The following is a 124,187-nucleotide window of genomic DNA, read 5'->3' on the forward strand; positions in this document are numbered from 1 at the left end:
TGTGGACGTGTCCCTGTGTAGATCACATGTAAGTGCACGTGCCATTTGTACTGCGTACGTATAATATATGTACGCTCATTGGAGAGGCCTTCGTCCAGCAGTGGATTTGCGGTTTTAAATAGCTATAATTCTAATACAATACAGGAACAATGAAAAAAAATGCTAAGCATGTATTTTCTAAATCATATACTAAAGATTATACTGACCATATTTTTATACTGTACATAAATTACAAAGTGTATCATCGCATCCAATTTTTTAGGTCTGAATAGTAAGCAAACATTGGCAACATAATTAGTTAAAAAACAATTTTAAGGTAAGCATGCATTTTGTAACGCTTTCTCATATGCATTTGTCATTGGAAGTATTTACACTTTAAAATTATTGAGTGGAAATGTTAATTGTTCAAGCATTACTCCATCCTGATGGTGATACTTCTTGCATGTACTCTATACAACAGGAAACAGATACAAAATAGTATCTGGAAAGCTAAACTTCATGAAAAGTAACTTGCCTATGTACATTAGATTACTAATTTTAAACATAACCCAAGTTGAGGACTATTAGATCGCGTAAATATAAATGTCGTTAATCCGCCACTACGCGATACAGCCAATTAGTAAGGTTTGTCACATAAACCAAAGTTTTTAATGCTTTCAGCGAAGGTTAAAATGTCATTGCATTTGCTGTCCATCCATCGCTGGCGGGGGCGTCACGGCAACGCTTGTAAAGATGATCCAACATTAAATTGTATCGTCAAGTGTTGCTTTTAGGGACTTGCCCTACACACACAAACGGGACTATTTATCAAGGGGTTAGACATAAAAAAAAACCAGATTTAAACACATTTGGGGCGTTGTTTTTTTCTCCCCTCGCAGTGACGGCATGCGCCGTGGCTGTGCCCAGCGATGTGAAGAGAGGCGGGGAGTAAAACCGAGCAAGGCAGGCCTCTGTCTCGGAAGGCACGGCTCCTAGGCACCCCCAGCCAGTAACGGAACAAGCGCGGGGTGCCTTGGCCACCTCTGGTGGGGTACGCCGCGTGTGGGCGTACGTGAGTGTGTATGCGGGAGTGGGTGTATATTTGTTCATGTGTTTGTGTAGGTATGTATAGACATTGGAGTGTTTGTGTGTGGCTACGTGTGTACTTATCTGTGTGTTTTGTGGAGGGAACAGTGGCACACTCCGAATCAGTCAAGCGGTTATTTTTTTTTACGAAATCGGCTAAGAAACGCGGCGTGGAAGTTGTCTGGCGTGTTATTCCACACGGAGCTCCACCGGGTGTTGTATGGCCACAATCGCACCGTCTCTTAATGTCTATCGTGATCTGTGGACCCCATTCGCGTGAACGCTTGCTCCGGCTTGAAACATTCAGGCTGGCCTGCCTATCGTCCATCCAAGGTTTAACCAGACATGATTGTTTTTAGATCACACCTCTTTGAAAGATGTGGAAACAGCCCCATCGGTGAGCTCCCCCTGGAAGGCGTGGATCCGTTTGCCCTGCATATCCAGCCACCGCATGCCCCAGCAGATTTTGTTTGGCAGGATAGAGGGGTATGGACGGGTGCGGTTCGGACTGGGGGAAATGGATTGCTGTGGTACGCGAGGAGGATTATACTGGTAGGAACCTCCTGGTTACACCAGACCACAGGGGATTATTGTGTCCGTCCGTCCGTCGTGAATCCAAAAATGGGATGGGTGGGGCTGAGTGGAGAGGGTGGGGAGGGGCTGGGTGGGGAGGGTGGGTAGTGGGAGGGGTGGGGCTGGGTGTTGAGGGGCTGGTCACCCCGTGGTGCCCTTATAAAACTCAACTTTTAACCTACTCACGCCGGCTTCTGCCCGCCCTCACAGTCGGCCATATTTGCGGAATACACCACGCCGCCGTTGACCCTGGCCATTGACCGAGCAACCCAACGTTCCTACCAGCTCCCTCCGCAGGAATGTGTTGAAGGATGCTGCTGGACAGTTGGTGGCAATCGCACCCCAGCAACAACGGAGGACAGAGCAGGGACACTACAACGAGCAGACCGGGCGGATACAACACAGCAAGGGGCACTGCCAATCATATCAGTTAACCTATAACACATGGATCTGTCCCACGACCTGCCAGCGAGCCTTCGACACTTCATTTGGCCTCAATGAGCACCTAGCCTGGCACGAGCACCGCAATGACGCCACTGTTACTAAGTGGCAAATAACGCTTAGGGGCTGTCCATAAATGACGTCACGCACCTAGGGGGGGGGGGGGTCAGACATTTGTGACGATGTGTGACGAGGGGGGAGGGGGTTTATGCGCAACTTTAAATAAATATAGACAACACGTTCTACTTAATTAATTAGACTTTTAAATAAATGTTTCTCCTACAACATCATAGTGCAGTGCCACATTAAATACGCACTACAATGACAATAGTTTAAAGCGATTTGAAGCATTTTGGAGGGGGGGGCAGAGCTTTGTGACGTCATATTTGAAGGGGGTCTGACTTTTTGTGACGCCGTGTGACGAAGGGGGGGGGTCAAAAACCGTCCAAAATCGCGTGACGTCATTTATGGACGGCCCCTTTGTCTCCCCAGTGACGATGTTTACACATCGCACCAGGTCCTAATTTGAGGCTGAATGGGCGTGTCTGTACATTACAGGATGTTTTTTGTGTGTCTGAACATGTGAGTGATTGTGTATGCACATGTGGATGTGTCAATGTGTGTACTTTTTGCATGCAGATATGCCTGTATGTACATGTGTGTACATATATATTTGCATGGGTTTGCATGGGATAAGAATCAATGTTTTTATTCACATTTGTACGGAATGGCTTCACATGATCCCTCCAGCCACTAGTAGCTGCTACAATAACCTCAAGAGTAAAAATTAGTTTTTTTTTACATAATTGCAACCACTAGAGAAATGCCTTGGAGGTTGGGTATCGACTTTCCCAATGCTGCAGACTTTGGCAGAAGGAAAGAAGTGATGACAAGGTGTAATGTCATTAAACGGCATTGTCAGCGATTTCGTCGTTTTTTTCCTTTTTCCTAATTTTATTCCGTTTGTGCTTTCAGCATCATGATATGAGACAAAGTGACCATCCGGGGGGTGAGAGGGGGGGGGGCGCAGACTGTTGTCTAATCACTACTGCCCACACATAAGCGAATATATTCTTTCGGGAGGCTGGACTGTATTTTAAGACTCAAATTATGTCGAACGAATAGAATGTTGTAATTTAAAAAATAAATCAATGTTCAAAAATGAGAGCGCACAACATTGATAAGAGCAGACTACGTGGTGGGTAGTATGACACGTCTCAGGGCAGCGGTTCTAACACCGTGTCCCTTTTGCTCGTGGTGATCTTGCGCTGTCTCATGGTTTGTATATTAAATATCTGAATGAATAAAATTGCACGGGTTAATCGATTGTGCCAGTCTTCCACGGGTTGTACTGGTGATGATGCCAGCACTTTCTCGCCGAGTCCAGCTTGGAGAGGTTATAACTGCGTGGGCTGCTTTTAGATTACTGTACGAGCTCTGTTTCAAAGGGAGTTGGTAAAAGGCCTGATGTTATCCCGAGGGCTTCCACCTCAAGGAACTGTCCCTGAATGGGGAGTAAAGGGGGGGAAGGGGGTGGAGATAATACATTATTGTTCATTTGGGGGGCAATGATCCTTCCAGTATAATCGCCACTGCCTACACTCCACGTGGTAATCACGTTAGGGTTACTCGACCACACAATGTATGAACATAAAAGTGTCTCCATGCTCATGTCAGTTGTCAGCCCCAGTGCCAGCGATGGGAATTCCACATTCCCACACCGGGAGGTCAGTAATCCCATTGGACAAGTATTTTCAATTTCCCACAAAGTAGTACTCAATATTTTTCTGCTTATGACACATTGATGGGAAACATGGACACTGGCAAAGAAAATGGAATAGTAGCTAAAATGTGCACAAATGAGCATGTAGGAGTGGATGCTGGGAAATGACGAGACAAACACAGGAACACGTGGATTTTAGATCACATATAACTTCGAGTCAGCCAATAATGTTGACTGTTAAGAAAAGTCAGTGGGCTTGGGCAGGACACGTGGCCGGCGATTGAGTCTAACGACGAAGTGGCAACCCAAGGAGAAAAAACAAGGCCGCTAGGATGTCAACTCGGGAGATCGTGCAAAATTAAGTCGGCTCGTGTGCAGTTGCGAGATGGTTGCATTGCGTGGCCGCGATGGATGTTTGCTTCCTTGGGAAGGCCTTCACCCACCTGTAAATGGAGCATGGTTGATGAAGATGATGAGATCAATGTGTGATTATTCCAATGAGCACGCAACAGCGCTTTCACGTGGACAAGCTCTGGAAAGAGCCCAGCGGGGGTTGGGCTGTGGGTGCAGGGAGGGGCGGAGCCGCAAGGGAATGTGGTCTAATTTGTAACTTTCACCCCCCCCCCGCCCGCCTGCTCCACGGCCAAACCTTTGACCTAAACAAGAATCAACATTGACACATGGCTAATCTCTGTGACCCCCACAATCTACAGCGCCGTCCTCCATCTCCCTTTCTTTTAACTCGCATTCATATATTTTGCCATCTATCTCTCTCGTCTCTCGTCTCATTTTCCCCTTTTCCATTTCATCTCCCTGCCATCTCCTCTCCTTGCCAATACCCCAAAATGTTCTCTTATCTGTATGTTGAACTCCCTTCGCACCGTAAGTAGCCAACCGTGTTAATCGGAGGTGCGGGGGAAGGACAACAAACTAAACACAAATAAGTTCTAAAGAAAGGAGTTTTCACTCTAGATTTAAAAGTGCGTATAGCTCCAGTGGCTTCCGAATATCGAAAGGAAGAGCGTTCCAGACGGCCGCAGAAGCGATACTGAAAGCGCGCGATGCAGTCAGCAACCGTCTTTGTTCAAATGCTCGCCAAAAGCCGCTGCTATGAGGATGACCGGAGTTCCCATATCTCTACTCTCTCTCGGATGTCTCCGTGGGTGTACACTATAATACGTTAGATCTCTGCGATTTGGGCGGAATAAATGGTAATTAGTTGCCGTCAGTGGCCTCTCGATTCGTGGTTCGGGAGGGGGAGGGTTCGGGTTCACTGGCTCCACGTGGAGCGGTCATTCACAACGCTCGGTTGTCCATCCCACCTCCTGAGCGAGTTCTCATGAGTTGCGATCTCCGCCTACAGTGGGCGGAATCTGGCTGACGGTGGTGATGCAGAGGAACAACTTTGACTTCACATTGAGGTGGTTGAGCCAGACAATTGCGAGATAATAATCTGGCGGTACAGCCAGAAACATGCGTTTAGATTATTTAGATTAATCTTGATTTGAAGCTTTCGTGACCGCAGGAATCCATACTCTTTGGTTCTTTCGGTAAAGTCACGTAGGTAGAAAATTTAAATTAAATTAAATATATCACGACGTTTCGATCGCAACACAAGCGGTCGTCCTCAGACGGAAAAAAAAGTATTATTTAGATTACTTTGCTGATGTGAATATCCACAGGATAGGCCACTTCGTTGAGCTGTCATTTGTGGCCAGGTCGCTTCTGAAAAAGAAGCTAATAGCTCCGTGGGTTTTACCGCGTAAGATAAAACTAATAATTTAGTTTTACTTTAATATTTACGTGATTTGGTTACCTTTCCGATACTTTGCACCCCTGTCGTGTTTCTGTATTCTGTGTTGCTGTAACGTTCTCACCTGCCCCTATTGGATACCTGTGAAAATGAGCTTTATAGCTCATCGGATTCCTCCAGCACAGTATAAATATTGATTCTGAAAAAGCCGCCATGCACGTGAATCGCGGCCCCCGTTGCCAACCTCTGTCCCTTCGTTATCTCTGTCTGCGTCTCTCTCCTACCCTAACCCCGTGCCACAACCACCCACCCTGTCCCTCGTCATCCACACCCACCCTCAAACTCCCCTATCCACCACCCCTCTGCCCGCAAACTCACCAACCACCACGATTCCTCACCCCAGCCGCCGCGTGAACAAACAAGACCAAGGACTCCACCCTTCCACCGCGGAGAAGCTGGGAAGCAACCACAGTAACCACCACAATTACTACCACAAACATTGATAGACCGAGAGATAAGGAAGGTAAATGGAGGGGGGGGTTGAAAGGTTACGGAGTCTGCCTTGAGTGAAAGACTGCAGGGGAGAGAGTGAGTGAGTCGGTTAGTGAATTTGTGAGGTTTAGATTTAGTAGGGGGGGAGGAGGTGTAGCAGGTCGTGGGATAGAGTGAGTGAGTTGGTTAGTGAATTTGTGAGGTTTAGGTTTAGTAGGGGGAGGTGTCACAGGTCGTGGGAGAGAGTGAGTGAGTTGGTTAGTGAATTTGTGAGGTTTAGGTTTAGTAGGGGGAGGAGGAGGTGTAACAGGTCGTGGGAGAGACTGCCGGAGTGCGTAACGAAGCCCTCGTCTCCGCCGCCGCTGCTGCTGCCGCCGTCGTCGTGATGAGGTGGTCAATCATCGTGGTGCGGTGGTCAGTCGTCGCCATTGTTTTCTTGTGTGCCTTGGGGAATAGCGCCGAGGCAAAAAAGAAGGTAACCGTGCACACGTCAGCACAATCAACACACTGCACATGGATGTATGGACTTTGTTGAACATCTTTCGCACCGGACGTGGCCATCCGTGCTAATCGGAGGTGCGGGGGGAGGACAACAAACTAAACACACAAAAAGCAATTCTAAAGAAATGCGTTTTCAATCTAAATGATTTAAAAGTGCATAGCTCCAGTGGCATCCGAATATCGGAAGGAAGAGCGTTCTAGAGGCCCGCAGAAGGGCATCACCATCATCAGCAGCGACATAAGCAATACTACGATCAACAGCATCGTCAGAACTATAATCATTATCTCGACTATCCATAACAATAATCATCTCGAATATCCATTATCAATCAGAAGAAATCGCATCATGAGTGACAGAAACGTAATTTTTTTCGTGAGTTTCAGAAGCAACAGCAGCACTGGCATCATCGTCAGTGGCATGACCCATTATTGGCCGTAGCAGCACCCCGTCAATAACATCAGGAACATCGCAATGGTCATCGCAATATTTATCCAGGAAAGCTTCACCGAGACTTGTTTTTTTCCGGATGGCGCTGCTGCATCGGCGGATATTTTGGCCTGTTCCGTTCATAAAGTGGTGCGTAGCTTCATGTGAGAGGAAAAGGGGGGAAACGTGGAGAAAACCCCGCCACGTTGCGTACTCGGGACTGCCAACCACCTGGCCACATCCTGGCCACATCCCAGCCCCATGCCGACATCACCTGGCAAACCCTGGTGGTAGTAACCCATCAAATTACTCACCAGGCACAATACTGTTTGGATTTCACAATCAGACAATGTCGCGCTCATTAGAGATCGAGTCATGTAGCCGTAGCCAATCCGTTTAAAATGTGATCGTATTTAATACTATACTTGAGTTGATTAGAGTACTGTTATGAGATGTCAGCATTTAAATAATATCTTGGTGGAGTGGTGGGGAGTGGAGCGGTGGCGCTGCGGTTAGCGCATTGTACTATGAACATAGCGACCTGAGTTCGCTTCCTGGCCATGGCTGGCATCGATCGCGAGCAATATCTAAACCGGTTCTTTGTCCATTCACTTCAGCAACTCGCACTGAGCGGCGTGGTGAAGTATGGTCAAACGCCCACCATGACTGACAGGGCGTGATGGTTTGACAAAAGAGCCCAGATGAACAAAATCATTATAAAAAAAACAAATAAGTAGGCTGGGAGATAATAGAGTCTCATCATGGAGTTGGTTTGATGTGCTATCATCAATTCAGCCAAAACGAACGGGAACATGTTCGCGCATTTGTAATGCACCTCTGGTACCAGTGGCCAGCCGAGCTATATACTGTTTTGGCATTGGCCATCATGTGTAGTCCCCGTTGCTGATCATGCGGATTGGTGGTAATAATGATGATACTTTTTCTACTTGTGATTTTTAAACTTCACTCAAACTGCAAATTGTAAATAATCATTGCAGAAGCATCATGAACACAATAGGTGCTCGCCAACTGCGGCAACATCGCAATGGTCATCGCAATATTTATCCAGGAAAGCTTCACCGAGACTTGTTTTTTTCCGGATGGCGCTGCTGCATCGGCGGATATTTTGGCCTGTTCCGTTCATAAAGTGGTGCGTAGCTTCATGTGAGAGGAAAAGGGGGGAAACGTGGAGAAAACCCCGCCACGTTGCGTACTCGGGACTGCCAACCACCTGGCCACATCCTGGCCACATCCCAGCCCCATGCCGACATCACCTGGCAAACCCTGGTGGTAGTAACCCATCAAATTACTCACCAGGCACAATACTGTTTGGATTTCACAATCAGACAATGTCGCGCTCATTAGAGATCGAGTCATGTAGCCGTAGCCAATCCGTTTAAAATGTGATCGTATTTAATACTATACTTGAGTTGATTAGAGTACTGTTATGAGATGTCAGCATTTAAATAATATCTTGGTGGAGTGGTGGGGAGTGGAGCGGTGGCGCTGCGGTTAGCGCATTGTACTATGAACATAGCGACCTGAGTTCGCTTCCTGGCCATGGCTGGCATCGATCGCGAGCAATATCTAAACCGGTTCTTTGTCCATTCACTTCAGCAACTCGCACTGAGCGGCGTGGTGAAGTATGGTCAAACGCCCACCATGACTGACAGGGCGTGATGGTTTGACAAAAGAGCCCAGATGAACAAAATCATTATAAAAAAAACAAATAAGTAGGCTGGGAGATAATAGAGTCTCATCATGGAGTTGGTTTGATGTGCTATCATCAATTCAGCCAAAACGAACGGGAACATGTTCGCGCATTTGTAATGCACCTCTGGTACCAGTGGCCAGCCGAGCTATATACTGTTTTGGCATTGGCCATCATGTGTAGTCCCCGTTGCTGATCATGCGGATTGGTGGTAATAATGATGATACTTTTTCTACTTGTGATTTTTAAACTTCACTCAAACTGCAAATTGTAAATAATCATTGCAGAAGCATCATGAACACAATAGGTGCTCGCCAACTGCGGCAGCGAGCCAGTGCCCGGAGTCTAACTGGGATGGGTGTGTGTGTGAACAGGACAAGGAGAACAAGAATGAAGGAAGGAGACGGCAAAGACAAAGGGGTGAGACCCGTGCCATGGGGTCATGAAGTCATTGGGGCAGGGGTCATCTGTGAGACTCTGGGGTCACTGGATTCATTTGAGCACCTGCAGACACCTAGGGTCAGAGTTACTGTTGCTTCTGCATCTTCATCAGCCATACAACAGAAGAAGTAGTGTGCATGTGTCAGTGTGTGTATGTGTACATGTGTGTGTAATTGTGCAAGTGTGTGTGCGTGTAAGTGCGTGCATGTGTGTCAGGGTGTGTCTTTGTCTTCGTGTGCCAGTCTGTGTGGGGAACAGTAGTGCAGCAGTGAGTGCGCTGCACTCTTGAACCCGGTGGTCCGAGTTCGATTCACAGCCACCAACAACAGTGACTTATCTAAATTTGTCCTGGGCCTTCCCTAGGTCGACTCAGCCTCAAATGAGAACCTGATGCGGTGTGTAGACATCACCACTTGGGAGACAAAAGCGGGTGGGTGTGGTGCTGGCTTCCCACCCCCTCATGTGACCGTGCCAGGCTTCATGGGTGCTCGCTAACCTCTCTTTCCCCACAAGTCTGTGAAGGCTATACGGGGGATCTCTGTCTTGTTGTGTCAGTCTGTGAGCGAGTGTGCCGGCGTGTGCGTCTGCAGTGTTCGTGTCGGGTGGAACGGCTCGCCATGGCGCTCGTTGCCACTTTCCATTCTCGCACAAAGGAGTCGATTACCAGGAGTGCGTGCCAGACGGGCAGGGAAAAACCTGGTGTGAACTCGCACAGACGCACTCACAAACACTCCACACGCACCCCCGGACACACGCACACCCCGACACACTCACACCCCGACACGCTCACACACTCTGTGATACACTCACACCCTTCCACGCTCACAGCGGCTTTAATAGATGCTCGCTAACACTTTAATAGATGCTCGCTAACAACAACAACCGCCATTCGCCACTAAGTGACTAACGCACACAGACGCACTCACAAACACTCCACACGCATACCTCGAAGCACGCACACCCCAACACGCTCACTCACACACTCCGTGACACACTCACACCCTCCCATGCTCACAGCGGCTTTAATAGATGCTCGCTAACAACGTTCGCCTTAAACATTATGTGTGATCTACATGCGGGATTTTTGTCATTTTCCGTGTGCGTGTATAGGTGTGCAACGACACATGAACTGGACAAAGATGGGAAATGGGGTTACTGCCCGACAGAAGAATGTAACGCACACGCGCACAATCACGCACACAATGAAACATCATCATGGTCACACACAAACACAGTTGTATGGAAGTACAACAAAATCCATGTGCTGCTATGTGGCGATGACGCTACTGGAACCCTCGTGCCAGACTAGGTTTTGTGGTCGGTCACAGGAGAGACATCTGTGGTATAGGTCAACTGACTGAGAGAACTGGCAGATGCACCACCGATGTTACCCACTGTGCCACCTTGCTGTGTTTTAGCCTCCCAGCGCCCTGCTCATTGTTGTGAGCGTCGCTCCTCTGCCCTCTCTCCACTGTTATTAAAGGGCGACTACCTTCAACTGCCCAGTAGCGTCCATCACAAGCCTCCTCCGTAGATGCTGATCTTGACACTGCTGGTACCGATCATTATAGATCTACTCAGCTGCAAATCCTCACCGAATAGATCAGTGCATCAGCCAATCTCTTATCTAGCCTGTCATAAACCTGTTTAGCCTCCTCTATTTGGCCAAACAGAAGCTGATTGGGCATTCGGTGGCTGGCCATGCAGGCCACATGAACCAATCGACACAATTTCACCTGTTGCTGGAATTCATTGATGGTACTGTTTTGAGGTGTCGTGGTGTGATTTTTGGTGTAATGCTAGCGCAGTGGTCCGCAACCGGGGGTACGCGGATCCCTGTGGGTATGTGGCAATGTCCCAGGGGGTACGTGAGGTTATTTATAAAATTGTGAAATTATATCATGCAGAGGAGTCATTGGTGAATAATCGAGTATGAATCTACCAATAAAATGTAAATCCGGATGGTAAATTAAAACGATGTAAAATACCTAAACTCATTGATCTTAAACAATGTGGTTTCCAAGATTATCCAGCCAGTGCGAACAAATGACGTCATGCATGCAGAGCGTCCGTTTATTTTGTTTTAATTCGCTTGCAGTTATGGACAATTGGTTCAAATATTGATGTTCATTATTCCTACATTCATTTCTCAGAACCACGTTGGGCCAGGCAAGGGGGTGCTCGGTGGAAACAAAATTCAACGAGGGGTACAGTCGCCAAAAAAAGGGTTGAGAAACCGCTGTGCTGGAGGACTGTATTTGTTGTGGCAGCGGTGGTCACAGTGTAATGATTGTTGTTGATGTGGTCATAGAGGACCAACTCGTGGGCTTCGAGCAACGTGCCCAACAAACGCACGCCCACTGCCAAACTGCCGGTCTTCCGCAGAAGCAATGGCCAGCGCTTAACCGGATCTGCACAAACTACGAAAGAAAATGCGGATACCTAATGGATAAGTGGAAATCAAAGGCTCTGTCTACAGTGTGCAACTGTGACTAAAAATGCAAACCTGGACTGTAGAACTTCGCACTGCCCCAAATATAAGTTGAAGGCGGTGGAACTGCGGTTCACTGACTTTCAGACAAAGCAATTGATTGGCTACATCACTTACAACCTCGAATGGTTGTTATTCATAGGCCATACGAGAGAATAATAAAGACCTGTGATCGTTCTGGTGGTGGAGTTGTTATGGATGAGTCACTGTGGTTGTGTAGAGGTCTGTCATTTTTTTGTCGTGTAGTTGTAGAGGATTGTTGTTATTGTGTTTTTGTTGCAAGCAGTGATCGAGTACAATTTGGATGAAGAGGAGCCTGTGTCCAATGAATCCGATGCCAACTCCGAGCAAAACTACGACTACTGGAACATCAATGACCGAATCGGTGAGGTCATAGGGCCAGGGGATCACGAGGAAAAGGGTCACAGGACGATGGGTCATGGGAAAACAAGATCACATAGGGTTACACTCCTATTAAAACGTAATAATTTCAACTTGTAATGCACACACAGATAAAGACTAAGAGGTGCGAGTAACCACAGATAAGCACCAACAGTGTTATCGGTCAATTAATTAGTGTTTACATGTGGAAAAAATCCAGAGCGCCTAAGGAATATCCATGTGTGCGATGGGGAAACACTATATCCCATACAGAGGATAACAGGTGGAGTCCACATTTTTGCTGTACTATATGCTCGTGGCAAGCCAGGGTATGGCACTTCGACGCAACATATGTATGATTGACCAACCCTCGCCTCCACAGCATTGCATTATGGGCGTACGCCACCATCGCCCAACTACCAATGTAAAGGAAATGTGTGCCCTCGAAATAATGTGAGTGGACATTCCATGTTCCGTGTATGTGTGTGTGCAGACCCATGCAACATGAAACCATGCCAAAACGGTGCCAAGTGCAATGCCGTGGGCTCTCGGTTCACGTGCAAATGTCACCCACCGTTCCATGGGACTTTTTGCGAGAAAGGTGACACGCACACCCACAGAGCGCACTGCACACCACGACACTACCACATAGCGCAGCACAACAACCCTAACACACCACCCCAACACACCACCCCACACACCGCGACACATCCACAAAAACGCCGCAACAGCGTAGCACGCACACACCGCCCCACACAGCACCCTAACATGCCCAGGCCACGCACCACAACACACCCACATAGCATAACACAAAACACACCACACAACTTACACTCACACGACCATAACACACACGCGTACACATCTGTAACACACAAAGCGCACTCCACACCAATCCACAAAAAAGCCAAGAGGAGACTTTTTGGCCGAGGCGTAAAGGGCAGAAAACCCCTTTCCCGTTCTGATTTCCGAACGGAATCAGAACATAAAAGGCCACGTGGGAGGGCGTGTAGCATAGTTTAGCGCCAGATATCAGTGCGGTTATGTCCCTACAGTTATCTGCGGCGAGTACAGAACAACGTCTTTAAAAACAGCAGCGCCACGCCTCTCTAAATCAAATTAATGCGATTCGTTCTCGGAACGGGAAAGGGTAAAAGAGACCGGATCCTCTAGGGCCTAGGCTGAGGCCAGTCAAGACTGGTGCTTCTAACACGTGTACAATCGCTGAAAGGCATATCATATTTTATTAATTACGCCACAGCCAAACAAGCGGCTTTGACGGCTGTATTGTTTGAAATGCATACCGGTCAAACCATACGGTTTACCTGCATTCTTGTACAGGGAAATTGAGTTTTCAGGTCCATACGGCAGTACAACCGTTTTAATACGGGTAAAAAAAAAAGTGTCTGTGTTTCTCCCTTGTGATGGGACTTTGTAGGATGAACGTTGAGATTTACAACGGCACAGGATGACCGATAAGGCCTGAACTGGTCTGTAATAAGGTAGAGGACACTGACAAGGGGTTGACAGTTGTATGAAAATGCAATACGGATAGAAAAAAGCGCGCGCCAATCGACACACGCTGCAAATGCTGCCAGAGCTCGGGCTCCCACCGTTCACTCACCGACTGGCTGGCCGCGCACGTGCGCCTGATTGGGGAAACACAGGGGGGGGGGGGGGACAAAGGGTGGTGGTCTTCAGGGCAATTGGCGGAGAGGATTTTGAGTGAAAGGACCGCCAAAACTCAAAAGAGGGAAAAGTGGTGTCGTTCCGAGGGCGGTTCGGGTCACCGGGATAGAATTGGTGGTTAACGTGGGAACGGTTAGGAAGGGTCGAGGAGGACCCTGAAGGGGATACGAGGGATGGGTGCCTCAGTGCAAGCTCCCTACGACTGCATGTGTCTTCTGCGTTGGCGAATAAATCAGGCCACGGTGAACGTACGCATCGTACTTGACTCCTCTGCGCATGTAAGCCGAGTTCAATCACAACACGGTGATACAAGAGACAAGGCCGCGGGTCCCACGTGTTTGTCGGTGCATGTCCTACGCCTGGAACACGCTCTGGCAGTAAAGGAGCCTCCCATGCCCCTGCCCTCCCTGCGTTTCTCCCGCGTGCCTCTCAGTTTGGGACCCTTGCCGTAACGTACGGTGCCGGAATGGTGGAGTGTGTCTCGTGTCTCCCTCGTCCCTGAACACCTTCACCTGCGACTGCATCCACCCCTTCTCCGGGCGTCGCTGTGAGACAGGTGAGGGTGACACGTGGCATCGACGAGGCGTGCGCGCACGTGTGCGTCAGAGATGTGGTTGGGGCGGGGGGGTGTAGCGGTTAGCGCGCTGCGCTACGAAACCCGATGACCCGAGTTCAATTCCTGCTCACGACCAAAACACCGGTGACGGTTATCTGAACTGGTCAAATGAGTACCTGGCGTGGTCGGATGTGGGTGATGGCCACCCACCCAATCGTGTACCGTGCCGGCCTTTGTAGGTGCTCTCTAACAGTACTTATCCGAAGTCTGATAAAGCTAAATGGAAGGGGGGGTCTTTGTCTTTCTAGGGATGGCACCCATTTTTAGGTGAATCTTACAAAATGTGAAAACTGGCATAGCTACGAAAATTTCAGACAGATTTCTTGGATTAATCCAAAACTGCGATGCCACGGGAAGTGAAACTTGCTTCTGTGACGACTTTCCCCCATCGTGGGGCGGCAGGGTCGCGCAGTGGTAACACTCGTGCCTCGCAGCAAAGAGGGCCTCGAGTTCGACGCACAACTCGGATGCCTTTCTGTGTGGACTGTGTTCTCACCCTGTTCTGCATGGGTTTCCTCCGGTTTCTCGCATAGCTATCAATACAACTGGTATTTTGGCAAACATCCCAATGCCGACTTAATTACCTGAGAAATTGCTCAATTGGGATTACACGTAGCAACATCGCCCCCGACTGCAAACACATAGCAGGACCCTCCTGAAAAGGGCATTGAGACTCGATGAGGAATTTCCTGGCTAAACGATAAACGAGCGGAAACAGGACCCTGCGGGGTGGGCTAGTAGGAACGAATAACCAAAGAATATAAACATAATGTATTATTACACTTGTTTAGCCAGGAAAGCCCCATTGTAGGTTTTTGTAGGGTCCTGCCAAGTGTTTGCAGTAGGGGCCGATGTTGCTACACCTAATCGGACGATACGAAGGGAGACTTTGAGGCCTATTTCTAGGCTTTAGGCCTAGCTGTAGGCTTTAGGTCGCTGTGAGTTAATATTGAATTTAAATGTTTTAATTATTAATGTAAAAGCTTGAAATTTAAATATTTCTATTTAAAAAAATCAGGGAATGTAACATTGTGAAACATTAACTCCCTTTCACACACGCGGGGGTACGATACGAAGGGAGAGTTTGTGGCCTAGTTCTATGCTTTAGGCCTAGCTGTAGGCTTTAGGTCGCTGTGAGTTAATTTTTAATTTAAATGTTTTAATTATTAATGTATAATTTAAATGTTATAATTATTAATGTAAAAGCTTTAAATTTAAATGTTTCTATTTTAAAAAATCAGGGAATGTAACATTGTGAAACATTAACTCCCTTTCACACACGCGGGGGTACGATACGAAGGGAGAGTTTCAGGCCTAGACCTAGCTGTAGGCTTTCGGGCGCTGTGAGTTTTTTTTTATTTAATTTCAAAGTTTTAATTAAAAGCTATCTCAGGGAATTATAAGGGAATGTTACACGTGTTTAGCCAGGAAAGCCTCATTAATTTAAATGTTTTAATTAAAAGCTATCTGAGGGAATTATAAGGGAATGTTACACTTGTTTAGCCAGGATAGCGTCACTGAGTCTAAAGGTTTTTGTAGGGTCATGCCAAGTGTTTGCAGTAGGGGGCGATGTTGCTACACGGACGGACAGACGGACAACGGACAAACGGACGGACGATAACAGGACCCTGCGGGGTGGGCTGGTAGGAATAATACTTAGTACCGGTACAGGGATATCGACCGGGTATAGAGGAGTTAAAGAAAAAATTACTGTATTCTAGTGTAACGTTAATTAAAAGTGTTTGTTTTGACAAGAAACGCTGTGAGATTTAAAGACTCGTAGTCTTTCATTTCCAAACGATCACATCTGAGATTAATTGACCTTAGATGGGGAAACTCGAATGCATTTACTAGTATAAAGGTGAAATAAAATAGAGGGAATAAACGGCACCTTGGTGCATTTTATGTCGTCTACATAGAGTTGAATAAACGGGCGTTTGGCATATTCATATAACAGTACTACATTGAGCAGTGTTTGTTTGGCACTTCGAGTTTTTATTCGCGTGCACGACATGGATACCGAAAACAACCATGACTTTGAAGACCCCAATGGTTGTCTGGACGCCCACGTTGAAAAGATGCTTGCTGAAACAGAGACCGCATTTGCTGCTGGAACCCTTTACAAACTCGCAGTGAAAAGCGTCGTTTCCATGGACCCAGAACCAACCGCAGTTGGTGCTGCTATAACGGTAGCATCGCCACCAAACATGCAGCCAGCAGCTAAATAATCAAAGATTGCAGCACAAGTAGAAATACTTGCGTGTGAATACGATGTAGTGAACACGACAGAGATGTAGTGAACACGGCAGAGATGTGGTGAACACGGCAGAGATGTGGTGAACACGGCAGAGATGTGGTGAACACGGCAGAGATGTAGTGAACACGACAGAGATGTAGAGATGATAGTGAACACGACAGAGATATAGTGAACACGACAGAGATGTAGAGATGATAGTGAACACGGCAGAGATGTAGTGAACACAGCAGATGTAGTGAACACGGCAGAGATGTAGTGAACACGGCAGAGATGTGGTGAACACGACAGAGATGTGGTGAACACGGCAGAGATGTAGTGAACACGACAGAGATGTAGAGATGATAGTGAACACGACAGAGATATAGTGAACACGACAGAGATGTAGAGATGATAGTGAACACGACAGAGATGTAGTGAACACGACAGAGATGTAGAGATGATAGTGAACACGACAGAGATGTAGAGATGATAGTGAACACGGCAGAGATGTAGTGAACACAGCAGATGTAGTGAACACGACAGAGATGTAGTGAACACGGTAGAACTATAAGCGAGTGAATAGCAGCAGCGACGAGCCTCTCGCTGCCTCTGCTCTGCTGCTGCCGGGCTGCAGATTCAGCTGAGTCAGGCACCACTGCCAATATGCACAACAACAACAATAAACGTGCTGCGTTTCATCTCTGTGTTAATAAGCCTCCCGCACTAGGCCTCGCGAAGCCTGCCGCACTAGGCCTCGCGCCGTGCTTTTCGTGCACAAATAAGGCGATTAAATGTATCTCGTCTCTGTGTTAATAAATGTTTCTTGTCTCTGTGTTAAAAAAAGTGCTGCGTTTCAGTAAAGTATTTTTTTTTTAAATAAACGTGCTGCGTTTCATCTCTTGTGTTAATAAGCATGCCGCACTAGGCTTCGCGAAGCCTGCCGCACTAGGCCTCGCGCCGTGCTTTTCGTGCACAAATAAGGCGATTAAATGTATCTCGTCTCTGTGTTAATAAATGTTTCTTGTCTCTGTGTTATAAAAACGTGCTGCGTTTCAGTAAAGTAAATTTTTTTTAAATAAACGTGCTGCGTTTCATCTCTGTGTTAATAAGCCTGCCGCACTAGGCCTCGCAAAGCCTGCCGCACTAGGCCTTGCGCCGTGCTTTTCGTGCACAAATAAGGCGATTAAATGTATCTCGTCTCTGTGTTAATAAATGTTTCTTGTCTGTGTTAAAAAAACGTGCTGCGTTTCAGTAAAGTAATTTTTTAAATAAACGTGCTGCGTTTCAGTAAAGTAATTTTGAAGCGAAGTTTAAAGTTTTGCCGTGATGCGCCGGAAGCGACGGCCATCTTGTTTAATTCACAGATCGCAGGGGGAGCGGGCGGCCATCTTGTCGGACAGGGTTATGCCAAGTGTTTGCAGTAGGGGGCGATGTTGATACACGGACGGACGGACGGACAAACGCGGACGGACGGACAAACGCGGACGGACGGACACATTCATCTATTGGTGTCTGGTCCACTTCGTTCCTACCAGTATAACTTTTAAGGTAAATGGTCGCCCTGTTTTCCTCACCCAGGAGTCGTCAAATCTAGATTTGAAGCAGCCAATGCTTTTTATGTATATTGAACTTTCGCACCGTACGTAGCCAATCGTGCTCATCGGAGGTGCGAGGGAAGGACAACAAACTAAACACAAAGCAGGAAAGAAATTCGTTTTCAATCTAGATTCAGTGCATAGCCCCAGTGCCTTCCTAATATCGGAAGGGTGTTCCAGACGGCCGCAGAAGCGCATCTGAAAGCACGCAGCGATGCAGTGACCGTCTTTGTTCGATCGCTAGCCAAAAGCCGCTGCTGTGAGGATGACCGGAGTTTGCGTAATGGTTTATGCTCCTTGACGAGATCAGCAAGGTATTGTGGTTCATTTGTGGCAAGCACTTTGTGATGTAATGAATGTGACTTTATAATGTATTCGTTCAGCAACCGAAATACTGAATGTATATTATATACTAATTAATATGCCACGTTCGACAGTGGGGCCAGTGTGCGCCGTGAACCCGTGCGAGAACGGGGGGCAGTGCTCGGCAGAGGTGGACAGCGACCAGAAGTTCACCTGCAGCTGCCCCCCAGGGTTCACCGGACCCTGGTGCCAGATCAGTACGCTCACCCCAAACGCCGACTCGCCACGACCACTCACCACAACTCACCTGTCCAGTCACCCCAACATAAAAAATTCGTTCGCACCCAAAACACAACACTCGCTTAGCCCAACACTCGCCCACGTATACGCTCAGAACCACAACACAACCCTCGCCTGCAACAATTCACCTCGAAACTCTTCTGTCCCGCCACAGACGAGCGCGCGAGTGTGTGTGTGTGGAAGGAGCGGTAACTCCCCACGTGTTGTGGGGGCAGATGACAGGGACTGCGTGGAGGGAGCCGGCGCGTCTTACCGGGGCCCCGCGTCGCTCACCTTGTCCGGCCGCCGCTGCCTGCGCTGGGACACGGCGGAGCTGCTCAAGGAGCCGTATAGTGCCCACCGCCCAGAGGCCGAGCAGTGGGGGGTCGGCGAGCACAACTACTGCAGGTGTCGCAAAACCGCGGCGACGAACCCGCGCGCGCACTTCCCAACTTAACACGCGATGCGGACAAGTCCCACGCGGAGAGACCGAGCGGACTTTTGGGGCCGAGCGGGTGGTCAATACCACGCTCGGCCGCCTTTGTCTCCCAAGTGACGATGTTTACACATCGCACCAGGTACTAATTTGAGACTGAGTTGACCTAGGGGAGGCCCTGGACTGGTTCAGACAATAGTGAGCAGGAATCGAACTCGGGTCACTGGGTTCCGAGCACAGCGCACTAACCACTACCACCTACACAACCACTGCCGGTGCATGAACGCGACCACTATCACACCACCTTCTACGATTACAACCGCTCTACAACCGCACCATCACATGCACATCCGCTGTCGGTGAGGCAAATACACTACTCGTAACGAATTGGCATGTTCTGTTTGAATGACAAACCTTACTAATTGGCTGTCGGGTGGCGGCGGGTTTAACAATATTTTAATATTTACGCGATCTAATCCAAAAAAAACCTAGACTTGATTATACGAATCGTTGGTAGTGACAAAACTATGTCCCTGTGGCACACCACAGCCACCACCATCACAAAAATGGGTGTAGAGTCAAGTAAATAAATGTATGGGGAAAGAAAAAGGAATGGGAAAAGAAAGTGATGCCGGGACGGAAGTCGCCAAGGTGGACAAAGACGAGCAGCCGGGAGGAGCACCGGTGGACAGGAATTGGAAGGAGAGGAAGAATGACCAGTTCAAGATGTCAGGGAGGGGAGGTAAAGTAAGGAGAGGGACAGAGAGGAGCAGAAAATAAAATGCAGTTGCACAATGCAGTGTGGGCTTCCACAGGGGTTGGGGAGAGGGCAGGGATTTCAGAGATGGGGTGGCCACACAAATCACATGATTTTTTGGGGCTTGAGCTGATATATAGATGTTGGTAGTGATGATGATAATAACGCCTGCTGACAATTGCGACATTTAAAGTGACGTTGGCAGTGATGAGTCAGGATGACAGTGACGTCGGGAGTGATGTTGGCATTGTTTTAAAATGGTGGTGATTGTGCAGGAACCCAGATGGAGACACGAAGCCTTGGTGCTACACCTTCAATGACCGTGGAGTCAAGGCCTGGGAATACTGTCAGCTGCCTGTGTGTGCTGATAAAGGTGTGAACACGACCCCAACCATAGCATTCTCAATGTCCTAAACGGCCACATCTCAAATGCTTCGATCGTTCGGATCGTTTCTTCTTTTCCAGTCTCACATGACGACGGTCCCACCCACCACATGGGGGATTGTCGGTGCAGTTTTTAAAAATGTTTTTACTCCAACTCAATGCGGGCCTGGGACACAGCACTGATCACAAAAAAAATGGGGGGGGGGGGGGGGCTACGGCAGAGCTTGATGAAGAGGGGTGGATTGGGCTCGTGCGAGCCGTGAGCCACTCACGTTTGTAGCGGCTCTCCCTGTATATTGCCGCTCTCTCCTTCCAGTCCAGGAAAAGCCACAGCAACAGAGACCCAGGCCTAAACCACAGCCTCAACCACCACAACCACAACCACCTCAACCACAGCCTCAGCCTGGAACAGAGTTCAGCACATGTGGACTGCCTGAAGTTCAGGTGTGGACATTGATCGTGCACCCAGAAACACGAGGGTACGTTTAAAAAAAAAAATTGTGTTTTTATCCTCAAATCCATCCCGATGGTGCTATCGGCGTTTGTCACAAGATGTAATGTCCATTCGGATCTCTATGGCGGAGCAGTGCAACTGTTTGTTTTCGATAATCGCAAGCAGAAGCACATATCACAGAGCTACCTCCGAAATAACTGTGCTTAACCCCATCCACACGTAACAAAACTCGACACATTTGTAAATAACACTGCCCTAAAATATATATATACAATTGGCGACGTTTTGGGCAATGCCCCTTCTTCATAGCACATAGGCCAGAGAGAGGTTATTAAAGAGCGGCACTTTCTCACCTTCTCGACCACAGTAATGTTCACCGCATGAGTGTCAAAACCAAGCATCTAAGCCATGGCAGCTCAGCATCCTTACTCCTGGGGCGTCCAACCACCTCAACAAGTACACATGTACCAAGTGTACCCAGAGGCACGAGTCCAGTACACGATCACGTATCAGACTCGTTGGGGACCGAGGTATGGGCAGATGTGTGATGATGTCGGTTAATCTGCCGAGTCTGGTGTCCTCATTATTCCAAAGACCAGATTTTGTTCTATGGGAGACAAGAGATTTTTGCAGACAGGCTCCGCGATTGTGGAATTCCCTTATTCGGTCCATTATGGAATCTGAGTCTATTACACCTTTTAAATAACTTCTTAAAACTCAACTGTTTTCACAGGCTTTCTCCACAACTCAAGCTTTAACGTAAAGCGCTGAAGCCTTGCGCGAATTCCTCTCTAGAAAACTGCTTATTTTCAATATACAATCCCAGTTACACCAATGATTGTGCACCAAAACTGCTGGACGTGATGGTTAATGGGTCAGGGCAGCTACGCGACAGGTCGGACGAGCGGCGTTCCACTGCACACGTTTCACCACGCTGCCCCCCCCCCCCATCAACTCAAACCCCCAACAGTCGTTCATGGGCCGGATCGTGGGGGGGCAAAACGCGCGGCTCGGCTCGCACCCCTGGCAGGCGTCGCTGCAGATACGGCAGCGATTCTTCCTGAGCAACGCCGTCTCCACCGTGCACATGTGCGGGGGCACGCTCGTCGCACCGTGCTGGGTGGCCACCGCCGCCCACTGCATCGGCACCACGTGCGTAACTCGCGAAGCACAGATCCACGAGCACACACGCACGGGATCCACAAATGTATCGTGTTGACGATGGTGGTGGTGGTGTTGTTGTTGTGCTCGTATTTATGCTGTGGTGGTGGTGGAGCAGCAAGACAGAGAATTTCCGGGTGAAGCTGGGTGTGGGGCGCTTGGATCGCGAAGCGGCTGGCTCCGAGCAGGGCTTCGATGTGGAGCAAATCATTGTGCACGAAGGGTGGGGGAAGGGACAGTACGAGCATGACAACGACTTGGGTAATGTCTATGACCATCACATCATCTTTTCGTCATTATTATCACATCACCATGACCATCATCCCATCACCACATTACCATTATTATATCACCATAACCACCACCATAAAATCACCATCATACACCCATCCCGAAACCTGCTGTCACCATCATCACCACAAGAATACTGCAACACGATTGCCACGTTTAGCAACATAGTGAATTATATCAAGATAGCTATGGATGCATTCAACCTCCATCAACTTCTGTATTAACAGCACCTCTGATAAGCACGGTTTGCTACGTACAGTGCGAAAGAAGTTCAACATACATACATAAATACCACCTCCATGACCATCACATTCATCAACATCGCTACCTCCATCAGCCACTCCATAAGTATTTCCACCATCACCAAGTCCATCAGCATCATGCATCTTCTCACGTCCCACTGCATTGTAATTTGTAATACATCTTTCTTTGCCCCCCCCCCCTCTCCCCATATCCCCTCTCGAATCTTCCTGTGCACCCCCCCCCCCCGTCTCCTCATATCCACCTGAGTTTCTCCACACCCCTGTACCGTACCTCCCCCACCATCCCCAACGTCTCCCCCCCACTCCCCGTGTCGCCAGCGCTGATGAAGCTACGAAAGGTCGGGAGTCACTGCGCGCAGGAGTCGCGCTACGTGCGCACCGCGTGCCTCCCTCAACAGGGGGAGGCGCTGCCCGCCGACTACAACTGCGACATCTCGGGCTGGGGGGCCACGAGCTTCAAGGGAGGTGCGTGCGCACGACGGGAACAAACGCAAACGTGGCCAGCTCTGGGCCCAGCGGGCCTTCGACGCTTCGCGTGGCCCCAACGTGCACCTGGCTAGCCTTGGCGCATTTTTTGTTGGTTTTCGTATGTAGCGGGCTCGCAGGAGCTGCTGGAGGCGCAGGTGAAGGTGATCGCCACCCCGCGCTGTAACACGCGCCAGGCCTACAACGGCGGCATCACCGCCAACATGCTGTGCGCCGGCAACTTCGAGCGGGGCGGGGTTGACACGTGCCAGGTGAGATGTGAGCCGACGGGTGGCGTGCGGTGCGTGATGCGTGCGACGTGCGAACCCGTGGGGTGCATTGCGTTGGTGTGAGATGCGTAACACGCGATGAGTTCGATGGATGAACCCGCAGTGGTGTGTGGCGGGAGGTAAGCAATGCAACGCATTGATGTGCATGCGATGTAGCAACCCGTAGTGCATGTGGAACATATGAAACATGCTGTGCATGCAATGTGCGGTATATGTATGTTGAGCTTTTTCGCACCGTACGTTGCCAAACGTTCTAATTGGGGGGTGGGGGGAAGGACAACAACCTAAACACTAAATGCAGTGGTGTGAGACGTACGAGTGATTAACCTATGGTGCGATGTGTGGACTCGTGGCGTGCGTGCAGGGCGATTCGGGGGGCCCACTGGTATGTGCGCGCCCTGGGGGTGCCGAGGGGGCGCCCCCCATTCACGTGCTGCACGGCGTGGTGAGCTTCGGCGAGGGGTGTGCCCAACAGTACAAGCCCGGGGTGTACACACGTGTGTCGCGCTACGTGACTTGGATTCAAAGCAAAATCCGCTAGGCGCACGCACGCACCGTTATACACAAAGCACACACACACACATGCTCACGCATACAACACAGCGGTCACAACGGCCACTATTCACCACTATATAATGGTGATGTTGCAACAGCGCTTGTGCCAGGCTACGTGCACTTTGAAGTATGTAGCCTGGCAGCTGTACACACCAACGCTCACACACATCCATCCATGCACATTGCACTCTGGCATATACAGGCGCACGCACATACACACAAACGTCAGTGCACAAACCGGTACAAACCAGTCCAGAACACATGCTGACACACACACCAACAATGCTCACACAGCAATCTAGAAAATGACGCGAAAACATAAATTAATCTGTTACAAGACTCGTCTCTATTGGTGCAGCGGTGACGTCTTGCTGACAGGTCACATGCTGTATCCAACTTGCAAATTATACGGATTTTAATTCGAGTGATGTTCCATAGGGGCTAGAAAGCTACAATTTGGCACACATAATCAAGTCTATGCTTATAGATATATAAATATGAAGCCAAAATACGTGGAAGTTCACTGCACGAACTCATCGGCCAGGGTCAGCCTAAAATTCTACGTTGTTTTAATGAATCTCAACTAAATATTTACAAATATATTACTGCGAGGAGTATATACGTTAAAGCGTAGTGCAGAACAATGGATTTTGCTGCACTTCCGGCTGCTGACATAACCCTGCAGCACCCGACAGCACCTGTCTCTGATGCTTGGCGATCGCTCATCCAACCACTATCCAGGTTCAATCCTACTAAGCGTCCGAGATCTGACAAGACAGAGCGCATTGCACGTGCGTTTGATCATAGGTCACACACAGCTATATCTGAACGCAAACACACCTTAATGCGTCAACAGACATACACCTGAGAATACACACACGCGCACCAAACGCTTATATATGTGGTTCGTTACAAAAATCCTGAACTAATAATTACATGATCAATGTCTGATTTTACATTTACCATTTGTGACACACAGTATAAACGTCCAATTATCGCAGACTGATTTTTTACTTTTAATTAAAAAACATTAACATTTCTTCCGCCGACCCTCCCCTTTTGTTTTACCAAATGTGTGCTTTGTCATTGTGTATAGACTGAAGCCACTGAACAAACCCACCCCATAACACGACCCTGTTGAGTCCACACACACACATGCGCGCGCATAACAGCTGCACACGATAAGGCAGCCAGTTTTCTACGCCACCAACTGCACGGCTAGTCCCCTCATTAGAGCTCATTGAGTAAGGTAGCTCAGCTATTCTCCATGGCAATTATTTAGAGCTTTGATCATTAATAGGGACCATCAGTGGTGGTTATAGTTCTCATACTCAATATGGCAGCCGTTTATATTATTTTTAGAGATCAGCGATTAATGTAACTCATATTTTGCACCTGTTCAGCGTTGTCACCATTATTGGATATGAATGACAGTATAATGTTTATACTCATGGCAACTATTCAAAAGTGTAACGTTATTAAGAGATCATCAGTGATTAATACAACTCTGATACTCTGCGATGTAGTACTATGAATATTTGAAGACAACTGCTCAGTAAGTTTCACAATTATTCTGAATCATTTCTAAAAGTAGAGCCCTTACGCTAAACACATCGCAAATGTTTTGCTATATTTCTCTCACTATGGCTCATCAGTGCAGTGCAGCTCTGCTATCCTATATCCATGAGGCTTATTTTGGCTGTTAGGCAGACACCCTTTGTTCCCGAGTGGCCTATACACAGAGAATGGCACAGACTCTTTTAAGACTTGAAATAAATCCAACTGACAACCTTCAGGTGAATAACAATGCCCATCAGCAGCAAACAAAATAAATAACAAGTGCAGGCTAAGCCAATCATGTCGCAAGTTACATCTTAGCCCTGTGGCATTATTGGGGGGGGGGGCAGGGAATCCCACAATGCCATTCCTTGCAAACGAAGTAACGTGAGCACATGTGCAAGTCTACCCTGGCATAGCAAAGCTCAGCGGGGTGGGGTAACAATGGTGCGATGGGGTAAGACACGCCAGCGCGGTGACATCATTGCACCGGTACGATTACCGATGGGGACATCGTGATTTTACCCAGAGCCCCCCCCCCCACAGCAGTCAACAGCGACACGGTCCATGGAGAGAGAGAGAGACATCTCGCAAGTCCCGTCTAGTTGCGGCGTGAGCTCCGACGGCGAGGAGAAGCCGTATACGGTAGTTGTGTGCCGACGGTGGAAGATGGTTAATGCTCTGACTCAACACCATAGTGGGTCACTGTAAACGTGGGTTTTTTTTTTTTACAAGCTTAATGTGACCATAATTTGTAAGAAAACCCAATTCCTTTGATTATCCATTAGGTTAGTAAAACACTTCTCCACGTTTCCCTGCTCAAATAAGCAAATAGGAACGGTGCTCATCTGATTCGACACACTGGTGGAAATTCCACATTCCCATGATGGTGGACAAGTCTTCCACCGTTGACTTCCAAAAAAAGTAGTGCTCATTGTATAGTCCACCAGAAGAGAGGATTGTAAAGTTTGGTTTAGCAGCAATTACCCCGACTCCCATGATCGTTTGCAACAATTTGGCTCACGCTTCGCGCAGCCTCAATACAAAAATAAAAATGCAGCATTAAAATCCTGGCCATAGGGACCGGATAATTATAAAATAAAAATATAAGACTATAAATTACTTTCGCCTTCATCGGTGTAAAAATAAACGTCTTCACAAGTCGGTTTTTTTCTTTACACAAATTAGGCTTCCTGGTGAGACGAGATCAGGTGTGTGCCCAAGGCGTCGAGACGGAGGGAGCACGGGTTCCGTCTCCACGCGGACACCTTCGGGGATCGTCGTTGCGTCACTCACACACACTCGGGATTCCCGTGTGAACTTTTGCCCCTTGCACCACTTTAAAAGTGGCAAACCGTTAAGAGATAATTCTGCTTGAGGGGTCCTTACCCTTTGCCTATGACCCAATCATCCGGTCCCACAAGGTCACAGAAGCTAAGCAGGCTTCAGTGAAGATGGCGCTTGGATGAGTCACTGTGATGTGCACACGGTGTTGTCACGGGGCTTGTCAGGCTACGAGGGGGAATGCAGCAACATCCATTGTTGCACTGCACTGACAAACTCGTGTATCTATGCTCCTCATCTTTACCAATTTGTACTGACCAGTGTTGTTAAGTATGGTCAAATAATCTCCACAACCTGCCCGGTATGGAGAGGCCCTTATCCAGCACATAAGGGTTATGAATGTACAAAGTGTTCAATGCAACCAGCTCCTGCGATATAGCCCTGATCCCTGACCCACATCCTCCCTTCAATTAGAACACACCCTAGATCGTTTACCCAGACCCTCTCTTTCTCAAAAGATGCCTTTTGTTCAGATCCCTTTTTGCAGGTTTCCTGACGCTCATACTCTGGTTACTCAAACTTCCAAGAACTCAGTACTTCCCAAGTTTAAAGCCAAACACTCCTGGGACCCCACAGTCCCGATCCCTCACCCAAGTCACCCCACAGGGACTCAGTCCTGATCCCCGTACCAGTCCCAGCTTGGTACAGACCTTGAGGCATTAACTTCCAGCTCACACTATAGGTATTTACCACCGCCTGACCTGGCCACAGGCTCTCAAACACTGTCTACAGGTGCTGCCTGTATTGAGGCTGTGTCCCGATTAATATATTGCTCAGATGTGTGTACTGCACAGTGTAAATGGACAAGTACGAAGTGCTGTGGGAGAGGCAGACATACACGTAAGAGAAATGTTCAGATAGCTAAGAGACATGTGCGTATACATGCACACATATGCAGACATGTGCTCCCTCACATCATAAACAAATATATCCCGTACAATCTTATTATAGACTGTACGGGCAAGTGCTGTTATAGCAAGCACCTAGCAAGGCCAACATGAGAGTTGTGTGGCCAAGACCACACCTGGCCGGACAGTAAGACGCACACACGGGGGTGGGGACAGGCAGACAGACGCATGTCCTGGTAGACGGACAGACAGAGTAACACAAAGCCAGTCACACACACACACAAAGGAGATGGTCACAAACGCATCCTTAACAGCGCCGCCGGTCACGGCGCTTTCTTCGTAAACTTGGGATTTCTGTCGAGCGTCATGCGGCCCGGGCTGACCGGGTCCCGCGTGCTCCGTGCTTCTACGTCGTCATCCTCGTCATCCTCCTCGTTGTTCAGAAGTGCGTGGCGAGATGTGCTGTGCTGCGACAGGTCCAGGTTCGTCGCACCACCACCGCCGCCACTGGCATCGCTGTTCACATTCAGCAGGAAGATCCCGATGACGACCGTGCCGAAACCGCTCAGCATGGCCAGCACGTCCACGGCCCCAACGCCGCGCCACTCTGCATACGACATGCGTGTCACACATGCGCGTCACAAATGTGCGAGACGCACGCGGTACAGGCAGTGTCGCACGTGTGGTACCATGCAAGGTACAGAAGTTGCACGCTCACATTGCACGAGACTCGTGCGGGAGATGTGATGCGGGCGTCATTCACGCGGTACGTGTGGGGCACGCGTGAATTAGGTGCCGCACAAGTGGCAGGCAGTCATTCATACGGCACACACGTGGCACACTCACGGTGCACCGCAATATATACACACGGTACACGTGCCGCACGGCATACACGATATATGCGTGGTACACACACCACCCCGTGGCACACACACCACACACACGGCACATGTGCCCGGGTGTCGCACCCTGGAAGAGGATGGCGGAGCAGATGACGACACAGGAGGTGAAGGCGACATAGTAGACGGGGGTCACGACATGCGTGCTGAATGTGTCCAGCGCCTGCACACCAACATAAACAACATGAACAGCATTATCTATCAACTTAATATCATCTACAATAGTGCTTCCAAACTCTGGTTGGTGGACCAGTGGGGATCACTGCAAGACTGTGGGAAGTCATTCGCCAAACTGTTGCAAGTGAGATTTCTTTCGCAAAATACCTTTTTACTACATGTAGTTGTGGGCCCAGAAAGATCGGGAACCATTGATTCACACCAACATTACAATTATCTGCATTAGCATTACCATAATCAACACCATCATAACATGCATGCAGTACCTGCACAAACATCTGCATCTTCATCACCATCATTACCAACATTAAATTAATTTAAATTAAAAGATCACTCCAACATATGTGCTGATTAAATATGTCCAGCACCTACACCGTCACCAATACCATCGCCGCCACCATAAACATCATCTCTTTACCAAAAGCAAAACCATTGTCGATCTGGGTGCAGTGATGGTTGGGATTGTGGTGATGGTGGTAATGGCAGCGATGATCGTGGTGGTGCTGTCACCTTGTTGAGGTAGTTGATCTGGGTGGTGATGCAGGCGATCAGAGAGATGAGGAGGCACCACGTGAGGGGCTGTGTGAACACGGACTTCCCCATGAAGAGCTCTATAGACAGCAGCACATGCCCATACACAATCATACATACACACATTACACACAGACACACACACATATATATATAATAACGGGGTGGAGCAGTGGGACAATGGTTAGTGCCTTGCGGTATTAACCCAAAGACTCAAGGTTTTATTCACGGGTGATATATGCACCAGTCCCGGATGCCCCTCCCCCCCCACCCACCCCCACCCACCCCACCCCACCCCACCCACCCCACCCCACCCACCCCACCCCACCCACCCCACCCCACCCACCCCACCCCACCCCACCCACCCCACCCCACCCCACCCACCCCACCCCACCCCACCCACCCCACCCCACCCCACCCCACCCACCCCACCCCACCCCACCCACCCCACCCCACCCACCCCACCCCACCCCACCCCACCCCACCCACCCCACCCCACCCCACCCACCCCACCCCACCCCACCCACCCCACCCACCCCCCGTCTCACCAAACCGACAAGGTGTGGGTAGGCCTTAACCTAGCAGCGGATTGACAAAAGGGCCGTTTATAATACCGCTGTACATAACCCAATGTTACTTCACTACTACGCAGTGTCTGTGTGTTCTACCAACGTGTCATACCACTATGTGATTACACAACTCTGCAGCTGTATGTTTTTTCTAATGTGGGCGCCACAGTGGCAAGATGTGAACTACCTCGCCAAGTAATATAGGAAGTTGTGGGTTCGATTCCGACCAGAACATCTGTTTGCATGTTCTTCCCATGGTCGCATTGATATTTTTCCGGATCTTCCGGTTTTTCCCTCCACATTCAGAAACATGCGTTTAGAGTAATTGCCTGCTATAAATTTCCACATAAGCCAGTTCGTTAAACTATCATTTGTGGCCAGGTCGCTTTTGAAAAAGAGCTAGTGGGCCCTTAGCTGGTTTAGTAAAAATAGTTTAATAGTTCAAACAAATATATAGTTTTATGCCCCTATTATATATACGACTGTGTTATTGCACTACGCTGTGTCTGTGTATTACAACGCTACGTTGGTGCGCTACACTTGTGGTGCCGCCCTCACCCTTGAGCACAAGCGAGAGCCCCTTGACGGAGGCGACGGACAGCGAGCCCACGGTGGAACAGATGAGGACGTAGACCAGGACGCTGCTGTTGCCGAAGCGGGGCACGGCGATGACGGCGAGGGCCACGGCGACGCACACCACCAGCACCGCGTACGTGATGAACGCTAATCACCGCAGCATCAACCACAGCATCATCATAAATATCAACAGCATCGAAATCGGTGTTCCTCGTTACATGTACCGCAGGCTTAAAGTGTCCCTCGGAGACCCAAGGAGTGGCTGCCTCGCACATACACCATGCCTTTCGTATTTATTTAACACTTATACAGTATCCCTTTTTATATTCCTCTTTTCACGAGCTCAACTGTCAACTTCAAGTGGTTATTGTCGGCAATTTTTTTGTACTTAATGCAACCGATCAAATGAAACTAAACTACAACCCTACTCTTCTTATTGGTAAGCAGAAGTGCTTACAAATAAGAAGTACGTCACAACCCAGATGACGCTGTCGAGCGTTTATGCAGTACAGCAAGTCCTTAAGGCGTGATGTTCACACAACACATTCTTTCATTCGGAACACTTTTAGCACAATACAGAATGCGCTTGTTATAACGCGGGACGCACCCTGTTATAACGTGGAATGCACACTGTTATAACGCGGGACGCACACTGTCATAACGTGGAACACGCTTGTTATAACGCGGGACGCACCCTGTTATAACGCGGGACGCGCGGTTTCTGAGCAGTTAACGACAAACCACTTGCTTGAGCTGCACGGCTGAGCAATATGGTACAGTACGCGGAATGATACAGTATGCGGTGACATAAACTCAGTGATTTGTTCCGCCATTATGCTGTGTGCGTACATCATATCTCACCAAACTTTATCGTTTCATCATTTATGGGGAAACTGTTTTCGCTTAATGCAGTACTTTTCAGGAACGCATCTACCACATTAAATGAGGAATTACTATTTCTTAATTGGAACGACTGCAGTTCTGATTAAGCAGGAGACTGCTTAAACATTTTTACATGGAACGTTTCTTAATTCGTAAAAAAACCCAACAATAGTTCAAACTGAGGAGGATGCACACCCTTCAACTGAAGTTATCGAGATTGATCCCTGCCAACATATAAGTGAGTCTCCAATGCTTTCATAAGGCAGTTTGAGGCAGACCGCAGGCCTTCAACCTACACAAGACCGAAAAGACGTGTGATCACAAAAAAAGATCAGTCCCTTGCAACTATCGGACTCAACAGCTACAAGGCGATGTAAGGCTCTTGGTACGGATGTTTCCGAAGCTCTAATTACTAAGGGTACGTTTAAAAAAAAAATGGATGGGGTAGCTATATGTGGTCCGATAAAATCCAGTTTCTGATGTGGTGGCCCCTCCACAATATTTGTGGGGAACACCGACCTAAATCATCACTGGCAACAGCAACAACGCACACCATCGCCCCCTATCGTGAAAACTTGGCAGGACCCTCGGTGAAGCTTCCCTGGGTAAATGAAAGCATCATAACGATGGTGTTAATGTGGGAGCCGGGTACCTGGGTCCTGCAAGTGAATCAACATCTCATTGAGCGAGGCCACCTCGACGTCCTGTGGCGCGTGGACGACCATCACCACCGCCCCGAGCACACTCAGCAGGCAGCCCAGCCGACCCAGGTGCTCCAGCCTCTCCCCCAGCACACACCAAGCCAGCACCGCCCTGCATGCCACACCATTTCAGCCACACCACTATACAACCAACAGCTGCGAAAGAAGTTCAACATAATACAACCTAACGCCAGCACACACGACACTAGCACCGCCCTGCATGCCACACTATTTCAGCCACACCACTATACAACCAACCGCTTAACAGTAGCACACAACACACCAGCAACGCCCTGTATATTACACCATTTCAGCCACACTGCTATACAACCAACTACTTAACAGTAGCACACAACACACCAGCACCACCCTGCATGCCACACCATTTCAGCCACAACGCTATACAACCAACTACTTAATAGTAGCACACAACACACCAGCAACGCCCTGTATATTACCCCATTTCAGCCACACCGCTATACAACCAACTACTTAACAGTAGCACACAACACACCAGCAACGCCCTGTATATTACACCATTACAGCCACACCGCTATACAACCAACAGCTGCAAAAGAAGTTCAACATACATACAACCTAACGCCAGCACACACGACACTAGCACCGCCCTGCATGCCACACCATTTCTGCCAGACCGCCATACAAACAACAACCTAACACCAGCACACATCAAACAATCATCTCCCTGCACGCCACTCCATGCAACCACCACAATCGCCACCATTATATGTAAGAGCACAACACACCAGCACTAGACTCCATACTGCAGCACACCTGCCACGACACCACCACACCACCTCATGGAGGAGGAATGCAAGGGGGGGGGTGGTGGAGAGAGTTGCTAGATCAAGTAGTGTAGGGAGGAGTGGGTGAAGATATGGGAGGATGTGTTGGAGGTTGAGGAGAAGCGGACAAAGTGGAAGAAATGGAGGGATGTGTGTGTGTGTTGCCTCGCACCTCCGATTAACACTGTTGGATACGTACGGTGCGAAAGAAGTTCTACATACATACAAGTGGATGAGGTAGTGGAAGGTTGAGACGAATAGAAATGAGGAATTGGATGAGGTGGCAGGCAGGTGTGCCGGGAGGTGACGAGGTGTGCTTCTCACGTGACGAGGATGCTCAGGGCGCCCAGCGGAGTGACGAGCGAGGCCGGTGCAAACGCGTAGGCGGCGAAGTTGGCCGCCTCACCCACCGCCACTGCAGCCAGACACAGGACGTGCGGCCGTTACACTCCGCTGGGGAAAGTGCGGCTAGCGAGTGGCTTCTAAGGCCAGCATGACGCACAATGGGGTGGGTGGTCTGCCCGGTAAAAACATGCCCCACCGCCTTCGTGTCCCCAACGCTAATATTTAACCCACACCATGTACTAATTTAAGGCCGAGTCGACTTAGGGGAGGGCCCAGGAGTGGTTCAGATATTTCGTCACCGATGTCGGCCTTGGTTGGGAATCGAATTCGGGGGACGGGGATCGTGGCGCAGCTCATCAACCACTGCGCCATCGCTCCCCCAACATGCAGGGGCACCCGGGGACACCCATAGAGATAAATACAAGGATACGCGAGGGCACGGAGATACGGAAACACATGTAGGGTCAAAGAGACATGCGGGGAGATGCGCTTAGGAACACACACAAAACTACACATGGGACGTTCACGGAGACACAGGCACACATGCGACATACAAGAGAGAACCGCTAGACGCTCACACAGCTAAACACACGTACACCTGAACACACCACGCATATATAAACCAGAAAACACAAACACATATACCATACTCAAGAGACAAGCACGGACTACACACATCAGAACTCTCACATACACACAAACGATGCACACAGAATACGCGAGAACACACACGATGCTAAAGATAGAAACACAAAGACATCCACAGGAGATGAACGTGGACAGAGGCCCAAGATCGGACACGCGTGATATTGCAATGATACACACGAGACACACAAAACACATGCATCAAAACATGGGTACATGGAGGCAGACACACACACACATGGATGTATCCAGAGATACATACAGGCACACAGACATTATAAAGTACAGAGGCACAGAGACACACACACGCACGCATGTACACGCTTGTTCGTGTAAACACCAACACTAGCCGGCGACTTCATATTTGTGTTATTATTATTTGCAGATTTTATTCCTATTAGTGGGTGGAAAATGCACATTCTTATGGAGATGTGGCCTCACTTGTTATAAGCCCTGCCCACCAGAGCCACTCCTTTAGGTAGGCATGACCTCCGTCACCTAGGAGACAGAATGCGTCAATTGCAACACACACAAAAACTCAAGATCTCTATCTTAAATCAATTCTGTGCGTTGTATATCCCATGGAACACGTCTACCGACCATGACACGTGTGCAGCGTGTTTAACGACTTAATTTTCATGCCAACAGAGAGATTGGTAAACACGGAAAGAATGGCCCATCGCGAGGACTGGAGTTTAGGAAGCCCTGCGATGAGGAAGATGCCGTAAGTTACACATAAGATGAATAGGAATGAAAAGAAGAGCAATATGCCCAAGTGGCCAGGTGGCTCAAGGGTCAGAGTGTTGAGCCGGCACCTGTGTTTGAACATGGGCAGCTGCCACTGATTAAACAGAGCTGTGAACGTCTATCAAACACATGAGGGCCAACAATCTTGGTGTACTTGTACATCAAACTTTACCCTTAAGTCCCATGTCAAACGAACTGTGAGAACCTCTATTTTCCACCTGAGAATCATATCCTGGCTCCGTCACATCCTAAACACCGCGGACACTGAAAGACAGATCCACGCATTTGTTTTTCCCGCTTTGACTGTAATGCCCTGCTTTTTGGAACCACAAGAAAGCTCCTAAACAGGCTGCAGTATGTTCAAAATGCGGCCACCAGGGTGCCAACTGATACACCCTTGAAGGAGCACATCACATCTGTGCTCCTGTCCCTTCACTGGCTGCCTGTCCGTACCAGTATTGATTTTAAGATTCTCTTACTGGTATTCAAGGCGTTAAATGGACTTTCTCCTCCCTACATTCATGACCTCCTTCAGCCATATATTCCATCAAGATTATTAAGATCACCGGATTGTCCATTGCTCACTGTCCCACGTCTCGGCTTCACACTTGGGGGTGGCGGTGCCTTTTGTAATTGCAGCACCAAAACTCTGGAACTCGTTGCCCTTCGAGGTCAGGACTTCCAAGACACTGCAAATCTCGACTAAAAACAGATCTGTTTAAAATGGCTTTTTCTCTTTAGTTGTTTTCAAAGTCTTTCTTGCATCTTCTTTCCTGGGTTGATGTTAACTATTTCTGCCTTTTCATGCATAGCACCCTGAGAACGATTGTTTAAGTGCACTTTATATATTTAAATTATTATTATTACAGTGAAGTGTCATGAGTCGATTAGTCTCAGCCCAGCCACCAATGACTACAAACAATAATGATCACATTAAATTTGGCTAAATTCATCTCTGAGAATCGTAAAATATCAGTTTGGCTGTGATGTATTGAATATTAGTCGATGTGCCAAGTCAGGTGGTGGAGTGCTGCCCACTCATGTGAGTGGACTGGTGTCAATTGGAAGGATCTCTGAGATAGCTCTGCTACATCTGCTTCTGGGGGCCAATAAATAACACAAAGAGTCTCACAGCTCTGACAGTTCCAGATGGATTTGTCAATTTATGACACAACGCCAATACAGCAATCGGGAAAAAAAAGTTGTAAAGAGACAAAACATTCGGAAAAGAATAAAATACAAAACTATATAAAAAAAAATTTGAATACAAGTTAAAACAAATAGGCAAGAGAACAAGGAACGTAAGAGAGGAAGGGAAAAAGGAGAGGACAGTAACCTTGATAAAAATGGAGAGCACTGTCCGACATTCACAACCACGTCACAGTCTGACAATATCTCACGTGGCAGCCAATGGCAAAGTGCCTTACTGACCGGCGCGTGTAGAGCCAGCACGAGCCAATCGCATGAGGCCTTTCTTCTTGAGGATGAAGCTGACACCGATGAAGATGGTGGAGGCGAGTGCCAGGCCCAAGCCCAAGAACGCGGAGTTGTGGGGCCTCATGTGGCCGGGGGTCATGGCCATGGTAGGGATAGCGGTTGAGCTCCAGTTGCCGGTTCCATTGTTGGCGGAGCAGATGAACTGGAGACCTGATGACGAGCATAGTACAGCCAAAGGAGGCCCTAGAGACACATGGTGAGGATGGGGGGTGGGGGGGAAATTAAGATACAAATGAAATACACATGGGAATACATTAGCCGAGCATAGGCAAGCACATACACTTTTCTACCTTTTCCTCATCATCTCACTCTACACACCCCGACAAGCAATCTCCCACCGCTCCAATCTTCTTCTCACCAACACCTCTTCGCATGCTCTCTTACCTCTCCGTCTCATTTCACACTACTCCCAGCAACCAAGGCCTTCTTTTTAAGGTCTCAGCCAACCTTCGCTTAGTGAGAGGTCACTCATTCTCCTCTGCTGCCCGAAAGATCTAGAACTCCCTTCCCCCAGCCACCCGGTACCATCAACCCCCCTGCCCCTGTTCAAGTCCAGGCTCAAGACCCTCCTTTATTGTCTTCTGCCTGTGACTCAACGAGCCGCTTCGATAAAATAAATACGCCCACCAATTTCTGTGCGGCATTTTTGAGATGTCGTTGGATTAGAAAGCAGATTGTATTATGTTGTATTGAGGTGGATGCCTTGTGACTCGTCGGTCCTGCCCTGGCTGCTCCAACACAGCGAGGCACATCGCAGTCGAGCACAGGGTCACTGGGAGAAGCGATAGCATTCAAAAAGCGCACAGAGAATTGCAACGACACACCTTATCTAAAATGACATTTATATAGCACCCTATTACAAAATGCTTAACAACAATGATAAAATTGTACGTAAGATGACAGTGGTTGAATTAAAGAGTGGGGTTATACTGGTAGGAACGAAGTGGACCAGACCACCAATAGATTATATCGTCCGTCCGTCCGTCCGTCCGTCCGTGTATCAACATCGACCCCTACTGCAAACACTTGGCAGGACCCTACAAAAACCTTTTGACTCAGTGGGGCTTTCCTGGCTTAACAAGTGTAATAATACATTATGTTTATATTCTTTGGTTATTCGTTCCTACCAGCCCACCCCGCAGGGTCCTGTTTAAAAGTGGTGGTGTAGTTATGATGACAGTTAGTAGGACAGGTGGGAGTGGTTAAGGAGGGGTTCGGGGTAGGCCTGGTCATAGCTGGGGGGGGGGGGGTGTGGAACATTCTCAATCAAGCAATTTGTACGATGCGCGAGGGAGAAGAGATGGATTTCATGGGAGGAACGGAAGCCGGTCAGTTAAAACGACATTTACCCAGGAAAGCATCTGAAGACCTTGTGGGATGTTTGACCAATTAAGCGGCAGTGGAAAGCTGGATTCAACGGTAATGGATAGCCAGGCTCCATCAACCCACCCCCGCCAGCTTCCTCCACTCCTGCACACCCCTACCAAAGGGCACATGCCCATCCATTGTATAGCATTTAAATGTGTTCAGCCACCGAGGCAGAGCCTTCCTGAGTGTACGGCAAATCTGGGCGACCGCCCCGGACTCCGCGCTTTGGAGGGGGGCCCCCACAGCAGTGCGATTTGCCCCGGGTCCCCGCACCCCCACGATGGACAGCCCTGCATCGAGGGGTTTTCTAGACACATATATACACAAGACGTGTAGAGCAGCCGCTTATTACGTTGATTCTGCGTGTGGGAGGAAACTGGAATGAGCATAAAAGCCAATGTAAGGAAGAAGATTCGAAAAAGATTACCCTCCGACATTTTCCTCCAAATTATGTCGGCAGCCTTTTTGTTTACGGTTCAGATATCGTGTGTATACAGGCAACCCAGGTTGTAAGCCTCATAAAACAGAGCACATCGTTTGAACACTGACAAATAAACACATTCAATGAGACATGAAGAAAGCCAACGTGACAATACATTGATACACAGGCAATGACGCAAAGACGGGCCCCACATGTACACAAAATGAAACTCATACACAGAATGACATACACCGACACACACGCAACACATTAATATACACACACAATTACATACTTGATATACACTTGACACCCACTAACACGTACCCTACCATAACAAACACACACAAAGAATAACAAAGAAAAACAAAGACAAAGATAAATATCCCCCATATAGCCTTAACAGACTGTAGGGGAAAGTGCTGTTAGCAAGCACCTATGAAGGCCGGAATGGTACACAAGGGGGTGGGTGGCCAGCACCACGCCCGACCGCCTTTGTCTCCCCAGTGGCGATGTTTACACACCGCACCAAGTACTCATTTTAGGCTGAGTCAACCTAGGGGAGGCCCGGAACCGGTACAAATAATCGTCACCGGTGTTGGCCGTGAGCGGGAATCGAACCCGTTCCGCCGGGTTTATAGCGCGCTACACTATCGCTCCCCAGAAAGAACAACACGCACAATAACATACACAAGCGCACAAAGACAAAGACACACACACACATTTACACGTGACATTATGACGTGACAAAGGACCTTGGACTCCGTGCCTCCCAGAGATATCACATGGGCTAAATGCAAATACCAAAGTACGCCCCCCCCCCCCGCTCTTCCCAACACCTGCCCGACGTCACTTTGTCACACCACGCTCACCTGAGTCACCAAACTCATCCGCAATGTGTACTGTGCAGCTCTGTGTCAATCGAATGCTAGGTAAGGGCCCCCACACGCAGCGTGGGGTCATGGGATGTTTCCAACTATACTTCACCGTTCTGGTCAGTGCAGGTTGGTGAGAGCGGGGAACGTAGATGTGACCGCTTAAATGTACGATACAACAATGGATCTTCCTTCGCTACCTTCTGCTGCCCAGTACATACCCCACCACAACATGCCCCATCAGCCTATAAAACACCTATCATGCATGTTAACATAAAACTGCACATTTTCTTTTGGGACCGTGTTATTTCTGACTGTGATGAGTTTCTTTGTTCATTGTGCTTGTACACAACTGCCAACGCAGCACCACCAAATAATTTGTCATGCACTGTCCAGGCTCAATTCTGTTCTGCTTAGCGATTGAGATCTGACAAGATCGGGTGCATTCTGGGCGATATGCTCATGGGGAATCGCTGTAGTCATCACTACAAGGCCATGCACCACATCGAGCCAAACTTATCGCAACTCCGAATCCCACACACCACATTACCACTCTCACAAGAACACGGCGCACGCACACGGCAATCGCAATGGACACCACCCGATTGGACACCTGAGAAAAAGAGCGCCATAGTTCATTGGATTCCATCAGTCTGAATAAAAATAAAGATTCTGACCATTCAACACAATCACTATAGAACCACACACACACACGTTACCGATCCCACCACACTCGCCGCCATATCCCACCACAAAATCTTAAGAGGGACTCAATTTAGGCTGTGTTAACCTTTGTTATGGCCCAGGCCAGGTTAAGTGGCTGGGATGATAGAAGTGCAGTAAATACGCACTACACACCAGCACAGATCACTCGCAACGTCTCAATGAGTCAAGACCGCAGAGACATTTTTAGGAGGTGCTGCCTTGGATGTTTGGCAAATTCTATGATTATGAGTGTCCTGTGTAGAAAGAAACCTGAGTACCCAGGAACAAAACAATGACACGTGTGAGTAGATAACACCAAAAATGCATCCTACGCATGTCAATATACTGTACTGTGTATACGTTCAGGCAAGTGTTGTGATATACACAGATGTTTAAAGGGATTTAGTGCGCGTGTTAACAAACACATAAATTGCACAAATAGAGAAAGGGCACAAAGGCACACTACCGACATCAACTCAAACGCACCGCACATTCACACCAACATCCCCCATATAGCCTTAGCAGACGTTAGAGACAAGTGACGTTAGCGAGCACCTATGAAGGCCGGCACCGCACACGAACGGGTGGTGTGGCCAGCACCACGCCCGGCCACCTTGGTCTCCCCAGTGCTGATGTTTACACACCACACCAGGTACTCATTTAAGGTTGAGTCGACCTTGGGGAAGCCCAGGACTGGTTCAGAAAATCGTCACTGGTGTCTGCCGTGAGCGGGTATCGAATTCGGCTCGCTGGGTTATGATGGCAGTCTATCCCTAGGACAGCCACTGCCGACTTCTCCACAAAGTGGCACTCGTGTGTTTAGTCCCCAGAAGGATCATCGGCTGAGTCAACCAGCAACCAGGATTTGAACTTGCAACTTTCCGATTGTAAGCGACTTGGTCGACCATTTACGGTACAAAGAGGTGGTGGCTATGGACGCCTGTAACCTAGAATTGTGGAGGCGAGGGTTGGTGGGTCACACAATTGTTGTGAAACTCCCTTATTCTGGCTCGCCAGGAGAAGGCAGTACAGCAAGTGGACAAGTCGCCATCTGTTTACATCTGTACGGGGATTGGGTGTTGCCCCCTCGCACAGCGTGGGTTTTCTTCGACACGTATAAACACACATTAATTGGCTGAAAACATCTTAAAATAATAACCCAGTGTGCCTCTCCTGGCTAAACAGGTACATTATTACTTAACTGAGCATTATTATCAAGAACACGTTAATTAATTATTACTTTCCAATTATGTTATTGTATGTATGTTGAACATATTTCGCACAGTGCTAGCCAATGGTGCTAATCGGAGGTGCGGGGGAAGGAAAACAAACGAAACACAAAAAGCAGTTCTAATTATTACGGCTGAGCCACCGGACCGGTTTGACACGCACACACTTGCACGCAATCTTATCTACGCATGCACAGGCTCGCACTTGCACACACGCTACTGCCACGCATGCGGCCACAAAAGCACGCACATGTATGTACAGAACACACATGTGGGTTGATACACAATCCTAATACACTCCTATAATCTCCACCAGGGGTGGGGAACCTTTTTTCTGCCAAGGGCCATTTGGATATTCATAACATCATTCGCGGGCCATACAAAATTATCAACTTAAAAATTCGCCTGTTATATTTGGTCAAACATTTAATTAACTCGCCACTAATGCGATGGCTGGAACTGCTTCTCATTGGTGAGGCGTGGTGATGTTAGCTGGTATTGATGATGTTGCTACTCGCAACTGCTTTTCCAGGTTTGCTCCTCGAATTTCGAGTCCCGCCTGCGGTTGCCTTGGCAGGTCCAGACCCAAATGATTTCACGGGCCTCATACGGCCCACAGGCCGGACGTTCCCCACCCCTGATCTACACTTACACAGTCAATCAGACGATCACTTATGTGCACACATTCACACTTACACTCACACGTATAGGCACACACAGGATTGTACTCGTATAACATTCATACAGACTCAGATTGATCACCGACTTTCACACATTTAGGCACACATACACACAGTATGACGAGATGAGATAGATGGTTGGAGCAAGCGCTGCTAATGAACACCCATTACGGTCGGCATGGTACGCGAGAGCGTGGTGTCGTCAGCACCCCGCCTGACCACAATTCTCTCCCCATTGTCTGATGTTTCCACATCGCACTCATTACTCATTAAGGTTGAGTCGACTGAGGGGAGTGCCAGGACTGGTTTATATCACATGTCACTGACGTTAGCTGTGTCTGCGGGTCAAACTCAGGTCGTTTGTAGTGCAGTGGACTAATCACTGCACCACCACTTCCACAAAGACAAAAATCCTACATATAGCCTTTAACAGACTGTTGGGGCAAGTGCTGTTAGCGAGCACCTATTAAGGCTGGCCACGGCACATAAGGGAGCGGATGGGTGGCCAGCACCACGTCCGGTCGTCTTTGTCTCCCGAGTGGCGATGTCTGTACACCGCACCAGGTAGTAATTTGAGGCTGAGTCGACCTGGGGGATGCCCAGAACTGGTTGAGTTAACAGTCACTGGTGTTGGTCGTGTGCGGGAATCGAACTCGGGTTGCCGGGTGCAGGACAGCACGCTAACCAGTGAACCATCGCCCCCCACACATAGCCAAACCTTGAATCTGACAACCAAATTAGCCCTTTACCAATCCACTGCTGAATGGAAATCTTTCCACGCCTTTTGATCGTGGGGTATTGTGGCCACACTTCACCGTGCTGGTCAGGAAGGGTTGATGAAGGTGGCGGTTGGGGGATGCAGATACTATTCAGATTTCGCTCACCAATGTTCGCCATGGCCAGGAATACAGCTCAGGGTTACCAGCTTCATAGACAAACGCCAATTATGAAATTGATATGAATACAAAAAAATATGGCTTCCAATCAGCATGTTCTCGACGCCAACTGCTCTCATCAGTGGCGAGTGATATCTTAACAAGTTCAGGCCCCCTGCCATGACAAACTCGCACTGACCAGAGTGGTGAAGTATGGTCAACAGCCCTCAAAAACAACGTTGTATGAGGATTAAACTTGTCAACCGAGCCAATGTCCTACGTAAGAATGTGAAATTTCCACCAACATTTCAGGGCCAACAAAAATGAGCTGCACTCAAGGCCCATAAACTTAGGTCACCGTCCTCTGTCCGTTTTTAGGGCATTTAAGCTCCAATAACACTACACTTATCAATACTGGCTCATTTCTGCAGCAATATATAGTCTTACAAAGACAAAGCTCCTCTGTATACCCTTAACAGACTGTTTGGGCAAGTGTTGTTCGCGAGCACCTATGAAGGCTGGCACGGCACATGAGGGGGGTGGCTGGCCCCATGCCCGGCCACCTTTGTCTCCCCAGTGCCGATGTTTACACACTGCACGAGGTAACTCATTTAAGGCTGAGGCGACCTAGGGGAGGCCCACTAGCTCGTAGCGAGGTGCGCTAACCACTACACTGCCACTCTTCATCTTACATACAGACAATAATAAAAAGATAAAAATAAATCGGACCACCAAAATCAAGCAGAATGCACCTGATCTCATCATATCAAGGAAGCTAAGCAGAATTTAAGCCTGGAAAGTGATTGGATGGGTGACCGTGTATTAAACAGGTTCTTATAGTCTGCGAGGAGATGTTGCCGACAGCATAAGGCGGTGAAGCTAAATATGTTATGTGTACTTCTATGCTCCCCGCTTTCACTATCGCCATCTCGCGCTGACCAGTGTGAAGAAGTATGGTGATATAACTCCCATGACCCACAGCTAATGGGGAGGCCCTCATCCAGCAATGGATTAACATATACATTATTGGACCCCCAAAAATGCCATCCAGAGGGTTGATTGGTTTCACTCATAGGGCCGGATCAGGTTCACTCAAGTCCCATGGTAAATACTTTGAAATACATAATCCCCAACATCTGAGAACCAAGTACTGTACTGTAATTTGCCTCCACAGTGAAGTACAATGCTAAAGCTGACAAATTCCAGCTACCTGGTGGCTGAAATTTGGCTTCTATCAGCTTGGATGATTGTGGTTGTGACAGTAATGCTTGTGATGATAGGTGGTGGTAGTGATGATGGTGGTAATGGTGATGATGGTGGTCGTAGTCCCACGCCGGTAATCTAGTGCACAGGAGGTGGGGTTTGTGTCAAGCTCATCTTGAGGCTGTGAGACTCCCACCTTCAACGACTGCCAAAGTGGTTAGTTTGGGATAGTTCTACAGCAAGCACACAAATTAACCACAAGTACAGATTTAAGTTGTGCAGTTTTTTTTTCTGGCACACAAAAAGTTGAACAAATAACTGAACAAGTATCCAAAGTAGGACCAATCTGACAGTCTGAGAATTCTGCGAGAGTTCGATATTAATATAAAGAATATTTTAGAAAGGTCAAAGTATCTCCAAGCTCAATTGATGTTATGTTGGTGACCACACATCTGTCTTGGTGACGCTGAACCACTGGTGGTGGACATTCCATATTCCTTTGGTGGCACAAGTCTACCCAAATACCAACCACTCTATATTTAGATACTTCCACCAATTTTCCGAGCTTGGCAAGTGACTAACTAAATGAGGGCGTGGGTGTGTGTGCATGTGTCAAGGGGCAGTATTATCACCCAAACACAGTTTGTTTAGCTGGCAACGGGGGCGATTCAATTATTTACTATTGTGCAACCCTAAGCACAAAGAATGCCACGCGACAAAGACCCACGGATAGCCTTCACAGACTGTAAGAGCAAGTGATGTAAGCGAGCACCTATGAAGGTCGGCTAGGCACAGCAGGGAGAGGGTGAGTCGCACCACGCCCAGCCACCTTTGTATCCCCGTTTACACATCACACCAGGTATTCATTTGATTCAACTTAGGGGAGGCCCAGGACTGGTTCCGATAATCGTCACTAGTGTTGGCCGTGAGTGGGAATCGAACTCGGGTCACCCAATTCGTCGTGCAGCGTGCTAACCACTGCGCCACCGCTCCCCACGTGTCTTTGTCTACAATCATGCACACTCTCATACGCACACCTACACTCAGATTTACAGGAATTACACTCATCTACATTCATGCAAATACGTATTAACACTCATCTAGGCCGATAAACTTAAACACTCATGTGCACACACCAATACACAAACGCCTATGCTAGCACTCACCTACATTCACACAGTCACATCTATCTCAGAACTTTGCTCTCACCGACACTCAAACACGATATAATAAAGCACGTATACTTGCCACTGTACATGTATGTATATTGTTGCACAACAGGCGAACACACGCACACCTATACCTTAGCACATGTAGACAAACTTACGTAATTATTAACTTTAACCGATACGCCTACATACAAACACTATCTATATACATCCCTATACAATATCACGAAGACACACCGATACAATACTGCATTACCAAGACACACCTGCATACAACGATTTATCAATACACATATATAGCTATACAATAAGCAATTATATACCAAGATACACCTCGTTACACACACGCCAATGAATTAAAACACCCACCTATATACACACCGACACAATATTACTATGATACAGCTGTGCTCTCCTACGCCAGGACAATTACAAACACACCTGTATAAATATGGACGTTTCTATTACCTTACTTGTATATACACAAACATCCGTTTGTAACTCGCACACTCATTATAGGGCCTCCCCTAAATACACCGCTCATCCATTCTAGATTTGAAGCTTTCGTGACTGCAAGGATTCATACTCTTAGGTTATTTCGGTAAAGTCACGTAGGTAAAAATGAAAAATAAATAATAATAATAATAATAAATAATAATAAAAATGAAAATAAATAATAATAAAATACCGCTCATGCATACCATCAATAAACACACAATACTCTGTTTTTTTCGGTAAAGTCACGTTGGTAAAAAATTAAAATAAATTAATTCACGACGTTTCGGGCGCAACACAAGCGTCCTTAATTTTAAATGTTTTACCAACGTGACTTTACCGAAAAAACCAAAGAGTATGAATCCTTGCAGTTACGAAAACTTCAAATCTAGAATTAAACACGCAATCTTTGCCTACACACTAATCACACACACACATACTACATAAAGCTACCTTATACATTATGCCCTCACCTAGGAAACGCGCCTGTTCACACACCCGTCATACACTCGCACACTTACACACACGTAGATTTACACTTACACACACGTAGATTTACACTTACACACACGTAGATTTACACTTACACACACGTAGATTTACACTTACACACACAATATCAGTGTACACATTAACTCGCATATACCTTACTGCCGCAAACGTTATACGTTATCCCATCCTGTGACCTTTAACATACTCTTGGGGCAAGTGCTGTTAGCGAACCTAGGAAGGAACGGGACAGCTTAACGCACATCCTACACCAAGACAAACTCACACGCCCCATACAAACTCATTGTACCAGCTCAACCACACACTATTATACACTCACACACCAACCTGCTCACCTACAAACTCAGCAAACACTCACTCACAATCTCACCTGTGCCGCACACCAAAGTCGCCGCTCCGCATGTCTCATCCATCCCAACTCGGGCACAGCAGCAAAATTACCAAACAAACGAAATTATATCTGAACCAAAACTCTTTGACGAAAATTAATCGGAGCAGTTTTCACGACACCAAAAAAATAAATATGTAAACCGAAGCAAATGCACGACCTATCCACACCACGGCACGGAACGCGGAATCCGACGCGAGCCTTGGACAACCACGGAATGATCAACAAACAAGATCACTGCGAGCAAAATACACGTGGCCTGTGGCCCCACCTGGGCGTGACGTCACCGCACTCATGACGGAGCTACGCCCCCCCCCAATCCCCCCCCACCCAACCCCCCCCCAACCCTTCTCCCCCCCGCATCTCCCCACCCAACCCTTCCCCCCGCATCCCCCCACCCAACCCTTCCCCCTCCCCCGCATCCCTCCACCCAACCCCCCGCCTCCCCCACCCAACCCGCCCCCCCGCATCCCCCACCTAACCCCCCGCCCCCCCACCCAACCAGTCCTCCCCCGCCCCCCCGCATCCCCCACCCAACCCCCCCCCGGCCCCCCACCCAACCCCCACCCAACCCCCCCCGCCCCCCCACCGCATCCCTCCACCCAACCCCCCCGTCCCCCCGGGCTCAACCCCCCAACCTCACCCCGCCCCGCCCCCCAGCAGCGCTGATGTCTTCCGGAAGCGGAAGAAGATTCCGGTAGAAGTCGAACAAACAAACAACAGCCCCCACCCCCCACCGACTTTGTTGTTGTTGTTGACAGCTCGCGCGCCACTTCCGGAAGATGATTGGTCGAGGTTGATCCAGGAGACGTGCCCACGTTTACAGAGTTGTGTCTATCTCTGTATCTCTGTTGTGTGTGTGTCTCTCTCTCTGTGTCACTGTGTCTCTCTCTGCTTGTGTGTCTGTCTGTGTGTCTCTCTCTGTGTCTGTGTTGTCTCTATGTGTGTCTACGTTGTGTGTCTCTCTGTGTGTGTTTGTGTTATCTCTCTCTGTCTTATCTCTCTCTGTGTCTCTCTGTGTCTCTCTCTGTGTCTCTCTCTGTGTGTCTGTGTTGTGTGACTCTCTCTGTGTGAATCTCTCTGTGTGTCTGTCTGTGTGAGTCTCTCTCTGCTTGTGTGTCTGTCTGTGTGAGTCTCCGTGTCTGTGTTTTGTCTCTCTCTCAAATTGAGTTGTACCTGATGACGGTTGCTTGTGTTGCAATCGAAACGTCGTACTCCATTATTTAATGTATTTTCTTTCTACTTTCTCTGTCACTTTACCCTTCGCTTCAAGTGGCCCCAAGTCTTCGTCTTCCTCTTCCGGAAGAGGCCTTTTTCTGGAAGGGCGACTCCGTTTTGTTGGTAGCGTCTTCCGCTTCCGGAAGAGGACTTCTTCTGGAAGGGACGAGTGGGTTTTTGTTGGTAGCGTCTTCCTCTTCCGGAAGAGCGGAGACGATTGCTCGCTCGAAGAGCTGAGCGACTCACAAAACACGCAGAAGATGCTTCTTACAAAGGATTAAGAATGCAAAAAAAAATAAGCCTCATCAAACACCCACCGTCATATGTGCACAAATATCACTGCAGTAATAGAAACTTACAACACATCTTCCCCTACCGGCAAACGTGTTTGTTGTTTAAAAAAAAAATCACCACTGCATCTTCCGGCAGACGTCTTTCTCCTTACACGCTGCGATTCTCTCCGCCGTCTCCTCCTCCTCGTGCATCGCTTCTCAGCCCGCGATTGAATGCCTCGCAGTTGGGATACCGAACGGGCTGAGAGAGCAGAGGGAGATGATGGGTCGTTGTGTTTATAAGCACCTCGGCGCACGGGGATATCCGTGTAGCTGCGATGGCCGAGTGGTTAAGGCGTTGGACTTGAAATCCAATGGGGTCTCCCCGCGCAGGTTCGAGCCCTGCTCGCAGCGAATATTTTTATTTGTGAAAATTAAACTGCAGTACCCACAAACCGTCCATTTAATTCGTCCTCTATCATATGTCGTGTATAAATTGAGAAGCAATATGTGCGTAAATTCATACCGCTGTGGCGAGATGTTAACTACCTTCGCTGGGCTTTAAGATAATATTTGGTTTTGGTCCAGACCCTGACTCATGTAATTTTGGAGTTTGAGTGTCTCTCTCTGGATTTTTCTCCGTTCCTCCGGTTCTGCCTTCCACATGATCAGCCACTTCGTTGAGCTATTATTTGTGGCTCTGCCGTTTCTGAAAAAGATATATATCTCAGTGGGCCTCACCAGATAAAAAATAAAACATAATAGTTTTAAAGCCAGGATTGACTGCGCAACAGTTTTTGGACGTATCAAAAGGGAAGGTGTGGTTTGGACAATGTTAATTAATGCCTCCGCCCAAAGACATTTAACCGTCTCATACAATGGCATAGCGAAGTTGGCATGATCCCTGTGGGTGAAGGGAATGAAATGAGACCCTGTCCTGTTCGTAGCCCGGCGCTTGGGTCCCAAGGGCCACTGTGCAGTTCCACCGCTTGCACAATCGATAGTGGCACTTAATGTTTTGTCTTTGTACTTAGATGCAGTCACCACAGGGCGTAACTGCTGTCACGAGATCCTCTTATCTCAGGAATACGATCTTTAGCACACGTCAGTGCCATTCACACACGGTCACACACACACACGGTCACACACACACATGTTAACGTATTTGTGCAAATGAAGTGGCAGCAAGGATGTCTCGATTTAAAGCTTTCGTGACTGCAGGGATTCATCTTCTTGGTTCTTTCGGTAAAGTCACGTAGAAGGGAAATAATAAAATAAGAAAAATAAATATTCTTTATTTTATTATGTTTTATTTTTATTCTTTTATTATTTCCCTTCTACGTGACTTTACCGAAAGAACCAAGAAAAGCAAAGATGTCCTTATGGGGAGAAAACAGGGTAATTGTGCCACTGAGCCTCTAGGAACCTCTGGCAGCCCTGGCTGCAAGGGGTGTGATCGTCAGGGCTTTAAGATGGTGTTTGGGTAATTTAAGGTATGTTACTGACATAATAATTATACAGGTCTCCATTATATATTCTGGGTATTGTATATTTATGGGTTTCATACAATTCACGTTATGGCAGTAATCAATGGTGATGCGACTTGGTATTTTTATGGAAACAAGTCGCCCTCACCAGTGTTCACGCTGGGTTCGGGATTGGTGAATCATAATCTTTATTCATCCTGCAGAAATCCGATGAGCTATGCAGCTCTTTTTCACAGATTTCCAGTCGGAGCGGGTCAGAAAGTTACAACAGGAAACAATACCAAACAAACGAATGGAGTGCAACGTTTTGAAAAGGTAAGTGGGTGGGTGGTCACGTTGTTTGCTCTGTGCAATGTTTGAGGATTGCGCTATGGCGATTGGCAATGTTTGAGAGAACAAACTTTGTTGAGAGGTTTCCTGTTAAGGCGGGCTTGTTATAGACACATGATAACTTTAGAGGTCGGTGCCGCCTCCTTGACACATCTCGTCAAACACTGCCTTCAACATTGTAGCGATCCCCTCTGCAGTCGAAGGCGTGACTCTCACTGCACTCCTAATGCTGTTTGTACTGCCATTCACTGTTCTGTACATATTTCCCAACTATGCAAGCTGGGGACCTGTATTAAATGAGTCATCATATTCCACCAACCCCATCTCCAAAGAGATGGATCATTGTGCCACCACATGGTGGCAATAGAAAAGAACAATATTTCTAGTTATGAAACTTTTTTTGTGGTATTTTTCAAAAAAAATTGCAAATACTGACACATATGATATCAATGGAGCCAGAATGATTTTTAGTTCATGGGACAATAGTTGTTGATTAGCATGATTATGTCTCTGTGTGTGTTCTCTCTCTGCTTGTGTGTCTGTGTTTTGTCCTCTCAAATTTAGCAATCTTTGAAAGAACGTGATCAACCAGGTGGGGTGTTGGCTGTTGTGTTGGCCGACTGTCTGGTTGTGTTGCATTGTATTTCTGAATTTACTATGTTTTTTTCATTAATTCGTGCCTGATGGTGGTTGCTTGTGTTGCATTCGAAACGTCGTATTCTATTATTAATTCCTGCAGTCACGAAAGCTTCGAATCTAAATTTTAAAGAATAAATCAAATCAAATTTATTTTGTAAATGTTATTTTACTATTTTAAAATGTTAAAATTGTTCTTGTGGGTTTTTTGCTTATATAATTTCCAATTTATATTTCTATTATTTAAAAATTGTATTGTATTATATTTTCTTTTTTGTTTTCTATATACGTGACTTTACCGAAAGAACCAAGAATATGAATTCCTGCAGTCACGAAAATTTTCAGTCTAAATTTTATTTGTCACTAGTACAGCACACCACTGTTGGAGAGAAAATCCACAACATTTACATTCTGAGTACGACGTTTCACTAGTAATTCCAACTAGAATCATCAGGCGGGCAGGCATTTTGTGGAGAAATTCTCCTGCTTCGTTCCTTAGAGGGATAGATGTGATAACGACACTTGAGAGGCTTTCACGTGCAAAAAGGGGGAATTAATGACTGCGTATAAATTACCGTTTGGATTGCACATTATGCATGCACATTGTTCTTGGACCTCCTACCATTGACGTATAGGCATGCATTTAAACAATGTTTTATTTGATTATTCGCTTACAAGAAGCACTAAGCCTGTAGCTATCCGAAAGGTTAAACAAAATTTATTTATCTCAATTTCAATAGAATCTCTAATTATTCTTGGCCAGTAGTTTGCACAGAACTTCAATATTATCAAAATCACGCGTGTTCTGCCACTGCCAACAGTATTCGGGAGTATTTAATATTCATTTGGTGTTCCTTTAGTCTCATACTGATCATTCGTCCTGTCTGCCCAACATAGCATTTGCCACAAATGCAATTAATCTGGTACACACCTATTGATAGCTTCGGTAATACATCTTTCGTACCAGATATAAAATCTTGACTCAAAGCTTTCGTGACTGCAGGAGTTCATATTCTTTAGTAGTTATTTCGGTAAAGTCACGCAGAACAAAAAAAAATTACGTCGTAGTTTTTTGTAAAAAAAAAATAGTTCTAAGTAACTTTACCGAAAGACCCAAAGAATACCAGGTATTTGTTTCTCTATTTTATGTACTGTGCCAAATCTGACTCGGATGTTTTGTTTTTCCAAAAATCGGGCTAGTTTATCAGTTACTCCCCCAATGTATGGTATTTTAATAGTTTGAATTACTTGGTCAGTTTCAACACTCGTGTCATTTGATTTGGCTTCGGCATTAAATGCCCTGTTGATTTGTGTATCATTGCAACCGTTCAATTGCAGCGCTTCTTTAACATGTTTAATTTCACTTCTCAGACTATCACCATCTGACACTTTCGTAGCACGATGATCATCTTGATGAAATGATTCCTGTGCGGGGCGATGGTGTGACTGCATTCAGATAGGCGTCAGTGTGCGGTTTTTTTTTTCGGTAAACGCTGTGTTATTTTACCAGATTTAATTGAAGCCAACTTTTCCGAATGATGGGAGTCTTTCTACTTCTATACCTTTGAAAAAAACCATGAACATTTATTACACATACATTAATTTTAAATGTCAACATTTTATTCTTACCATCAATCCTTACAATAATCACCAAAAATCAATTCTTCCAGTGTAAGAGTAAGAAAACTCAAAACACAACTGCATGCTAATTTCGTGAAGCTTGTTTTAAGTTAAATTCCTACCACGGTCCTGGTCGGACAGAATTGCATTAAATGCTCGCTACCATAGGTTTTTCAACCTCCTCAACCAAACCGAGGAGACTTTACAAAGATTAAAATTGTCTTCCTGCTCAAATCAGTGTTGGCCTATGCTCATCGCCATTGACAGCCTCGAGCCAGCTGGTGGAAATTCCACATTCCTCTGACAGGGACCAGTATCTGCATAGGGAAACCAGAGCCGACTTCAATTCAAGAGCAACTCACTAATTGTTTCGACCCTACAGAGGTGTTAATATATGGGTCCAATTAACCACGGAAGGGAATTCGCTACCTTTGGGTTTTGAGGTGTCGCTCGGTCACGCGATCAAACAGCCACAATCAGAACTGCATTGTAGTGAGCAAGTTTGTATAGTCATACAGTACTGTATAGCAAAAACAAAACGTATTTAAGACTAATACCAATGAATTAAATTGTAGAGGGGGAACACATGAATCAGGCACAGAGCTTGTTTTTTCTTCATGAAACCCTTAGCATTTCACAAACCCATAACCCTCTTTACAGATCCCCGGATGCATGTTCTCCCACAGCGGTCCATAAACCGTCAAACTGAGAACCCCTGAGTTACCCAACCGCCCATCATCTGTAACATTGCGCAAGCAGCCTTTAAAATCCGCTTCCCCTCACCAACCCTGTCTTAAGAGAGTGGTCCAAAGGCGCACGCTTATCACAGCTATTAGGCCTCGATAAAGAATGCATGGACAATGCCGGTGATGCCACCACACCACCACACCTTACCATTACTTCCTTCCGTCTGCCAGATTGTGGGAACACATGGGCCTGGGGATACCTCTGTATGATTTTAATGTCAAGGAAAATAGGCTTCGGCATTTTAGAGGCCACACTTTGAAAGTGATGGACACACACGTGGGCCTGTGTACAGCAATATCAAGGGAAGGGTCCAGCCCACGTAAAACTTTAACCTCGATGGCTACACCGGCAGTGATTCAGCGGGCTGCTGCAGAAAAGCATGGGCACGAATACACGAGCGTCTGTGAATGTGCACGCTGGAAAGACACACACGTGCATTTGTGAATGCACGAACACAAACGAACGTGCATTAGTGAACTAATAAGCACAAAGACACATGCGTTTGTGAACACACAAGTAGACACACGTACACATCTTGAGGTACACGTGCAGGAACACTGACGGATCGCACGTGCACATACAAGTGTGTGCAGCATGCACACACACACACACAATAGCTTAGTGTGTTCGTAGCAGTGACTTAAATAGCTGGGAATGGGGTTTGGTCCTGGGTGATTAATCAGAAGGCAGGGTCTGGAGCTAGGGTGCATGAGGTTCAAGGGATGCAGGGGGTGATGACTGGACTTCTGTGCGGGATGAGCATCTTGGTGTCTATGTGCAAGGTGTGAGCAATAGAGAGCTGCTGCTGCAAGGTGTGTTGCTGCGGCCAAGGGGCCTTTTGTGAGCGATGTGTGGGTTTAGGCATTTGGGTGTACGTAGTGTATGGGGGGGATGTAGGGATATTGACTGTGGTGTGGAGCATCTATGTACATCTAGCTATGTGTTGTGTGAGTGTGCTTATACTGGTACAGTCTTTGCATGTCTCTGGGTATATGGTTTTAAGTGTCATGGCGCATGGTATGAGGCTCTGGGTTTACGAGTGTGTATATGGGTTGTATGTGTATCCATGTGTGCATGAATGTGTATGGGTTTATACGTGTAGCGATGTGTGTGTGTATATATATAGTGTGTAAATGCATGTGTATGTGTAAGGAACATTGTGGGGGGAGCAGGCGAGGCAACTGCCTTTTGCACCCCTCCCCCCCCCCAGGTGAACCTCTGGTATATAGTTTGTGCAGCGGTGTATGGTCTGTGCGGTATACTAGTGTATATGATGTGTCCATGTTTGTGCACCGAATTCTTACATGGTACATGTGAATGTGGTTTGTGCATATATCTGTATATATGTATGTCAATATGAAATTTTGATCGTGTACTTCTGGATGCTATACAGAAGCAGACAATGCCGAGCCTTGAACTTGCTTATTCCGACTGATGAAGGTAGTATCGTGTAGTAAGGTGTTACAACCCACTGGCAAAACTAGATAAGCACATTTCGATTTAAAGCTTTCGTGACTGCAGGGATTCATCTTCTTGGTTTTTTCGGTAAAGTCACGTAGAAGGGAAGTAATAAAATAATAAAAATAAAACATAATAAAATGAAACAATTCTCACGACGTTTCGGCCACAACGCAAGCAGCCGTCCTCAGGTGAAGACGGCTGCTTGCGTTGTGGCCGAAACGTCGTGAGAATTGTTTCATTTTATTATGTTTTATTTTTATTATTTTATTACTTCCCTTCTACGTGACTTTACCGAAAAAACCAAGAAGATAGATAAGCACAACCGAGACCAGCAGTTCATGCTTCTGTAGCACATAGCACGCTGTATAATTTATCTAATTCCGCATCTACATCGGCTTTCATGTATAGTACAAATACACACATACGTAGTATGATGTAACAATGTGAATAGTTTCATGGTGCATGTGTGTATGCATTTGTGCATTTATCTGCGCGCAGGATATGGATATAGTTAGGCATTTTGAAAATGCAATGATTCATATATTAAGATTTTTAAACTCACGCTGCATGTATCGAACCGTGCATATAAGAATCTATTATTTACGATTTGGACAAATTATGTGCTAGGCTAATGGAGTGTGCAAGACTGTACAGACAAGATGGAATAAATGAGAAAAAATGAAAATAAGATGGTAAAAATAACATAGAATCGATTCTTGAATCGAATCCCACCCCGAATCGTGACAATTATGAATTACTGGATGTATCTTTGTATATGGCGTCTGTCTGTTGTGTATCTACGTGTATACAGTGTCTATTTATGTAATTATATTATATGGTGTGTACATGATTTATCTACGTGTACATCTGTGTGTGAACGTGTGAATTTGGTGTATGTGCATATGTGTATCTCATACGTGTCAACCCATACGGTTTACCCGAATTCTTGTACAGGGGGCGTTTTCAGGCCCATATGGCGTGCAGCCGTTTCAATATGGGCAAACATGTTTTTGTCTATTAGTTTGTGTTTCTCCCTTGTGATGAGACTTTGTAGAATGAACATTGATACTTATAAGGGCAAGGGGTGATCAATCAAGTCTGAATTGGTCTGAAATAAGGCAGGTACTCATAAGGGGTTGACAGGTATGGACTATCTACAGCATATGTACATAAAGTGTGTGTGGATATGTTTGTATATGTATGTGTATTAATGCATGAATCGATATTTGTATGCATGTGGAGAGCGGTAGTGTAGTGATTAGCGCACTGCGCTACGAGTTCGATTCCCGCTCGTGGCCAACACCAGTGATGATGATCTGAACAGGTCCTGGGCCTCCCCTAGGTGGATCACTCAAATGAGTACCTGGTGCGGTGTGTAAAAACATTGCCACTGGGGAGACAAAAGCGGTCAGGCGTGGTGTTAGCCACGCACCCCCTCGTGTACTGTGCTGGCCTTCATAGGTGCTGTTAAGGTTACACAGGGGATCTTTGTCTTTGTATGTCTTTGTATGTATGTGTGTATATTGTCTGTGTTACGTGTGTATCATGTATGTGGATATGGTGTGTGTGTGTATATGTTGCACGTATATGGTGTATGCATGTGTGTGTATAAAGTGTATGTGTGTGTATATCGTGTGTGTGTGTTTGTGTGCAGAGCGGGGGCTGTTCTAGGGCTGCACGGGCGGAGCGAGGCGGCTGACGAAGCCGATGATTCTCTGAGATGCCGAGCGTAGCACCGCCGGGCACGACGGGTTCGCTGTTGCAGACTCCACCGCCATCCGCAGCTCAGAAAACAACACGCTGCATACACACACACACACGCGCGGAAACATGGCAAACACAGTCACGCCACGGCGTTGGGTACACACGCATGGTAACACGATACACTTAGTAACGCTGCACGCTGGGTAAGCACACAATACACACGAAATACAATACATGCGGTAACACAATACATGTGAAGGGTTCCAAGACTGATTGATATTTCATTCGCCTTTTGACGTTAGCCGTGGCCAGAAATTAAAATAAGATCGACGGGCTCATTGCGCAGCGCACTAACCACTGTGCCACCAGATGTTGACACCAGTGGCCCCACAGCATGACACAGTACCATATGATGAGACAACACAAAATAACAAAACACATTGCTACATGTAAAAAACAACAACATCCATGTTAACACCAAATATTTGATCAAGTGATAAAAACCATTATGCACAATAATCAAACACAAAATAAAAACAACACCATTACGCACGTGGTAATGCATCACACAAGACAATACACAACAACACACACTGCATAACGCACGTAACTTGGGGCACAAGGCCTGGGGCAAACAACCACGCACACTGCAAAACAATGCACAATGTAACTTCATACTCTGCACACACACAACCCCTCTCTCTTCACTGCTGCTGCCGCCCTCCCCCCACACAGTCACACTTTCTCTCGCGTTCCCCCTCTCATACCGGCAGTACGGGTTGCGCCGGGAAGCGTATCGCAGGGTCAGGAAGCGGTAGTAGAAGAAGGGCAGGAACAGGCTGCAGTGGCCGCTGCACCCGGAAACACAAAGATGTGGCTCCATTAGAATGTGCGCAGCACCATTATAAAGCACACAGCGCCGGCAGAGCTGCCTAGATGTTTTTTTATGTTGGTAAAGTGCCAAAAGGTATGCACACAGGTCAGCCGAAAATCACCACCCACATTCCTCAGAACCTCTCTCTAAATTCTCTTGTCAGTCATTACGTGGTGGCCGACGATGAGGCTGAGCGAACTTCTAAGTCGTCTTTTATGACGTCAATCTGAGTTATTTCAATAAGGAGCACAAATGGTTTTACGAGTCGTTTTTCTGAACGATATTTCAGCTTTAAATAATACCACCAAACTCTGCAGAAAATCACCCAGCATAGCACGCCAGGCCCCCACAGCAGTTTTATGTAGTGTTATGATTTCGAGTCACAATTAAATTCAATAATTTATATTTTTAGATCGTGAATGTAGTGCCATGAGTGCTGGAGGGGTAACACGCATTAATTCATCATCAGCCATGATCTAGCAAATGATGGATTTATGGCCCATTCCCTCATGACCTTGTGATTCCATTATTCATCTCGCTCTTGTGCATGAGCTGATCTCGCCATTCCATTTCCGCTGCCACTCTCTCATTAGCCTTGACTAACAGCCACTGTTCCTTCTAGAGACGTATCCCGTCCAAGCACACTATATTTTCAAGAGTGAATATTTTTTACTTAGGAATGTAATGATGTATCAATTCATTTGATTAATTAAAATCGATTCCTATGCTTACAATACATGCAACAAATCGTGAAGATTTGGATTCACATATGGACATTACCAACATTTCGGACATAAATTTAATTGTACATTAGTATAATCACAGTGGATTATTATTGGGCAGGATTTATCAACTAATTACAACAATAATTCATACACAAATAATTTTTCCACCTTTCTTGATATGGGAGAAATTGTTATAAAGTACCGCATTGTCAGATGTACTCCGATGAACTGACTTTTTCATTCATGATGGAATGGTAATGGTGCATTCAGTTTTGTGTTTTGGTCAAACCACTACTTTACTCCACAAATAATCCATATTTTCTAAAACTATAGATAACTACCTGAAGAATTACACCACCATATGTATAATTAGGATGATTCTGAAATTTTGGAATATGAATTTGCCCAATTTGTGGAACTGCCCATATGTTACATTTAATTTGTTCATGAAGACACTGCACCTACTGAGAAACCTAAACGGACTGCAATGGTAAAAACAATTGAATAAAATCGTGACCCCCAAATCATAATTCATCAAATTGCAGGGGCGGGAAGAGCAGTGAATTGTTCGATACTTCATCATGGGACCTCCTTTGCCAGTATCAAAATATGAGAATAGGTTTCCCTCTTTTTTCTGGCAACAAACAGGTGTTAAGATGTTTAAACACCAAACTGAAACCTTTTACAAGGAATCATGTTTGCATTAATCTTAATTTGAAGCTTTCGTGACTGCAGGAATCCATACTCTTATGTTGCGCCCGAAACGTCGTGATTTATTTTATTTTATACCTACGTGACTTTACCGAAAGAACCAAAGAGTATGTCTGCATTAACCACAATACTTGTGTCAGAATGTTTGCATTCTCCCATATCAAGAAAGGTGTGGTCAGAATGTTTGCATTCTAACCACAAGTATTGTGGTTAATGCAGACATGATTCCTTGTAAAAGGTTTCAGTTTGGTGTTTTAACACCTGTTTGTTGCCAGAACAAAGGGGAAAACCTATTCTCATTGTTCGATGCTCTTTTACAATAATAACCGCAGCCCCCCTCCCCACTACCTGAAGAGCATAAGCAGCGTGGCAGGCATGAGGAAGATTTCATTGCACGCCACCAGCTTCAGGATGTTCTGCTGCTGCGCAGACACCCGTGTCAGGAAGGAGCGAACAAGCGGCATCGAGCCAGGGCCCAGGATCTGTGAGGGGACACAGAAAGACACGTGGGGACCCGCGGACACACGGGAATAAGCGAGGTCATTAGAGGACACGTATGCAAGGATATGTGTGGACATACAGGTGGGACACACAGGATTTACGGTCAATCACAGACTCAAGGGATGACAAAACACCGGAACACAGGGAAATGGAGACAAGGACACAAACACACGGGGGAGGAGATGTGTTATCATAAAGGTGTGATCAGATTCAGGTGCATGTAGAGGCGTATACACATATTCACCAGTTTAGACATATGTGGATGTTTGTAGGTGTGTGTGTGTACGAGTGTTCAGGTGTGTGCATGTGTGTAGGTATTCATGCGTGTGCGTAGGTGCGTGTGGTGTGTGCACAGGCATGTGCATCCGTGTCCAGGTTTAGGCGAATGCTCACGTTAAGCACTTTAAAGCTGTGCGCCGTTGCGTGCAGCAGCGAAAACAGGAATACGGGAAGCAAACTCACTGCAGCGCCGTCAAGGAATATCGTCAACAACACGACCAACATTATCAGCAACATTGTCAAGATAGCCACAATTACTACCACCAGGTCTATCACCATCGCCAACATCACCAGCACCACATGCCGACATCCCTTCAGTGTATGCATGGCCACCGCTAGACCTAGGGTTGGACTAGATTTATTGTAAGGGTGAAGCTGAGGTTATGGTTTGTGCAAGGTCAAGGAAAAGATTGTGGGTTGATAGGTGCAGTGTTAGAGTGCTAAGGTAGACCATGTCAGTGTTAAGGTTTGCCTATGTGTTGGCATCAGGGTATGGAGTATGGCCGATTCGTGAAAACCTTTAATAGATTTTGGTGGATGTTGATGTTAAAGTGAGTGTTAATGAGTCAAGACTTGGCTTCAGGATATTTGTGATGCGACACAATAATATTCACATAAGGATATGATATAGTGCCCTATAGGGCGCGGCTTATAGGGCGCTATATGAAAAACATATCATCAGTTTAAGAGGTCGTGTTATCATTGGGGGTAGCGTTAAGAGTTGGGGCCAGCGATGGGTTGAGAATACTGGCGATAGGTTGAGTTAGTGGTCATGTTCGGGTTACTGTTAGGATTAGATATTTGGGACTAGGTCAAGGATACTTGTCATGGGCCATGTTAGTGTTCGGGTTACGATTGAGATTAGGCACTATGACTGGCTCAAGGATACTGGTGATGGGCTGGGCGTTGACAAAGATGAGCGAGTACAGCAGGTAGTGGCACGAATCCTCAAGCAGCGCCTGGCTTAGAAAGACGCGGCTCAGTGACGGGTGTGGCAGCCGCTGATGTAGGCGCAGTGCGCTTGTGAGCGCCGAGAAGAGCAGCGCTCGCTGGAACCATGCACTCGCCTGGCCCGTCCTAGAGAACGCACGCATTCAGGTACGCACACGTGAGTACACAATAAGGAAACATAGGCAAGTACATGGATGCATTGACACATGTCGGTACACGCACAGATATGAACATTTGAGTTCACACACGAGTATGCACATGTGGATGCCTAAACCGGTCCCAGCCACCCGGGGATGGTTGAGATTCGTTGGCTCTGCTCTGGCTTTCACGGCTGTCCTAAGGTTTTTTTTTTATTGCTGCTGTGCCCCTGATGCTTCTTCCGAGGCTGTGCCGTGGGGTGTTAATCTCTTCTAGCTGTTAAGTTTCTATGTTGTGAGCTCCCTATCTACCTAATGTATCAAATTTTTTACTGACGTAAAGCGTCTTGAGATGCAATTTCATTTAGAAGCTATGAACATTTAATTTGTCGATGTTGTTGAACATAGACATACTGGACACATGGGCTCGCACACTCGGGTACACTTGTGGGTACACACACTGGTGTGCATTTATGAGTTCCCCTAACGGTATGCACATGTGAGTAGACATACTGGAAAACATGGAAATTCAGAGGCAAGTACATATTTGAGTAAACACGAAGATATGCCAAATGTGAATACACAAACCTGAATATATATACGAGTACACTTCCCCCAAACTACAAGTTTACAGGCTTCCCATACTCACCCCAGCAGAGGGATGAAGAAGAGGATGGACGACACGACGGTGGACAACCTGGATACCCACATGGCTGACTCTACCTTGTTTGCCAGTAGGAATTGCTGGGAAGGCAGAGATGGGCAGGGAGGAACATAGACAAATAGGAGAGGACGATCATTTAATTACAATCTCAATTACACACCACTATCATCATCAACACCACCATTACCAATATTTAAAATGCAAGCACTGCCATCAGGAACACCATGAGTTACATTGCCATCATCACCACCACCGTCATCGTTACCGCAATCATCACTACCACTGCAACCACTTACATCAGTAGCATCATTTTGAATTGTATTGCGATCATTATCACCAGAATCAATACCAATATCAGTACCAACATTGTCCTAACAAGCACCAGCATTGTGGAACGGTGTATTGCAAGTGAGGCATTATTATTAAGGAAGGTCCTAGTAATTACCATGGTAAGTGTGATGCGTGTAAGTGTCATTGCATATAGATCTTGGCACATAGCCCATCAATGCCTGCAACTGGGAACCAAGACAGTCCTGCATACACCCTGTACTGCTGAGTAGGGATGGTTGACATTGGGGTCCCCTAGGCTTGACTGTTGTCGGGTAATGTAATAGTTGAGTTTCAATGTGATGAAAGATGCTTTGAGGTCCTGAGCATTTAAGAATCATAATCAGAATATGTATTTATACTGGAGGAATCTGATGAGCTATAAATAGCTATTTCACGGATGTCCAATAGGCCAGTAGGGGCATGTCAGAACGTTACAACAGCAAACAATACAAAAACACGATACGAGTGCAAAGTATAGATAAAGTAAACAATTCACAAAAAAGTGTACAAATAAAACAACAATTTTTTTAAAATCTAACCAGGTAAAGCCCACTGAGCAATTAACTTATTTTTCTAGAAGCAACCTAGCCACAAATGATATCCCTATAAATACAAATCATTATCCATTACCCCCTAGTTGTCCATCGCCGTGTGGATGACATAGACACGTGGAGGGGGAGACACTCACAGCCACGGTTGGTGCCGCTGCTGCTGCTCCTCCTCCTCCACCTGCTTCTGCTCCTCCTCCACCTGCTCCTGCTCCACCAGGAGGGCCCTCGGTGTGATCGCCCCCGGCGTTCCTGGTGTCTTCTGTCTCCGCCATGTTAATTTGGTTCACCTGCACACAAAAGACAAAACCCCCCCCCACCCCCGTATAGCCTTAACAGACTGTTTGGGCAAGTGCTGTTGCGAGCACCTATGAAGGCCGGCACGGAACACGAGGCGGTGGGTGGCCAGCACTACGCCGGCCACCTTCGTCTCCCCAGTGGCGATGTTTACTACACACCGCTACCAGGTATTATTTGAGGTTGAGTCGACCTAGGGGAGGCCCAGGACCGGTTCAGATAATCGTCACTGGGTGTTGGTTCGCTGGGTTTGGAGCGCAGCGCGCTACTCAACCGCTCACCTGCACACACCACACACTCACGAAGACAAATATTCTGCATGCAACCTTGGGGCAAGCGTTGTTCGTGAGCACACCGTACTAGGCATTAAAGGCCGAGTTGACCTTTGGGAGGTCTAGGACGAGTTCAGATCATCACCACTGATGATGGTCGTGGCCGGGAATCAAACTCAGCTGGCAAGTTTGCAGTGCAGTGCACTAACCACAACACTACCGCACACAGGCGTTAAACCAAATTTACCACACCGCGTCATATCTCAGATCAGAAGGGTTGAGCTGAGACAATAGGCTGCAGGGTTTAGTGGTGGGAAGCAGGTGGCAGTGCAGAATACTCAATTGTTTCACTGTATTTAGCCCCAATTTCGATGCTTCCTGCCTTCAACCCGCACTGTCCAGCGGCCCCAATCCACAACAAAAAAGGTTGTGGGTGTAACATTGAATTAAACGTGCATAATTTTTTTTTACAGTCTTCTGTTAAGTCACAGAACCATAGCTTTCACAATATTAAAGATGAGAGATCTATACATGACCGACCAGATGGCTTGATCTCGAGTGAGCGGCTCGCAATCATCGCAAGGCTGAAAAGTTCAAATCCTGGCTGGAGGATGGCTCAGTCCATCATCTCTCCCGGGGTCGATAAATGAGTAACACTGTTTTCGGTAAGTAAGCAGTGGTTGTCCTATTAAAGGATAAAAACTCGCCCCGGCCATAGCAATCTGGAACTTTCACGACGGCTCAGGGCTGTAAACCGTCTCAATTTGACACGAAAATCATTGCGATTGACCGCATCCATAGACCTCTACATGTCAATAATACTGCCTAAAAAAAGAAAAGTATAACAGACGACGTTTCGGGTAATGTCCCTTCATCTGTGCATGGCTCCGTCTGGATATTTAAATCCCCGACGTGGGCTCTGGTTCTCCCGAGGCCTTCACATTCAATGGATTTCAAAAGGATAAAGCCCCAACAAAGAAAAACATCGCATCACCAGCCAGCACTGGCAATTAAACACATCCAAAACAGAAACCACGCGACTATGCGAATTACATATAAACCCATTCTGCGGTGTCTGTAACGATGTTTTGTTTATAAGCCAACACAGAGAGACGGGGGGGGGGGAAGTCTTTCCTAGAAACCGCAACCGGAGGCCTGCCGCAGGCCTCGGGCCGAGTGGACGGGGGTGGCCGTGGGGAAGGATGACCGAGCAACTTGCAAACCCTCACTTCAAACCACACAATCACAATTATTATTAATAAAACAAACTCTCTCTCACCAGACGGAGGCGATTACCGACCAAATAAATCTCTCGCACGCACAAAGCAACGCTACACAGCTTAAATAACCATGCAGTGTTCTTGGTTATTTCGGCAAAGTCACGTAAAAGGGAAATAATAAAATAGATATTTTCATTGGTTTATATTTTTATTATTTTATTACTTCCCTTCTACGTGACTTTACCGAAAGAACCAAGAAGATAAATGCAGTCACGAAAGCTTTAAATCAAAATGTAATCTCGCAGTGTTTGTATGTTCGTCTCGTGGTGGCGAGGCGTCAAAGAGGGCCCACGAGGGCCTCATGGGGCCACTGCCACCGCCACCGCCGCATTGAAGTCGCCCGCTGGGAAGGGGCTCGAAACGTCGGACACGAACGGCACCGACGGAGAGAGAAGAATCTCACCGGCCTCCTCGGAGTTTCTCTCCGAGAGCTGCTGCTGCTGCGGACGAGGAGTAGGAGGGTGGCGATGTCGATGTGTGGAGGGGGGGGAGGAGGGCCACGCTTTGACGGACGTCAGGGGGCGCTCTTGGGGCGGCCTCCAACCCACCGGGAGAATCGATTAAAGAACTTAGAGATCGATCACGAACTCACTCGTTCAGTCGTTTTTTCATTGAAGCGATTTGCATCCCGATGATCCGTTTATTGGCGATCGATATACGCCCATTGTATTTGACGCGTGCACTCGTTTGTTTGTACACGGGACAAAAAACACATTTCAGAATTTCAGATTTTTTTTTACGTAAAGTGGGAATGGGGACTGCAGGAAACACGAGATGGGGATGGTTTAGTTTTATTTTGTATTTGTTTGGGTGATTTGTTGACCTATCCTGTACTTTGCACTCCTATCATATTTTTGTAATTTGTTGTAACGTTCTTACCCGCTCTTACTGGACATCGGTGACAAAACAATTGCTTTATAGCTCATCGGATTCCCCCAGTATGAATACATGCGCCGAGTTTGATTCTGAACTTATAATAAACACAGATGGCTTGCAAACTAAAATTGGGCTCAGAATTGTTTCGGGGATATCGATTCTGCGTCATCACGCGATTACGTAACCACGCATGAAGACAGGGATGTCGCCCCGTGCGTGATGACGTTACCGAGTGCGTGATGACGTTCCCGCGTGCGTGATGACGTTGCCGCATGCGTGATGACGTTACCGCGTGCGTGACGACGTCGTCGCGTGCGTGATGACATCACCGCCCGTTTATCCTCCCCCTCCCACCTTCAGACTGGACTGCGCTCCGCCACCTGGACTCGCTTCGTTTTTCCTTCTTTCATAAATTTGTTGTTGTTGCTTGTTTGTCACCTGCGAGCAATGGTGAGCTTTCTTTCGGGGAGGCGAAGGAAAGGGCGCGATGACAGAGGGGTCGATAATAGTAGGGGAGGCATAAGATGGAAAGAAGCGCCGATTCATTGGCGCTCAGTCGAGAGCCTGCGGGAGCAGGCCGCAGATGGCGTGGTCGTTGCTGCGCTGGTGGCGGTGTTGTTATTGTTGGTCGTCGTGGAGGCGATTGTGATGGCTGTGACTTGAGGTGGCGATGACAGTAGTGGTGATGTTAATATGGTGGTACCGATGTTGATTGTTGCAGTGAAACGTCTTCGTAATTGTGTCACTCACGACGACGCGTTGTGAACGTTGGAGCGCATTGGCAATACAAGTGGTGTTGGTTTCGGCCGAGTGATGATGAGGGTGGTGGTGGTGTCGCCCAACAGAACGTCGCGGGCCTTCGTGCTTTGTCCCGGGATACTGAGGCGTTGGAGGCGCACGTGGAGGCGGGGATCTACGGTGCCCACGACACCCTGCGCCAGGGGTACGTTTCCAGCGCCACGGGGGGTGGGGGGGGGGCTGTCATGAGAACAGTGGGGATGATGGTGATGATGGTTGACGGTGGGAAGTGATGAACGTCTCACGAGGTACGAGGGCGTCGTGGGCTGTAGCATTGCTTAAATCACTTGAGTGGCAAATACATATTCAGACTTTTAAGTATGACACGGGACATCTGCTGGTTTCCAATATAACGTTGCCTTGGCCCCTGATACTGAAAGATATACAAGTTTATTGGTGGAAACTTTGTTTGCACCGTTATTGAATACACATTTCCCAAATTGACCGAATGCAAAACCAATGCCACGAGTGTTGCAGAACTATCACCGTGCACGCAACCGTACTGCCTGTCGCACAATCACATATCTACCATTGTATACAAATGCAATAGTGTGGTGCCGGTGTGGGTTATGGATGTATTGCTTGTGCAGTGGCTGTAGCGTGTGAAGTTTCGTACACCTGTTTACTGGCTGTGATTACGAGTGTTTAATAACAGCAGTGGCTTTCATTGGGTGGGTCGTGGTTTGATCGAATGGTATGCCTTGGTTGTGTTAACTACCTGTTGGAAGCGAGATTGAGTGGTGGCCACACGATTATATAATTGCTAACCTATATACTTGAATAGCAGCTGTGTCATTGTTGATATAGTGGCTATGCTTTTGTTCGTTCAGATTTACGAGCGTGCGAAACAACATTACTGCTGCGCATCCCTTAGAAGCCTCCGAAAAGCAAGTACGTAACCCTCCTACTCACCCTGCCTTGGCGGCGTAGCTATCGAGTGAGCGGGCAATGCAATTTAACTGAACCCCATAAGCTGGAAGGGCCGAGGCACCAGCCAACAGAGGGGGTAAATATTAGGTGCCACAATTTCTTGCACCAGGGCCAATGACAACCACACTGACTGCCCACGTCCGATTAGCACGGTTGGCTAAATACGGTACGAAGAAAGCTCAACATAAGCAGTGGGGTTTTTTTAACGAGCTAAAGATTCACGAACCACAGTATCCCGGAATGCAGCTACAAGTTTAGTGCTTATTGTAATGCAAACTTGTTTCATTTTTATTGACTTGACAAGAACACATTTTAACGTAAGTAGTGATCACTCAAAATAATCAATTTCTCTTAAAGTGAAATAATGCTTATAAGAATGCATTTGAAATACATTAAATAACAAGTACTCTGGAAATCAATGCCACTTGCTCTTGCAACTAATTTGTAAAATTCGCTGCGGATTTCTATAAGGTCTCAATTGAATGTGAAGATTGATTTTGGAGGACAAGGGGGATGTCAAGATTTAGTTATTTTTTTTCGCCAATCGCAGCGCTTGTGTCAATGCCCCTAAATACCCCCATGACCCCTGTCCTCTCACCCCAGTATGACTTGCAACAGCAGCAGCTGTCACTGCAGACGCTACGACGGATTCAGGGTCTGCATGCACCACTGCGTCTGCAAATGGAAATGAGAGCTACCTCACAGGTGGGTTATGGGCGAGAAAAGCTACGTGACGAACAGAAGAGAGGGACGTCTTGGCAATGACGCCTCCATTCCAATCTAGAGGTGGAGTTTGTGGATCATGCACACATGACCCTGCCTACTAGAAGGGCAATGCAGTGTTTCCTTAAGGTGGCAGTACAGCAAGTATGTTTGGGAAGATTATATAGTCTTGATTTGAAGCTTTCGTGACTGCAGGAATCCATACTCTTTGGTTCTTTCGGTAAAGTCACTTAGAAATAAAATAAATCACGTTTCGATCGCAACACAAGCGGTCGTCATCAGGCAAAGGAGTCAGCCTCTAAAGGCAAACCGTTTATAAAGGTTTGGGGATGGGCGTAGCCCAAGTGTATCAACAGCACCAGGAGCATGGGCAGTGCACGAGTGCCAATGCAGCAACAATGTCAATGCAGTGGGCGAGAGAGCTGCCGTGGCAAGAGGTTAGATAGGTAAGAAAGGGGGGGGGAGCAAGGGGGGAGAGGGAGAGGTGTGGGGTAGGGGGACTCTGCGTGAGCGCTAGGGGGAGAGAGGACGTGAAGCTGGGGGGGGGGGGGGCTGGGGGTGGGGGAGTGGGTGGGGCTGGAAGTGGGAGGCTGGGAACGCTGGGGATGCGGAAATTAACTTTACCGAAAGAACCGAAGAGTATATATACAGTATAGCATTTTAGTGTGCTCCACTTATCTATACGTGGTTTTCTTATGAATGCAAAATCACGCAACATTGCTCAAACATCTCAATACAGTACCCTTCCAGAAAGTCTTAACCCATTGGCATTTTCCTGCATGAATTACAAGACGTGTAAATATATGAGCATGGGGTGATGGAATGGAAGAAGTGTGTGCCTGTGTCAGATGTTGGTGGTCGAGTTGCAAAATCAGATGGGATGCATTGACAGGGAGGAAACTTGCTTTGTTCTGAGTGGAGTAGCCCATGCATATGCTTTGTTACCAGGTAATCTGGTTAGTGATATTTTTAATCAGTCACTCAGTTGTACAGTTCAGTGGTATGATGACTTAACTATTTTTAATGGGATGACCAACTTGAGTTACATGGGCTGGCACATGGACACTCGGTATTTGTATAATAGCGCTTTAAAAATGAATTTAACTTGTGTGAATGCAGGTGCAAAGATTGCCCTGCCTGCAGAGCTCTCGGGTTGCCTTGGACACCATCAGGGGTTTCGATGACTATTTGGGCTTTGAGCATGTTCTGAATGGTACGTATATTAACCCATGCTGCAGTGTGTGCAAACACAATTATTGCATGCAGGAAACCTGAGTGTCTACTTGGTACTAAATTGTTTGGTTTCTCCTTTGTACCTAAACTCAAATGTGTACGTCTGATTTGTGCAGTAATTTCGATTTTTTTATGTTAGCTATCATGTGTATGTGGGAAAAAAATATATGCGCATGGTGCTGTATGTGATGCCGGACTTTTCACCCGCACCCAAAGATCGAATATCACAAATAATGCAATCCTTAACAATAGCGCTCATCTTATTGAGATTCTCCATCTGAATACCTGACCCCTTCCCTCCACACTGCCCACTCAGCAACTAAGGAAGGCATTCAATTTAAGTTCCAAGTCAGCTTAATTTTCCTTAGCCGTCCCATCTGGAAATTCCTTACTCCTGCTATCTGTACTGTTGACTGCCTGCAGAATTCCAGGCTTAAAACCTGTTTAAAATCTGTACCTACGTTTCACTTCTTTCACACCGTACATAGGCAACCGTGCTAATCGGAGGTGCGATTGCCTTTATCAAAAATATTATTCTCATTGTTCCTGTTATTCATCAAGATGTAGTTGCATTTAGATGCTATATATATAGTTGAATTATATTGTGATGGTGGTTTAACTGTGCTTGTGCGCTTATGATGATGTTTGTACTTGTGTACATGCAGACCCAGAATATGCGGAGGCAATGGGGGAGCCGCATGTGATGATGGAGAAGCAGCTGGGCCTGCTGTAGGAGTCATTGTGGGGAAGCGAAAACATCCAATTGTGCACACCCACTAGTACGTACACAAGTGTACACATCTCCACAAGAGCACACATCCACCCATACCTATGCTCACAGATCAATTTGTTTTCACGTGTGCAGATGCCATTAAAAGTGTTGTACACATGTGCATCTTGCTTGACCAAAGCTTTTCTTGTGATCTCTCCGTTCTGCGCCCCACCATGCCGTAGTTCGATTCAGAGCTTCTAATGTAAGCAAAAACCGAAGTGTATTAAACTGGAGTTAATGGAGAGATGAAGCGGCGTAACCATGTGTAAAGATGTCACCACAAGAATTGCCTTGCAAAGTTTGTCTGCCACTGAAGCAAATTATTGCAACAAATGCAAGCGGCTTCATTGTGGAGCTAAAATATTTCATACTTTTTTACATACGGATGAGATAAGTGTTTCAAAACAGATCTTACCCCCCACCTCGATGTAAGTGCGATTCCCAACCATCAAACTTTAGTGTGCAGTGAATTGGTTTCAAAAGTGGGAGTCGTGAAAAGGTGGACCATGAGGATCAGTTGAAACACTGGAAGATGATAAATTCCTTCATGCATTTATTAGACTGGAGTACCTTGGAATGGTTTCAGGTTCAAAGTTGGAGTCTCAAACGTGCCACGGGGGCAGTGATGTATTTGTTTCACATGAAAAGCACGCGTTTTTAATGTCTACTCTTTCATGTTAAATAAATGTCAACAAACCACCAGAAATGCCTGATCTCGAAGCTAAGCAGGTTTAAGTCATTGTACTTGTGTAAGAGTGGCTATTGTACATGGCCACATGAGGCCTACCAGAGCACTGCATATTAGCCACACTATTTTGGTACTAAAGTATTTCCACTTGAATTATACTCAGGCCTCTTGCAATGACAAGTGACAGGTTTGTGTTAATGTGTGGCCTGCCAAAGGTATTTTAAAATACTAAATGGGCCTCGTACAAGACAATGTTTCCCACCCCTAACGTATACAAGTGTCTTGTTTTAACGCACCTCAGACTTGCGTCAGCTAAAACAGTGCACGGAATTGCAAACCAGTAAGTTGGAAGCAAAGGTTCGTAAATTCTTAAAATGTGACATCCCACCGAGCAGAGAACGATAAAACAGGTTAACGGCATTACAGAATTAGGAGCATTACCTCCTTAGGCGTAGGAATTTATCTCGCATGCGTTTGTTCCCACCCAAAAAATGGCAAAACATCTCCATGGAGAACCCCCTGAAAACGTCTTGTGACTCTGTGAAGCATTCCTACACAAATGACATGTTTATTCCTAAAACAGCATGTTAAAAGTCTTAATATCCCAGAAGCAGCAAATAGTGACCTGACTCTACCACAACAATAAATAAATGTGCAGCTTAAAACAAGACTGCCACTAAAGCAATCCCTTGTCACTACATCTGATTACACATATTGCAAGCGCCAGTTGAGGCCGGGACAGTGCGTGCATGGCAGCAGGAAGTCCAGCACCACACATGTCCATCTTTGTCCCCCACCCCAAATCCAGGCGATTAACAGCAGCACCACATCCACATAAGGTGCTCATATCTAAACTCGCAAATACACGGCTGCATGCACAGGAACAGTGGATGATGCCACTCTCGCCTTGCTCTCTACAAATCATGGGGGTGACCGTTGCTACGAGATGTTGTTAATCCCCCCAGGGGAGTTGATCACGTCAAAGTCAATCTCGATTTTCTTCATCTTGGGGGACAGCTGCCTGCGAGGGAGACATGGGTTTGTGTGAGAACATTTATGCGCGACACACTGCTCATTTGAAGGATGAGGGTTTTTTTTAAGCCACATGGATCATTGGGGTTATTTGATCATATTTCAATCTTGACTTGAAGCATTAGTGATTGCAGGAATCCATACTCTTTGGTTCTTTCGGTAAAGTCACGTAGATATAAAATTATTAATAGATCATGACGTTTCGATCGCAACACAAGGGACCATCTTCAGGTGAGAGAGAGAAAGCTACTGAAACAAAGTCTTATATAGGCCTGATCATATTTCACCATGGTGGTCAGTGCGAGCTGGTGAAGGTGTGGAGCATGGACATTGGCGCATAGTGCAGTACAACAAAGGATATTGCAGTACTACCCTCCGCTGACAACGTTGCCCCACAGCATCCTAAAACACCCGCATGGAGGTCACCAATAAAAGCATTCTCTAGGCTCATCCTTGCTTATATTCCAAGATATGATGAGATGGGGGTGTATTCCAAGTAATTTTCTTATCGCAGGCAGGGCTTGTCCGAAACATGACCCTTCTGTATTTTACAATACAAAATTAAATTTTCCATGTTTAAATGAAAATGGGGCTGTGTTATTTTTGAGAATCCCTCATTCCTATGCCGGGGACAATTTAACAAGGAGACGATTCATACTGATTTCCCACACATTGGTGATACTGATGTTCATGAAACAATGAGGCATGGAGATGATTAAGGCCTGCATTGATCTCCATCCTTGATCTGAATGTGAACCTGATGGCGGTACCCCAGGGGACCATAGTACCCCGGCTCTCGTATAATGTCCGTGATGCAGTCATTTTTAGTCTGTTGATGGTCGGCGATGCGGCAATCGACTCATCTCGACGAGCTGTACACGATGCACCACTACGGTGCGTACGAGCGTTCAGGGTTTCAGCGCAATCGTCCTTGCTGCATTTCAACATCACGGAGTAGCACTGATTTAGGATTGTTTGATACCCCAGTTACAGAGTTAAGTACACCCCTGGAAAAAATAGTGTCCCAGAAATAAAATATTTAAGTGCATTATTGATGCACAAATCAACAGGGCATTAAATCATTGATACCGGTGTGCTGTACTAGTGACGAATTGGCATGTTCTGTTTACGTGACAACCCTTACTAGTTGGCTGTGTCGGGTGGTGGCAAGTTTTAACGACACATTTATATATTTACGCGATCTAAGCCACTTCGTTGAGCTATAATTTGTGGACAGGTCGCTTTTGAAGAACTATATAGCTCAGTGGGCATTACCTGGTAAAATAAAATTTAGTTTAGTTTCGAAAACGTTGGAGGTGAACAGTGGGGATAAACGTGAAGAGAGGTCCTCACTTGTAATTAACCCCAGCCATGCTGAGCAGCGTTCGCGATGCCTTCATCTCTGGACGGTCGTGGTACTTGTCCGATAGGTACACGACCTCACGGATACCTGCACAGTCACACAATAACCCAAGTAAACAGATGTCGTAATGCATCGGTTATTGATTCTTACACTCAAGATACGTTAAATAAATCGTCCCATGAGAACAGATTACGTGATTTATGCAAATACATAAAATGGAGCAAACACAAATGTAGAAAGGACGCAAAAAAATGTTTCACAAATAAAATTGTGATTATTCAATGTGCACCATTTTATAACAATGCTCCATGTGCCAAAAACAGAGGGATGAGGATGATGATGGCTTGCATTGATGTTAGCACCTTGTGCTACCAACTAACCTGGCGAGCCAAGCTTAATTCTCAGCTCAAGCTCAAACCAGTTATGAGCGATATCTGAACTGGTCCTGGGACTCCCCTAGGTCGCCTCGGCTTTAAATGAGTGCCAGGTGCCATGTGTAAACATCAGCACTGGGGAAACAAAGGTTGGCCACACCACTACATCATGTGCCTTGCTGGCCTTAACAGATACTCAACAGCACTTTCCCAAACAGTGTGAACATCTGCCTTTTCAGGGGATATTCAGTAACCAATTCTTAAATTATCTGTACATTATGGAAAAACTCACACAAAGTTGGATATAGCCTTTGAACAAATGAAAGTCATAAAAAGTGCCTATTACACAGCAAAACGCACGATTTAGCCCATTGGATTGGGTCCTCCCAACATGCCTTTAATCACCACAATCATCTTTCTGTGTTGCGGATCAACAAAACTCACCACAAAAGGTCTGAAAGATACAAAAAGAAATGTATGTATGTATGTGTGCCAGTGCACGCATGTATTATGTGTTTCTGCTGATACATGTGGGGAGTGGTTGGTGCGCTGTGCTACAAACCCGGCGACCTTAGTTCGATTCTTACTCAAGTCCAACACCAGTGACGATAATTTAAATCAGTCCTAGACCTCCCCTCAATCGAACTCAGGCTACCCAAATTCTATTCTCGGTCACAGCTATATCACAGTTGAGAGTGAGCCTCCCCTTGATCGACTTGGCCTTAAATTAGTACCTGGTGCGGTGTGTAAACATCTCCACTGGGGAGACAAAGGTGGTCGGGCATGGTCCTGGCCACACCCCCCCTCATGTACAATGCCGGCCTTAATAGGTGTTCGGTAACAGAACTTGCCCTAACAGTCTATTTACACTATAAGGGAGATATTTGCCTTATGCGTGTCTGCACATACATCTGTGCGGGTGTGTCTTCATATGGGTATATGTGTTCATGTACGTACGTGCATGCGTAGTAAGTGTCCACACATGCATACGCGTGGGCGTGTGTGCCTGACCACTCTGGATGATGAGCTTGGCGCACTCGTTGCAGGGGAAGAGCGCCACGTATATAATGCAGCCTCGCACGTCTGAACTGTTCTTGTTCAAGATGGCGTTGAGCTCCGCGTGGCAGACTGCTCCCACACACGCGTGCGATGGTATGCAAGAGACGCGGACGGGACACGCATACATGAGCACAGACGCACACGGAACACGACAAGCACGGCACATGTGAACACAGGATGGCAGAGGCCACACATGTGGGATATACACGTATGGGACACAGTATACTGGCAACCAAAGGGACTGAGATTGGCGACACGGTTTTGTATCGCTAGTGAACAACGTAGATTTCAGTTTTGTTTTTAGTGGAGGATTACCACAGCACAAACCACAAAGTGTCTGGCTGAGCATGTGATTAGCGAGTGGGCAGGTGTCTGAAAAGGGACTTAGTTTATGGGTGGATGTCCGAGTAACAGAGTCTTGGGAGTAACTGAGTTGGTGTCTGTTGAAAGGTTGGGTATGTATCTACTTTGTCACTGTGGAAGCCTGGACAGCAACTACATGGGTCTTCCCTGAGTGACTGGGTGTATGTCTTCGTGCGTGGCTTGGCAGGCAGTCACACACCGTATGGGTACTTGGTGTCGATCCAGTCAGGTGCAGTGCGAACCCAGGGCAGGCAGTCGTCGCTACAGCCATTGGGCATCCCGTTATAGCCGATGCCAACAATCTTGTTTTCTGGACTTACGATGCACGCCCCCACCTGCACATGTGCAAACGCACGGACATGTAACGCAGCCTGGCTCCAGTGAGATTTCATTCACGGTCATATATGTTTATGTGAAAACTTGCACATGCGCGCACACACAATGAAGTTACAAATGCACATGTACAGCCCTATTGTTAATTCACGGATAGATGAGGGCCTCCCCATGCAGTGTCAGTTACCATAGATTATTTTACCATACTTGACCGTGCTGGTCAGTGTGGGTTGCTGAAGACGTGCGAGCATTTCTGTCAAATTACAAGTACTAGCGGCACAGCGATGGTGCAGTGGGTAAGCGCACTGTGTTACAAACCTGTTAACCCGAGTTCAATTCCCAGTGATATCTGAACAAGTCCTTGGGCTGCCACGTCACCAAGCCGCAATGACCAACGTGTTAAAATAGTATGGTAAAATAATGCCTGCAACCGACGTGGTGCTGGGAGACCTTGGAATGACAAAAGTAAGCAAATTAATGTGTATATTATCGCTCTATAAGTATTCCACTGTTTGCTAACCGATCTTGCCTGGGAGTGGGGGTCCTTGCTGCGTTGTGCTGACAGGAAGGCAACTGCCATGAAGTACTCAGGCCACTCCAGGTACCCTTCCCTCTTCTTCAGAGAACTCCTGAGACACGGGACGATGGGGAACGTTAACAAGCAGTTTAAACTAAACCATTTTTTATTTCACCAGGTAAGGCCCATTGAGCTATATGGCCCCATTTCAGAAGCAACCCGGCCACAAATGATAGCTCAACAGAGTGGCTTAAGTGAAAATTTAAAGCAACCAAAATCAGTGGCGGCTCGTGATATTTACACTAGGTGTGGCTGTTGAGTGACCTCTACAAATATGGTGTTCTAATTAAGAAAAACCTCGTTATGTTATTGGTCTTACCTTGAAAGTGATATAACTGTCTTATTTACCAACGATAGGCATTTATAAACAATATGAAACAAAACAATAAAGCACTTGAATGCTGTCCCCATGACCCTCAAGTCCATACTACACAAACCCTGTGACACTACCAAAATCCTAAAGAACAATTAAATATCAGCTAACACGGCTCATCAAATCCTTTAAAATGGAATATTTAGGAGTGACTCCAGTGTTCGTTGCGAATTCTTCGTTTGCTGCACCTGCTGCCATCACCATTGTGTTCTAGAGACCTAGACCTAGCGTATTTATAAATGTAGAGGGAAAAAAACGGACAACTCGGATAAAAATCCACGGGACCACGGGCAGAGAGACCGCAAACTCCACATATACAGCAGGCGTCAGGGTCGGGATCGATCCCACGACATCCTGTATACCAGGCGAGGGAGTTAACATCTCCTAGCCACCGTGATGATGATGAGAGAGAGACACCGCAAACTCCACATATACAGCAGCAGGCGTCAGGGTTGAACCCACGACCTCCTGTATACCAGGCGAGAGAGTTAACATCTCCTAGCCACCGTGATGATGATGGTGAGAGGAACGCAAACTCCACATACACAGCAGCAGGCGTCAGGGTCGGGATCGAACCCACGACCTCTTGTATACCAGGCGAGAAAGTTAACATCTCCTAGCCACCGTGATGATGATGATGAGAGGCACCGCAAACTCCACATACACAGCAGCAGGCGTTAGGGTCGGGATCGAACCCACAGCCTCCTGCATATCAGGCGAGGTAGTTAACATCTCCTAGCCACCGTGATGATGATGATAGAGAGACACCGCAAACTCCACATATACAGCAGCAGGCGTCAGGGTCGGGATGGAACCCACGACCTCCTGTATACCAGAGTTAACATCTCAGACAGATGGCTCCTCATCCAGTCCCAGATTCAAATTAGAAGAAGGTATTCTTCTAATTCCTCCACGGACTCGCCCTTGCCTATCCCCCCCCTCTATCCAGATATCATTACGCCACCTTGTGTCCTTTTCGCTTCAATAACCAAGGCGTTAATCTGTCCCGCACCTCAGTTTAGCACGGCTGGCTACGTACGGTGCGAAAGAAGTTACTTGTACTCCTGTATATGCATACAAAGCCCCCCACCTCGCCAACTTTACTGCAAACTGTCCAGTCCCCCGTTCATGTAGACAACTTAAGGAATCCAGCAGTGGACTGAACATGACGAACGATGACTACGATTGTAATTACTTCATTTTAAAATAAATAAAACCGTAAACTGTGTTCGTGTACGGTAAATACTTCACACGCCCCAATGAGTTAAGCCGACCTTTAGCAATGTGGATGTTCGTACCGCGTTATTGTTATGTTGCGTTAACTTTGTTGTTACTGTTAATCGTTAATATTGTTATAATGAGCTATCATCTCCACTGCTGCCGAGCGTGACAATACCTCATCGCCCGCTCCATCTCCACACTGGACATTATCTGGAGATGTTCTCTCTCGTTTTTTATTAATTTAGACAACTTTTACACTTTAAATCCTTAACGTATCATCCAGGCCCACACGAATTAATGTAGATCGTCGCGTTTCTCTTAGCGTGCTTGCTGTTAAGTTGTTTAGATGGTTTTTTTCTATCGTAATTGCCAAACTATCACTATTATCATTCATGTAAAACAGACACGGTACACTTTTATATACGAACATACGTTTAATGGGGTAAACCCCTTACGTCTCACCCGCAGTCATCTCGTCCCGGCTCCACTTTGTCCATCGCCAATCGCAGTTAAACAATCAACAACTAAAACTCCTGCAACTACAATGGCTAGATCAACTTCTTCTACTAACTTGCCGATAGAAACGACGATAGTCCGCGTGTTTTAACGCGAACGTAGAGAGTGAAGCTGCGATTTACGCGGGAAAGGCGAGTAACAATGGACGACGTGGGCGGAGGTTTCCCGCCAAAATCCAATCCCATTTCCGGGTCACGTGGACCAATCAGGCGCTGCGGAGAAAACGAAAAACCAAAATGTAAACAACAATATATATATTTTTTTAAACAAAATAAACACGCAAAGTTTTTTTTTTATATCCGTCTCTTCACTTGAAAAAAATAAATATATACAAATATTTTTCATTCAACCCGTAAGCCAGACTAAGATCAGCAGCATTGACTCAATGCAAGTGTAAAAAGTTGTGATTATGTGTGTCTGTTCAAAATGTTGAGCGTACTTCCCGACATGCAACAAACTGGAAATTTGCCATGCATGTACTTTCCAGACTGTACACCATGCAAAAATTATAAAAAAGACACTTTTGGGGGGGGGGGGGGGGGCTCAATAATGCATTGATTTTTGGCACGGCAAGTGAGCTGTGACGTCACATCTGTCATGTGACCCGCGCACGTGGAAGCGTAACGCATTGTAGTGTAGCGGTGAGCGCGCTGCGCTACGAACCCGGCGACCCGAGTTCGATTCCCGCTCATGGCCACCACCGGTGACGATTATTTGAACCGGTCCTGGGTCTCCCCTAGGTCGACTCAGCCTCAAACGAGTAACTGGTGTGTTGTGTGAACATCGCCACTGGGGAGACAAAGGCGGCCGGGCGCGTTGAATCCAAGTCCCGGGTAGTAAAGCTAGTATTTAATAATTGAAGCGACGGGAACAGGCAGGGTCACGTAAGGACAGCACGGGACTTAAGTGGTCGTAAATAATAATTGAAGAGACAGGGACAGACAGGGCCAAATGAGGTGAGAGAGTTCGGGGAAAAGGGGTGACAGCACAGAGCGTGGCTCTGGACCGCTTGTGGGGATCCGAAGTTGGACCACCGTCATCAGGAGTGGATCGTCCTCCCCGTCTGGGAGCGGGTGGTCGACTTATTGTCTAGAACAGGGGTCCCCAACCCAAGCAGGCTGGTTGAAGGCCCCCCCCCCCCCCACACAACTCGTCCAACCACATCAACCTCGGTTCTGGTCAACGTTCAAAATGTGTGCGCACGTTCTGAAGGCCACCTGTGCTGCACCTGGGATGAGTTTTGGCACGAGAGGTCTCCTTCTCGACCGATGGACAACGCACAGGACAGACCGTCTCAACCACGATGGTGTAGTTACTAAATCTCTTTGAGGCCATTGAAAACGTGGCGATGTTTTTATCAATTTATAAATGTGCTAAATGCATTTAACTTCCACGAAGGCTTGTTTCGAATATTCTATAAGGACAAACAACCATGTATCTTTGAAATTCTATATACTTAAAATTAAAGTTAAGCTCACATTCAAGACGTGAAAAGTGAAAAAGGAAAAATAAGCCATTGATTTGGAATGTTAAACTTGAGCATTGGTTTATTGAAGTTGACAATACGTCCAATAGTTTACGCTGACTTGGTGCTTAGTTGTCAGAAAGAAATGTTAGAAAAATTCAGTTGTTTCATTTCCTATTGGTTTTCTTGCCTCATTTATATCATCACATATATTGTCCTTCACGTTGTCTTGTACCTCAGTTATCTTAGCCTATATGTAATATTTACATGACTTCCATAAGAATTTCATAAATTTTGAACTTCTTTCGCAACGTACTTAGCCAATCGTGCTAATCTGCTGATGAGACACTGACTTTTAATACTGGCCCAATTTGCTTGTGTTGAGCCAATGCTTCTGAAATTATCCAAACCCAGGTTGTGCAAGTGCACAATCGCAATCAAGATCAGTAACACCAGTGGATATTTACACGCTGCCAAGCATGGAAGTCTTGCCCTGCACTGCCACCATCACTCCAGTCCACATTGGATGCTTCAACAGCCACCCATACTTGGTGGGGCTACAACTACAGCCGAGCAGGTAACCACTATCATGGGGATTCACCAAAGCTCTGCCACCTACTCTCCAATAGCAAGGGTCAGCACATCATCTGCTCTGGCAAATGTGCTACACATCAGAGACACTCCTGATGACCACAATGGACACCAGCGATTGGTAGCATGAAAGCTGCATGGCTTGTGACAGCCACAAACTGATAAGATATTCTTAGGTTTTTTCGGTAAAGTCACGTAGGTAAAACATTAAAATTAATGAAAGTAAAATAAAATAAAAATAAAAATCACGACGTTTCGGAGGCAACACAAGTCTCCGTCATCAGGTGGGACCGTCACAGCCAGATTTGCTGCATCAAGTGAGGCAATGATTCAAGATGTAATCCCTTAAAAGCAAGTTGAGGGGGGAGGAGAGGGGTGGGGAGCTCATCAGAATGTGGTAGCCAATGAATGGAACGTATCGGGAGGGAGGGGGGCGGGGCTCAAAGACGGCACGACGTGCCACGTAGAACGCATCGGGAGGGGGAGGGGGGGCCAAAAGAATGCACGACGTGGTACAAGTCGGCGGCGTGGACGTGGTTGTGCGCAAGCAACTACTGCTGCACACGCCAACGCATTGGACAGAGAGGGGGAGGGGAGGCCAAAAGAGAGTGTGGTGCAAGTGTACGTGGACATGTGTGTGTACAAGCACCTGTTGATACACATGATAGAAAATAACGAAAATGCCCATGTTTATACCAGTGCTGGCTGAACAATGAAGAGAGTACTGTTAAACACTGGGGATGTTAACACTCGGTAAAGTAAAGTAAAATAGTGCCTGTCATTGTTCAGCCAGCACTGGTATAAACATGGGCATTTTCGTTCTTTTCTATCATGTGTATCAACAGGTGCTTGTACACACACATGTCCACGTACACTTGCACCACACACTCTTTTGGCCTCCCCTCCCCCTCTCTGTCCAATGCGTTGGCGTGTGCAGCAGTAGTTGCTTGCGCACAACCACGTCCACGCCGCCGACTTGTACCACGTCGTTCATTCTTTTGGCCCTGCCCCCCCTCCCCCTCCCGATGCGTTCTACGTGGAACGTCGTGCCGTCTTTGAGCCCCGCCCCCCTCCCTCCCGATACGTTCCATTCATTGGCTACCACATTCTGATGAGCTCCGCCCCCCTCTCCTTGCTTTTAAGAGATTACATCTTGAATCATTGCCTCACTTGATGCAGCAAATCTGGCTGTGACCGTCCCACCTGATGACGGAGACTTGTGTTGCCTCCGAAACGTCGTGATTTTTTAAATTGTATTTTCATTAATTTTAATGTTTTACCTACGTGACTTTACCGAAAAAAACCTAAGAATATGAATCCTTGCAGTCACGAAAGCTTCAAATCTAAAACTGATAAGAGCTGACGCAGGAATAACCTGCTTTCATCCTGCGTGGAATGGGAGCATTTGCCACACGAAAGAACCGCACTCAGTGGGAGGTCAATCTCCTCTGCTGCCCCAGTATTCTGGAACTCCCTCGTAAACGTCCATACTGTCGACACTCTGCCCCTTCCAAGCTCAAGTTCAGGATCAAACCCAGCCTTCAACGCTTTATTTTCCTTAGCCTATAAACTATTCTCTTTCCTATAAATATTTCTATAGCATTTTAAGATGTGGTCACAACGGTATATAAATCCAAATTGTATCGCATCGCTCCGTCGTTCACCTAAATCCATTCCTCACGGACCCCGTTCTTTAAAGGTCTGATTTCTCAAGGTCATATGAGGGAGTGCAATGAACAGTCTCATTGTAATGCATGATGCCCAAATAACCCATTACATCAGCACTGCAGACAAGACTCATGATGTTATACATTTTTTATTGTTTTTATTTATGTTGGAGTCTGTTGGTATATTTTTCTGTATGCAAGGGAGACTGGTGATGGCCACATTACAAAATGAGCAGTTAACAGTGTACTGCATTTCTTTTGCGGAATGTGTTTATGTGAACTGATACGCGATCAATTTATAAACACCAGTGAGTGTGAGGTGTGAAAGTATGTGTGCGAGTGTGGATCCACAAACAATATAACTGTCTTTCGGTAAAGTCACGTAGATAGAAAAATAACAAAAAATCACGACGTTTCGATCGCAATACAAGCAATCGTCTTCAGGTGAAAAATACAGCAGGCGAACTGCTGAGGCAGGATAAATATAACGGCAGAGCTGCTGCAGCAAGAGGTTATATAGGTTTGAGATGGGTGCAACCCAAAGGTAAGTGGGCGGGGCTAGAGATGGAATTTGCATGTAAATTTAAGATCGGAGAGCCTGATAAACCTAGAGAAACAATGATCAGCCACGGTAACCTACTGGCTATCAACAAAGAATACCTCGGCTGGGGCTGATCATTGTTTTAACGCTGTGGGCACACGTGAAATAGATTTCTCCAAGACGAAGGTACTCTGCAAACCTACTGGCTATCAACAAATATTTGTTCATGAAGCCATCCAGATATATAAACACACAATTTCAACCGAGAAGATGGGTACAAACTGAGCAATAATTGGAAGGATGTTATTAACCAGGTAAAGTCATAACTGTGGCTGTGATGCTTCCATCCTACCTGCCGATGTTAGCAGTTATTTCCGACTCTTGAGTTACATTACCTTGTTAAAAGTCTTTACATTAACAAGCTAAATATCTCACTAACATAGCCTCCCTTTTACTCGATGTGGCGGTGGCTCTCGTTGTTTAATAGGCTGAATGTCTCACTGGCACGGCCATCGTTGCGGTGGTTCTTTTGCGTTGACATGCTGGTCTCTCATAGTGCAGTGGCCAACGCCGCAGCTTTTGTTGCCCACGAGGTGGCGTTGTGCCCGGTTCCCTGACACTGACATGCAAATCTTCTCATTAACACAGCCGCTGCTGTGGGAGCTGTCTCAAATTGACATGTTAATCTCTAGGTTTATCAGGCTCTCCGATCTTACATTTACATGCAAATTCCATCTCTAGCCCCGCCCACTTACCTTTGGGTTGCACTCATCTCAAACCTATATAACCTCTTGCTGCAGCAGCTCTGCCGCTATATTTCTCCTGCCTCAGCAGTTTGCCTGCTGTATTTTTTCACCTGAAGACGATTGCTCGTGTTGCGATCGAAACGTCGTGATTTTTTTTTCTATCTACGTGACTTTACCGAAACACCCAAGAGCATGAATTCCTGCCGTCACGAAAGCTTTAAGTCAAAATACAACTGTCATTGTACAGGATTGTATGCAGGTGTGTGCGTATGTATCTTCGTGTGTTTATACAAGCCAGAATATGAAATGACAAAGAAATAATGTCTGCACATTTAAACAATACGAGCTATGAACCACATTACTGTTTGAAAGCACAAGTCAATCAAATCCAGACGGGACCACAGGGGCTGCAGGAGCTGAGGCAAACCAACCAAAGACAGGCACGGACACCCCGGGCAGCTACTAGAGGGCCTCAGTCGATGTCGGAGGTCCTCAGTATTTAGGTCGCTTGACGTCAACCCTGCAAGGACACAGGTATGAGTGTTATGAGCAGACACGTGTGCATTTGCGCCCGTTTGTGTATGTGTCTTTGTCAATGCTTTTTATGTGTCTGCATATGTGATTGCATGGTGCTCACCCATCAGCAGCCATGTTTTTGCGTTTCTCGATGATCTGAAATGGAAATAAGCAGCACTGTGTCACTGATATTCACTCGCCTTGTATTCGCCAACACACGATACACTCAAACATCAAACACGACAAACACCAGCCGCCACAAAGACAAACATCCCCTGTACAGTCTTTAACACACTGTTTGGGCAGGTGCTTTAATTTAGCAAGCACCTATTAAGGCCGAAATAGTGCGCACAAGAGGGTGATGTGGCCTTCACCATGTGCATCAACCTTTTTCTCTCCCACTACCGTGTTCACACAGCACGAGATACTCATTTAAGTTCTGAGTAAACCCAGAGAAGGCCTGGATCCGTTTATATATCACTCGCCACCGATTCAAACTCAGGTTTCTGGTTTCACAGCACAGTGCACTTATTCACTGTGCCAGTGCTCCCTCCAGCAGCTAATGCACATGCCAACACACAATCATCGTATTCCAACCATTAAGGATTCATGTGACATTTACGTCACTGGCCAGCCAAAACACACGTGTATAATACACTCCATCTTTATTCACTCACACACATATACTTCTGTATTCTATGCCACCAGCCAAGAAGCGCACCCAACATTCACCTCATTCACTCACCTTACAAGTATCCATGTTCTACACACACTCGCCTTACCAAAACATATCCCACAGACACACACACAAAAGCAAAGACAAGGCTAGCAATGGCCTTAAAGCATCCCATACACACACACACAATTGCTTGCACATACATGCACACACGTCCACTCAGAATTACTCACAGCACTGATTTTCTTCCACTGTCGATCAAGCTCTGCCTTTTCATTCCCCTCCTTGTGGCGCCGAGTTTTGCGCCCCTCCGCCATCTTGATACCGTACTGGAATGCAGCTCTAGGGGGTGGGAGTGCACAGAGTACGTATTGTGTCAAAGTGTGTGCGTGCGAGTGGCCGAGTGATTAGTGCATCGCGTTACAAACGTGTCGACCCGAGTTTGATTCCTGGCTACGGCTAACAGCAGCTAGCATACAGAATCAGTCCCAAGCATCTCCTAGGTTAAGTCAGCATAAAACTAGTACTGTGTGGTGTAAACATCAGCACTAGAGTCAAAGGCAGCTGGGCATGGTGCTGGTCACACCACTCCCTATTGTGCTATGCTGACTTTAATAGGTGCTCGCAAAAAGCACTTGTCCCCAACAGTCTCTGAAAAACCTATAGTGGGGTATTTGTGTCTGTATGTGAGTCCACACCAACTGGTGTATGTGCGAGTCCCATATGACTGCATGAGTGAGAGCAGACTTTATGAAAATGTAACGGACCAGTTTGAGCTCATGTGAGTCTTTGTGAGTGTGGCCAAATGCGTGTTCAGCTATAATTTCTGAGTGTGCCTGAGGATCAGCTGTCACAGATCTTCCTAAGGGCTCTGTTGTTGATGCTTGGCCCTGGTTTAATTGTCCTGGGCCATGCTGCGGTGTTACTGCCTCCTCTCTTCTATGTTTTCTTCTCCCCTATCTTAAATGTAGGTTTTTCATTATGAAAAGCATCTTGAAGATATTATAATTTAACATTTTTTTTTATGGTTGTTGAGTTTGTGAAAGTCTGTGTTTTTGAGTGAGAGTCAGTATTTCTGAAAAGTGTACACAGTTTTTGTTCGTGAAAGTGGCCAAGTATGTGTGCGAGTTTGCATGCACGTCTGTGTTTGGATGAATCTGTGCGATTGAGACTACATGTCAACTTTTACAAATCTGAGAAACGTTTTAAGTGTGCTAGTTTGCGTGAGAATAAATCTGTACAAGTCCAAACCTTGGGCGAGTAAGTCTGTCCAAGCGCATCTGTGTACGAGTGTGATCCTGTGAACGAGTAGGCGTGTGTGTGAATGATTGTGTCCAAGTGATGCAGAGTGTGCGCGAGTGAATACTTGGGTAGGGCCTCCTTGTTGCTCATGTAGTCGCTGTACTCCTCTTGAGTCTCGAAGTCCCAGCGTCCCAGAGGACCCTTCTTGTTTCCCTGAAACGCACACACACACAGGCTTATGTGTCGAGCATCAGTGGCTTTGTCTTAGCATCAACCAAGATCTAGCCACTGCTATATGAAGGGATCCCCAGCCATCGTCATTTCTCACAATCCCGCCATGTAATGTTCCATCCCGCATCTGCAAAGGACCTGCTTTTATTACACCAACTTCCAGGTGGACACCCGCTCAAGCAAGCATGTTCCTTTCTTTGGTTGTCACAGGCATTATTCACGACCACCAACCATCATCTCATCTAGAAATTTGTCCTGCTTATACTCACTTACCTATTCTGAACAGTCAATATGTCTCCAACCTTCATATGTTCTATAATCCAGGTCTTTCTTGTCCTGTCTCAGCATAATTCCAAGCATGTACCTCTCCTTTTTTGTACAATTTCCAGTTATTGTTCAATTTTCTTTGTCAATGTTTGTGATCTATTTTATAGCAGACAATGAATACTTGTTTGCGTGTATGAAAGTATACCTGGTCCATCTTGCTGTAGTCGACCTCATCATCGCTGTCCACCCCAACATCCTCCATCAACCTGACAGCAGACAAGTACAACAACAAACATGTCCATGCACCGAAATGTAATAACTACGTCATTGACTGCAAGGCAGTGGTGGTGTCAAAAGTTTGACTCTGCCATGTGTTGTTAACTCAAGAGGCCACTTTAAGTCAAGGCTCATGGAGGGGGGATGACCGGGGTGGCTCAGAGGTTAGGCCACCGAACTGACACTGATGAGATCCCTGGGTTCAAAAACAGGCAGCTGGCTGCAATTAAAACAGGTTCCCAAGGGTAATGAGTTAATGGTGTGAAGAAACTGGTCACCAATGACTGAAAAAAATACCTTAAATTTGTCTGTTCCCTCATTTTAGCTAAATTCCACTGCCATTCGACAAACAGTACTCTTATAAAGAAGAGAGGGTGGGAAAGTGCTGCTGTGGTTGGACAAAGCCAATGGCTCAGTAAGATGCATCCTTCACAAACCTCCTCCACTCAAAAGCCAATCTTGACACTGCTTGTACCAGTCATTGACAAGCGCACTCAGATGATCCTGTACCACATCAGCCCATCTTTCTTCTATCTCATGTCATGTCTATTTACCCACCCCTTATCTGGCCAAGCTGCCTCTAACATTGTTCGGCCCACACAACAACCGCCAGTTATCATGAAGTGGCAGTGACACCGCCAGGGCGCTTGTGCCAGGTTAGGTGCACTTTGAGGTCACAAGACGTGTTCGATGGTTCGCTGGCAGGTCACATAACAGAACCAGGTGTTAATGAAGTTATTGGTAACTTACTGAGATGACTAGCAGATTCACCAGATGTGTTACCTGTGCTCTCCAGCGTTACCTAAGATCTGTCAGGGTCCCTGATCATCTGTTCATGATCATTAAGGATATGCACACACGGACGAGCGCACTCACGAGTTGGGGTAGCACTCGGCATAGCTGTTCGAGGTGCCCAGGAAGTCGCCTCCCGTGCGCCCGGAATCGTGTCGCTTGTCGGGCGTGAGGTCGCTTGCGGGTTAAGGAGCCTCGCACACGCTTGTTCACTCAGGTCAGGCTCACTCAGCAAAAGCGGACGCTAAATTACATCATTATATTCATACTCTCAAGCCAGAGATCCTTAGATGCTTAAAATTGCACAAATATCCATACTCTTATACATTCAGGAGCGTCACACATTCACAAGCAGACACCTTCACATCAACCATACTTGCACTGTCGCATGCATGCGTGACACTGGTGTTGCATGGATGAGTTTCGGCACACTCCCTTGTGGTGTGACGCGTATGTGTGAACAGTGTGTATGTGTGCGAGTGCTGGGTGAGTGTGTGTGAACTGTGCGTGTGTATGAACTGTGTGAGTAATCGATGAGGAAAGGATATGCTGTAGGCTCGGTGCCCACAGCTGGTGCCCAGGTGGAGCCTGCAAACTTCTCATTTATCGACTGGATCAGCTCTTTGGCCGGGAGAATCACTGCATGAAAAAAAACAAATGGCACATGAACCCCATTGCACAGTATGAGCACTACTACAGTGTATAAACCATATTATCAGCGTCATGAATTCCACACATCAGCATAAACCACATAGCGCAGATATCGTATTAACCAAACAAAATTTATCAACGAAAACACCATGTTACAATTGTTTTGTGTTTCTCCTAATTTTATCCCAACTGTGCTATCACAGTCTAATATTGGAACTCGTGTAGAGCAGTGCAACCCTTCTTGTTAGAGAGCAGCCCACAGAAGCGGATATCACAGAGCTACCTCTGAGATCCCTTTAAGTGACTTATTGTCCATGCACAGTAGGGGGCAGAACTTTCCCACCCACCCTACGACAGGAAGTAATGTTCACTGCAGCTGAAATTTTTCCACATTAAATGTAGACCATAAACTCACTAAACTTGAAAACCCAATTTAATCACAAGTTACCTGGATTTGAACCAAAAAATCTCAGTGGCAACCTCGATATTATACCATTTACCCACACCACCCGCATGCATCACAGCAAACTTATGAGCACCAGGACACGCAACCATCAAATATATGCAACAAAATGCAAGCACATGAAAAGTATCAACTTCACCAAAGTGGACGAATCAAACGTAACTGCTAATGTTCAAATGGTCCACAGGAAATGCTCAATTACAAATCCAGATTGTATCCACACATTGGATTGTATACACCATGCAGACCAAAATGGCCCGTGCACACATACAGCACACGGGCAATCACTCTCACGCAGGCTCACCTTTTTCAGAAGTTGAAGGCTGCACGCACACAAGCAAACACACACAAGAATTACACAACCAACTAAAATATCATTATCATTGTTTTATCATATTTTATTACAATAATTAACGAATTGATTGAATGAATAAAGCGCTTACTGGCTCATTAATTTTACCGAAGAGCAATGACGCAGGTGCACCCCAAACGATGAAAGTGCTGTGTAAAAATAATAATGTCCATTATGCAGGAGAGCCTCACTGAGTCACTATTTTCAGGAGGGTTCTGCATTGGGATATTTGGCCAATTCCATTCAGGAGGATTTGACACGTGGGTAGAAACCAAACCACCCTGAGAAAACCTATGTGTACAAGATAGCTATCAAAGCTCCTCACAAGATGGCTCCAAACATCCATTTTTCCGCTTCTACATTGTATTGCCCACCTTGTAGCCCAGCATTTTCAGGACTTCCACACATCACACACAGGACAGGGATCATTTAACAAGCGTGGCTCACAAGAAAAATGTGGTCCACGAAATATTTTGGAGTGTGCCTGAAAGATTAAACTGGTGAGATGAAAGGGAAATACAAAAGAGATTGATATGAGAGAATCATGGACAAAAGGTACAGATCAGTGGTCCCATTTATAGGAGTTACATCACTACACCCATGTGCTGCCGTAATGCCTGTGCTCGTGACAAGATGTGACTTGATAATGTCACGTAGCCTGACAAGCACGGGACAATTTCATCAACCTCAGGCCGAATTTCAGTATAGTCACCTCCTCATCCTGCGATGGCTTCTCGAAGTAGCTTGCACGTGCCACGGCTTTCCGTTCATTCTCGATCTCCCTCTCCTTCTTCTCCCGCTCTCTCTCCCTCTCCTTCTCTCGCTCCCGCTCACGCTCCCTCCCTCCAGGCTTGGCGGCTGTGGTCACGTACTCTCCAACATCATCAAAGATCCTGGTGGTGAGACGTTGCAGCCATGCGGGAAGACAGCATTCTTATTACTTCCCGCCCCAACAGTATAGCAAAGTTATATCGCCGATTCTGTTTTTGTGGATTGGTGTATGGACATTTGTATGTGCGTGTGCATGCGTGCGACACTCACGTCAAGTCGGCCTCAGGCAGCTTCTTCTCATCCACGACCACCTTGCCTGTGCACGGGCACGCCATTCCACAATCACCATGAGATGGGGAAGGGGACAAGCAGGGAACACCGGAAACACCACAGGGGAACACAAGGACAGGACGCAGGAACAAACACTCTACTCCCTTTCACGTGCTCTCCTACCTCTACCATCAAATATCACTCTACTCTCCTTCACGTATTCTCATCCTTCTACCCTCTAATATCACTCTACTTCCCTCCACGCGCCCTCCTACCTACCTCTACTCTCTCACTCTACTTACCTCCATGGACTCTGCTACGACAACCAAGGCTTTCCTGTCGAAGCCTCCAGTCAGCCTTTTGCACAGTTGAGTCTTCTGCTACTCCGAGTTAGGAACATCCTTGCTCCCAGCCATTTGTACTGTTGACTGCCTATTCCTGTTCAAGTCCAGGGTCAGTTTCCTTTACCAATGACTGAGTGATTGTCTATAAGATAAATGACCTGGACAGCATCTTGAGATGTACTGTATCGTATGTGTTCCATGCTCAAATACCCCCGTGCCCTACGAATCCCCATGTGCCATATACGTAATAGCTAAGATGCAAGTATCTTAGCTGAACCAATTTAGTACATAGCTTATAATTGTATCACTTCTAGAAAAGGTCGCAAGTAACTAAATTGTGTGTGTTAATGCATTTGAATGTCATATTTGGTCATTGGTAAGGAAAAGTTTCCCAGTAATAGCCGAATCAATTTATCACTGTTCTTCCTGTACCCAACCACCACACCCCTCGTGCCCACCTCTCTCCTTCTTCTTGAGCTTGCGGGGCCTTGTGCCTTGACGCAGGTAGGACAGGATCTGCGTGAGTTTGTTGATGACGATGTCGTTGGTGGTCAGGGTCGTGTGAGACTGCATAGAAGGGGAAATATGCAGGCAACCTTAAGACATTTGAGTCGCATTAGGCAAAAGCTGTGTTTCACAGGAGAAGAGATCTGCACCAGATAAAAGTTCTGTATTGCACAAGACGAGTGTTTTGTAAAACTATAACATTATAAAATGTTTTTTATTTGACCAGGTAAGGCCCACTGAGCTATATAGGTCTTTTCAGAAGCGACCTGGTCACAAATACTTGCCCAACGAATTGGCTTATCATGTGGAAATGTATAGCAGCCAAATACTCTTTAATTCATGTTTCTAAATATGGCAGGAAAAACCAGAGGACCCAGAGAAAAATCCACACGACCACGGGGCGAACAGGCAAACTCAAAATATAAAGGCGTCAAGGTTGGGATCGAACCCACGACCTCCTGCGAGGTAGTTAACATCTCATTACCGCGGCGCCCCCGTATTTGATGAACAAAGTGTTTTTTTATGGTAATTAGGCTACTTATTTTTTGCATGAACGCCTCAGTAAGTCTCCGGACTCCGGGAGAGCGGGGGACCCGGCCGCTCCTCACCTCCAGTGTGGGACAGTCGGCCTTGCTGCGGATGAGTGTGGTGGGGATGTCCGTGTCAGCGTAGTCATCCTCCAGGTCCACTACGTACGCCATGCGCCCAGGCAGGAACAGCTCGTTCCTCTCGGGCGGCTTGTGCCGGAACAGGACGCGGAACACGTTCCGCCCTGAGCAACGTTGTGGTGTCACAATCGTGGAATAAAACGATTAACTATTTCACATTTCATGGCAATGACTTGGCATTATAGAGCTGATGAGCCCAGGATCATTCCAGGTGATTTGGTCTTAAGCAACATTAACAGCAGCAGCAACATCATCAGTAGAAACAGCTTCATCATCAACAGGAGCATCGAACGTAGCCTAACCAGCACAATGGAGAAAGGCACTTATCTAGCATTGGAATGAAAAGGGTTGTGCATTATTATAATTTTCATTGCACTCATGACATATCTATACAATAGATAATGTAAGGATGTATTACTTTTTGAGTTATAATAACTGTACATGTGAATGTTATGAAAATAACTGTATATGTGAATGTAAATAATCTCAGTCAAGGGGGTTCATCATTACAAGTTTATATGGATTGAAGAACCGAGGCATTTTAAAGTGCCCCATCCTCACATGCCCCCATATATCCTTGTTTCACATAATCCAGTCCCGTGTCTCACGCCCCCGTACTATGATGGGTTATGTTAACAGGCTACCATTGAGACAGGGGGGTTATCATCTTGATGAGATCTTGATTTGCTGAAGAACTCACCCAGGCGAGTCCGAAATTCAATCTTATTTTCGGGGTCTTCCTCCTGCCTGTGAACAATTCACCAACGCCATTAACATGACAATCACTTTTACCATTTCATACCATTACCAATAGATATCAGAACTACTATTACCAGGTAATAGGTTCACACACTACTGTATAAATCACACGGTGTTGTGCGATGATCACCTTTTCCTCTCTGGAATCTTCTCCAAGGCATCCTCGTCATCTCTTTCCTTGCTTGTAATCTCGGCACGCACCTTACAACCATACGGACGCATACATGCGGACACACACACGTGAGCACATATACACACACACAAACGCAGGAACACATATGCACTCGCCTGCACCCAGAAAGCACTAACCCGTGCATCCAAAGAGATGCAAAGTAACACAAAAATGCCTGCTGTTAGCTTGGATAGACTTGTGACAGAACTGCAATTTTTTTAAAACACAGCATTGGGTGGAAGATAAAGGACACAGTACAGACAGCATAAGATAAAAGGCAGAGGTCATAGGGCATAGAATTAGATACTTAAAGATGCATCAAATAAATTCACCCAAGATGCACGTACCCAACTGCGCATTTAACAATTAATAGGTTTAGGCAAATTATATGCTCAAAGTGAACGAGTCATATATGAGTGAGTACAAACAAGATGGACAATGCAATTGACTGAATGTGACAAAAAAAATAACAAATCCTGGCATCCAATCATGACCCCGAATTAGGACAACTGAACAAATCGCAGGGGAGGGTAAATCATTTGTTCATCTCAAGGAACAGGGAACTGGGGGAAAAAGGTCAGAGGCCAGTAGGGCAGAAAATAAAGTGAAAATATCAGAACACATGTGACATGGGGGGCAGGGGGGGCATGAGTCAAAGACCAGAACAATCAAACCAAGATTCAAAGGGTTGGGGCAGGTCCCACCTTCTGCAGCAGAGCGAAGTCGAGCCCCTTCACCAAGTGGGTGTGCTCCATGTCACCTCCCAAGAACTTGGACTCCTGGATGAGTTGCCGACGCTTCTCGGCCGCGGACTTATCTCTGGAGAAGGTGCGACACCGGTGACATGCATGTGAGCCAATGCCACTACATCATGGTGTCTGAGTGTTTGCATATGTGTGCAAGTGTATGCTATACGGAGTTGTGTATAAACATTTATTCGTATATATATCACCATTGGCCATGATCTATCCAATTCTGGATGAAGGCCTCTCCAAGCCATCACCATCTCTCACGGTCTTGCGTTGCCACACTCTATCCAGCGCCTGCACATGAGCCGATCTCATTGCTCCATCTCCACAGTGGATATCCTCTCAGGTGAAACCAGCGTGCAAGTTAAAAAGCATGGCTCAGTGTATTCCGTCTGCCAACCGAATAACCAGACCATGGATAATTATTAATTGGAGTTAACCCTATGTCTGTCTGCATGTGGTTGTGAATTGTTAATTACACTCAACATCGAGCAGTGCCGAGCGGCTAAAGAGTAGCAAGTTGACAGAGTTGGGAGCACAAGCTTGCATTTGCTAGTTATCTCAATCAGCCAAACCATAACACCCGTGTATGTCTCATGACCTCTGTCCGGTAATCCTTAAGAAACTTCACACGGCCTGAAAGTACATCTAGCCTGCACAAGAGAGTTGTGGTGATGCTGCCGTCAATTAGTGGCGAATGGCAGTTGTTGCATATGTATGGTTGTACGTGTATATATCGGGGCACATGTGTGATCGTGCGTGCTGTACGCCTCGGCGCTGGGTCCCACAGCACGGTAGTTGGCTGTCGTGGAAATGGTGTCGGTCTCCTCATAGTCCTTGTTGAGGCCGTCGCGGCGCTCGCGCGCGCGGTCCCGGTATTTCTCCGCAAGCTCCCGCTCACGCTCCTGCTCCTGCAGTTTGAGCTTCGCATAGTAACTGCACAGGGACAAAAACACCATAATCAGCATCAGCAGAAATAGCAGTAACTCGAACAACTTTAACATCAAAAACAGTACAACCATCTGTATCGTTTACTAAATGTTCATCTGCACCACTACCATCATTAACAGATCAACACAATTAATATCACAGACATGAAAACAATCGATGACAGCACCATCAGCACAGGCCTCAAAGCCCCATTTTTTAAATCTCAGCAGCATTGACATCATCAATGTAATAACCATTACCATCGCCAATATCATTATTATCATAATCACAGTTAATGATGCATAATTTTCAACAACATCCCACAATCATCACGGCCATCACCAAAATCTACCAACACTCTCATTATCATTGCACCAACCTTTTTTTCTTCCTCCTACGAGCAGCTGGATCTTCATCCTCGTTGTACTCACGGGGCATCCTGCAAGTATGTGTACACACGCACACAAGAGCCACAGGGCACATGCGTTAACACGTATATGTGTGTAGTGGTGATACGCGCTGGGTGTATATGTCGTGTGCCAGCGCGTATGTACGGGTGTGTGTGTGGTGACGCGCGCTGACGGGGAGGAGCAGGCGTCAGTGCGCGGGTGGGGGTAGTGCTGCTGATTGGCTGTGTGCCGGTGACGCGCCCAGAGGGAGTGATCGGGTAGCAGCGCGGTGTGATTGGTCGGAGAGTGGAAACACGCGCTGAGCGGAACCGGATCGTGGGGATAGCGCGTGGGGATTGGGTAACGGAGGAGCGGTGCCGACGTTGAGGTCCGCATCCGCTCCGTCTCCCGGGAAGAAGGGGTATATAAGGTGATGCACAGAGGAGCAAGGGGCAGAAGTGGAACCATCTAAGAATGAAGACGAAGGTGTAGAGATAGAGCCCGGAGAGGAGAGTAATGGAGAGTAGAAGAGAGTAAGGTATAGTGTGTAGCCAGCGAGATAGAACGGTCTACACGAGCTGAGTAATGTATAGTGTGTAGCCAGCGAGATAGAAAGGTCTACACGAGCTGAGTAATGTATAGTGTGTAGCCAGCGAGATAGAAAGGTCTACACGAGCTGAGCAATGTATAGTGTGTAGCCAGCGAGATAGAAAGGTCTACACGAGCTGAGTAATGTATAGTGTGTAGCCAGCGAGATAGAACGGTCTGCACGAGCCGAGTATGCATACGGTGTAGCCAGCGAGAGAGAACGGTCTGCACGAGCCGAGTATGCATACGGTGTAGCCAGCGAGAGAGAACGGTCTGCACGAGCCGAGTATGCATACGGTGTAGCCAGCGAGAGAGAGGCAAAGTCTACACGAGGCGAGAGAGGAGAGTGTAGCAGAGGCGCAGAGTCTACACGAGGCGAGAGAGGAGTGTAGCCGAGGCGCGGAGTCTACACGAGGCACAGAGAGCCGGCAGCACAGAATCCTGAGTCAAGAGAAGTGCGGTGTGAAGAAGAGAGGCCACGCGTTGTATTGTTACAAGTCAAGATTTAATAAAAGAAGTGTGTTCCCGTCAAGGAGTTTCCTGCCGTCATTTTCCAATACTTCATCTGGCGTCAGAAGTGAAACGGGCTTCCAAGTATGGAGACGAGGAAGACCCGTAGGACCCACGGGATTGACCGCGAGGAAGACCTGGACGACTCGGAGCCGCTGGTGGCGGGGGGTGAGGAAGAGGACTTGCCCACGCTGCAGGGTCCGTCGACGGCGCCGGCCGAGCGACCGGGGACAGACGCCGGGCTTCGTGAGGCGCACTCCCGACTGGCGGAGCTGCTGCTCGCCGCCGCGTCCATCTTGGCGGAGATCAGCTCGTCGGGAGGAGCGGGGACGGTGGGGGACATTTTACAAGGTCGCCCCGCAGATTCCCGCCAAAACGAATGGGGGATTCCCGCCATTGCGCCTGGGCCTGCTTTTGGCGGGAACGGCGAGCGCCACGTGGTGGTGGGTTCCCAAGCGCGCGCATCGACTTCATCAGCGCGCGAGGGGGTCCGCCATCTTACGTCTGCTGCTGGAGCCGCCATCTTAGACACCGACGGACAGGCGGAGAGGAACCACGAGGCGGATGACTTCATTTTTCAGCAGCGCCTGCCCACGTTGTCAGCCTTCAAGGCGGAAGGCGGAGACTGGGGCCAATTTCAGCGAAGGTTTTTGGCGCATCAAGAGATGTCAGCGTGGTCCGATGCTACGGCGCTGCGGGCATTGCCCGCCATGCTGGACGACGATGCGCTCGCGGCCTTCAGGGCTGCACGGAAGTCGGACCGCTCCACGCTGAAGGATGCGCTGGGTTTGTTGGCCAGGGTCTACGGGCCTCCCTCTACATGCCGCCATCAGTTCTACGCAAGACGGAAAGCGGCCACGGAGACCGCGCTGGCCTATCGCACGGCGTTGCTGGCTCTTGCTGATGCTGCGTTCCCTCGGATGGACGAGGAGGGCCAAGACGCGATGGTTTTGGAGCAGCTGCTCAAGTTGGCGCAGGACCTGGGGGTCCCTATCAACACAGCTGACGACATTGATATTTCTTCTTTGAGAGTCGCCACGAGTATTCAAGCGCACGAGGCCCTACAACGGAAGCAAGGCGTTGGTTGCAACGCTGCTGTCGTCGCAGCCCCGGGGTTGGTGGTCGCCGAACCCCAAGTCGTCAGCCCACGAGAGGAGGCGTTCGCCACGGGACGACCAGGGGACTGGAGGCCGGGGGCCCGGTCGCCTCTGCGATCGGGCCGAAAGTCGGAGCAACCAAGATCTACTCCGACCCTCGTCACGTGCTATAACTGCGGCCTCCGGGGCCACGTGGCGTCCGGGTGCCGCGCTCCGCGGCAGCGCGCCATGGGAGCTCGGCTGGACGACGACCGAGAGCCCAAGTCATCTCTACAATCCCCGGCAAGTCGCGGCACCTCACACGCTCGGCCTGTTTATTCGGCACACATGGGACGCCGCGTTGCGGCGGAGGAGGGCCGGTTAAGGTTCGGGGATTCGGTTCGGCGAGGGGGGTTCGGCCGGGACCAGGGAGACATTGAATGGGCGGAATTGGGGCATAGAATTGTGGCTGCTTCGGCGGGTTCGTCCGTTGTTACGGGATCTATTGATGGGGTTGAGATTAGGGTGTTAGTGGACACGGGGGCATCGGCAACTATTATATCGGACCTCATTTATAATATTCTTCCAGTCCAATGTCGTCCGCTGCTTCCAGTGGATGTGCCATTTTACGCCGCTAATGGGGGATCGTTGGGCATTATCGGTCAGGTTAGGGCGTCCATTTGCATTGGAGATATCAAATTATCGGGACCCGTTTTCGTTTCGTCTTCCTTGGCAGTTCCGTGTCTTTTGGGCACTGACTTTTTGGCTAAAATGCCCATTAAAATTCTTATCGATCAACGATGCATTGAACTGCCATCGGGTCGCCGGATTTCATTTTTGACGGGCCCTACTGACATTCGGACGGCGTGCGCTACGATACAAGCGGTGGCGACGCAGACAGTGCAAGTGCCCCCGGGTTCACAGATGTTGATTCCCCTCCGGTTGCGAAAACCATGGGTGAGGGAGGCTTCGGGACAGAGTATGCTTTTGGGTCCTTCTAACAAGGCTGTCGGGGGTCTTGATTTATCGGTGGCTCACACTTTGGTGCGGGCTGACAGGGATCCGTTTGTGATGGTTTTGAACGCGGGGTCGCGACCAGCTGTCATCCCGCAGGGCACCGTGCTGGCTCACGCGGCGCAGGTTCCTGGGGATGATGGGTTGGTTGCGCAGGTGGGCTCGAGCCCCGCGCGGAACGTTGAGCCAAGGGAAGACCTTGAGTGGGTCCATTCGTTATGTGCCGCCTCGGACGATTTGTCGGCGGCGCAGTTGGGTGCGCTGCGCGAGTTGCTCATTGAATTCTCTGATGTATTCAGTAAACATAAGTATGACATTGGGTGCACGGATTTGTTGCACCATCACATTGAAACGGGCGATGCGGCGCCGGTCAGGCTAAATCCCTTCCGACTGAGTCCCGTGGAGAAGGAACATGTTCAGTCGGCTGTTAACGATATGCTAGAAGCCGATATTATTTCACCCTCCTCTAGCCCGTGGGGAGCGCCTATTGTGCTGGTTAAGAAGCAGGACGGGTCCCTGCGATTCTGCGTTGATTTCCGTCGCCTGAATAAGATCTCTGTGGCTGACGCGTATCCGCTCCCCAGGATGGATGAGTCCCTCGATGCATTGTCTGGTGCGCGATATTTTTCGACTCTTGATTTGTTATCGGGGTTTTGGCAGTTGCCGCTCGACGAAGAGTCGAAACCTAAGACAGCATTTCGGACTCCAGGGGGGCTGTTCCAGTTTAACCGGTTACCCATGGGACTTCACTCCTCTCCAGCGACGTTTCAGCGACTTATGGAGCTGGTTTTGTCGGGCTTGCAGTGGGATACATGCTTGATTTATATGGACGATGTCATTGTTTTCAGTAAAACGTTTGAGGAACACCTCCGGCGATTGAGAGGGGTGTTCTTGCGAATGCGATCGGCTAAGTTGAAATTTAAACCGGCCAAATGTCACCTCCTTCGTAGGTCCGTTAGATACTTGGGTCACATTGTCGATTCTTCGGGGATCTCCACCGATCCCGCGAAGACGGATTGTGTCGGTTCATGGCCGACACCTACGTCCGTTTCCGACGTGCGTAGTTTCATCGGGTTTGCTTCTTATTATCGGCGGTTCGTTGAGCACTTCGCCACTATTGCAAAACCCTTGCACGCTCTAACGGCGAAAGGAGTGAAGTTCAAATGGGGACCGGAGGAGGAGGCCGCGTTTCGCTCCCTCCGGGATGCCTTGGTGGGTGCCCCACCCTTGTGTTATCCCGATTTTGCCAGTCCCTTTTTGCTGGACACGGATGCTAGCAACACGGGCATTGGGGGGGTGCTATCCCAAGTCGTTGGGGGTGTCGAAAGAGTTGTCGCCTACGGTAGTAGGGTGTTGTCTCCGGCGGAGCAGCGCTACTGTGTCACCCGTCGCGAGCTGCTTGCCATTGTTTTTTTTGTGCAGCAGTTTAGGCCATATCTGTATGGTCGTCACTTTACAGTCCGAACGGACCACGCGGCGCTACAGTATTCATTGAGGGTCGCCCAGCCCTCGGGCCAGTTGTCGCGTTGGTTGGAAGTCCTCCAGGACTATCAGTTTACGACTACGTACCGTAAGGGGTTGCGACACACGAATGCCGATTGCTTGTCGCGGTTGTTGCCTTGTGATGAATGCGCGTGTTTGTCGGGATCGGCGCGCTGTAAACCGACGCTTGCGGGGGAGATGGGGGCACTGGCTGCGACAGCGGGCGCACCGAGTGGGGATGATTCCACTGCCTCTCAGGGTCGGGACTCGCTGCTCTCGCTGTCGCTCAGCGAATGGGGCCGCCTCCAGATGGCGGACAGCTCGCTGCTAGCATTGCGCCGCAAGGTTGGGGGTCCCGAGGGGGACCAGGAGCGTACCGGCTCCTATGTACTTGAGCGGGGCGTGTTATTAAAATGGGACAGTTTGTCCCAGCGGAACGCACTCGTGGTGCCTTCCGCTGTGAGGGGGAGGGTTGTCTTGGCGGCACACGAACGCCTCTTGCACTTGGGAGTTAACAAGACGCTTGCCCTGCTTCAGCGCGACTATTACTGGCCGGGAATGGGAAGTGATGTGGTGCATATTCTGAAGGGGTGCGTTGAGTGCGCCAGGCGTAAACCACCGGCCGTGGCAGCTAATCCACCGCTGCAATCTATTCAGGTCTCGCGTACCAACGAGCTCGTGGCACTCGATATTTTGGGGCCCTTCCCAGTCACGCCGAGAGGGAATAAATATTTGTTAGTGGGGGTCGAATACTTTACCCGATGGCCTATGGCGTGGCCTCTCGCTAACCAGTCGGCAGCGGCTGTGACGGATGCCTTCGTCCAGGGCTATGTCCTGGACAAGGGGGCTCCCGAACGCCTGCTGACCGACCAAGGTAAAAATTTTTCGAGTAAATTGTTGCAAGAGGTGTGCGATCTGTTGGGTACCAAGAAGGTGCGTACCTCCCCGTACCACCCGCAGACTGACGGGATGGTGGAGAGACTCCACAAAACCTTGACTTCCATGCTGTGCCAGCAGGTGTGCGAGGCACATGTAGATTGGGACCTGCAGGTCCCGGGAGTCCTTGCCGCGTATAGAATGGCCCCCCATGCAGCTACGGGGTTTTCCCCATTCTATTTGATGTACGGTCGGGAAGCTGACCCGCCAATAGAAACGCAACTTGGCCTGTCCGCTCCACGAACTAATTCTAATTTGGCAGAACATATTAAGTTTAATATTCATAAGCTGACAGAGGCGAGGGAGGCCGCACGGCTTAATTCGCGGGCTCGCCAAATTGCTAATGAACGGTTGCGGGCACGGAAGGTGTCCATGCACGAATGGAAACCAGGTGACAGGGCCTGGCTGCATTGCCCTCAGGCACCCTTGGCTACGTCGCCTAAATTGTTGAGACCGTGGAGGGGACCCGTGGAGGTCGTGCGCGTTGCACGGCCCCAGTGCGTTCAGATAAAGTGGGGAAAGCGCCGGTGGTACGTTCACCCCTCCCGACTGAAACCGTTCTCGCCTCCATATGGCCTCCCCTTGTGTCGTGATGGCCGGGCGTGTGACGTGACCGGCGACCCAGAGGGGGAAATGTCTCTGCCTGATCCACACGTATTGTCGCCTGATCTGCTCCCAGGTGTCTCGGAACTGACAGCTGCCGATCACCGGCGGCCGGATCTCCGCGGCGGGGCCGGCCCTTTCAGGCCCGTTCCGCGCCGTCTGGAGCGGCCGGAACCGCCGGACGGTCGTCAGTGTCCCGCCCCATACGATGGACCAGCCAGACGGACTCGCGCCAGGTCGTGCTACTTTGCATGACCTGCCTCGTGAGGAGTCGGGGCAGCTGGAGCGCCTCGTCACTGCGTGTAGTCGCAGGGACGTGGGGCGCGTTCGTTTCGTATTTGCTCGTATCGTGTTATTGTTGACTTTTCGCGTTCATTGTCAATCTGTACATAGTTATTCTTGTTGTTGTTGTTGTTGTGTTATGTTACGGGGCACACTCGGGGGGTTATGGGGTTTTTTTTTGTTGGTTGTCGTTTTATCGTCGTGGTTGGTTGTTGTTAGCAGCCGGGCCGGCTGCGAGCTATGTGGGAGGGGGTGATGTAGTGGTGATACGCGCTGGGTGTATATGTCGTGTGCCAGCGCGTATGTACGGGTGTGTGTGTGGTGACGCGCGCTGACGGGGAGGAGCAGGCGTCAGTGCGCGGGTGGGGGTAGTGCTGCTGATTGGCTGTGTGCCGGTGACGCGCCCAGAGGGAGTGATCGGGTAGCAGCGCGGTGTGATTGGTCGGAGAGTGGAAACACGCGCTGAGCGGAACCGGATCGTGGGGATAGCGCGTGGGGATTGGGTAACGGAGGAGCGGTGCCGACGTTGAGGTCCGCATCCGCTCCGTCTCCCGGGAAGAAGGGGTATATAAGGTGATGCACAGAGGAGCAAGGGGCAGAAGTGGAACCATCTAAGAATGAAGACGAAGGTGTAGAGATAGAGCCCGGAGAGGAGAGTAATGGAGAGTAGAAGAGAGTAAGGTATAGTGTGTAGCCAGCGAGATAGAACGGTCTACACGAGCTGAGTAATGTATAGTGTGTAGCCAGCGAGATAGAAAGGTCTACACGAGCTGAGCAATGTATAGTGTGTAGCCAGCGAGATAGAAAGGTCTACACGAGCTGAGCAATGTATAGTGTGTAGCCAGCGAGATAGAAAGGTCTACACGAGCTGAGTAATGTATAGTGTGTAGCCAGCGAGATAGAACGGTCTGCACGAGCCGAGTATGCATACGGTGTAGCCAGCGAGAGAGAACGGTCTGCACGAGCCGAGTATGCATACGGTGTAGCCAGCGAGAGAGAACGGTCTGCACGAGCCGAGTATGCATACGGTGTAGCCAGCGAGAGAGAGGCAAAGTCTACACGAGGCGAGAGAGGAGAGTGTAGCAGAGGCGCAGAGTCTACACGAGGCGAGAGAGGAGTGTAGCCGAGGCGCGGAGTCTACACGAGGCACAGAGAGCCGGCAGCACAGAATCCTGAGTCAAGAGAAGTGCGGTGTGAAGAAGAGAGGCCACGCGTTGTATTGTTACAAGTCAAGATTTAATAAAAGAAGTGTGTTCCCGTCAAGGAGTTTCCTGCCGTCATTTTCCAATACTTCATGTGTACTAACCTGACTTCTCAGTGGCGTGTTCTGATTTGCACGTGTGAAAACTCACCCTTGTGTGCATACCCACTCGTGTTTGTGAGTTAACTCAGGTATGTGTAATCAGTCATATATGTAGGTGTACTCTTCTGGGTGTATAGAGATACATTTATGTATATATGTGCTTGCGTACGTGTATACTCACTCATGTGTGCGTGCCCGTGCGGTGGGGGGCGCCGAGGACGGCGCAGTCCGCGGGGTCATGAGGAGTCGTCGAAAGTCATCATTGGTGAGTCGAGACGCACTGAGAGAACACGGAGACATTCCCAATTTAAAGTGCCATTCCCATTGGAAACACAATCCCAATGAAATGGTAATAAAACCCCATAATACACAGTAATGCATGCAACAGCATTGAAACATTCCCAACAGTAGTTCTAGGTGTAGAACGTTGAGATTTATGACGTACTCGTATAAATAGTTGATGTGTAGGTGTACCAGGGGCATGGGTAGATGGTTGAAATGTAGATCTAAAGTGTTGGCGTGTGGTAGTTTAGAGTTGTTTAGTTTTTGGTGTAGGAGATAAAGGTGGTGGTGCAGGAGTTCGATGTGTAGTAAGTTATGTGCAGTAGGTTGGGGTGCAGTAGGTCTAAGTGGAGTCTTTTGGAATACTGTCATGGCTTTGTAGTTTGGGTTGTGGTTAAGTATAGGTGTAAGAAGTTGAGGTGTTGCAATTAGTATGACTGTAGGTGTAGGAGATGTTGTAGTTTCAGGTATAATTTAAGGTGTATGGTTATGCAGATATAACATCAACGTGGGTGCATGCGATTGTGTCGGATGTTGCGACTGCTCACTTGAAATCGTCAATGTCGTCCACATCAATGCCATCAGGAGCCAGGGGGTTTGAGAAAGCCTCGTCTGCTCACGCACACCAACACAAACATCCAGTGACTCATTTTAAGGTCGAGTCGATTTCAGCGAGGCCCACTGTCAGTTTAGATATTAGATATTGATGTTAACCGTAGCTTGGAATCGAACGCAGGTCACCGGGTTGGTAGTGCACGTTCGCCAACCACTACACCACCACTGCTCACACATATGAACGCATAAATATATACAAACACGCGCGTACACATTGGAACATCAATTGTCGGCTACTTCTTGCCCACTCCCAATCTCGCTGACACGATGCCGGTCCAATTCTCGTCCGCATCACATCAACATCCTCGGGTTACAATTGGCTCGAAGACTTGGGACGTTAACACTGATCCATAACAAAAACATAACAGTGCCATATTACGGCTCCCTGATCCTCAGGTTTTTTTATACTGAATAATGAGAATGGCGCATTAGTATGGCTGAGTCTCAGGCATGAACATGAAAACCGAAACACTATAACTGTCTGTCTCGACGAGCCTCAGGCATTACCACTGAACCATAAGAATGATGTAGTCTACTAAAAACATTATTAACCAGCACCTCCGATTAGCACGGTAGGCTACGTACGATAACGGTGCCTTAAGTCTGGCTCCACCAGCCTCGGACATTCACAACGAGTCCTAAGAATGCTTGAGTCTGACTCAACGATCCCCAGTTATTAACTAGAAGTGCTTTAGTCTGATGTGGGTTAGAAGGCGATGCAAGTGGAAGGGAAGAGTTCAAGAGGGAGGCAGAAGAGAAGATGGGGGGCGATGTGGTTCGATCGGAAACGGTGGCCCGAGCAGCGGAGAGACATGGCGCAGGACAGGGCAGCGTGGAGAAGGTTGGCAAGAACAGCGGGACCCCACGCGAGTGGGTCAAACGCGTGGAAGAAGAAGAAGTGCTGCTTTAGTCTGGCTCCACGAGCTCTTCGCCGTTAACACTGAAGCCTGCGGGACCCGAAGGGAAGGCCCTCGGCTGGGCCTCGAGCGACGACGCGAACGCATTTCCCGCGAGAACGAACTCACGCTCGGCTGCCTTGGACGACATGTCTCGCGGATCGTCGCAAACGTTCTTAGGAAGCGGAAGAAAACAACAAAAACAGAAACAACGAAGGCGAAATTTCACTAAAGACACAAAGTGGAGTGCCGCTTGAACCCTCGGCGAAGTCAACCGCGCGCAGCCATCACGGGGGTCAGATGAGTGGAACGATTTAAGAATGAGAAGCGCCCCGAGGGCGCTATTAGATGGGGAAAGGCGAGGGGGACTCCATATTTCCCCTTTATATTTTGCTCCGAGGGCGTGAGTGTATCACACAGTCCGTGGACGGGAAGCGAGGGGTTTGTTTTGAACGCTTGGAGAAAAAAGGCGATTTGTGAATGTCGTCGTCGAACTTCTTTCGCGCCGTACGTAACCGACCGCGATAGTAGGAGGTGCGGACTGGGGTGGGGGTTCGGAAGCACAACAAACTAAACAGTTATAAAGAAATTAGTTATCGATTGAGACGACTTAGAAGAGAAAACCCAACATCTTAATAACGCGTGTGTTCAGTGGAGCTTTGTATGCTTGAGCGACTTGAAAAAGTATGAGAGATAAGATATATCGAAGTGTATTGCTACAGTACACTGCATCTAAACCCGACCCAAAGAGTGACCAACATCGAAGACAAATGTTGCACATAGAAGAAGACCTGATGCAGGCAGTTATGATAATTAAACTGGCACTATTTGAACAGATGTAGGATGAATTTCGATTTAAAGCTTTCGTGACTGCAGGGATTCATCTTCTTGGTTCCTTCGGTAAAGTCACGTAGAAGGGAATAAAATAATGAAAATAAAACATAATAAAATAATTCTCACGACGTTTCGGCCACAACGCAAGTAGTCGCCTCGACAGTCCTGGTTTCACCTGAGGACGGCTACTTGCGTTGTGGCCGAAACGTCGTGAGAATTATTTTATTATGTTTTATTTTTATTATTTTATTACTTCCCTTCTACGTGACTTTACCGAAAGAACCAAGAAGATGTAGGATGAACAACAGATACATTAAAAGTGTGTTGTTGGGAAAATGGAAGGAACAGGAAGACCTTAAAAGAGAATGAGATTAGTGCTGGAAAGATGTGCACTCCTTGAGCATATTGGCACAAGACAGAGCAAAGTGGAAACAAATGACAATGTGCAATGGACACATACGGGCTATCTGCCCATTGATCGTGATGTTGATGCTGTCTTCGCGTCACGGCTCATCTATATAGAGTACACCATGCACGTACACAATGTGCTTACATTTGCACCAGCATTCCCTCTCCTTGTTATTTCACCCGGGGCTGAGCACTTTGTTGTAGTTATTGGGAGTTCAAAACAAGCGATGTTTCAGGCCAAATTCAGTTCCGAGTGATCACGGTCCCCCGGGTGCTGATTGACAGGTCGCAATTGGTGAAACAACGCTTCATGCTGACGAAATTCCGATTTGGGCCGCGAATAAGCCATTGCATTTTGTTTTTACCAGGAATGAACAATTTGGATGTTTTAATTTGGGATGTTGTGGCGATAATTTAGTTGGCCGTTGGGAGTATTGCCCCCAAGCGTAGATGACTTTTAATTGTGGATGAATACAGGAATCGTGTGGAAATAGCAGTCCAAAATCCGAATTTCACCGCAAATAATTATAATCCATCAAATTCAGCATCGCCATTCCCCCCCATCCCAGAAGAATATTTAGGGTAAAATAACACGACAGTGCATACATTTTACTTTTTATTTCGAAAAATGTTGACCGTCATTACTGCGTCAACTCAACATAACCAGTATTAACATCACTACAATAGTCAGCATCATCTTTATCGTCACGTCTCGTCTCGTTTTAGACAAAATGTATCCGAGCTCGCTATGAACACCATAGGAATACCTAAATAACGACAAAGTAATGCCTATATCTGCACGACTGCTGCATGCATGTCTATAAACATGTGTTTGTGTAAGTGGGGTTAGTAGTTATTCTTATAAGTGCACTGCACATTAATCCTCTCTACCAAGTTTGATTCCTGGCCACGATGCACAACATCAGCGGCAAGTGGTATCCAAACTTGGTCTGGGCTTGCCCTAAGTCAACTCAGTGGTAACCGAGTCGCTTGTGTGGTGTGGTCATCACCAGCACCGGCTGTGCATGGCTCAGGCAACATCACTCCTCACTTGCAGTGCATTTCTTAATATGTGCTCACTAACAGCACTCCCACTCAGTCTATATTTAAATCTAAACTGGGCATTAAAAAACATAAGTATGAGTTACGAAAAACAACAAATCATTAATGTCATTGAAAATAAGGCCTTAAATGTGTTGTGGCCGACTTGCCCTGTGAGGAATAGACATTAAGTGTGCAACAGTCTAACAGAATAGGGCAGGGTTTCTCAAAACTCAGTCTTTGAGACCCACCACGGTCAGCCTTTCCACATTTATCTATCTTCTCAGTTCAAATGGAAGTAGTTACACCCTACATTCATCGGACGATTGCTAAATACAGCCCATGTGATGTATGGATAATTTCATTAACGCTCTCTACAGGTCACAAATTCCCTCAGCCCAATTAGAATCAGCACTTTTTACGTCATATGGAACGCATTTAGCAATCATCAGCCTCGCGCAGTGTGTATACTTTATTTGTATTCGAAGGCAGAATACTGGAGAATATATCAATCTCGATAAAGTATTACGAGACCTCAAAGGGGGGGTTCGCTTTCCCACAAGGCAATGGTCGACAGTGAATCGTATCTGGATTCCTTGGTATGAGACTGAGGCGGTCCGAGCCAAACAATAAAACACGCCGTAAATGCCTGTCCATTACACGCATTTCTAGTAAATACAGAGCGGCATACACTCATTATCTCCCAAAGCCATCAACTGGATTTAAAATTTGGATTTCGAATTGTTTGCTACACAAACCGTATCCGTACAAAGAAGAAGTCTTGAAAGTGTGAAGAGTCAGACGCATTCTAGAGATTAATGTGAAGTTTTCACAAAGGCTGGTTGTGGCTGTTTAAGGCTGTTACAGTCAAAAGATCTGTACAATAGGCGTTAACCTGCATATATTTACGAAAGTACAGTAAAGCGCAAATCTGGGTGTGCTCTGCTCATGGGCTTGTTTGTGGAAGACAGCCTGTGCGTCAGTGGAGAGCAGTAGCGTGGTGTATAAATGTGTCGTTAAACCCGCCACCACCCGACACAGCCAATAAGGTTTGTCACGTAAACAGAACATGCCAGGTAACTCATGTGTTTAGAGGATATCTATATTTTAGAGGTCAGGAGCATGTGTGTATTTGGTACAAAGGTTTCTGTGTTTGGGACACATATGTATGTTAGGGTCAGGGAGCTGTGTGTATTAGAATCAGTGGCATGTGTGTATTAGGGGGCTTGCTGTTTATTGGGATGACCTGTATATTCCGATCAGGGTCTCCTGTGTATTATTATTGGGGGGAGAGGGGGGTTGTGAAGGTGGACCTCTGTGTATGAGGATCAGAGAGCCTGTGTGCGCGTTAGGGGGCGGGGTTCCCTGTGGGTCCTGGGGCCCGGCTGTGGCTCCAAGCCCTCTGTGTGTCCTGCAGAGCGCGTGTTCTGCGATCGTCGAGCTCCACGTAGTGCACACGATCCTCCAGCGCCCGGGTACTCGCCTGCAGGTGGAGATAGGGGGACGGGACATGGGGATTGACACAATTACCCAGAGTGTACTCGAACTCGGCTCTTGCACGTGAATATACAGAACAAACTAGGAAGGGCAAGGGACAAAGGTGCGCTCATAAACAGCAGGATAGCATGACATACAACATGGTTTGCATGCATATCATGTGACCACCACATTGCTGTACATAACTCTCAGGCTTTGTTCAACCCCCAGCTAAAGAGCTGAACGTGTAGCCATATTATTGTTTAGACCTCCTACTCAAAAAGATGTGGCTATCATCAGCGAGCAGTAAAACAACGACACATAACCACATTATTTGGGTCTTTCGGTAAAGTGACGTAGATAGGTTCAAAGAAAATAACAAAATAACAAAAAACTACGACGTTTCGATCGCAACACAAGCGGCCATCATCAGGAAAAGGGGGGTTATAGCTTCTAAAGACAACTGTTTATAAAGGTTTGAAATGGGCATAGCCCAAAATGTCAGCAGCCAATGTTAATGTCAGTGGTGGGCGGCGACTGCGGTGGTTGGTGGGTTTTCCACCAATCAAAGGGCTGGCAGGTAACAATTTGCATGTTAATGTGAGATCGCCGATCATCCTCCACGGCGAGCGCGCCGAGGTGGCGATGTTAATGTGAGAGATTAGCATGTTAATGTGAGAGATTAGCATGTTAATGTGAGAGATTAGCATGTTAATGTGAGAGATTAGCATGTTAATGGCAGATCGCCAAGCATCCTCCATGACTAACGCACCGCTCCCACTCAGTGCAATATCCGTGCATGGCGTAAAAAAATTCTAAAGATGTTCATGAATACGACTTTTTCACGTACAGTAATGTGTCCTTAATCTCATGTATATTCACTTACTTTTAAAGTGCAGTAAAGCACAGTGGAGATAGAGGGGGAGGGGCATGACATGGAGGTAGGTTAGTGGACACAGACATGGATGAGCACGAGGGACGTGGGATTACAAGCGAGAGACAGGTGACTGCCACCCAATTCCAATAAAAACACATAGACTGCGCAGGTGCTATTAGCAAGCGCCAATAAAGGGCCACGACAAGGGATGAGGTTCAATTATGGTGAGAGTAGGGGGGTCAAGATTGTAATTCGTGTGAAGAGTCAAAGATAGGGTTAGTGTTACAGTCAAGGTCAGGGCTAGCGTTGTACCGTGCTCGGTGCAGTATCCGATCTTCCCAGGTCGAGATCCAGATATTGCAGGTTGTGTTCCTTCTAGTGACACACACAACCACAGAAATATATGACCGCACATGCAATGAGCAGTGCTGAGAGTAAGCTGTAAACAAGTGTACAAATAAAGCAGTGTTGTGCAGAAGGCGCAGGATGTGTATTGTAAGTGGCGTCAGTATTAAAGGGTGTGGAGTTTTGATGCAATGCGCGAGAGGATGTGTGGTATGTCAGGTATGGCACAGGCAGTGTAGCTACAGTGTTGTGTGCATGGTAGTCCTGGCATGAGGCGTTTCAGATGGCAGGTAGGTGATGTATGCATTGTACGTTATATATTTTAAGAAGTTTATGTCAACTAAACTATTTTTATTTTACCAGGTATAAGGCTCACGGAGCTATATAGCTCTTTTTCAAAATCGACCTGGCCACAAATAATAGCTCAACGAAGTGGCTTATCAAGTGAAAATGTATAGCAGCCAAACTCTAAAAGCATGTTTCTAAATGTGGAGGGAAAAACTCGAGGACCCGGAGAAAAATCCACACGACCACAGGGAGAACATGCAAACTCCAAATATACAGGTGTCAGGATCGGAATCAAACCCACAACCTCCTGTATACCAGGTGAGGTAGTTATGTGGTGGGTAGCACAGGAGTGGTGCCACGGTCTTGGATCTGGGTTCGATTTCCAGCCATGACATATGTTAGTGGTGACATCTTAACCGGTTATGTGCTTCCCATAGATTAAATGAGCGCTGGGCGTGATACTGGCCACAGCATCACTCCGTGCGCATTGCAGGCCTTAAGCGCATGTTGACATCACTTGCCCCAACACTCTGTAGGCTATCCGGGGGATTATTGTCTTTGTGGTGGGTGGTATGCAGCGTAAGTGAATGTTTGTGATTATGTATGCGATGCGGTTCAGTGCGGGATGCGCGGGCTAGCCTCACCGGGGGTTGCATGGCCACATAGCTCTCATCCTCTTCATCATCGTGAGAGTCGGAGCTGGAGGCCGAACTATGTATGGATGGGGGGCGTGGCTGCGGCGGCCCAGCCAATCGGAGCGAGCTAGACAAGCACACGTTATTATAATCAGGTACGTGTATGAAAATGACACGAGAGGGGTCGAGGTAGAAACCTGTTCAAGTGTGTTTCCACTGGTGTGTGAATGTAACCCTGTGTATGTGAGTGTATCTAAGTGTGTGCAACAGCGTCTGTGTGCACATGTGAGCAAACATATTTGTGCGTACCTGTGAATGTGCATCCCCATGTACGTGTGTATGGCAGTCTCCTTTATTTAACCAGCAGATGATAAAAAGCATGGGGCCACGTGAAACATTGCCTCTTTGCAAAGGTGATCTGGACTACATCAAGATTTTTTAAGTACACAATATTTGAAGAATATTTCAATATTACAAATCTTGACTAAAACCTATAATAATTTAATAAATATCTGATTAATGCCAAGTAAGAAGGTGAATTGCACCCAACATATTCAGGTTTTTTCGGTAAAGTCACGTAGGTAAAAACATTAAAATTAATGAAAGTAAAATAAAACAAAACAAAATAAAATTCACGACGTTTCGGAGGCAACACAAGTCTCCGTCATCAGGTGGGACCGTCACAGCCGAATTAGCTGCATCAAGTGAAGCAATGATTCAAGATGTAATCCCTTATAAGCAAGTTGAAGGGAGGTGGAGAGGGGGGGGGGAGAGCTTATCAGGCAGTGGTAGCCAATGAATGGAAACGTATCGGGAGGGAGGAGGAGCGGTGATCAAAGACTGCACGCAGTGCTCAACACAATGAATGGAGACGTGTCGGGACGGAGGGCGAGCGGCGATCAAAGACTGCACGCAGTGCTCAACACAATGAATGGAGACGCGCCGGGACGGAGGGCGAGCGGTGATCAAAGACATCACGTAGTGCTCAACACAATGAATGGAAACGTGGCGAGCGGTGATCAAAGAACAATGAAGAGATTACTGTTAAACACTGTGGATGTTAACACTCGGTGAAGTAAATTAAAATAGTGCCTGTCAGATAAGATGGACCCAACATGTTTAAGTCAACAGGCAAGTGATTGTTTCGGGAAAGGAACGTAACTAGGCAAGTAGGTTTGTGATGACCCATGTGTGAGTGATTGTCTGTTTATGTGTGTCCTTGTGGTGCTGGCATGGTGCTGGCCACAACAGCCCCTTAGGTGACGTGTCGCCTATACGAGGGGTCTGTCTTTGTGTCCATGTGAATGTACCTGTGTGCGTATCTATGTATGTGTTTATTCACGGCCTGGCACAAGCGTCGTGGTGACGTCACCGCCACTTAGTGGCGAATGGCGGTTGTTGTTGTTATTCACGTGCATATACCTGTGTGTGCCCATTGTGTACATGTCATTTGTGTGTCCCTGCTAGAGTATGTGTACCTGTTTGAACGCACTTACCCAGGGCGTGTGAAAGTCTTGGTGATGGGGGAGGGTTCTGGTGGGGGGAGATCTCCATTTGCACCAATCCCGGATTGGAGTGCGAGGGGGGGTGGCCTCCGGCCTGTGGGCACCAAATAAGCACATGTGCATATACACGTCACATGTACCCACGTGCCCATGTATGTATGTATGCTGAACTTCTTTTGCACCATATGTAGCCAACTGTATACACTTTACGCTTACTCGCCTTCCTGGAATTGTTTCACTCGTGTGGGGCCTGCTTTCCTGATCCTCTTTCTCCACTCAACCCATTCTTGGGCCATCGTTTCCATCTCCACTCCAGTGTCCTTTGTATTCTGATTCCCCACTTGGAACCATCTCTTTCTCGGCCTGTCTCTTGGTGTCCGCCCTGGTGCTTCCACGTTCATCACCTTTCTTCCGACGGGGGGTTTCCTCTCTTCTATCAGTAAATTTTCTTTCAGCTTGTCCAGGCTAGTCTAAGCTGGGTACCACTCTAGTTTCTTAATTTCTGACTTGATACCGATACATTTCTGATGTATACTATACAATTACATAAGCATACTTCTTCAGCACCGTAGTCGTGGGGTTACAGTAACAGATTGACATGCTAATCTCTAGCAATACAATGGCCGAGGTATATCTGGCTCTGCGATCTTACATTTACTTGCAAATTCCATCTCTAGCCCCGCCCACTTACCCTTGGGTTGTGCCCACCTCAAACCTATATAACCTCTGGCTGCAGTAGCTCACTCGCTATATTTCTCCTGCCTCAGTAGTCCACCTGCTGTATTTTTTCACCTGAAGACGATTGCTCGTGTTGCGATCGAAACGTCGTGATTTTTTATTATTATCTATCTACATGACTTTACCGAAAGACCCAAAGAGTATGAATTCCTGCAGTCACGCAAGCTTTAAGTCAAGATTGAATTACATAAGCACTCAAATTACTCCAAGTATAACCTTTATAGACTGTTGGGGAAATGTTTTTAGCAAGCACCTTTCAAGGCGACCACAGTGTGCAGTGTGGTGTGGTCAGCTCATTCTCACAGTCCCTCACCTGACCGGTTGGGCTTTAGTTCCCTGTTGACTGGCGGTCCCTCCTGGAGTGTCTGTGGAGTTCGTGGCGTGCGGGGCGAGTGTGGCGAGCGCGGCGATTGGAGGGCACGTGGCGTGCGCGGCGATTGGAGGGCGCGCGGTGTGCGTGGCGACCCGCCCTCCAGTGTGCTGGGGTTGCTTCTAAACCCAACGTGGGCCGGCGGGGGCACGACCCCTCCGAGCGCAGCCCCGCGCGTCCCCACGCTGCTCGCTCGCATGGCCCCTGTCCTCCGTCCCCCAGGACCCCCTCCGGCCCCATCTAGTCCAACCTCCGTTCCGGGCTTCGTAGCAGTAGCTGATGTAGGTCCAAACACGGAGCCAGATCCGGCAGGCAGCGGAGACCAGCGTCCACTCATCTCCGTGGTGACGGAGCGTGAGTGGGAGCGACTGCTGATCTCGACATAATGCCCGCCGGTCTCCATGGTGACAGAGCGTGATGAGGACCGGCTGCTAGTATCCAGGGTGACAGATCGCCCACAGGTCTCCATAGTGACGGAGCGTGATGGGGACCGACTGCTGGTCTCCATGGCTACGTAATTCTCCGGGGGGCTCAGGTCATGGCGGTTCTTGGGTCCGGGCTAAATGTGCGCACGTGCGCACACGCACACACACACACAAGAATGCCACAATTATCTTTACAGAACATTGGAACAAGTGCCGTTCATGATTACCTATTCAGGCTGTCATGGTCCACGAGTACGTGGTGTCAGCAAATATTGTTTCCCCGAAATGTTTTTTCCCCCAGGAACAAATAATTGGTCAATATTTGTAACCTCAGGGGGACAAGTATTTGTTCCCACCACTGAACATTAATTTGGGCTTGGTTTAAGTGCTACTTTACTTTTGGTCCATTGCAAAGTACATACATATAGAGAAACTGTTTAAAACATAATTTAGGAAACTCATCAGAAAATTTAAGTTTGAGCTGAAAATGCATGGATATAGAGCTAAATACAAAGACAGATTTACCCTGTAACAAAAACACTAAAGTGGTACAAATATTTTGAAGGGGAACCAATATTAATTCCTGGGAAGGGACCATTCTCTGACATTGACATCATCTCTCTGTGGCTGATGTTGACCTATTGGCATTGACATAGGAGAGACCACAGCCCAGGTCTAGATTCCAATGATGGACACTGTAGCCAGGAATCAAACCCTGTTCACCAGGATTGCGGCACACTGCTCTCACACACACCACTTCACCACACACAGAAATGCACGTGTACGGGTGTGCACGTGTACGGGTGTGCACGTGTCATCATGTGGGGAATGGTTACACACTGTTTAGCGCACTGAGTTCCGTGTGATTTATAGCCACAGCTAATATCCGTGGTGAGTGTTATCAAAATGTATCCTGGGCCTCCCTTCGTTTGACCGAGCCTTCAGTACCCGGTGTGGTGTGTAAGTACCCGGTGTGGTTTGTATGAAACACATAAGCCCTGAGAATAACAAGGTGGCCAGGATTGTTGTTGGCCACAACCATCCACTCTTGTGCCATACCGGCTTTAAACAGGTGCTCGCTAAACAGCAATTGTCCCAACAGCCTGTGTAGGCTACACGGGAATCTTTGTTGTAAGTGTGTGTGTAGTCATTATGACGTGGCTTTACCTTCGGACTGTCCCAGCCCTTCGGCACATCGTAACACTCGAACCCCACCTCTTCTTCTGCCTCATCTGTGGGGGCACACACATCTGTGAGCAAAAATAATGACACCCATGCATTTATGCACGTGTGTGTGTCTGTGACTGTAAGTATACCCTTTGAATCACGGGATTCAGAATTTGTCCAAAGCTTTCCACAGAAGCCTGACGCCACCTACATGAACACACACACACAATAATTATTATTTTAATTTGTATGGCATCATCAACATTAATGCTGCCACAATCACCATCCCCATGTAAGATAAAGTTTGTATGCCTTGGCAGCCCCCTCATTCAGTATTTTCTCCAGATGAACACCAGGCCATGCAGAGAGAAGCCTTTGAATGCTGCCGCAACTCCATATGCACCTGGTGCTCTGCCTTCCGTCACTTATTGCACAAAATCAGATGACTATTGTGGACATTATACCAGCCTTCCATCCATCCATCATCTCCATGAATGCCTCGCGGTAGAAGTTCCCACCAACCGTCCCATGTTCAACCAACCTGTGGTGCGGGTGGGAGAGGTCCTTGAGATAAACGGCCGGTTGCACAATGCCACAATGCCTGTACATCTGCCAGGTCATTTTCATCAACCTATGAAAATGAGGTGAGCCCCAGCGGTTGATAATTTCCACTCCAGTAGCTATGCTTGAATGGATGGGGACCTCATTTTCCTGAGACTGTCCCCTGATAAGGGCGCAGGGTGTTCTGAATTTCCCTCTGAGCTACAGTGTATGCATCCTGTCTCTATGCTGGTGCACCACCTAGGTGCGTTCCCCAACACCACCCGCTTGCAGCCAAACTTCAAGACCGGATGAAAGATGCCAAGTCCTCCCACCAGGTAGATGGTCATTTAAGCTGAAGGTGTGACAGCTGCACAAGGCCTATCCATTGTCGATAAGAACAAGGGGGTAAAGGGTAAAGAATAAAGGGCTGAAAAACTGGTGTAACAGCGGCATTTACATGGGCAGTGATGAGAAAAAAGTGAGGAAGGTGGAGCCCTTCCCTCTTATAGGAGCAGGTGGAGGAAAGGCAGCCTTCCAGAACAAGTGTCTCTTCACGGCCTCGTGTTCACCTGGAGAGTATACCTGTACCCGCTACCACCTTCAACATAACCAACATCACCAGCGTTAGCTCCATCACCTGGCAAGGAGGAGGTGGGATGTCGTAGCACTGAAAGGAGAGCCGTGATGACGATGTCACTTCCTGTGAGCTCCCTGTCTTTGGGGATGACATAGCTTCTTGGTCAGGATCGGAACGCGATGGGGGTGGAGATGTCCCTTCAGGCTGTGATGTAACTTCCTGGGTGGGAGATGGCAGTGATGACGGCACGTCCTGGGTGGGGCTGGGTGGTGATGTCGCTGCCGGGTTATAGCGGCGCGGCACGGAGTAGAGTTGATCGGGAACATCACTTTGCCTGAAAAATGAAAACATCACAATTGTCACGAACCTCACCACCCTCATCAATATCATTATTATCGGTGTCATCTCCAGCAACATCTCCACCACAAAATCTCAAGAATGTTCCCATCTCGATTTCCTTCATCACCAAAAGCACCAGTGTCATCTCAACCACCACCTTCGTGAATGTTATAGCGCCTACCTTCCTCTCCCCTCTAATCTCGCGTTACTTTCCTCCACATGTTCTCTGTTCCAGCTGCCAAGGTCTTCTGTCAAAGCATCCAGTCAATCTGGAAGGTCACTCATCCTTCATTGCTGCCAATGCAGTCTGGAACTCCCTCCCTTTGGCCATCCACATGGCTAACTCCCAATCCAGGCTGGCTTAAGATTTTGCTGTTCCCCTCTAATATGACCACTCATTTCCATCAATCTACGTTTTCTCTTCCCCTTGTATCATAATAAAACTCATAATGCATCTATTTTTTCTTGTAAAGCGTTTGTAGATGTGGTTGCATTTAGATGCATTACAATTCAAAATGTATCTCCAATACCACTATAAATCACCACCATCTATTTCATCACCTCCACCTTCACACAACTATCAACACTACAATCATCACCAACACCATCATTACTACAACCACCATCAACACTACAATTATTACCACTTCCATCACCACAACCGCCATAAACAATACCACAATCATCACCACTGTCACCACTTCCACCAACACCAAAGACAAAGATCATCTGTATAGCCTGGAACAGACTGTTGGGGCAAGTGCTGTTAGCGAGCACCTATTAAGGCCGGCACGGCACACGAGGAGGTGGGTGGCCAGCACCACGCCCGACCGCCTTTGTCTCCCCGGTGACGATGTTTACACACCACACCGGTTACTCATTTGAGGCTGAGTCGACCTAGGGGAGGCCCAGAAATGATTCGGATAATCGTCACTGGTGGTGGCTGTGAGCGGGAATCGAACCCGAGTTGCCAGGTTCGTAACGCAGCGCGCGAACCGCTACAGGCTACACTACCGATCCCCACAACCATCAACACCAACAACCGCCATTCAGCGGTGACGTCACCACGGCGCTTGTGCCAGGCTACGTGCACTTTGAGGCCACGTGAAGTGTCGAACGCCCGCTGGCAGGAGGTCACGGGGCAGACCCAGGTGCCATGGGTCGACTGAGACAACTGGCCCGATGCACCACCTGTGCCCCCGACTGTGCCAACCATCAACACCACCATCACCACAACTCTCCACTGCCACCACCGCCATCACCCCACCCCCAACCGCAGTGCTCACAGATTGTCAGGGATCCGGCTCTCACAGTCGTACAGACACAGGTAGCCATTGGGCTCCTCGTTGCCCAAGCGATGCCCGTTGAGCCTGCCTCCCCCAGGTCCCATTGACCGGTGAAGTGGGGGCGTGGCCTCAGGCTGCGCCACCGTTGGCTGCAAGGAGATGGGGGGCGTGGCCTCGGCAAGGTGTGGCGGCTGGGAGGGTGGGGCCTGGGGTCCGGCGTCCAATTGGTCGGTTTGGTTTCCGGCCTCCAGTTCGTTCCCTGTACAGGGAGAGAGACACACACACATACTCGTGAAGCACAACGTAACATTTCAAATCAAACAACCCCCAGTTTAACACGTAGGATTTCACGACCAATGTCATCCATAATATAGATTTTTTTGGGGGTTAGATCGCGTGAATATATAAATGTGCCGTTAAACCCGCCACCACCCGACAAAGCCAATTAGTAAGGTTTGTCACGTAAACAGAACAGAACAACCCCAGCTTGGCCGGAACAATCCCGGTGTCAAAAAATGCAGTCCGGCGTTTCCACATGCATAGGGTGGGACTACTAGAGTAGTGGGCAGGGTTGGTTATCGGAGGAGTGGGCCAGGACGTAATGAGCAGAAAGCAGGCAGGGCCGATATCATGAAGAGTGAGACCACTCACTGTGAGGGTTGTGCTAGAAACAGTGGGCTTTGCTATTGAAGAGTGAACAGGGTTGATGGAGGAAAGAGTTGCCAGCTTACCATGTGTCCCCGTTTCGCGTCCTAGAAACGCGGTACCCTTGCCCAAAGCCAACAAAGACATAAGGCTCACCAAGGATTGAGGGATTCCAACATCAACAATTTTAAATAGCATCTCAGGATGCTTTACAAATGAAATTATGAGAATAGAAAGTGGAGTGTGGGGGTGGGGGTCAGGGCACAGAAGCGGGGGATAGAGAGATTGACACTGAGGCACAGCCAAATGCAACAGCAACTGGGGCCCTGGACAAATAGCAATAGGCCCCAGAGGGAGGGAGCCGGGACAGGAATATGAGGGCAATTCTAGAGCCCACCATGCGTAGAAGTGGACAAGCATGATGCGTGTCATCCCACCCCATTGTGTTCCATTTTAGCTTTAATGCACAATTACTAACAGCACTCGCTCTGGAAGTTTGTCCACCAGGTTAACAGATGCATACTTGACAAGTCCACGCTCAGGCCATTCCCTTTATTTCACGGTCTCTCTATGAAATGAATGCCCAGTTTCTGTACAGCATTCTGGGATGTGGGCGCAATTACACCCTATATAAATCCACATAGTACAGTATTCCCACCCATAGGTGTGCGCTTGTGTAGGCTGGGCCGTCCAGTATAAGTGCAAATACTATGCACAAAAGTTGATTTGTAGATGGCAAAAAGTACTCATGTGACGATAAGCTCGGTCATGCCAGCCTCCTTTTCATGCTACATAACGTCACCATACTTTGTGCACCATGCACAACAGCATTGAGGCCACTACGATTTAAAATTGTCACTGTACAATTTTCGGTAGCAGTAGAACAATGAAATAACTGTACACTGGTTTAAACCTTGTTACGAATCATCAGTACAGTACAGCCATCATTCTCTGTTCAGTTTCTCATCATTCATATGGTGTTGGGATAATCTTCCGTTGAGGGGAATTGTGAAAAACACTATTCAGCATTTAACAACTGCTGTCCTCAAGCAACAACAAAATGTGGGGGGGAGAGGCAATGTTAACAACAATGAACAGAAAATCTGGTGTATAATAAAAAGCACAGTGAGGAGCGATGGCCAGGGGGCGGAGGGGGGCAGTGGGTTAGAGTTGGGTTGGAATCTAACCATTCCTGTCTGTCAACCCAGACTAACCAAGTTTTCTCCGCGAGCCCTCACCCAATGGACTTGGCCGCAATGCATCATTCCGAGTGTGTGTCTGTGTGTGTCTATGACGACCTGGAATCTTTCCTAGTGTATCAACTCGGAGAATCTAAGCAGTGCGAGCCTATAAAGTACCTGGATGGGTGACGACCATGCAAAAAGCAGGTATTCATAGGGCTTGCGGGGCACCATGTAGATCAATTTTAAAACTGTACTCCTATGATTTTAGGTCTATGTTCTCTGCTTTCACTAACTCGCATTCACCAGCATGGTGAAGTATGATCAAATAACCCCCACCAACAGGCAGAAGTGCAGCATGACCTTCATTCAGCAGGGGATTGAAAAAAGGACCGTACATATACACATATATACATATGCATATGTATGCATATGTATATATGTATATACACTATGTGTATATACTATATATATATGATGACACTACGATTAGGACAGTAGGCTATGAATCTGGAGACCTGGTGTTAATTTCCGACCGTGGACAGCAGTGTTTCAACCTATCATATTTCCTCCCGAGGTTTACTCAGTCTTAAATGAGTACCTGAGGCAGTGAGGAAACCTTGCCACTGGGGAGATGAAGGTGGTTGGGTGTGGTGCTGACCAAATTACTCCCCTGTGTGCCGTTTCAGATTTTAAATAGGTGCTCACTAACAGCACTTTCCCAGTGGTCTAAATGGCTATAAAGGGGCTCTTTATGTTTGTATTGATGTGTGCTAGAGTTTGCATGCATCTATCAATAACTTGAGCCTTGTTAATCCACAGCACCTGGATCTGTCCAGTGAGTTTGTACCAACGAGTCAAAATATATCTAGCCTGGCACGAGTGCTGTGATGAAAATTCCATCATCTACATGGGGAACAGCAGTTATTGACTGCGCGCGTGCACCGGTATGCATTTGGGTATACAAAGAGTGTGTGAGTGTACATGCATAAGTGGGGAGCAGTGATGCAGTGGTCAGTGCACTGCACTACAAACTTGGCCATCAGTCAGAATCTCGGCTTCAGCTAATATCGGTGCCAAATGTTTTTTTGCCGGTATTAGCCCTCCGTGAGGTTGACTCAGCCTTAAAGGAGTACCCAGTGCGGTGTGTAAACAACAGCATGGGAGAGATAAAGTCAATCAGTAGTGTGCTAGATACACCACCACAGCATTTTTTCCCCAACAGCCTAAAGATAATAAGAATTTAGACTTGTAATACGTAGTTTTTGCTCGTTCTCAAAGACCGAGAACAACTCAGCGGCACAAGGAACCACAGACAAGCGATAAGGTAGCCAGGCGGCACCAACAATTGCACAAGCTCCATGGTTCTCTATATATTAAGATGTTTTCGGCCAATTAATGAGAGTTCCTACACAAAAGGAGGAAACCACAGTTCCCGGAGAAAATCCACACATGCGAGGGAGGAACCACTCTATCCCCATATTGATGGAAACAGATGGAGATGAATCCACTTGCTGTACTGCCATTTCCCTTCAAGCCAGGGTGTGGCAACTTTGATGCTCACGGGAAGTGAGTTTCACGATATTGGTGTGTTCTCCCAACCCTCATCTTCAGTGCTGGATTACAGGCGTGCACTATTACCGCCCCGCCCGGCTACAGGAAGATCTTTGTCTTTGTACATGTGTAAGTGCGCGTGCAAAGCTGAAGTTAACCGATGCAACCTTCTTGCACTTAACTTTGCTTTGTGCAAATGTCGCGCAACATCCTAGGTTAAACACTGAAACCTTGTTGTGTCTGTTTTGCAACACAAATTAACTCAATGAGGGTGAATGTTTATGTATGATAAAGTAGAGGCCAAGGCCCATCCCTGCCCTCCCCTCTTGCCTTGGCAAGCTGGCCCGACCAAGAGAGCCTTACAGGGAATTTATGCAAAGAAAGGTGCTTACTCAGCTTCATATACAAATAAATAAAAAAATACGAATTAATCTATAAATTGAAGTTTTAACTTGATAAAATTTTAAAGACAAGTAAAATATCTTGGTAACAGTGTTCTCAATACATATATCAGCACTGTTATGCATAAAAAGTCGGCCATGTTGAAATTAGCATTGCCATGATGGCCACATGACCACATCCAGCCAAGTCTGTGCTTGATGCATTCGCAACAAGAAAACTATTTCAAAATCCCAATGAAACTTTCTCCAGTGTTGCAGCCTTTGTTAAGGGAGCAACACAGATAACAACACTTTTGCGAGCAACATTAATCATCAATCCCATCAACAGTCGTAGGGCCTCCTTGGCTGTCAACTCTCTCCACTTTTGTCTGCCCTTAGTAGACTTTGGGTCATCCTCTCCAATGTAATTTCAGGAAAAATGCATAGTTGAACTTTAGTTGCAGTGCATGCATACATGCATGTGTGTGTATGTGCGTGCGCACCCTGTGCAGTTTCATTGAAGCCGCAGAGGGAGCAGAGCGCACGGACCCAGGCCACCATCTCCTCCTCATTCTCGGCCACCAGGTAGAAGGTGCGTGCTTCCGTGCGTACGTCAAACACAAAGCTGCCCTTAGCCCCATCCTGCACACACACACAATGTTGTGAGTGCGTGCCGTGTGCAATTGTGAATACATGGGTGCGTGCATCCTTCCCCCCCTAGGCCTCACACTCCCAGAGTACCTGTGACCTCCTCTGCGTCTCACACGCTCTTATGCCCCCCTCTCTCCACGTCCACTTGATTCCTCGTGACGTCTCTACCTCTCACACTCCTGTCTCCCCCCGAACACCCCATTACGCCTCCCCGTGCTGTCCACGACCCCTGTAACCCTTTTTGCTCCCCAGACCTCCAGTGCCCCCGCTCCACCTTGCTGAAGGCGAGGCCAGAGTCGACCTGCAGGCAGGCGGAGAGGGGGATGGTACGGATCGGCTTGCGTGCGCGGTCATTGCGGAAATACAGCAGCTCCTCCTGGCGCAGTACGAACCAGCGGCGCCGCCACGCCTGGCTCGGGGACATGGGGGTGATACAGGGGACACATGATGGGACATGGGGGAGGGACGGATGGGGAAACATGGTGGGGTGGCATGGGGGGGGGGCACAGACAGGGGGGGGCACAGGCAGGGGGGATGTGGTGGGGACATAGGGGACAAGGTGGGAATGCGAGGGGGGGGGTCAATACAGGGGACGACATGGAGGGGATGCAGAGGGGACACAGGGGGGGGGGGCATGGTGGGGGGGGGCACAGAGGGGGGGTACAGGCAGACAGACACAGGAAGACGCAGATAAACACGGGTTCATGGGAAGATAGAAGGGACAAGCAAACACAGGGGTAGGGGGAGGACACCGGGAGACATGGAGGCAGTGAATGCGGGCACACGTCAAGGCATTCAGATATACCATATACATGCAGAACTCACGATCCACTGCCATGGAGAATTATCGATAAGAAAGTGAAAAGACCTCCGGTCGTCTCGCACTGTCAAAGTTAAATATATTTTAGTTTGTTGCTCCAGCGGCTTACCCAAGTTAAGATTATCCATTCAAACTTGTTAAAAAGAACGTAAGATAGGTTTATACCTTCTGAATCTCATCAACAGCCATGGTTATACACATTTATGATATGTACAAATGTAAATATATGCACATGATCACAAGCACAATTAAACACACTTTTACATAAACACCTACTCACACACCAACATACACAGATAAGCACAAACAAGCACACACATGCCAGAACATGAAGACAAAGCTCCCCTTATAGCCTTATCACACTTTGGGCGGCAATTGCTGCTATTGGACACCTATGAAGGTCAGCACAGCACACGAGGGATGGGTGGCCAGCACCATGCCGAGCCGCCTTTGTCTCATAGCAATTTTTACATACAGCACCAGGTAGACATTTGAGGCTGAGTCGACCTAGGGGAGGCCCAGGACCGGTTCAAATAATTGCCACCGGTCTTGGGCGTGAGCTGGAATCGAACTCGGGTTGCCGGTTTGTAGTGCAGCGCGATAACCATTACACTTGTACACACACACATCCATAAACACATACACACTTGTACACAATAGCCTCCATACACACATGTACACGCTCGCATCCATGCACACACACACACACTTGTACGAAAAAACTGTCATCCATGCACACGCACTATAGATTTCTCACTAAGCTGCCTGAACCGAAATAAATTATTCAGAGAGCAGAGCGGCTTAATTTACACGCGTGCACACACACACACTCACATCCGTGCTTGCACGCATCCACAATCATACACTTCAATGCACACAAAAACCACATCAGAACACGCACACACAAATGCATATGTTCACGCAAACACAAAAACACAACACGTGCATTCGCATTTTATATAAACGCAAATACACAATACATACGCACACACAATGCAACCCTTATTCAGAGCTTCAGAGCTAAAACGCTAATCGGTGGTGATGTCAGCATTGCACTTCTGCCAAATGTTGTACAAAACAAGGCCACATGTAGTGATGGAGCCTTGCTGACATGGGGGGGGGTATAGGACAGACCCAGGCAAAATGGGCAGACAGATAGAATCCAAGCCAAATGTGTCCCCGTGCCTCCTGCCACTGTCACTCGATATCTTTTAACTGCACAACCGCTCTGCCCGATCTTGTGAACGTTGCTCCTCTGCCTACTTTTGTTGCTGGAGGGGGGCTGCCACCATCCACCAGTATCATCCTTCACGAGCCTCCTCCACACACGCAGGCCGGTCTTGACATTGCTGATACTCGTGTCGGTAAAGCCATTCTGCTCCAGGTCTCCCCATACCACTTCCTGCCCTCTATTCTCTAACCCATATAGGGCCTGTTAATCTCACTTTATCCAGCAAATCAGAAGCTGCTCGGGCATGCGGTGGCTGGGTTATATGGGCTACATGACCCAGCCATCCAATTTGTACCTGCAGGAGTCAACCAGAAACCCTTATTCTTTGGTTCTTTCGGTAAAGTCACGTATAAAGATAAAATAATACGTGAATTAAATAATATCTTTATACGTGACTTTACCGAAAGAACCAAAGAATAATTCCTGCAGTCACGAAAGCTCCAAATTAAGGAAGAAACCCTTATGTTTCACACATGGTCAGACATGGATAAACCCAAGGACGGAGCAAAGGCCAGCCTGTGGAAAACTTGGCAAAAGCACAGCTGTTAATATACACAAGGAACCACGTCGCACATATCTCGTACCAAAGATCCTCCGAATAGCCTTTATAGGCTGTTCGGGCAAGTGCTGTTAGTGGGCACCTATTAAGGCCAGCATGGCATACGAGTTATTGATGTGGCCAGCAACACGGCCAGCTGCCTTTATTTCTACAGTGCCGATGCTTATGCACTGCACCGGATACTTATTATAAGCCGAGTCAATCAAGGGGCAGCTCAGGACCGGTTCAGATATTTGCCAATGTTGTTGGCCATAACGATGAGCGTGCACACAGGCATAAATCACCAACATGTCGTCTACGCCTACTGCCAGGACTCATGCACAATGGACTCAACAGCCACGGAACAAAAAGTTACTGTCATAAATGTCAAGCGTCTCCACGGTCTGTTGAACATTGGACAGTACCCGCTTTGGCAGTTCCGAGCCTCTGGTGAAAACTTCACATTCCTATTACCCCTGACAGGGATGGTGATGATGCTGACGATGGTTATGATGATGATGATGATCCTAGTGCTAACTGTGATAACAATGAAGATCATGATAATAATGATCATGATGATGACCATGACGATAATCGATAATGGTTATGATGTTGATGGGAAGGAATAAACCTGTCTGAAATTAGAACTCGCAACCTTAAGATCGTGAAATGAGTACATAATAATCATATTTTTGATTTATATAGCATCTAAATGCAACTGCATCTCCTAAATAATAAACATCGATAATGACTACGAGAACACATCTAATAAGTATAGGCAATTGGTAGTCACTGATGTAAATATAAATATTTTGGACAGGCTAGAAAGCTACAATTTGGCATAAGTATAGTAGAGGTTATAGTTATAGCTAGAAAAATCTGAAACTGAGAAATTTCTCATTTGGACACCCACAATATTTGGCCCAGAGATTGACCGATTTGAATCATAGGGAATCATCAGCCTAAAGTTATCTATTTCCCTACGTTAAGTGCTAGACTCTTACAAACATAAGAACTCCATTACCATCATCATAAAATAAAACCACTTCTTTTAGAGCGTGATGCTAAAACTGACAGAATGCGAACAAGGTTCACTACCAGTCACTAGTGCATTTAACTGATAATGTACAGGTTCGACACAATGTGTTTACGGTTACTAATAACCATGCAGATTCCCCCAGCTATGGATTCGAGGGGCTAGTGCTGTTAGCAATCACCTATAAGGCCCCACGATTCCCTTACATACTAGCAATCACCTAACAGGCCCCATTGTTTCCTTACATTTAATTTAGATAAAAATGTACAGCCCTTTGTTCAATCTCCATGTTGTCAGGCATCATGGTTGTTTGACCACATTTCACCACGCTGGTCAGTTAAGGATTATTGAGAACGTAGAGGTGCCCAATACTGGTTCAGCTATAATTCACAATTGATGACAGCCAAGGATAGGAATTGGATTCAGGTCCAAAGAGGAGTGCGCTAACCACTGCACCACCACTCCCCTAACACATTCCAATACTTTGCAACACACATGCACATACTTGAAAGCTGACCCCTAAGGCAAGCACAAACACTTCTTTACACACCCCAACGCACACTTGCTAGATACACCTACAGAAATTGAATTATACATCGTATAGCCTATACAGGTTGTTGTGGCAAGCACTGTTAGCAAGCACCTATGAAGGCAGGCACATCACATAAGCTGATGTAGCCAGGACCACGCCTGCCCCCCTTTGTCTTCCCAGTGATGATGTTTACACAATGCATCATGGCTGAATTATCCTAGAGAGGGCACGTTCAAAATCTCACCACTGATGTTGGCCGTGAGCAGAAATCGAACTCAGGTCACCGGGTTCATTGAAGTGTACTAACCACTGCACTACCGCTTCCTTACAGTCACACACACCTACATCCATACATCAGCCACCATTTACCACTAAGTCGTGGCGACGTCAACTCAGCACTTGTGTCAGACTAGGTGCACCGAGGCCACCTGAAGTGTCTAAGGCTCACAGGTAAGTCATGAAACAACCCCAGGTGTTATAGGTTCGCTGTCTGGCAGATGCACCTTCTGCATTCCCTACTGTACCAACTTGTATGTGTTTCATCTGCCCAGTGCTGTACCCCCTGTTGTGAGCGTTGTTACTCCCTCGTTTTCGCTGGAGGACAGCTGCCTCTATCCAGTTGTGTCCTTTATGAGCCTCCTCCACAGTGGCCAACCTTGACACTGCTGGTACGTCATCGGCAAGTCAACACTTCTCCAGGTCCTCCTGCATCACCATAATCTCAACGCTTCTCTAGCCTGTGCCATGCTGTTTTACTCGGAATATTCAGCTAAACAAAAGCAGCTTGGGTATGTGGTGGATGGGCATGTGGGTTACATGACCCAGCCTCGCCTGCCGGAGGCTCACTCATGAGAGAATGTCAAGATCTTCCGAGGATATGTGAGATACTCACACAATACAGTCTCGATAAACCCTCGATGGATTGTAGGCATGCCAACCTGCATTTTTTTCAAGCCACATTTAGCAAGTGTTAAGGAGTGATTGTGTGAAGTAAGAAGTGAGCATTCATGATGAGGACACTGCCCATGTGTGAAAAGTCTGCCCCTCTACCAC

General features: G+C 47.5%; 7 protein-coding genes, 1 long non-coding RNA gene and 1 other non-coding gene across 13 annotated transcripts in view; 3 read left to right on the forward strand and 6 right to left on the reverse strand.

Moving 5' to 3' along the window:
- Positions 1 to 2,772: 2,772 nt before the first annotated feature.
- On the reverse strand, positions 2,773 to 6,020 carry LOC144718814 (uncharacterized). Its single transcript, XR_013585477.1, has 3 exons — positions 5,934 to 6,020; positions 4,246 to 4,360; positions 2,773 to 3,583 (listed from the first exon to the last, which is right to left on the reverse strand). It is a non-coding gene; the product is annotated as an uncharacterized LOC144718814 (long non-coding RNA).
- Positions 6,021 to 6,313: 293 nt separating this feature from the next.
- Positions 6,314 to 24,812, forward strand: LOC144718812 (factor VII-activating protease-like). Its single transcript, XM_078594363.1, has 16 exons — positions 6,314 to 6,522; positions 9,061 to 9,106; positions 9,718 to 9,826; positions 10,238 to 10,299; positions 11,905 to 12,003; positions 12,493 to 12,600; positions 14,122 to 14,244; positions 18,573 to 18,695; positions 18,954 to 19,125; positions 20,186 to 20,283; positions 20,611 to 20,738; positions 21,719 to 21,900; positions 22,028 to 22,170; positions 22,782 to 22,928; positions 23,058 to 23,200; positions 23,583 to 24,812. Exons 1-16 carry the CDS (start codon positions 6,433 to 6,435, stop codon positions 23,757 to 23,759), a joined length of 1,950 nt encoding a protein of 649 aa, XP_078450489.1. The 5' UTR covers positions 6,314 to 6,432; the 3' UTR covers positions 23,760 to 24,812.
- Positions 24,777 to 47,120, reverse strand: LOC144718813 (magnesium transporter NIPA2-like). Of its 2 annotated transcripts, none has more exons than XM_078594365.1 (9): positions 46,992 to 47,120; positions 35,832 to 36,080; positions 34,095 to 34,151; positions 32,988 to 33,078; positions 31,809 to 31,969; positions 30,257 to 30,421; positions 29,109 to 29,209; positions 28,491 to 28,584; positions 24,777 to 28,129 (listed from the first exon to the last, which is right to left on the reverse strand). In XM_078594365.1, the coding sequence occupies exons 2-9, from the start codon at positions 35,980 to 35,982 to the stop codon at positions 27,846 to 27,848; spliced, it is 1,104 nt and encodes a 367-aa protein (XP_078450491.1). In that variant the 5' UTR covers positions 35,983 to 36,080; positions 46,992 to 47,120; the 3' UTR covers positions 24,777 to 27,845. The 2 variants fall into 2 exon arrangements, with proteins under 2 accessions (XP_078450491.1, XP_078450490.1); XM_078594364.1 differs by lacking the exon at positions 46,992 to 47,120 and adding an exon at positions 45,798 to 46,086.
- Positions 47,121 to 47,637: 517 nt separating this feature from the next.
- Positions 47,638 to 47,719, forward strand: TRNAS-UGA (transfer RNA serine (anticodon UGA)). Its single transcript has one exon. It is a non-coding gene; the product is annotated as a tRNA-Ser (tRNA).
- A 6,202-nt stretch (positions 47,720 to 53,921) lies between these two features.
- Positions 53,922 to 63,348, reverse strand: TMEM33 (transmembrane protein 33). Its single transcript, XM_078594368.1, has 8 exons — positions 63,263 to 63,348; positions 61,151 to 61,300; positions 60,118 to 60,212; positions 59,270 to 59,457; positions 58,495 to 58,562; positions 57,949 to 58,082; positions 56,058 to 56,141; positions 53,922 to 55,386 (listed from the first exon to the last, which is right to left on the reverse strand). The coding sequence occupies exons 2-8, from the start codon at positions 61,283 to 61,285 to the stop codon at positions 55,254 to 55,256; spliced, it is 837 nt and encodes a 278-aa protein (XP_078450494.1). The 5' UTR covers positions 61,286 to 61,300; positions 63,263 to 63,348; the 3' UTR covers positions 53,922 to 55,253.
- A 631-nt stretch (positions 63,349 to 63,979) lies between these two features.
- Positions 63,980 to 68,329, forward strand: POMP (proteasome maturation protein). Its single transcript, XM_078594371.1, has 6 exons — positions 63,980 to 64,185; positions 64,581 to 64,678; positions 65,364 to 65,424; positions 66,067 to 66,168; positions 67,306 to 67,399; positions 68,085 to 68,329. The coding sequence occupies exons 1-6, from the start codon at positions 64,183 to 64,185 to the stop codon at positions 68,150 to 68,152; spliced, it is 426 nt and encodes a 141-aa protein (XP_078450497.1). The 5' UTR covers positions 63,980 to 64,182; the 3' UTR covers positions 68,153 to 68,329.
- Positions 68,330 to 68,727: 398 nt separating this feature from the next.
- Positions 68,728 to 76,267, reverse strand: DCTD (dCMP deaminase). 2 transcript variants are annotated; one of them, XM_078594369.1, is made up of 6 exons: positions 76,037 to 76,267; positions 73,933 to 74,032; positions 73,270 to 73,405; positions 72,660 to 72,776; positions 71,265 to 71,361; positions 68,728 to 69,900 (listed from the first exon to the last, which is right to left on the reverse strand). In XM_078594369.1, the coding sequence occupies exons 1-6, from the start codon at positions 76,069 to 76,071 to the stop codon at positions 69,819 to 69,821; spliced, it is 567 nt and encodes a 188-aa protein (XP_078450495.1). In that variant the 5' UTR covers positions 76,072 to 76,267; the 3' UTR covers positions 68,728 to 69,818. The 2 variants fall into 2 exon arrangements, with proteins under 2 accessions (XP_078450495.1, XP_078450496.1); XM_078594370.1 differs by having other exon boundaries at positions 76,007 to 76,127.
- A 5,032-nt stretch (positions 76,268 to 81,299) lies between these two features.
- Positions 81,300 to 102,116, reverse strand: IK (IK cytokine). The gene is made up of 20 exons (XM_078594367.1): positions 101,842 to 102,116; positions 100,750 to 100,813; positions 100,101 to 100,199; positions 92,116 to 92,175; positions 91,575 to 91,742; positions 90,762 to 90,876; positions 90,016 to 90,086; positions 89,827 to 89,873; positions 89,067 to 89,230; positions 88,410 to 88,518; positions 87,608 to 87,653; positions 87,279 to 87,459; positions 86,519 to 86,537; positions 85,649 to 85,739; positions 85,185 to 85,268; positions 84,238 to 84,298; positions 83,659 to 83,747; positions 82,526 to 82,634; positions 81,738 to 81,772; positions 81,300 to 81,620 (listed from the first exon to the last, which is right to left on the reverse strand). Exons 1-20 carry the CDS (start codon positions 101,861 to 101,863, stop codon positions 81,593 to 81,595), a joined length of 1,662 nt encoding a protein of 553 aa, XP_078450493.1. The 5' UTR covers positions 101,864 to 102,116; the 3' UTR covers positions 81,300 to 81,592.
- Positions 102,117 to 103,557: 1,441 nt separating this feature from the next.
- Positions 103,558 to 124,187, reverse strand: part of LOC144718819 (GRB2-associated-binding protein 1-like) — a 24,035-nt gene continuing 3,405 nt past the window's right edge. The window contains exons 2-12 of one of the 3 annotated variants that reach the window (XM_078594374.1): positions 119,252 to 119,386; positions 118,830 to 118,968; positions 114,567 to 114,825; positions 113,002 to 113,275; positions 111,971 to 112,028; positions 111,822 to 111,886; positions 110,173 to 110,788; positions 109,113 to 109,215; positions 107,626 to 107,743; positions 106,661 to 106,723; positions 103,558 to 105,478 (exon numbers count right to left, since the gene is read on the reverse strand). In XM_078594374.1, coding sequence (XP_078450500.1) covers positions 105,344 to 105,478; positions 106,661 to 106,723; positions 107,626 to 107,743; positions 109,113 to 109,215; positions 110,173 to 110,788; positions 111,822 to 111,886; positions 111,971 to 112,028; positions 113,002 to 113,275; positions 114,567 to 114,825; positions 118,830 to 118,968; positions 119,252 to 119,386 — 1,965 coding nt within the window. In that variant the 3' untranslated portion in view covers positions 103,558 to 105,343. Of the gene's footprint in view, positions 105,479 to 106,660; positions 106,724 to 107,625; positions 107,744 to 109,112; positions 109,216 to 110,172; positions 110,789 to 111,821; positions 112,029 to 113,001; positions 113,276 to 114,566; positions 114,826 to 118,829; positions 118,969 to 119,251; positions 119,387 to 124,187 lie in introns of all 3 variants that reach the window. The other 2 variants (XM_078594373.1, XM_078594372.1) reach the window with 2 other exon arrangements.

Source organism: Lampetra planeri, chromosome 5, assembly GCF_965212315.1.
Source record: "Lampetra planeri chromosome 5, kcLamPlan1.2.h2, whole genome shotgun sequence".
In the NCBI taxonomy this organism is placed as follows: Eukaryota; Metazoa; Chordata; class Hyperoartia; order Petromyzontiformes; family Petromyzontidae; genus Lampetra; species Lampetra planeri.

Excerpts from the sequence above, each read along its gene's own strand:
- LOC144718812 (XM_078594363.1), top strand. The coding sequence starts at position 6,433 with ATGAGGTGGTCAATCATCGTGGTGCGGTGGTCAGTCGTCGCCATTGTT. Across the intron at positions 9,107-9,717 it reads GAGACGGCAAAGACAAAGGG|TGTTCGTGTCGGGTGGAACG; the intron begins GTGAGACCCGTG and ends GTGCGTCTGCAG. Across the intron at positions 22,171-22,781 it reads CGAGCATGACAACGACTTGG|CGCTGATGAAGCTACGAAAG; the intron begins GTAATGTCTATG and ends CCGTGTCGCCAG.
- LOC144718813 (XM_078594364.1), bottom strand. The coding sequence starts at position 45,840 with ATGGATGAGACATGCGGAGCGGCGACTTTGGTGTGCGGCACAG. Across the intron at positions 34,152-35,831 it reads TGCTGGCTCTACACGCGCCG|GTGACGGAGGTCATGCCTAC; the intron begins GTCAGTAAGGCA and ends TCTGTCTCCTAG. Across the intron at positions 29,210-30,256 it reads GCTCTCGCTTGTGCTCAAGG|AGCTCTTCATGGGGAAGTCC; the intron begins GTGAGGGCGGCA and ends TGCTGTCTATAG.
- TMEM33 (XM_078594368.1), bottom strand. The coding sequence starts at position 61,285 with ATGGCGGAGACAGAAGACACCAGGAACGCCGGGGGCGATCACACCGAG. Across the intron at positions 59,458-60,117 it reads TTCTTCATCCCTCTGCTGGG|GACGGGCCAGGCGAGTGCAT; the intron begins GTGAGTATGGGA and ends TGCGTTCTCTAG. Across the intron at positions 58,083-58,494 it reads ACAGCTTTAAAGTGCTTAAC|ATCCTGGGCCCTGGCTCGAT; the intron begins GTGAGCATTCGC and ends GTCCCCTCACAG.
- POMP (XM_078594371.1), top strand. Across the intron at positions 65,425-66,066 it reads TAGAAGCCTCCGAAAAGCAA|TATGACTTGCAACAGCAGCA; the intron begins GTACGTAACCCT and ends CTCTCACCCCAG. Across the intron at positions 66,169-67,305 it reads AAATGAGAGCTACCTCACAG|GTGCAAAGATTGCCCTGCCT; the intron begins GTGGGTTATGGG and ends GTGTGAATGCAG.
- DCTD (XM_078594369.1), bottom strand. The coding sequence starts at position 76,071 with ATGGACAAAGTGGAGCCGGGACGAGATGACTGCGG. Across the intron at positions 73,406-73,932 it reads GCAAGGACCCCCACTCCCAG|GTGGGGGCGTGCATCGTAAG; the intron begins GCAAGATCGGTT and ends GCACATGTGCAG. Across the intron at positions 69,901-71,264 it reads ATGGCTGGGGTTAATTACAA|GCAGCTGTCCCCCAAGATGA; the intron begins GTGAGGACCTCT and ends TCTCCCTCGCAG.
- IK (XM_078594367.1), bottom strand. The coding sequence starts at position 101,863 with ATGTCGTCCAAGGCAGCCGAGC. Across the intron at positions 100,814-101,841 it reads GTCGTCCAAGGCAGCCGAGC|ACGAGGCTTTCTCAAACCCC; the intron begins GTGAGTTCGTTC and ends GTGCGTGAGCAG. Across the intron at positions 84,299-85,184 it reads GCCGAGTGCTACCCCAACTC|GTTGATGGAGGATGTTGGGG; the intron begins GTGAGTGCGCTC and ends GTCTGCTGTCAG.